The 144,179-nt window shown below is 47.8% G+C and overlaps 6 protein-coding genes across 27 annotated transcripts in view; all 6 read right to left on the bottom strand.

Moving 5' to 3' along the window:
- The window catches only part of LOC140362409 (uncharacterized), a 67,170-nt gene extending 57,821 nt beyond the window's left edge, over positions 1-9,349 (bottom strand). The window contains exon 1 of the mRNA XM_072448517.1: positions 9,104-9,349. Coding sequence (XP_072304618.1) covers positions 9,104-9,296 — 193 coding nt within the window. The 5' untranslated portion in view covers positions 9,297-9,349. The remainder of the gene's footprint in view (positions 1-9,103) is intronic.
- A 21,931-nt stretch (positions 9,350-31,280) lies between these two features.
- abi2b (abl-interactor 2b) lies at positions 31,281-58,751 on the bottom strand. 21 transcript variants are annotated; one of them, XM_072448389.1, is made up of 12 exons: positions 58,585-58,751; positions 57,444-57,611; positions 57,070-57,246; positions 56,882-56,899; positions 56,253-56,350; positions 53,735-53,881; positions 52,392-52,516; positions 51,462-51,641; positions 50,169-50,339; positions 48,740-48,823; positions 48,016-48,201; positions 31,281-31,839 (listed from the first exon to the last, which is right to left on the bottom strand). In XM_072448389.1, exons 1-12 carry the CDS (start codon positions 58,699-58,701, stop codon positions 31,664-31,666), a joined length of 1,647 nt encoding a protein of 548 aa, XP_072304490.1. In that variant the 5' UTR covers positions 58,702-58,751; the 3' UTR covers positions 31,281-31,663. The 21 variants fall into 21 exon arrangements, with proteins under 21 accessions (XP_072304490.1, XP_072304496.1, XP_072304507.1 ...); XM_072448395.1 differs by having other exon boundaries at positions 52,392-52,513; XM_072448406.1 differs by having other exon boundaries at positions 53,735-53,863.
- A 5,374-nt stretch (positions 58,752-64,125) lies between these two features.
- cyp20a1 (cytochrome P450, family 20, subfamily A, polypeptide 1) lies at positions 64,126-79,055 on the bottom strand. Its single transcript, XM_072448376.1, has 13 exons — positions 78,902-79,055; positions 77,863-77,912; positions 74,713-74,879; positions 74,502-74,641; positions 73,250-73,417; positions 72,922-73,000; positions 70,730-70,842; positions 70,591-70,645; positions 70,391-70,511; positions 69,333-69,444; positions 69,184-69,248; positions 68,206-68,295; positions 64,126-64,655 (listed from the first exon to the last, which is right to left on the bottom strand). Exons 1-13 carry the CDS (start codon positions 78,971-78,973, stop codon positions 64,505-64,507), a joined length of 1,383 nt encoding a protein of 460 aa, XP_072304477.1. The 5' UTR covers positions 78,974-79,055; the 3' UTR covers positions 64,126-64,504.
- Positions 79,056-81,551: 2,496 nt separating this feature from the next.
- Positions 81,552-93,476, bottom strand: LOC140362257 (transmembrane protein 237B-like). Its single transcript, XM_072448363.1, has 13 exons — positions 93,261-93,476; positions 87,697-87,728; positions 87,602-87,615; positions 87,476-87,538; positions 87,270-87,404; positions 86,051-86,144; positions 85,825-85,973; positions 84,256-84,382; positions 83,391-83,582; positions 83,024-83,097; positions 82,505-82,592; positions 81,853-81,974; positions 81,552-81,749 (listed from the first exon to the last, which is right to left on the bottom strand). Exons 1-13 carry the CDS (start codon positions 93,291-93,293, stop codon positions 81,688-81,690), a joined length of 1,185 nt encoding a protein of 394 aa, XP_072304464.1. The 5' UTR covers positions 93,294-93,476; the 3' UTR covers positions 81,552-81,687.
- Positions 93,477-95,648: 2,172 nt separating this feature from the next.
- On the bottom strand, positions 95,649-133,465 carry mpp4b (MAGUK p55 scaffold protein 4b). The gene is made up of 21 exons (XM_072448351.1): positions 133,355-133,465; positions 133,096-133,217; positions 111,531-111,608; positions 110,649-110,732; positions 110,432-110,566; positions 105,753-105,834; positions 104,289-104,374; positions 103,766-103,837; positions 103,496-103,692; positions 103,363-103,421; positions 101,927-101,944; positions 101,714-101,755; positions 101,616-101,636; positions 101,507-101,521; positions 101,385-101,423; positions 99,200-99,376; positions 97,574-97,654; positions 97,405-97,498; positions 97,227-97,335; positions 97,015-97,149; positions 95,649-95,860 (listed from the first exon to the last, which is right to left on the bottom strand). The coding sequence occupies exons 1-21, from the start codon at positions 133,410-133,412 to the stop codon at positions 95,669-95,671; spliced, it is 1,896 nt and encodes a 631-aa protein (XP_072304452.1). The 5' UTR covers positions 133,413-133,465; the 3' UTR covers positions 95,649-95,668.
- Positions 133,466-141,087: 7,622 nt separating this feature from the next.
- Positions 141,088-144,179, bottom strand: part of als2b (alsin Rho guanine nucleotide exchange factor ALS2 b) — a 47,139-nt gene continuing 44,047 nt past the window's right edge. For both annotated transcript variants that reach the window (XM_072448331.1, XM_072448339.1), the window contains one exon: positions 141,088-141,546. In XM_072448331.1, coding sequence (XP_072304432.1) covers positions 141,508-141,546 — 39 coding nt within the window. In that variant the 3' untranslated portion in view covers positions 141,088-141,507. The remainder of the gene's footprint in view (positions 141,547-144,179) is intronic.

Raw genomic sequence — 144,179 nt, 5'->3', positions numbered from 1 at the left:
GGTTCATCACTGCCCCCTCAGGTTCATCACTGCCCCCCTCAGGTTCATCACTGCCCCCTTCAGGTTCATCACTGCCTCCCTCAGGTTCATCACTGCCCCCCTCAGGTTCATCACTGCCCCCTCAGGTTCATCACTGCCCCCCTCAGGTTCATCACTGCCCCCCTCAGGTTCATCACTGCCCCCTTCAGGGTCATCACTGCCTCCCTCAGGTTCATCACTGCCCCCCTCAGGTTCATCACTGCCCCCTCAGATTCATCACTGCCGTTCATCACTGCCCCCTTCAGGGTCATCACTGCCCCTCTCAGGTTCATCACTGCCCCCTTCAGGGTCATCACTGCCCCCTTCAGGTTCATCACTGCCCCCCTCAGGTTCATCACTGGCCCCCTCAGGTTCATCACTGCCCCCTTCAGGTTCATCACTGCCCCCTTCAGGTTCATCACTGCCCCCTTCAGGTTCATCACTGCCCCCCTCAGGTTCATCACTGCCCCCTTCAGGTTCATCACTGCCCCCCTCAGGGTCATCACTGCCCCTTCAGGTTCATCACTGCCCCCCTCAGGTTCATCACTGCCTCCCTCAGGTTCATCACTGCCCCCTCAGGTTCATCACTGCCCCCCTCAGGTTCATCACTGCCCCCTCAGGTTCATCACTGCCCCCTCAGGTTCATCACTGCCCCCCTCAGGTTCATCACTGCCCCCTCAGGGTCATCACTGCCCCCCTCAGGTTCATCACTGCCCCCTCAGGTTCATCACTGCCCCCCTCAGGGTCATCACTGCCCCCCTCAGGTTCATCACTGCCTCCTTCAGGGTCATCACTGCCCCCTCAGGTTCATCAGTGCCCCCTCAGGTTCATCACTGCCCCCCTCAGGTTCATCACTGCCCCCCTCAGGTTCATCACTGCCCCCTTCAGGGTCATCACTGCCCCCTCAGGGTCATCACTGCCTCCCTCAGGTTCATCACTGCCCCCCTCAGGTTCATCACTGCCCCCTCAGGTTTATCACTGCCCCCTCAGGTTCATCACTGCCCCCTCAGGTTCATCACTGCCTCCCTCAGGTTCATCACTGCCCCCTCAGGTTCATCACTGCCCCCTTCAGGTTCATCACTGCCCCCTTCAGGTTCATCACTGCCCCCTCAGGTTCATCACTGGCCCCCTCAGGTTCATCACTGCCCCCTTCAGGGTCATCACTGCCTCCCTCAGGTTCATCACTGCCCCCTTCAGGTTCATCACTGCCCCCTTCAGGTTCATCACTGCCCCCCTCAGGGTCATCACTGCCCCTTCAGGTTCATCACTGCCCCCCTCAGGTTCATCACTGCCCCCTCAGGTTCATCACTGCCCCCCTCAGGTTCATCACTGCCCCCCTCAGGTTCATCACTGCCCCCCTCAGGTTCATCACTGCCCCCTCAGGGTCATCACTGCCCCCCTCAGGTTCATCACTGCCCCCTCAGGTTCATCACTGCCCCCCTCAGGGTCATCACTGCCCCCCTCAGGTTCATCACTGCCTCCTTCAGGGTCATCACTGCCCCCTCAGGTTCATCACTGCCCCCCTCAGGTTCATCACTGCCCCCCCTCAGGTTCATCACTGCCCCCTTCAGGGTCATCACTGCCCCCTCAGGGTCATCACTGCCTCCCTCAGGTTCATCACTGCCCCCCTCAGGTTCATCACTGCCCCCTCAGGTTTATCACTGCCCCCTCAGGTTCATCACTGCCCCCTTCAGGTTCATCACTGCCCCCTCAGGTTCATCACTGCCTCCCTCAGGTTCATCACTGCCCCCTCAGGTTCATCACTGCCCCCTTCAGGTTCATCACTGCCCCCTCAGGTTCATCACTGCCCCCTTCAGGTTCATCACTGCCCCCTCAGGTTCATCACTGCCCCCCTCAGGTTCATCACTGCCCCCCTCAGGTTCATCACTGCCCCCTCAGGTTCATCACTGCCCCCTCAGGTTCATCACTGCCCCTTCAGGTTCATCACTGCCCCCTCAGGTTCATCACTGCCCCCTCAGGTTCATCACTGCCCCCTTCAGGTTCATCACTGCCTCCCTCAGGTTCATCACTGTCCCCCTCAGGTTCATCACTGCCCCCTCAGGGTCATCACTGCCCCTTCAGGTTCATCACTGCCCCCCTCAGGTTCATCACTGCCCCCCTCAGGTTCATCACTGCCCCCTTCAGGTTCATCACTGCCTCCCTCAGGTTCATCACTGCCCCCTCAGGTTCATCACTGCCCCCCTCAGGTTCATCACTGCCCCCTCAGGTTCATCACTGCCCCCCTCAGGTTCATCACTGCCCCCTCAGGTTCATCACTGCCCCCTTCAGGTTCATCACTGCCCCCTCAGGTTCATCACTGCCCCCTCAGGTTCATCACTGCCCCCTTCAGGTTCATCACTGCCTCCCTCAAGTTCATCACTGCCCCCTCAGGGTCATCACTGCCCCTTCAGGTTCATCACTGCCCCCTCAGGGTCATCACTGCCCCCTCAGGTTCATCACTGCCCCCCTCAGGTTCATCACTGCCCCCTCAGGTTCATCACTGCCCCCTCAGGTTCATCACTGCCGTTCATCACTGCCCCCTTCAGGGTCATCACTGCCCCCCTCAGGTTCATCACTGCCCCCCTCAGGTTCATCACTGCCCCCTTCAGGGTCATCACTGCCTCCCTCAGGTTCATCACTGCCCCCCTCAGGTTCATCACTGCCCCCTCAGATTCATCACTGCCGTTCATCACTGCCCCCTTCAGGGTCATCACTGCCCCCCTCAGGTTCATCACTGCCCCCTTCAGGGTCATCACTGCCCCCCTCAGGTTCATCACTGGCCCCCTCAGGTTCATCACTGCCCCCTTCAGGGTCATCACTGCCTCCCTCAGGTTCATCACTGCCCCCTTCAGGTTCATCACTGCCCCCCTCAGGTTCATCACTGCCCCCTTCAGGTTCATCACTGCCCCCTTCAGGTTCATCACTGCCCCCCTCAGGTTTATCACTGCCCCCTCAGGGTCATCACTGCCCCTTCAGGTTCATCACTGCCCCCCTCAGGTTCATCACTGCCCCCCTCAGGTTCATCACTGCCCCCTCAGGTTCATCACTGCCCCCCTCAGGTTCATCACTGCCCCCCTCAGGGTCATCACTGCCCCCCTCAGGTTCATCACTGCCCCCTCAGGTTCATCACTGCCCCCCTCAGGGTCATCACTGCCCCCCTCAGGTTCATCACTGCCCCCTCAGGGTCATTACTGCCCCCCTCAGGTTCATCACTGCCTCCTTCAGGGTCATCACTGCCCCCTCAGGTTCATCACTGCCCCCCTCAGGGTCATCACTGCCCCCCTCAGGTTCATCACTGCCCCCTCAGGGTCATTACTGCCCCCCTCAGGTTCATCACTGCCTCCTTCAGGGTCATCACTGCCTCCCTCAGGTTCATCACTGCCCCCCTCAGGTTCATCACTGCCCCCTCAGGTTCATCACTGCCCCCTTCAGGTTCATCACTGCCCCCTCAGGTCCATCACTGCCTCCCTCAGGTTCATCACTGCCCCCTCAGGTTCATCACTGCCCCCCTCAGGTTCATCACTGCCCCCCTCAGGTTCATCACTGCCCCCTTCAGGTTCATCACTGCCCCCTCAGGTTCATCACTGCCCCCTTCAGGTTCATCACTGCCTCCCTCAGGTTCATCACTGCCCCCTTCAGGTTCATCACTGCCCCCTCAGATTCATCACTGCCCCCTCAGGTTCATCACTGCCCCCTTCAGGTTCATCACTGCCCCCCTCAGGTTCATCACTGCCCCCCTCAGGTTCATCACTGCCCCCTTCAGGTTCATCACTGCCCCCTTCAGGTTCATCACTGCCTCCCTCAGGTTCATCACTGCCCCCTTCAGGTTCATCACTGCCCCCTCAGGTTCATCACTGCCCCCTCAGGGTCATCACTGCCCCCCTCAGGTTCATCACTGCCCCCTCAGGTTCATCACTGCCCCCTCAGGTTCATCACTGCCCCCTCAGGTTCATCACTGCCTCCCTCAGGTTCATCACTGCCCCCTCAGGTTCATCACTGCCCCCTCAGATTCATCACTGCCCCCTCAGGTTCATCACTGCCTCCCTCAGGTTCATCACTGCCCCCTCAGGTTCATCACTGCCCCCCTCAGGTTCATCACTGCCTCCCTCAGGTTCATCACTGCCTCCCTCAGGTTCATCACTGCCCCCTCAGGTTCATCACTGCCCCCTCAGGTTCATCACTGCCCCCTTCAGGTTCATCACTGCCTCCTTCAGGTTCATCACTGCCTCCTTCAGGGTCATCACTGCCTCCCTCAGGTTCATCACTGCCCCCCTCAGGTTCATCACTGCCCCCTCAGGTTCATCACTGCCCCCTCAGGTTCATGGACAAACACTTTATGAAAAACTACCATTCCTATGCCATTCTTTAAGACAACAATAGCAGGGATTTGAACCTGACCTCCAGCAGAGGTCTCGGCGTCATCGTGAGAGGAACACGCCTTGTGTCAAACCCTGATCAACATGAATTATACTGCGTTTGTCTTGATGCTTTTTCAGACGCCCAAAGCCACTTTAAATGGCATTATTCATTCCCTCCACACTCAGAGCTGCTTCTGTAGCCAAGCTGCCCTGGGGCAGACTGAAGGAAGCAAGGCTGCCAATCGGTGCCATGGGCCCTCCTGACCACCACATTCATATCTGGGTGAAGTGGACTGAATAAAGCTGGGATCAAACCACAGATCACAGCCCGATACTAGATGACCACATTTTTCCAATGTCAAATACTATGACAGGATCCAACATGATCTGAGCATGTCGTCATTTATCTTGCAAAAACACGATAGGTTTAAATACATAGTGTGATATTGATGTTGTGGAAACACGATCACATCTTTACACTCTGTTAGCACCGCACTTAACCACAAATAATACAAGTTCTAGTAAAGCAGCCCCTCCCTCATCCGCACGCCCGTGATTTTTGGCTCTGTTGCCTCCCACTGGAGCTTTGTGTGGCAGAGGAAGCAGAAGAGCAGCAGTGTGTGGGAAAGTAAGACATGAGGGACAGGACGGAGCAGACACGGGGACACAGGCGTCCCCAGAGCTGGATATGACACATGCACTTGATGAATGACGACTTTCCCAGGGACAAAGGCAGTCTTATGGAAATCCCCATCTTCACGGCCTCAGAGCGGACACACTCTGCTACATCAGCTTTACTCATCATTAGTTTACTCTAACCCTGGCTGATACTTGTACGGTTCTAAAACGTCACGTAGCTATTTTTATGAAACAAAAAAACATGTGACTTAAAAACCGCTGCTCGTGTCCAATGTCTCCATGAAAGGGCGGGGCAGTTTTGAACAGGAAGTCGATGGGCGCTGAGCGGTTTCAGGTCAATATTGCGGTTTACGACAGAATTACGTCAGACACAACTTCTCCTTTAATCCGACTCAAATCGTCACGACAAATTGTTACCCAGATGATACTGGGAGAAGCGCAGAAGAGGTCAGTGGTGGGAGGCCTCCCGGTCTGACCTCTGACCCCTGGCACAGACCGCCTGTCGCCCGGCCCACAAGGCTCCGCTGTCCGACGCCTTCGGCCCTAAAGCAGATAATCCCAGTATGTTTGTCCCACTCTTTCCAGCGTCACAGACCAGAGCTTTGTCCCTCACATTCTCCAGCGGCCCATCGCCACGGGAACGCTGGGAAACGCTCTTAGAAATGGAAGTATGTGAAATGCCAAACTATTACTTGATATCGCAACAAAACAAAGATAAAGAGTAAATGATCCAGGGGGAGGAGCAGGAGGAGGAGCAGGGGGAGGAGCAGGGGGAGGAGCAGGAGGAGGAGCAGGGGGAGGAGGAGGAGCAGGGGGAGGAGCAGGAGGAGGAGCAGGGGGAGGAGGAGGAGCAGGGGGAGGAGCAGGAGGAGGAGCAGGGGGAGGAGCAGGGGGAGGAGCAGGAGGAGGAGCAGGGGGAGGAGCAGGAGGAGGAGGAGGAGCAGGGGGAGGAGCAGGAGGAGGAGCAGGGGGAGGAGCAGGAGGAGGAGCAGGAGGAGGAGCAGGGGGAGGAGGAGGAGCAGGGGGAGGAGGAGGAGCAGGGGGAGGAGCAGGAGGAGGAGCAGGGGGAGGAGCAGGAGGAGGAGCAGGGGGAGGAGGAGGAGCAGGGGGAGGAGCAGGAGGAGGAGCAGGGGGAGGAGCAGGGGGAGGAGCAGGGGGAGGAGGAGGAGCAGGGGGAGGAGCAGGAGGAGGAGCAGGGGGAGGAGCAGGGGGAGGAGCAGGGGGAGGAGCAGGGGGAGGAGCAGGGGGAGGAGCAGGGGGAGGAGGAGGAGCAGGGGGAGGAGCAGGAGGAGGAGCAGGGGGAGGAGGAGGAGCAGGGGGAGGAGCAGGAGGAGGAGCAGGGGGAGGAGCAGGGGGAGGAGCAGGGGGAGGAGCAGGGGGAGGAGCAGGGGGAGGAGCAGGGGGAGGAGCAGGAGGAGGAGCAGGGGGAGGAGCAGGAGGAGGAGGAGGAGCAGGGGGAGGAGCAGGAGGAGGAGCAGGGGGAGGAGCAGGGGGAGGAGCAGGAGGAGGAGCAGGGGGAGGAGCAGGGGGAGGAGCAGGGGGAGGAGCAGGAAGAGGCGCAGGGGGAGGAGCAGGAGGAGGAGCAGGGGGAGGACCAGGGGGAGGAGCAGGGGGAGGAGCAGGAGGAGGAGCAGGAGCAGGGGGAGGAGCAGGAGGAGGAGCAGGGGGAGGAGCAGGAGGAGGAGCAGGGGGAGGAGCAGGAGGAGGCGCAGGGGGAGGAGCAGGAGGAGGAGCAGGGGGAGGAGCAGGAGGAGGAGCAGGGGGAGGAGCAGGGGGAGGACTAAGCAGGGACTCCCAGACTGCCCCCTCCCCAGACACTTCCTGCCAGAGCCACCTCAGCTGGAGGAGCAGCGGCTCTACTCCGAGCTCCCCCAGTGTGGCCGAGCTCCTCCCCTTATCTCTAAGGGAGCGCCCAGCCACCCGGCGGAGGAAACTCATTTCGACCACTTGTATGCCCAAAGCTCATGACCATAGGTGAGGTCAGGGATGTAAATTGAGAGCTTTGTCTCTCATTCTTCACCACAACAATCCGAAATCTATTTTGTTAATTATTGCTGGGTTTCAAACGATAGAGAACCTGTATACAAATATAGAGATATTATTCTGGACAAATACACAGTTATAATGCAAGGTGCACAGTGAGGTGGTATAAGAAGTATATGAAATGGATTCGTTCAGCGCTGCCCGGTGGTCGAGTGGTTATGGCACAGCACATATGCCGTGCTCCAATATGCCTGCAGTGCCGTGAGTTCAAATCCCACACTGAAGCCTTCAGGCACCAAAATACATTCACTCAATGCTTTTCATTGTCCAAAAACACATTGAAAAACGTCCTTAGCCATAACAGTTGTATCCCGGAACATTCCAAGCAAAGTAAAAGCCTTGACTTGTACAGGGAGACAAGCATGTGGAGGACTGTCCACCAGAGAAGTGACATCGTGCATCTTTAACTTAAAAAGGGTTAAATGGGTTAGTATGTTGGGCACATTCAGTGGGACTGGACTTTCATTACAAACAAAACACATCATTTTGTCTCCTGACCGCACCAAAGAGAGAGATATCACATTATCGTAACATTTAAACTCCACCTTCACTTTTGAATCCAAGAGCTCCCCTGTCTCACGCCCCGCCCCCTCCAGCACGGCCCCTCCTCTCTATATGATTGTCACGATGGGCAGTTAGTGTGCAGATGGAGCGTGTAACTCTGGACAGCGCTTGCATAATTCTGACCTCACGGTTATCCAAACGCATATGGAACATAGAGAAGTATCGGAGCTGTCCCGCAGGATTGCAGGACGGTGTGGGAGTGGACGTGATGTTCCCCACATGGACACGAGCGGTGAAGGAACACGCTCACATGCTCTGGGACATGTTTAGTCCACACGATAAGACTGTGAACCTGATATAGAGACCATCACATGCCAAGTTTTCATCACTGCAGTTTACAATCTGTCATGTTATGGAAATCCAGCATTGTTGCAATAGAATTTAGCAATATTAGATATTTTTAATGGGCAAAAGTCCTCAAATATCACCTTTAAACGGAAAGCTAAAACCCAAAAATGAAATCTACTCCTTTATGGCGTACAGTCCTAAACCCGCCAATGTTTTGTATTTATGAGAAAATGATTTCATCCGAGTTATTTATGCAGATATAAAACTCCAAACATTCAGTCCTAAGATGAGCACCATCACTAAAAAGTCCTTCTATCTACTTGTCTCCATGGTGATGTTATTGCTATGCCTAGAGTGACATACAACAACATAACATTCAAAATCAACACCATATTGTGGAACATTCCAGGGAAAAGTCAAGCTGCTGCGACGTGAAGTGAAAACATTATGTAGCTCAAGCACAAGGACAGGTTTGGTTAAATACAGAGCACGCGGTGGGACAGTGGACACGCATGCAGGACACGCATGCAGGACACGCATGCAGGACACGCATGCAGGACACGCATGCAGGACACGCATGCAGGACACGCATGCAGGACACGCATGCAGGCGCCTTTGAGGCCACGCGAGGTTGTGAATGTATGCGCCGCCATACATTCAAACCCTGTTACCTTTGTAGAATCTAACCGACACACAGTGCTCAGAGCGGGGCAGCAGATCACAGTCCAGGGGCAGCGCGTCCTCCTGCAGCGCCTCCCAGCATCTGTCTTGCAGCCCATAGCAGAAGCCGGGGCAGGGCAGGGGCAGAGGGGCAGCGGGCGGGGGGCACGTGGGCACCAGCAGCCGGCACAGGAACACCTCCGCGCCGCTATGGCAACCTGTCTGCACCAGCCCCGCCCACTGCCGAAGCACCGCGCCCACCTCCTCCGTTGAGGTGTGATTCAGAGAGTTGGGAAGGCTAAAAAATGCCGGACGTTTGCCAGCACACAGTGGCCAATCAGAGGGCACGGGGAGACACGATGACCCCCTGCACCCGCTCGCCCCGTCCGCCCCCCTCCCACCACTGCAGCCCCCGTCAGGATTACCCGTCGTGTTAGCAGTAGCGGGGTCCTCCATCAGAGTTTCGTCAGTAGCGCCTGTGGTCGGGGTGGGTGTCAAGGACGTGTTTTGGTCCCACTCCTGTACAGACTTACTGATTCCAGTGGCCACGTTTAGGATCTCCTTCCCCACCCCGGTGAGGCTGTGGTTCTCCAGGTTCTTAGAGGGAGCAGGGGTGGTCCCGATCCCAGGGCTGGTCTCCTTGGGGGGCTCCCGATAAGTTTCCCAGAACCATCCCTCCAGACCCCCCGCACACAAGAGCACAAGCACCAAAGAAGACCGCCTCATCCTGGCTACAGTTGTCCCACACCTGCTAGCTCAGAACGCACTGACCAACACTAACTCCAGGGTCCACAGCAGATGGGACAGGAACACACGGACCCTCCCTCTGCTGCCCACGGCCCATCCAAAGCACCGCCCCTCCTCCCAGCACTGCTCGGGCCTCTTGTTAGAGTGAGTCATTGTGGCACAACACACAAAGAACTATTGGGATCAGAATTTCCGTTTCGCAAATTATTAGGGCTTTAGTCCAAAAATAGAAAATGTTTCCATAGGAAGAGGAATGTAAAGCTTAAGCATAGATAAGGGAGAAGGAAGAGAACAGAACACAAGAGCACATGGTTATGAGGAGTCGGGCTGCAACGAGATTAATCGACTAATTATGATTGTCAAATTTGTACAATCGTTAACTGGACGATACATATGAAAAGACCTTTAAGAACAAAGACAGTTAGAGCATTGAATGGAAATGTCCAAAAAGAATAAACAATTTCAGATTTTGCTCAATAATACAGTTTGTTCGCGATCTCTGTATTGACAACTACTAAAATAATCATTAGTTACAGCTCTAATGAGTAGAGCTCCTGCTGGTCCACCTCTGGCCCTCTGGACACTGCAGTCTACTCCACCCAGGCACTGGATGTTCTATCTTCTGTCCCATCAGACAAGAGATCTGAAGTCTTCCAGAACATTTCACGGTTGTTCCCTGCTCGTCCTGCAGACATGTGGGAAAGTGTGTGTGGATGGGGGAGAGTGAGAAGTGGCAGTGTCTCAGAACAGCTGAAGAGTGGGGTCTCCGGGGAGCTCTCCGTGGTGGGACTAAACTCTGGGATAAAGCAGGTTCTCACAGACACGGCTCCAGCGACTCCTCTGCCAGCTGTCCACATTCCACAAGAACTCGGACAATCTGCTCATTTGTCCATTTCAGCCGTTTGTTCGCTGCTGTGGCTGTGAGCGAGTCATCTCCAAACACAACATTATCGTGAGCGGATCCAGTGTTCTCCCAGGTATTAACCAGACCCAACCCAGCTTTGCTTCTTAGATCAGCTGACATTGTGCTTTTCCAAGGCGGTGTACAAAGAAAAGGACACCAGAACTTTCCTGCACTCTCGCCTCACGCCCCAGGATTTATTTTCTTTTTGCAGTTTTTACATTTTAAAAACAAAATATAAAACAGAATATGACAGAGAACATCCATCTTCTTATGCTAATCCAGGGCTGGGTCACGGGGGCAGCAGTCTAAACCTGGAACTCCCAGACTTCCTTTACCCCAGACACTTCTTTCAGGTCTTCCAGGTGGGCCCTGAGGTGTTCCCAGGCCAGTCGAGAGACATGGTCACTCCAGGGTGTCCTGGGTCTTCCTTGGGGCCTCTTCCCGATGGGACATGCCAGGCTTTGTCTAGGATGAACTCCGAGCTCCTCCCGTGTAACTGGGCTCATCTCTCGAGGACGAGGCTCATTTCACCGTCATCGTGTCCTTTCAGTCATTACCCAAAGCTCATGACCCCAGGTGAGGGTCGGAATGTGAGCACAACAGGTAATGGCACTGGACAGCATTCATGCCCACGAAGCATCCGGCTCATCATGGCAGAATGGACCACATTACAATGAAGCAAACGTGTCATTACTGGTCTAACTTATACAGCAGCAAAATGGTCCGACCACTAAAATGGGCCGTGGGCCGGACTACAATGATTAAAGCCGAGTTTGTCCATTATTACTTATATTTAAGACCTTATAATCCTGGTCCAGAGTCTGTGGTCTGGTCCTGGTCCAGAGTCTGTGGTCTAGTCCTGGTCCAGAGTATGTGGTCTAGTCCTGGTCCAGATTCTGTGGTCTAGTCCTGGTCCAGATTCTGTGGCCTAGTCCTGGTCCAGAGTATGTGGTCTAGTCCTGGTCCAGAGTCTGTGGTCTGGTCCTGGTCCAGAGTCTGTGGTCTAGTCCTGGTCCAGATTCTGTGGCCTAGTCCTGGTCCAGAGTCTGTGGCCTAGTCCTGGTCCAGAGTCTGTGGTCTAGTCCTGGTCCAGAGTCTGTGGTCTAGTCCTGGTCCAGAGTCTGTGGTCTAGTCTTCAATATATTCAGTTTGTATTGGACACACGTTGTGCTCTTTGCTCAGTTCTGCAGTTCTTTGTGAGCGTCGCTGCAGAACGTGGTGTATACCTGAAGCCCTAGACCACACCCCCTCCCTGATAACCACACCCCCTCCCTGATAACCACACCCCCTCCCTGATAACCACACCCCCTCCCTGATAACCACACCCCCTCCCTGGTAACCACACCCCCTCCCTGGTAACCACACCCCCTCCCTGATAACCACACCCCCTCCCTGATAACCACACCCCCTCCCTAGTAACCACACCCCCTCCCTGATAACCACACCCCCTCCCTGATAACCACACCCCCTCCCTGATAACCACACCCCCTCCCTGATAACCACACCCCCTCCCTGATAACCACACCCCCTCCCTGATAACCACACCCTCTCCCTGATAACCACACCCTCTCCCTGATAACCACCCCAGTGCTAACCACTCTGCCACTCAGTGTTTGCGAGTGAAAACATGAGACGCTCTGCGGTCCCAGGACAGTCTCCCTGTGTAATGATAGTGGCTGAGCTGTGGTTTGTCCTGCGGGACATTCCCAGCTGCTCGTCTCATTCATTTACTTTATTCTCTCAAAGGACGAGACGAAGAACCTGATCCTGAAGAAACTCATGTTTACGGCACAAAAAAGATGCAGAAGTGATTTTCCATTGTCCCAGTTTACACACTTTAAACTGGGTCATGAGGTCGTCTCCTTTTTGACCTTGGTCTGACCTTGATAAGTGCAGGACACATGGGTCAGACACATGACTTCTGCAGAGACATGTGAGTCTGAGGCTGGAGGGGCGTGTCTGGGTGAAGTGCAAGAGAAAGCCCTGGAGGGGAACTCTGTATGAGTTACCCCATATATATATATATATATATATATATATATATATATGATGTATATATATATATATATATATATATATATATATATATATGATGTATAGTAGAAAAAGCTTCAGTTGTAGTCATCTGGACTCAGTTTGAAAAAATAGACGTTTCGACTCTCATCCAAGAGTCATTGTCAATAAAAGAATTTAGATCGAGAACTCCGATATTAATACTGTTCTGTGGTAAGACCCACCCATTGGGAGGAGCCTTCCTGAAGTAGAAAGAGTTGTTTGTTTCAACAGAAACTCCCCCTTGTATCTACCGAGCCTATTCAGAATTTTAATGGCCTATTAGAATCCTCTTTGTCTTTGTGAGACCCTGGCTCAACCACCCTGAGTACCTGATTAGCATCTAAATGCCCTGGTCCTGGTCCTCTACCTTTCCAGGGGTTCAGTATACCATTATAGATAACAGGAAGATTAAACCTAAGCCCTCCATTTCTGTTTAAAGAAGGTCTTTCTTTTTTAACAAAAATAGCTTCCTTGACTCCTCTTTCAAACCATCTTTTCTCCTGCTTAAAACCTTCACCTCACCGTCTTCAAAAGAGTGATTAGAGGCTTCAAGATGGAGATGCACGGCGCTCTGAGGTCCTGAACTTGTATTTCTTCTGTGCTGATAAAGCCTCTTGTGTAGAGGCTGTTTTGTCTCACCTATGTACCGTTCTTTACAGCTTTCTTCACTCACAAAGACAAAGAGGATTCTAATAGGCCATTAAAATTCTGAATAGGCTCGGTAGATACAAGGGGGGAGTTTCTGTTGAAACAAACAACTCTTTCTACTTCAGGAAGGCTCCTCCCAATGGGTGGGTCTTACCACAGAACAGTATTAATATCGGAGTTCTCGATCTAAATTCTTTTATTGACAATGACTCTTGGATGAGAGTCGAAACGTCTATTTTTTCAAACTGAGTCCAGATGACTACAACTGAAGCTTTTTCTACTATGGAACACGCCTGGACGAATGAGGGATTACACCGACATATTTCCAAGAATTTTGGGCCTAAAACCTTGGATTTAGTTCGGGAACTCGAATCTGTAGCCAGGAAACTAGCAGACAACAGGAATCACTTGACAGAACAACATGATCCCGAAGAGCCTGCAGATCAAATCACCGGTCAGAGGACACAAAGCAGAGAAGATTTGGAGAAGGAGCCTTTTGCAGATGCTCAGTGAAAGGATCCAGGAAAACAACGTCAGAATTGATAAATTGAAAGACAGAACAGGAACTTTACAGGAGAAATTAACCAGCATACTCCCTGAAGAAGCTTTCAAAAGAGTGCTGGATTTTACACAGACAGCACAAGAAGCACAGCACAGGAAGAGCAAAGAACGCCAAATCAAGAAGTTCAACATTCTTTTGAACAAAAAGAATGCAGGTGAGGTCGAGCTAGACATTAGGACTGAGACTGACAAATTAGCGACCAGCAAAAACAATTGGATTAAGAACCTATCAGATCGTGTTCTGACACAGGCAGAAAAGGAGGTGCTCTCTAAAGGGCTCAACTTTTCTGTCACCTCTAAACACATCCCTACAGAGGACTACATCACAGCCACTGAAACTGCAATTAGAAACAACAAAATGACTGAATCGGAGGCTGCAGACCTGAGGCTACGTGTCACAGCGACCCTGAAGAGTGCCAAACCACGTCCTTCAAATATCACATCTGAAGAGAGAAAAGCACTTTCAGCACTGGAAAAAGATCATAGCATCAACATCCTCCCAGCAGACAAGGGACGTTGCACTGTGATTCTCAACGCAGCTGATTACGAAGCCAAAGTCCACACCCTCCTCGAGGACACGACCACATACGAGCGCTTGAAAAGAGATCCGACCAGTGGCTACAAGAAGAAAGTGATAGACTGTTTACAAAGGCTGGAAAAAGAGGAAGCGATAGACCGGCCTCTGTATTACAGACTGTATCCTGGTGAAGCCATGCCTTGCATTTATGGCCTTCCAAAAATACACAAAAAGGAGGTTCCACTCAGACCCATAGTGTGCAGCACAGATTCCATCACTTACAATGTGGCCAAGCATTTAACAACTATATTGGCTCCACTTGTGGGGAATTCGGAACATCATGTGGAAAACACGCACAACTTTGTGGATAAAGTGAAACATCTCCAACTGGACCCAGATGACCTCATGGTTTCATATAATGTTGTGTCCCTGTTCACCTGCATCCCGACCTCTGATGCAGTAGCAGCAGTGAGGATCAGACTGCAGGAAGACACCACCCTACAGGAAAGGACCAAACTGACACCTGAACACATATGTAAACTGTAGGACATCTGTCTGAACACCACTTACTTTCAATTCCGGGGACAATTTTACAGACAGATTCATGGTTGTGCCATGGGCTCGCCCGTCACTCCCATAGTGGCCAACCTGTACATGGAGCACTTTGAGAAGAAGGCACTGTCCTCATTCTCAGGCATAGCCCCAAAACTGTGGCTTCGCTATGTCGATGATACTTTTGTAACAATCAAGGAACAAGAGCTGGAAACCTTCTCTGATCACATCAATGCTGTGGACCCACATATCAGGTTTACAAGAGAAGACTCTAAGGAGAATCGCTTGGCCTTTCTTGATTGTTCCACGATCAGAGGAGAGGACGGGAAACTCCAAATAGAAGTATATAGGAAACCTACACACACGGACCAGTATCTGCTCTTTGGTTCCAACCACCCACTACAGCACAAGCTGGGAGTGATCAGAACCTTACAACACAGAGCTCAAGGTGTGCCCACCAGCTCAGAGGACAAGAAGAAAGAGGAAAAACATGTCCGTAATGCCCTCTCAGCCTGTGGTTACCCCGCTTGGGCCCTCAACAGAGTGAAGAGAACCAAGAAGCAGGACAAAAGGGAAACTGAACAGAGAAGGAAGGGTGTTTCTATCCCTTATGTGTCTGGCCTGTCGGAAAAACTGCAGAGAATTTTTAGACAACACGAAGTCCCTGTTTATTTTAAACCAGGAAACACTTTAAGACAAAAACTGGTTCACCCAAAGGACAAGTTGCCGACTCAAAAACAGAGCAATGTAGTTTATTCGATCCAATGCAGTGAAGAAAGCTGTAAAGAACGGTACATAGGTGAGACGAAACAGCCTCTACACAAGAGGCTTTATCAGCACAGAAGAAATACAAGTTCAGGACCTCAGAGCGCCGTGCATCTCCATCTTGAAGCCTCTAATCACTCGTTTGAAGACGGTGAGGTGAAGGTTTTAAGCAGGAGAAAAGATGGTTTGAAAGAGGAGTTAAGGAAGCTATTTTTGTTAAAAAAGAAAGACCTTCTTTAAACAGAAATGGAGGGCTTAGGTTTAATCTTCCTGTTATCTATAATGGTATACTGAACCCCTGGAAAGGTAAAGGACATTTAGATGCTAATCAGGTACTCAGGGTGGTTGAGCCAGGGTCTCACAAAGACAAAGAGGATTCTAATAGGCCATTAAAATTCTGAATAGGCTCGGTAGATACAAGGGGGAGTTTCTGTTGAAACAAACAACTCTTTCTACTTCAGGAAGGCTCCTCCCAATGGGTGGGTCTTACCACAGAACAGTATTAATATCGGAGTTCTCAATCTAAATTCTTTTATTGACAATGACTCTTGGATGAAGTCGAAACGTCTATTTTTTCAAACTGAGTCCAGATGACTACAACTGAAGCTTTTTCTACTATGGAACACGCCTGGACGAATGAGGGATTACACCGACATATATATATGATGTATATATATATGTATATATATATGATGTATATATATATATATATATATATATATATACACATCATATATATATATATGATGTATATATATGATGTATATATATATGATGTGTATATATATATATATATATATATATATATATATATATATATATATATATATATGATGTATATATATATGATGTATATATATATATATGAATATATATATATATATATATATATATATATGAATATATATATATATATATGATGTATATATATATATATATATATGTATATATATATATATATATATATATATATATATATATATATATATATACATTATTTATATATACATATATATATGATGTGTATATATATAACTTCTCTTGTGACCTTGGCCATTTCTGTTGCTCTGAGCTCTTTGGACTGCTCCTTGGACCTCATGTCCTCAGGTCCTCAGGTCCTCGTGTCCCCGTGTCCTCGTGTCCTCATGTCCTCATGTCCTCATGTCATGTCCTCGTGTCCTCGTGTCCTCATGTCCTCATGTCCTCATGTCCTCATGCCATGTCCTCGTGTCCTCGTGTCCTCGTGTCCTCGTGTCCTCGTGTCCTCGTGTCCTCGTGTCCTCATGTCTGATGCTCTGTGAGCTTTATTAAAGCTCTTTCCTAATCAAGTCTCATCAGTTTAATTCAACACATCTGGACTTTAATGAAGTAGAACATCAGGAGCAGGATGTGACGTGTCACAGCAAAGGCTCTGAATACTTATGACCACGTGATATTTCAGTCTTTCTACATTTCTGTTTGTTCTGCATTCATGAGAAATAAATTGATTTGATCAAATGGCTGCAATGAAACAAAGAGTGAGAAATGTAAAGGTGTCGGAATACTTCATGTACCAACAATAAAAGTATTAACAAAAACACACCACAGGATCCTGAAAATGTGCTGTTTGATTAAATCCCTGTTTGCTGAGGCTTAAAGGGTGCATGGGTCACCTATGGTCACCTATGGTCACCTATGGTCACTTATGGTCACCTATGGTCACCTATGCTATGGTCACTTATGGTCACCTATGGTCACCTATGCTATGGTCACCTATGGTCACTTATGGTCACCTATGGTCACCTATGCTATGGTCACTTATGGTCACTTATGGTCACCTATGCTATGCTATGGTCACTTATGGTCACTTATGGTCACCTATGGTCACCTATGGTCACTTATGGTCACCTATGGTCACCTATGCTATGGTCACTTATGGTCACCTATGCTATGGTCACTTATGGTCACCTATGGTCACCTATGCTATGGTCACCTATGGTCACTTATGGTCACCTATGCTATGGTCACCTATGCTATGGTCACCTATGGTCACCTATGCTATGGTCACCTATGGTCACCTATGCTATGGTCACTTATGGTCACCTATGGTCACCTATGCTATGGTCACCTATGGTCACCTATGCTATGGTCACCTATGGTCACTTATGGTCACTTATGGTCACTTATGGTCACTTATGGTCACCTATGGTCACCTATGCTATGGTCACCTATGGTCACTTATGGTCACTTATGGTCACTTATGGTCACCTATGGTCACCTATGGTCACCTATGCTATGGTCACCTATGGTCACCTATGGTCACTTATGGTCACTTATGGTCACCTATGGTCACCTATGGTCACTTATGGTCACCTATGGTCACCTATGGTCACTTATGGTCACTTATGGTCACCTATGGTCACTTATGGTCACCTATGGTCACCTATGGTCACTTATGGTCACTTATGGTCACCTATGGTCACCTATGGTCATGAGGAGCACACAGTGACAGTAACACATGTGAGACTCAGTCTCTTGTGTAAAGGGAAATAACATATGTATCACTAGAAGCTCAAAATCAACTAAAACGTACGGAATAGTTAGTGTAGCTCGACTTGGACGCAGCCAGAAGGTTTCAGGTTGTGTTCCAGTTGTCCTCAAAGGTCAGAGAGTTTCTGCTTGACTCAAGTCAGAATGAACCGTAACAATCAAAACAAGAAGCTGCTCAATACAATGTTATTACACGTTTAAAATATATTATCACTAGCACCGTTTAGACGTAGTAACCGTCCTGTCAATACTTTATGTCGGATGGTAAACTGTATCCAAACACCGGTCACATGTTGGATTGTCTGCTATGAACCAATACTACGTTGTGGATATCACCATAGCAACGGGAAAACAAATGCTCAACTCTTGTGGGACTAAACAAATGTCTTAGACATTTCCAGTCAGAGGGTTTTTCGGATCGGCAGCTCAGTTTGTGGCCGTGGTATAAATGACCTCATGACCTCATGACCTCATGACCTCATGACCTCATGACATCATGACCTCATGACCTTATGGACACGTCAAGCAAGACTCCACGATCATGTGATCATGTGGTCATGTGATCATGCGTGATCACGTGATCGTGTGGTCATGTGGTCGTGTGGTCATGTGATCATGTGGTCATGTGGTCATGTGGTCATGTGGTCATGTGATCATGTGATCATGTGGTCATGTGGTCATGTGATCATGTGATCATGTGATCATGTGATCATGTGGTCATGTGATCATGTGATCACGTGATCACATGTGGTCATGTGGTCACGTGATCACGTGATCGTGTGGTCGTGTGGTCATGTGATCATATGATCACATGACCACATGACCACATGACCACATGTGATCACGTGATCACATGATCAAATGATCACATGTGGTCATGTGGTCATGTGGTCATGTGGTCATGTGGTCATGTGGTCATGTGATCATGTGGTCATGTGGTCATGTGATCATGTGGTCATGTGGTCATGTGATCATGTGATCATGTGGTCATGTGGTCCTCGTGAGAATAGAACCTGGGACCTCACATCAAAAGCTGCTGCCGACATTTGCACCAGACAAACCAAAATCAGTCAATTTATCTTCAACATTTCTCTTTAACTAAATGTTACAACATTTAGAATCCAAAAGAGCCACAAACACTAGAAACAAAATGGCAGAAAAATCTCTGTGAAACAACAAATCCTGACATTGACCCCTATTTCTACTAAGAGTTCATGAAGGTCATGAAGGTCATGAAGGTCATGAAGGTCATGAAGGTCATGAAGGTCATGAAGGTCATTAAGGTCATGAAGGTCGCACGGCTCCTCATGGTCACTGCTTCCACTTGCCCTGGTTCTGTACACGGCACACGTGTGGAGGCAGTGGAGGGTGAAGTGTGGAGGCAGTGCAGCTGGAAGGGTGGAGGCAGTGGAGGGTGAAGTGTGGAGGCAGTGGAGGGTGAAGTGTGGAGGCAGTGGAGGGTGAAGTGTGGAGGCAGTGGAAGGTGAAGGGTGGAGGCAGTGGAAGGTGAAGGGTGGAGGCAGTGGAAGGTGAAGGGTGGAGGCAGTGGAAGGTGAAGGGTGGAGGCAGTGGAAGGTGAAGGGTGGAGGCAGTGGAAGGTGAAGGGTGGAGGCAGTGCAGCTGGAAGGGTGGAGGCAGTGGAGGGTGAAGGGTGGAGGCAGTGGAGGGTGAAGGGTGGAGGCAGTGCAGCTGGAAGGGTGGAGGCAGTGGAGGGTGAAGGGTGGAGGCAGTGCAGCTGGAAGTGTGGAGGCAGTGGAAGGTGAAGGGTGGAGGCAGTGCAGCTGGAAGGGTGGAGGCAGTGGAAGGTGAAGGGTGGAGGCAGTGCAGCTGGAAGGGTGGAGGCAGTGGAGGGTGAAGGGTGGAGGCAGTGCAGCTGGAAGGGTGGAGGCAGTGGAGGGTGAAGGGTGGAGGCAGTGCAGCTGGAAGGGTGGAGGCAGTGGAAGGTGAAGGGTGGAGGCATTGCAGCTGGACGTGTGGAGGCAGTGGAGGGTGAAGGGTGGAGGCAGTGGAAGGTGAAGGGTGGAGGCAGTGCAGCTGGACGTGTGGAGGCAGTGGAGGGTGAAGGGTGGAGGCAGTGGAAGGTGAAGGGTGGAGGCAGTGGAAGGTGAAGGGTGGAGGCAGTGGAAGGTGAAGGGTGGAGGCAGTGGAAGGTGAAGGGTGGAGGCAGTGCAGCTGGAAGGGTGGAGGCAGTGGAGGGTGAAGTGATCAGACAAGCCCAGACTGCAGCTCATTCCTCAAGCTCAGGTGTTCAGAGTCATCTCCTCCTGATCCAGACACTGCACATAATAATGCACCGCCACAAGCAGGACTAAAACAGGACTAAAGCAGGACTAAAACAGGACTAAAGCAGGACTAAAGCAGGACTAAAGCAGGTCTAAAGCAGGTCTAAAGCAGTACTAAAGCAGGACTAAAGCAGGACTAAAACAGGACTAAAGCAGGACTAAAGCAGGACTAAAGCAGGACTAAAGCAGGACTAAAGCAGTACTAAAGCAGGACTAAAGCAGGTCTAAAGCAGGACTAAAACAGGACTAAAGCAGGACTAAAGCAGGACTAAAGCAGGACTAAAGCAGGTCTAAAGCAGGTCTAAAGCAGTACTAAAGCAGGACTAAAGCAGGACTAAAGCAGGTCTAAAGCGGGACTAAAGCGAAACTAAAGTGGGACTAAAGCAGGACTAAAGCAGGACTAAAGCGGGTCTAAAGCAGGACTAAAGCGGGACTAAAGCAATACTAAAGCAGGACTAAAGCAGGTCTAAAGCAGGACTAAAGCAGGACTACAGCGGGACTAAAGCGGGACTAAAGCAGTACTAAAGCAGGACTAAAGCAGGTCTAAAGCAGGACTAAAGCAGGACTAAAGCAGGTTTAAAGCAGGACTAAAGCAGGACTAAAGCAGGACTAAAGCAGGTCTAAAGCAGGACTAAAGCAGTACTAAAGCAGGACTAAAGCAGGACTAAAGCAGGACTAAAGCAGGATTAAAAAATAATTAAAGTAGGACTAAATTAGGACTAAAGCAGGACTAAAGCAGGACTAAAGCAGGACTAAAGCAGGTTTAAAGCAGGACTAAAGCAGGACTAAAGCAGGTCTAAAGCAGCACTAAAGCGGGACTAAAGCAGGACTAAAGCAGGACTAAAGCAGGTCTAAAGCAGGACTAAAGCAGTACTAAAGCAGGACTAAAGCTGGACTAAAGCAGGTCTAAAGCAGGACTAAAGCAGTACTAAAGCAGGACTAAAGCAGGACTAAAGCAGGACTAAAGCAGGACTAAAGCAGGTCTAAAGCAGGACTAAAGCAGTACTAAAGCAGGACTAAAGCTGGACTAAAGCAGGTCTAAAGCAGGACTAAAGCAGTACTAAAGCAGGTTTAAAGCAGGACTAAAGCAGGACTAAAGCAGGACTAAAGCAGGTCTAAAGCAGGACTAAAGCAGTACTAAAGCAGGACTAAAGCTGGACTAAAGCAGGTCTAAAGCAGGACTAAAGCAGTACTAAAGCAGGACTAAAGCAGGACTAAAGCAGGACTAAAGCAGGATTAAAAAATAATTAAAGTAGGACTAAATTAGGACTAAAGCAGGACTAAAGCAGGTCTAAAGCAGGACTAAAGCAGGACTAAAGCTGGACTAAAGCAGGACTAAAGCAGGTTTAAAGCAGGACTAAAGCAGGACTAAAGCAGGACTAAAGCAGGTCTAAAGCAGGACTAAAGCAGGACTAAAGCTGGTCTAAAGCAGGACTAAAGCGGGACTAAAGCAGGACTAAAGCGGGACTAAAGCGGGACTAAAGCGGGAGTAAAGCGGGACTAAAGCGGGACTAAAGCGGGACTAAAGCAGGACTAAAGCGGGTCCAAAGCAGGTCTAAAGCGGGACTAAAGGGGACTAAAGCAGGTCTAAAGCAGGACTAAAGCGGGACTAAAGCGGGACTAAAGCAGGTCTAAAGCAGGATTAAAGCAGGATTAAAAAAGAATTAAAGCAGGACTAAATTAGGACTAAAGCAGGACTAAAGCTGGACTAAAGCAGGTCTAAAGCAGGACTAAAGCAGGACTAAAACAGGACTAAAGCAGGACTAAAGCAGGACTAAAGCAGGTCTAAAGCAGGTCTAAAGCAGTACTAAAGCAGGACTAAAGCAGGACTAAAACAGGACTAAAGCAGGACTAAAGCAGGACTAAAGCAGGACTAAAGCAGGACTAAAGCAGTACTAAAGCAGGACTAAAGCAGGTCTAAAGCAGGACTAAAACAGGACTAAAGCAGGACTAAAGCAGGACTAAAGCAGGACTAAAGCAGGTCTAAAGCAGGTCTAAAGCAGTACTAAAGCAGGACTAAAGCAGGACTAAAGCAGGTCTAAAGCAGGACTAAAGCAGGTCTAAAGCAGGACTAAACCAGGACTAAAGCAGGTCTAAAGCAGGACTAAAGCAGGTCTAAAGCAGGACTAAAGCAGGTCTAAAGCAGGTCTAAACCAGGACTAAAGCAGGTCTAAAGATGGATTTAAGATGGACTAAAGCCAGAGCCTGGGCGAACCACAGCGGGTCCAGCGCAGGGGTCAGGGGTCAGGGGTCAGGGGTCAGGGGTCAGGGATGGACAGTACCTGGGGTCTGTTGCTCTGCGCGCGTGGCCAGCAGCAGCATCAGGAGCGTGCTCCATGGCGCGCCCCGGGCGCGTGCACGTGTCATCCCGCTGTTCGGTGAGAACGTGCAGGACCGAGAGCAGCGCGACGATGTGAGCTCACCTGAGCAGCACGCACACCTTTACGCCCTCACGTGCAGCTCGCGGGAACCAGCACAGCACATCCGGGGAGGGCTTTTCAAAATAAAGGTCTCGTGAACTGAAACCATTTGGCACGAGCTAAAATCCCAACTGCATTTTACTTCTGCGTCACAGGAAACACTGTCGGCCCCGTGGATGTTGGCCCCGTGGATGTCGGCCCCGTGGATGTTGGCCCCGTGGATGTTGGCCCCGTGGATGTCGGCCCCGTGGATGTTGGCCCCGTGGATGTCGGCCCCGTGGATGTTGGCCCCGGGCATCAGTCCACGAATAAGACGGGTCATCATTACCTGTTATAAAGGAAGGTATTAAAATACAAGAAAGCAATCGTGTAAATGTGTTAGATTTGGATTGAACCATTAAAGAAAGCTCTCATTGGCATTTTGCCTGATTATTTATCAAATTTGTCTTTGGAACAAAACTATTTAAATAAAATTAGGTTCTGCATTTAAAGTATCCAAAGCACTGGTTAAGATCTGATCCAAAGTTGTATGTGTAAGTGTGTTTTTATGTATTTGTTCTATTGATTGTTTTATTGGCATTTGACTTGTGTGTCCTGTTTGCTCTTGTTCACTTCATGTTTGATCCTGAACTTCTCACAGTATTCACTTTATCTACATTTTGTTCTGTTACGGCCTCATTCCAAAATGGATTAAATGTATTATTTACCTCAAAATTCTACAAACTAAACCCCATAATGACAACACACAAGAAGGTTGTTTGAATTAAAAAATTAAAAAATAAGAACATAAAAAGCCTGAAGTATTCATTTTGCCATGATGCTCAAACCTGAGCTCAGGTTGATGGTTTCTCCTCTGATCGTCCTTGAGATGTTTCTACAGCTTGACTGGAGTCCACCTGAGGTAACTTCAGTGTGACATGACAAAAGCTCACACCTGAAGGAAGGTCCCACAGCTCACAGTGATGTCAGAGTCCAAGGAACTGTCTGTAGACCTCTGAGACAGAAACATTTCAGCAACACTGGAGGTTCCTCTGAGCTCAGATGGAGTCCCTCCATCATCACCAAGACTCTTCTAGTGCTGGACCCGGCCAAACTCAGCAATCAGAGAAGGGTCTTAGTCAGGGAGGAGACCAAGAACCGGATGGTCACTCAGACAGATCTCCAGCGTGTCTCTGTGGAGAGAGGAGAACCTTCCAGAAGAACAACCATCTCTGCAGCGCCAATCAGGCCTGTGTTGTAGAGTGGCCAGACAGAAGCCACTCCTCAGTAAAAGGCACATGAGAGCTCACCTGGAGTTTGTAAAAAGGCTCCTGAAGGACTCTCAGACCATGAGACACAAACATCTCTGGTGAAACAAAGATTGAATTCTTTGTCTTGAATAGAAGCGTCATGTCTGGAGGAAACCAGGCCTCGCTCATCACCTGACCAGTACCAGCCCTACAGTGAAGCATGGTGGAGGCAGCATCAGCTGTGGAGATGTTCTTCAGCTGGAACTGGGAGACTAGTCAGGATTAACAGAGTCATCCTTGATGAAAACCTGCTCCAGAGGCTCTGGACCTTAGACTTGATTCAGCACAGCCATGAGAACAAAGGAGTGGCCACAGGACAACTCTGTGGACGTCCTTGAGTGGCCCAGAGGCCACACTTGAACCCAATTGAACATCTTGAACTTGGAGGGATCTGACAAAGGCTCAGAACCATCCAACCTGATGGAGCTTCAGGTTCAGCAAAAAAGAAGTGTGAGCGTCATTCAAGTGAAAAAGACTCAAGGCTTCAGTAAAGTCTGAGCAAAGGCTGCGAATACTTACAACCGTCTTTCATGTCCTCATTATGGGATATTGTTAAAGAATTTTGTGGCAAATAATGAATTTAATTCATTTTGGAATAAGGCAGTGACGTGACAAAATGTGGAAAAAGTAAATATTTTCTGGATGCATTGTAAATAAAGGTTCTAATAATATAGGCTGTGACTGGAGAGCCGCGCAGTTTCAGGGACCGCGGCATTTCCCCTATAGCCCGTTATAGCCTCATGGCTAACCCTAACCCTAACCCTAACCCTAAAGCCCGTTATAGCCTCATGGCTAACCCTAACCCTAACCCTAACCTTAACCCTATAGCCCGTTATAGCCTCATGGCTAACCCTAACCCTAACCCTAACCCTAAAGCCCGTTATAGCCTCATGGCTAACCCTAACCCTAACCCTAACCCTAACCCTAACCTTAACCCTAACCCTAAGCCTAACCCCAACCCTAACCCTAACCCTATAGCCCGTTATAGCCTCATGGCTAACCCTAACCCTAACCTTAACCCTAACCCTAACCCTAACCCTAACCCTAACCCTAAGTCACTCCCAATAATATGATATAGCACTCTCCCACAAACCACAGTCACTGAGGCCGTGTGTAAAGTGGAGGACCATGGGCTGTTTGGAGCTAAAGCGTGAGATGGTGAGATACGGATAGACCACAGGGGACAGACCACACGGGACAGACCACAGGGGACAGACCACAGGGGACAGACCACAGGGGACAGACCACAGGGGACAGACCACAGGGGACAGACCACAGGGGACAGACCACAGGGGACAGACCACACGGGACAGACCACACGGGACAGACCACATGGGAACACTGGGCCTCAGTCAGCACCATGTTGTCCTGTGAAGCCAAAGCGTCTGCAGACACTGGGGGGACACAGGGGTAAGACAGAGGACAGTAAGCTCACTAAAAGGCCCTCCACATGTAGTCATGTGACCACTGAGGGGCCCTTCAAGTGTGAGGGGGCGGGGCAAAGGGGAAGACTTCATCCTGAGGCGTCTGAAGGTTCAGCCTCGTCACTCTTTGTTTGTCTTACCCGAGTGCCGGATGTCAGAGCGGCCCCGGGTCTGTCAGAGCGGCCCTGGGTCTGTCAGAGCGGCCCCGGGTCTGTCAGAGCGGCCCCGGGTCTGTCAGAGCGGCCCCGGTTCTGTCAGAGCGGCCCCGGGTCTGTCAGAGCGGCCCCGGGTCTGTCGGGACATGCCCCCCCCCCCTCCTCACACAAATTCCATCCATCATCTCAGTGTCAAAGCTTGTTATGAAGGCTGCACTCAGAACGAGCTGTAAATGAGCAGCGCACTCAAAAACATCACTCACGCCTATGTCAGGAGCCACCGAACCAGGACTAAACCGTGACTAAACCAGGATTAAACCGGGATTTGTCCAGGATTTGCCTAGGACTGAAAGTACTCCTCTAGAACTAACCCAGGACCGACTCTTAGAAGTGGCAGATGCAGAATCAGGCCCGATCGTGGCAGTTGGTCCTCAAACAACCAAATATCCCGTCTTTTTCTGTGGTTTGGACTCTTTTAACCTGCTCTGAAATGCATGAGAGTCAGGATTAGTTTAATTTTCCGATTTCAGTCTCTCTTTAATGTGAACGATTCAGAATTCTATCATCAAACGAACACAAAGCAAATCGAGTCGTAATCATAACTGGACATTTTCCAAAAACATTCAGCCCTTTGCAGAACCTTGAGTATCATTCTGTTCCATAAAGGTCAGAGTTTGGGGGTCGTTTGCATGTTCTCCACGTCGCCGCCCTCTGTTTCAGTCAACACAGTCATTATAATCAGCAAAATCCACATTTATGAGCTTTTAAACCCGTTACAACAGCGTTTCCTCATCATTAGTAAAGCAAAGTTGTATTTGGCTGTACTTTTACTTCTACTCGAGTACCGTAATATTGTTATTGATGAATCCAGCGGTGAGACTGTACTCAATATACATGAGCAAAATAATATCACTCAAATAAAATAACAAAGTAGTGGTCAAAGAGGAACTGTGTATTTAACATGACAAAAACTTTATGCACAAAATCTGGTACTTTAAAAGACACAAAACAAGAACGAAATCCTTTCATATCGTGGACATGAAGCTTTTGTCACGTGTAGATTTACAGTGAGAAGTACGAGACGTTACTGCAAATATATATATACATACATATACTGCAAATATCACTCAAGCAGGAGTCAAATGAGTCATTTCTGGAACGATACTTTGTACTTTTGTAATATTGTTTTGAAGTAACTTTACTGCTCCTTGAGTGCAATTTTGGCGTCTCTACCCTCCTCTGATTGCAACTATCAGTTTTCACCTCCCCCCTTCCCCCGCCCACATCCCTATACTTAGTTATGATTATTTGAAAAACTCCTAAAAATAAAGACACGTAAAAGACAATCTGCTGCTTGTTACAGTGAAATGTATCTTTGAAGAGGCGGAGCTTACCACTATGAAGAGGCGGGGCTTACCACTATGAAGAGGTGGAGCTTACCATTATGAAGAGGCGGGGCTTACCACTATGAAGAGGCGGGGCTTACCATTATGAAGAGGCGGAGCTTACCACTATGAAGAGGCGGAGCTTACCACTATGAAGAGGCGGGGCTTACCACTATGAAGAGGCGGGGCTTACCACTATGAAGAGGTGGAGCTTACCATTATGAAGAGGCGGGGCTTACCACTATGAAGAGGCGGAGCTTACCAATATGAAGAGGCGGAGCTTACCAATATGAAGAGGCGGAGCTTATCAATATGAAGAGGCGGGGCTTACCACTATGAAGAGGCGGGGCTTACCACTATGAAGAGGTGGGGCTTACCACTATGAAGAGGCGGGGCTTACCACTATGAAGAGGCGGGGCTTACCACTATGAAGAGGCGGAGCTTACCAATATGAAGAGGCGGAGCTTACCAATATGAAGAGGCGGAGCTTACCATTATGAAGAGGCGGAGCTTACCATTATGAAGAGGCGGAGCTTACCAATATGAAGAGGCGGAGCTTATCAATATGAAGAGGCGGAGCTTACCAATATGAAGAGGCGGGGCTTACCACTATGAAGAGGCGGGGCTTATCAATATGAAGAGGCGGGGCTTACCACTATGAAGAGGCGGAGCTTACCAATATGAAGAGGCGGAGCTTACCATTATGAAGAGGCGGAGCTTACCATTATGAAGAGGCGGGGCTTACCAATATGAAGAGGCGGAGCTTACCAATATGAAGAGGCGGAGCTTACCACTATGAAGAGGCGGAGCTTACCATTATGAAGAGGCGGAGCTTACCACTATGAAGAGGCGGAGCTTACCAATATGAAGAGGCGGAGCTTACCACTATGAAGAGGCGGAGCTTATCATTATGAAGAGGCGGAGCTTATGTGGATTTACACGTCACAGTTCAATATTAATTCTTTCTGAGCACGTCCATTCATCACACCTCCTCCACACTCGGGGGGGACACACCTCCTCCACACTCGGGGGGGGGGGAGGACACACACCTCCTCCACACTCGGGGGGGGGGGACACACACCTCCTCCACACTCGGGGGACACACACCTCCTCCACACTGGGGGGGGGACACACACACCTCCTCCACACTCGGGGGGGGGGACACACACCCCCTCCACACTCGGGGGGGGGACACACACCTCCTCCACACTCGGGGGGGGGGACACACACCTCCTCCACACTCGGGGGGGGGGACACACACACCTCCTCCACACTCGGGGGGGGACACACCTCCTCCACACTCGGGGGGACACACCTCCTCCACACTCGGGGGGACACACACCTCCTCCACACTCGGGGGGGGGGGGACACACACCTCCTCCACACTCGGGGGACACACACACCTCCTCCACACTCGGGGGGGGACACACCTCCTCCACACTCGGGGGGGGACACACCTCCTCCACACTCGGGGGGACACACACCTCCTCCACACTCGGGGGGGGGGGGACACACACCTCCTCCACACTCGGGGGGACACACACCTCCTCCACACTCGGGGGGGGGGGGGACACACACCTCCTCCACACTCGGGGGACACACACCTCCTCCACACTCGGGGGACACACACACCTCCTCCACACTCGGGGGGGGGGGGACACACACCTCCTCCACACTCGGGGGGGGGACACACACCTCCTCCACACTCGGGGGGGGGGGGACACACACCTCCTCCACACTCGGGGGGGACACACCTCCTCCACACTAGGGGGGGGGACACACACCTCCTCCACACTCGGGGGGGGGGACACACACCTCCTCCACACTCGGGGGGGGGGACACACACACCTCCTCCACACTCGGGGGGGGGGGACACACCTCCTCCACACTCGGGGGGGGGACACACACCTCCTCCACACTCGGGGGGGGGGACACACACCTCCTCCACACTCGGGGGACACACACCTCCTCCACACTCGGGGGGACACACACCTCCTCCACACTGGGGGGGACACACACACACCTCCTCCACACTCGGGGGGGGGGACACACACCCCCTCCACACTCGGGGGGGGGACACACACCTCCTCCACACTCGGGGGGGGGGACACACACACCTCCTCCACACTCGGGGGGGGACACACCTCCTCCACACTCGGGGGGACACACACCTCCTCCACACTCGGGGGGGGGGGGACACACACCTCCTCCACACTCGGGGGACACACACACCTCCTCCACACTCGGGGGGACACACACCTCCTCCACACTCGGGGGACACACACACCTCCTCCACACTCGGGGGACACACACACCTCCTCCACACTCGGGGGGACACACACCTCCTCCACACTCGGGGGGGGGGGGACACACACCTCCTCCACACTCGGGGGACACACACACCTCCTCCACACTCGGGGGGACACACACCTCCTCCACACTCGGGGGGGGGGGGACACACACCTCCTCCACACTCGGGGGACACACACACCTCCTCCACACTCGGGGGGACACACACCTCCTCCACACTCGGGGGGGGGGGGACACACACACCTCCTCCACACTCGGGGGGGGACACACCTCCTCCACACTCGGGGGGACACACACCTCCTCCACACTCGGGGGGGGGGACACACACCTCCTCCACACTCGGGGGACACACACACCTCCTCCACACTAGGTGGGGGGGGGACTCCTCCACAGATCAGACTCATAAACTCCAGTCATGATTTGACAGGTGTTCATGACAGAAACAGAGCGTTGCTGGTGGAGGTCCTGCTCGTCTCCATGGAGAGGCAGCTCTGCGCAGCATGTTCCACAGTGCAGCATTACACTAGCAAGAGATGCTCGTTACAGGTCAGAGCTGTGGAGAGGCGAGCCCGCTCACAATTAGGATGGTTATGTCCAGGGATTTGAGCAATGAAAACATCCAAATTAAAATGAATGAATGACAAGTGTGTTTAATCTTAGTCGTACCATCTCCATGGAGACGAGCAGGAAGTGGAGCCGCCAGCAGAAAAATCCTAATAATGAATCGATCAAAGCTTTTCATCTGACATTGTGTAACTTGGAGCTTTAAGTATTAATGACATTCAAAACTGTATCATAAATACAATATTTATGGATGCTGAGATTACACTAGAGCACCACTGCTGCCCCCTGGTGGACGTGTGAAAGAACACCCACACCCCACAGGCCAATAGGATCACGTTTCCAATTCAAAACTTAAAAAATATTTAATTACAATTAAAAACTCAAAAACAGACTCAGCATATTGTCTTAATCATTTATTATCTTTGTTTTTAATGACTTTACAAATATGATACTTCTGCAATTCCACTTGAACTGTGCAACACAATGGTATGGACAGCGCCCCTGCTGTACACGGAGGGCTGTGGCCCCTGGGACTGGCCCCGTCTGTCAGGCAGCGCCGATCCCGGAGGTCACAGCACCCCCTACTGTACACGGAGGGCTGTGGCCCCTGGGACTGGCCCCTCTCAGGCCTCTCCCGGAGGTCACAGCGCCCCCTGCCGTTCGCTGGGCTCTTAGTGTCTTTGGATGGGGCCGGGCCGGGTCTGCGTGGGCCGGGCCTGCGTGGGCCGGGCCGGGTCTGCGTGGGCTGGGCCGGGCCTGCGTGGGCTGGGCCGGGCCTGCGTGGGCCGGGCGTCTCTTGTAGAATGGGCCATGGTTTCTCAGAACAGCGTAACGGAGGAGAACAATGGCATGCAAGACTCGAGACCACACCCACATTTCCTATTTTAAATAGAACTCTTCTTTTAGTCGATAAAAAGATCTGGACAAACGAAGCTCTGCTCCAGAGTTCAACAAGAGTCTTTCAACACGTTCGCTGGTTCTTTTCATATGCACGTCCTTCTGAGGACTGGGCACGCTTCACATTTAGAATATCTGCTTTACACCTTTGACTACAAATGTATGTGCTTCTTAAATTTAATATTTGGGGGAAAATAATTATAATTACATTGTTCCGAGCTACCCCACTCCGGCCAATTTATTGCAAATGAAGTGATCACCTCCAAACAGCAAAATATTCACACTTCAATATGGCACAAGCGTTGTAGAAACAAGCAAAAATGCTAAAATGTGGGTGAAAGATTAAAAAAGAATAAAAACAAACCACAACATATTAAAAAAATATTAAGACATTAACCATCAGAGCAAAAAATAAAAAGCATTTCCCATTTAAATGTGCAGCCTGGCGCTCGCCTCTGGACCCCGCCTCTGGACTCCGCCTCCGGACCCCGCAGGTGTTCAGGACGGCCTCCAGAGGGAGCTGTTCCAGGGCGCATCCTTCATTGGTTCACTGTTTGACCTTTGTACACCACCGCCACACAAAACGACATTCAACTGCGTACAATGAGTCAGAGAAATGGACCCGCGCTCATCCCACTTCTTGTGTGCTTCTGTTGGAGCTCTGGCTCTGGCTGAGGAGCCACGCCCGACATTTGTCTTTTTTCCCCCTCGTCGTTACGTGTCTGAAAGAGGTGTTGTGTGTAAAAAGTCTGTAGAATGGAGTGTTACGGAAAAAAATCTACAACAAGGCAATGTCCTCCAGCCCTTTTTAGTTGCCGCTGCTGCTTCTTCTTCTTCTTCTTCTTTTTTTTTTAACCTCCAAAAGCGCAGCGCTCTCAGCCGCCCGGAAAACCGCTCACAATATCATCTCCAGAAATAAATACAGTTCAAGACGAGGACTAAACGGGCTGAAACTATAAAGTAAGATCCGCGGTAGTGGCTGTAACTTGAACGCAAACGAACAAAAAAACTCACATTTTGAGATTGGAGAAACAAGAAAAGGGGGAGTGTTCTGTAGTGGTGTCGGCGCTGGGACGTAGGGGGCGCTGTTCAGTCGGCGTAGTGCATGATGGACTCCACATAGTTGCCGGGGAACAGGCCCGTGGTGCCGTTCATGACGCCCTCGTACCAGCCGTCGTCGTTCTTCTTGATGACGTAGATGATGGCGCCCTCCTGGAACGACAGCTCGTCCTCCTTGTCGCGCGCGTAGTCGTAGATGGCCACCACTGCGGAGACAAGCGTCCAGTCGGTCAAGGCCCCTGACCGCCACACGAGCGGTCACCCTCTGCACGTCTATGAAGCACCGAAACCAGCTCGCTCACGACTCACGCCGGACCAATGAGACCAACGGCTTTTACAGCACTCGTTTAGCAAATAAAATATGTCATTAACTGAATGGTTTAACTGGCATTTGTGTCTAACGTCCCCGACACCAGAGACAACAAGTCTAACGTCCCCGACACCAGAGACAACAAGTCTAACGTCCCCGACACCAGAGACAACAAGTCTAACGTCCCCGACACCAGAGACAACAAGTCTAACGTCCCCGACACCAGAGACAACAAGTCTAACGTCCCCGACACCAGAGACAACAAGTCTAACGTCCCCGACACCAGAGACAACAAGTCTAGCGTCCCCGACACCAGAGAGAACAAGTCTAACGTCCCCAACACCAGAGACAACAAGTCTAACGTCCCCGACACCAGAGAGAACAAGTCTAACGTCCCCGACACCAGAGACAACAAGTCTAACGTCCCCGACACCAGAGAGAACAAGTCTAACGTCCCCGACACCAGAGACAACAAGTCTAACGTCCCCGACACCAGAGACAACAAGTCTAACGTCCCCAACACCAGAGAGAACAAGTCTAACGTCCCCGACACCAGAGACAACAAGTCTAACGTCCCCGACACCAGAGAGAACAAGTCTAACGTCCCCGACACCAGAGACAACAAGTCTAACGTCCCCGACACCAGAGACAACAAGTCTAACGTCCCCAACACCAGAGAGAACAAGTCTAACGTCCCCGACACCAGAGACAACAAGTCTAACGTCCCCGACACCAGAGAGAACAAGTCTAACGTCCCCGACACCAGAGACAACAAGTCTAACGTCCCCGACACCAGAGACAACAAGTCTAACGTCCCCAACACCAGAGACAACAAGTCTAACGTCCCCGACACCAGAGACAACAAGTCTAACGTCCCCGACACCAGAGACAACAAGTCTAACGTCCCCGACACCAGAGAGAACAAGTCTAACGTCCCCGACACCAGAGACAACAAGTCTAACGTCCCCAACACCAGAGACAACAAGTCTAACGTCCCCGACACCAGAGACAACAAGTCTAACGTCCCCAACACCAGAGACAACAAGTCTAACGTCCCCAACACCAGAGAGAACAAGTCTAACGTCCCCAACACCAGAGACAACAAGTCTAACGTCCCCAACACCAGAGACAACAAGTCTAACATCCCCAACACCAGAGACAACAAGTCTAACGTCCCCGACACCAGAGACAACAATGCCAGAGACAACAAGTCTAACGTCCCCAACACCGGAGACAACAAGTCTAACGTCCCCGACACCAGAGACAACAAGTCTAACGTCCCCAACACCAGAGAGAACAAGTCTAACGTCCCCAACACCAGAGAGAACAAGTCTAACGTCCCCAACACCAGAGACAACAAGTCTAACGTCCCCGACACCAGAGACAACAAGTCTAACGTCCCCAACACCAGAGACAACAATGCCAGAGACAACAAGTCTAACGTCCCCAACACCAGAGACAACAAGTCTAACGTCCCCGACACCAGAGACAACAAGTCTAACGTCCCCGACACCAGAGACAACAAGTCTAACGTCCCCGACACCAGAGACAACAAGTCTAACGTCCCCAACACCAGAGACAACAAGTCTAACGTCCCCGACACCAGAGACAACAAGTCTAACGTCCCCGACACCAGAGACAACAAGTCTAACGTCCCCAACACCAGAGACAACAAGTCTAACGTCCCCGACACCAGAGACAACAAGTCTAACGTCCCCAACACCGGAGACAACAAGTCTAACGTCCCCGACACCAGAGAGAACAAGTCTAACGTCCCCGACACCAGAGACAACAAGTCTAACGTCCCCGACACCAGAGACAACAAGTCTAACGTCCCCGACACCAGAGACAACAAGTCTAACGTCCCCAACACCGGAGACAACAAGTCTAACGTCCCCGACACCAGAGAGAACAAGTCTAACGTCCCCAACACCAGAGACAACAAGTCTAACGTCCCCAACACCAGAGACAACAAGTCTAACGTCCCCAACACCAGAGACAACAAGTCTAACGTCCCCAACACCAGAGACAACAAGTCTAACGTCCCCAACACCAGAGACAACAAGTCTAACGTCCCCAACACCAGAGACAACAAGTCTAACGTCCCCGACACCAGAGAGAACAAGTCTAACGTCCCAGACACCAGAGAGAACAAGTCTAACGTCCCCGACACCAGAGACAACAAGTCTAACGTCCCCGACACCAAAGAGAACAAGTCTAACGTCCCCGACACCAGAGACAACAAGTCTAACGTCCCCGACACCAGAGACAACAAGTCTAACGTCCCCGACACCAGAGAGAACAAGTCTAACGTCCCCAACACCAGAGAGAACAAGTCTAACGTCCCCGACACCAGAGACAACAAGTCTAACGTCCCCGACACCAGAGAGAACAAGTCTAACGTCCCCGACACCAGAGAGAACAAGTCTAACGTCCCCGACACCAGAGACAACAACGCCAGAGACAACAAGTCTAACGTCCCCGACACCAGAGACAACAAGTCTAACGTCCCCGACACCAGAGACAACAAGTCTAACGTCCCCAACACCAGAGACAACAAGTCTAACATCCCCAACACCAGAGACAACAAGTCTAACGTCCCCAACACCAGAGACAACAAGTCTAACGTCCCCGACACCAGAGACAACAAGTCTAACGTCCCCGACACCAGAGACAACAAGTCTAACGTCCCCGACACCAGAGAGAACAAGTCTAACGTCCCCAACACCAGAGACAACAAGTCTAACGTCCCCAACACCAGAGACAACAAGTCTAACGTCCCCAACACCAGAGACAACAATGCCAGAGACAACAAGTCTAACGTCCCCAACACCAGAGAGAACAAGTCTAACGTCCCCGACACCAGAGACAACAAGTCTAACGTCCCCGACACCAGAGACAACAAGTCTAACGTCCCCGACACCAGAGAGAACAAGTCTAACGTCCCCAACACCAGAGACAACAAGTCTAACGTCCCCAACACCAGAGACAACAAGTCTAACGTCCCCAACACCAGAGACAACAATGCCAGAGACAACAAGTCTAACGTCCCCGACACCAGAGACAACAAGTCTAACGTCCCCGACACCAGAGACAACAAGTCTAACGTCCCCAACACCAGAGAGAACAAGTCTAACGTCCCCGACACCAGAGACAACAAGTCTAACGTCCCCAACACCAGAGACAACAAGTCTAACGTCCCCAACACCAGAGACAACAAGTCTAACGTCCCCAACACCAGAGACAACAATGCCAGAGACAACAAGTCTAACGTCCCCGACACCAGAGACAAGTCTAACGTCCCCAACACCAGAGACAACAAGTCTAACGTCCCCAACACCAGAGACAACAAGTCTAACGTCCCCGACACCAGAGACAACAAGTCTAACGTCCCCGACACCAGAGACAACAAGTCTAACGTCCCCGACACCAGAGACAACAAGTCTAACGTCCCCGACACCAGAGACAACAAGTCTAACGTCCCCGACACCAGAGACAACAAGTCTAACGTCCCCAACACCAGAGAGAACAAGTCTAACGTCCCCAACACCAGAGAGAACAAGTCTAACGTCCCCAACACCAGAGACAACAAGTCTAACGTCCCCAACACCAGAGACAACAATGCCAGAGACAACAAGTCTAACGTCCCCAACACCAGAGACAACAAGTCTAACGTCCCCGACACCAGAGACAACAAGTCTAACGTCCCCGACACCAGAGACAACAAGTCTAACGTCCCCGACACCAGAGACAACAAGTCTAACGTCCCCGACACCAGAGACAACAAGTCTAACGTCCCCGACACCAGAGACAACAAGTCTAACGTCCCCAACACAAGAGACAACAAGTCTAACGTCCCCAACACCAGAGACAACAAGTCTAACGTCCCCAACACCAGAGAGAACAAGTCTAACGTCCCCAACACCAGAGGCAACAAGTCTAACGTCCCCAACACCAGAGACAACAATGCCAGAGAGAACAAGTCTAATGTCCCCGACACCAGAGACAACAAGTCTAACGTCCCCAACACCAGAGACAACAATGCCAGAGAGAACAAGTCTAATGTCCCCGACACCAGAGACAACAAGTCTAACGTCCCCGACACCAGAGACAACAAGTCTAACGTCCCCAACACCAGAGACAACAAGTCTAACGTCCCCAACACCAAAGACAACAAGTCTAACGTCCCCAACACCAGAGACAACAAGTCTAACGTCCCCAACACCAGAGACAACAATGCCAGAGACAACAAGTCTAACGTCCCCAACACCAGAGACAACAAGTCTAACGTCCCCAACACCAGAGACAACAAGTCTAACGTCCCCGACACCAGAGACAACAAGTCTAACGTCCCCGACACCAGAGAGAACAAGTCTAACGTCCCCGACACCAGAGACAACAAGTCTAACGTCCCCGACACCAGAGACAACAAGTCTAACGTCCCCAACACCAGAGACAACAATGCCAGAGACAACAAGTCTAACGTCCCCAACACCAGAGAGAACAAGTCTAACGTCCCCGACACCAGAGACAACAAGTCTAACGTCCCCGACACCAGAGACAACAAGTCTAACGTCCCCGACACCAGAGACAACAAGTCTAACGTCCCCGACACCAGAGACAACAAGTCTAACGTCCCCAACACCAGAGACAACAATGCCAGAGACAACAAGTCTAACGTCCCCAACACCAGAGAGAACAAGTCTAACGTCCCCGACACCAGAGACAACAAGTCTAACGTCCCCAACACCAGAGACAACAATGCCAGAGACAACAAGTCTAACGTCCCCGACACCAGAGACAACAAGTCTAACGTCCCCGACACCAGAGACAACAAGTCTAACGTCCCCGACACCAGAGACAACAAGTCTAACGTCCCCGACACCAGAGACAACAAGTCTAACGTCCCCAACACCAGAGACAACAAGTCTAACGTCCCCAACACCAGAGAGAACAAGTCTAACGTCCCCAACACCAGAGACAACAAGTCTAACGTCCCCGACACCAGAGACAACAAGTCTAACGTCCCCAACACCAGAGAGAACAAGTCTAACGTCCCCGACACCAGAGACAACAAGTCTAACGTCCCCGACACCAGAGACAACAAGTCTAACGTCCCCGACACCAGAGACAACAAGTCTAACGTCCCCGACACCAGAGACAACAAGTCTAACGTCCCCGACACCAGAGACAACAAGTCTAACGTCCCCAACACCAGAGACAACAAGTCTAACGTCCCCAACACCAGAGACAACAAGTCTAACGTCCCCAACACCAGAGACAACAAGTCTAACGTCCCCGACACCAGAGACAACAAGTCTAACGTCCCCGACACCAGAGACAACAAGTCTAACGTCCCCAACACCAGAGACAACAAGTCTAACGTCCCCAACACCAGAGACAACAAGTCTAACGTCCCCAACACCAGAGACAACAAGTCTAACGTCCCCAACACCAGAGAGAACAAGTCTAACGTCCCCAACACCAGAGACAACAAGTCTAACGTCCCCAACACCAGAGACAACAAGTCTAACGTCCCCAACACCAGAGACAACAATGCCAGAGACAACAAGTCTAACGTCCCCAACACCAGAGAGAACAAGTCTAACGTCCCCGACACCAGAGACAACAAGTCTAACGTCCCCGACACCAGAGACAACAAGTCTAACGTCCCCGACACCAGAGAGAACAAGTCTAACGTCCCCAACACCAGAGACAACAAGTCTAACGTCCCCAACACCAGAGACAACAAGTCTAACGTCCCCAACACCAGAGACAACAAGTCTAACGTCCCCAACACCAGAGACAACAATGCCAGAGACAACAAGTCTAACGTCCCCGACACCAGAGACAACAAGTCTAACGTCCCCGACACCAGAGACAACAAGTCTAACGTCCCCAACACCAGAGAGAACAAGTCTAACGTCCCCGACACCAGAGACAACAAGTCTAACGTCCCCAACACCAGAGACAACAAGTCTAACGTCCCCAACACCAGAGACAACAAGTCTAACGTCCCCAACACCAGAGACAACAATGCCAGAGACAACAAGTCTAACGTCCCCGACACCAGAGACAACAAGTCTAACGTCCCCAACACCAGAGACAACAAGTCTAACGTCCCCAACACCAGAGACAACAAGTCTAACGTCCCCGACACCAGAGACAACAAGTCTAACGTCCCCGACACCAGAGACAACAAGTCTAACGTCCCCGACACCAGAGACAACAAGTCTAACGTCCCCGACACCAGAGACAACAAGTCTAACGTCCCCGACACCAGAGACAACAAGTCTAACGTCCCCAACACCAGAGAGAACAAGTCTAACGTCCCCAACACCAGAGAGAACAAGTCTAACGTCCCCAACACCAGAGACAACAAGTCTAACGTCCCCAACACCAGAGACAACAATGCCAGAGACAACAAGTCTAACGTCCCCAACACCAGAGACAACAAGTCTAACGTCCCCGACACCAGAGACAACAAGTCTAACGTCCCCGACACCAGAGACAACAAGTCTAACGTCCCCGACACCAGAGACAACAAGTCTAACGTCCCCGACACCAGAGACAACAAGTCTAACGTCCCCGACACCAGAGACAACAAGTCTAACGTCCCCAACACCAGAGACAACAAGTCTAACGTCCCCAACACCAGAGACAACAAGTCTAACGTCCCCAACACCAGAGAGAACAAGTCTAACGTCCCCAACACCAGAGGCAACAAGTCTAACGTCCCCAACACCAGAGACAACAATGCCAGAGAGAACAAGTCTAATGTCCCCGACACCAGAGACAACAAGTCTAACGTCCCCAACACCAGAGACAACAATGCCAGAGAGAACAAGTCTAATGTCCCCGACACCAGAGACAACAAGTCTAACGTCCCCGACACCAGAGACAACAAGTCTAACGTCCCCAACACCAGAGACAACAAGTCTAACGTCCCCAACACCAAAGACAACAAGTCTAACGTCCCCAACACCAGAGACAACAAGTCTAACGTCCCCAACACCAGAGACAACAATGCCAGAGACAACAAGTCTAACGTCCCCAACACCAGAGACAACAAGTCTAACGTCCCCAACACCAGAGACAACAAGTCTAACGTCCCCGACACCAGAGACAACAAGTCTAACGTCCCCGACACCAGAGAGAACAAGTCTAACGTCCCCGACACCAGAGACAACAAGTCTAACGTCCCCGACACCAGAGACAACAAGTCTAACGTCCCCAACACCAGAGACAACAATGCCAGAGACAACAAGTCTAACGTCCCCAACACCAGAGAGAACAAGTCTAACGTCCCCGACACCAGAGACAACAAGTCTAACGTCCCCGACACCAGAGACAACAAGTCTAACGTCCCCGACACCAGAGACAACAAGTCTAACGTCCCCGACACCAGAGACAACAAGTCTAACGTCCCCAACACCAGAGACAACAATGCCAGAGACAACAAGTCTAACGTCCCCAACACCAGAGAGAACAAGTCTAACGTCCCCGACACCAGAGACAACAAGTCTAACGTCCCCAACACCAGAGACAACAATGCCAGAGACAACAAGTCTAACGTCCCCGACACCAGAGACAACAAGTCTAACGTCCCCGACACCAGAGACAACAAGTCTAACGTCCCCGACACCAGAGACAACAAGTCTAACGTCCCCGACACCAGAGACAACAAGTCTAACGTCCCCGACACCAGAGACAACAAGTCTAACGTCCCCGACACCAGAGACAACAAGTCTAACGTCCCCAACACCAGAGAGAACAAGTCTAACGTCCCCAACACCAGAGAGAACAAGTCTAACGTCCCCGACACCAGAGACAACAAGTCTAACGTCCCCAACACCAGAGACAACAATGCCAGAGACAACAAGTCTAACGTCCCCAACACCAGAGACAACAAGTCTAACGTCCCCGACACCAGAGACAACAAGTCTAACGTCCCCGACACCAGAGACAACAAGTCTAACGTCCCCGACACCAGAGACAACAAGTCTAACGTCCCCGACACCAGAGACAACAAGTCTAACGTCCCCAACACCAGAGACAACAAGTCTAACGTCCCCAACACCAGAGACAACAAGTCTAACGTCCCCAACACCAGAGAGAACAAGTCTAACGTCCCCAACACCAGAGACAACAAGTCTAACGTCCCCAACACCAGAGACAACAAGTCTAACGTCCCCGACACCAGAGACAACAAGTCTAACGTCCCCAACACCAGAGACAACAATGCCAGAGAGAACAAGTCTAACGTCCCCGACACCAGAGACAACAAGTCTAACGTCCCCGACACCAGAGACAACAAGTCTAACGTCCCCAACACCAGAGACAACAATGCCAGAGACAACAAGTCTAACGTCCCCAACACCAGAGACAACAAGTCTAACGTCCCCGACACCAGAGACAACAAGTCTAACGTCCCCGACACCAGAGACAACAAGTCTAACGTCCCCAACACCAGAGACAACAAGTCTAACGTCCCCAACACCAAAGACAACAAGTCTAACGTCCCCAACACCAGAGACAACAAGTCTAACGTCCCCAACACCAGAGAGAACAAGTCTAACGTCCCCGACACCAGAGACAACAAGTCTAACGTCCCCAACACCAGAGACAACAATGCCAGAGACAACAAGTCTAACGTCCCCAACACCAGAGACAACAAGTCTAACGTCCCCAACACCAGAGACAACAAGTCTAACGTCCCCAACACCAGAGACAACAAGTCTAACGTCCCCGACACCAGAGACAACAAGTCTAACGTCCCCGACACCAGAGAGAACAAGTCTAACGTCCCCGACACCAGAGACAACAAGTCTAACGTCCCCGACACCAGAGACAACAAGTCTAACGTCCCCAACACCAGAGACAACAATGCCAGAGACAACAAGTCTAACGTCCCCAACACCAGAGAGAACAAGTCTAACGTCCCCGACACCAGAGACAACAAGTCTAACGTCCCCGACACCAGAGACAACAAGTCTAACGTCCCCGACACCAGAGACAACAAGTCTAACGTCCCCGACACCAGAGACAACAAGTCTAACGTCCCCAACACCAGAGACAACAATGCCAGAGACAACAAGTCTAACGTCCCCAACACCAGAGAGAACAAGTCTAACGTCCCCGACACCAGAGACAACAAGTCTAACGTCCCCAACACCAGAGACAACAATGCCAGAGACAACAAGTCTAACGTCCCCGACACCAGAGACAACAAGTCTAACGTCCCCGACACCAGAGACAACAAGTCTAACGTCCCCGACACCAGAGACAACAAGTCTAACGTCCCCGACACCAGAGACAACAAGTCTAACGTCCCCGACACCAGAGACAACAAGTCTAACGTCCCCGACACCAGAGACAACAAGTCTAACGTCCCCAACACCAGAGAGAACAAGTCTAACGTCCCCAACACCAGAGAGAACAAGTCTAACGTCCCCGACACCAGAGACAACAAGTCTAACGTCCCCAACACCAGAGACAACAATGCCAGAGACAACAAGTCTAACGTCCCCAACACCAGAGACAACAAGTCTAACGTCCCCGACACCAGAGACAACAAGTCTAACGTCCCCGACACCAGAGACAACAAGTCTAACGTCCCCGACACCAGAGACAACAAGTCTAACGTCCCCGACACCAGAGACAACAAGTCTAACGTCCCCAACACCAGAGACAACAAGTCTAACGTCCCCAACACCAGAGACAACAAGTCTAACGTCCCCAACACCAGAGAGAACAAGTCTAACGTCCCCAACACCAGAGACAACAAGTCTAACGTCCCCAACACCAGAGACAACAAGTCTAACGTCCCCGACACCAGAGACAACAAGTCTAACGTCCCCAACACCAGAGACAACAATGCCAGAGAGAACAAGTCTAACGTCCCCGACACCAGAGACAACAAGTCTAACGTCCCCGACACCAGAGACAACAAGTCTAACGTCCCCAACACCAGAGACAACAAGTCTAACGTCCCCAACACCAGAGACAACAAGTCTAACATCCCCAACACCAGAGACAACAAGTCTAACGTCCCCAACACCAGAGACAACAATGCCAGAGACAACAAGTCTAACGTCCCCAACACCAGAGACAACAAGTCTAACGTCCCCGACACCAGAGACAACAAGTCTAACGTCCCCGACACCAGAGACAACAAGTCTAACGTCCCCAACACCAGAGACAACAAGTCTAACGTCCCCGACACCAGAGACAACAAGTCTAACGTCCCCGACACCAGAGACAACAAGTCTAACGTCCCCGACACCAGAGACAACAAGTCTAACGTCCCCGACACCAGAGACAACAAGTCTAACGTCCCCAACACCAGAGACAACAAGTCTAACGTCCCCAACACCAGAGACAACAAGTCTAACGTCCCCAACACCAGAGACAACAAGTCTAACGTCCCCGACACCAGAGACAACAAGTCTAACGTCCCCGACACCAGAGACAACAAGTCTAACGTCCCCGACACCAGAGACAACAAGTCTAACGTCCCCAACACCAGAGACAACAAGTCTAACGTCCCCAACACCAGAGACAACAAGTCTAACGTCCCCAACACCAGAGACAACAAGTCTAACGTCCCCAACACCAGAGACAACAAGTCTAACGTCCCCAACACCAGAGACAACAAGTCTAACGTCCCCAACACCAGAGACAACAAGTCTAACGTCCCCAACACCAGAGACAACAATGCCAGAGACAACAAGTCTAACGTCCCCAACACCAGAGAGAACAAGTCTAACGTCCCCGACACCAGAGACAACAAGTCTAACGTCCCCGACACCAGAGACAACAAGTCTAACGTCCCCGACACCAGAGACAACAAGTCTAACGTCCCCAACACCAGAGAGAACAAGTCTAACGTCCCCGACACCAGAGACAACAAGTCTAACGTCCCCAACACCAGAGACAACAAGTCTAACGTCCCCAACACCAGAGACAACAATGCCAGAGACAACAAGTCTAACGTCCCCAACACCAGAGACAACAATGCCAGAGACAACAAGTCTAACGTCCCCGACACCAGAGACAACAAGTCTAACGTCCCCAACACCAGAGACAACAATGCCAGAGACAACAAGTCTAACGTCCCCAACACCAGAGACAACAAGTCTAACGTCCCCAACACCAGAGACAACAAGTCTAACGTCCCCGACACCAGAGACAACAAGTCTAACGTCCCCGACACCAGAGACAACAAGTCTAACGTCCCCGACACCAGAGACAACAAGTCTAACGTCCCCGACACCAGAGACAACAAGTCTAACGTCCCCGACACCAGAGACAACAAGTCTAACGTCCCCAACACCAGAGAGAACAAGTCTAACGTCCCCAACACCAGAGAGAACAAGTCTAACGTCCCCAACACCAGAGACAACAAGTCTAACGTCCCCAACACCAGAGACAACAATGCCAGAGACAACAAGTCTAACGTCCCCAACACCAGAGACAACAAGTCTAACGTCCCCGACACCAGAGACAACAAGTCTAACGTCCCCGACACCAGAGACAACAAGTCTAACGTCCCCGACACCAGAGACAACAAGTCTAACGTCCCCGACACCAGAGACAACAAGTCTAACGTCCCCAACACCAGAGACAACAAGTCTAACGTCCCCAACACCAGAGACAACAAGTCTAACGTCCCCAACACCAGAGAGAACAAGTCTAACGTCCCCAACACCAGAGACAACAAGTCTAACGTCCCCGACACCAGAGACAACAAGTCTAACGTCCCCAACACCAGAGACAACAATGCCAGAGAGAACAAGTCTAACGTCCCCGACACCAGAGACAACAAGTCTAACGTCCCCGACACCAGAGACAACAAGTCTAACGTCCCCAACACCAGAGACAACAAGTCTAACGTCCCCAACACCAAAGACAACAAGTCTAACGTCCCCAACACCAGAGACAACAAGTCTAACGTCCCCAACACCAGAGAGAACAAGTCTAACGTCCCCAACACCAGAGAGAACAAGTCTAACGTCCCCGACACCAGAGACAACAAGTCTAACGTCCCCAACACCAGAGACAACAATGCCAGAGACAACAAGTCTAACGTCCCCAACACCAGAGACAACAAGTCTAACGTCCCCAACACCAGAGACAACAAGTCTAACGTCCCCGACACCAGAGACAACAAGTCTAACGTCCCCGACACCAGAGAGAACAAGTCTAACGTCCCCGACACCAGAGACAACAAGTCTAACGTCCCCGACACCAGAGACAACAAGTCTAACGTCCCCAACACCAGAGACAACAATGCCAGAGACAACAAGTCTAACGTCCCCAACACCAGAGAGAACAAGTCTAACGTCCCCGACACCAGAGACAACAAGTCTAACGTCCCCGACACCAGAGACAACAAGTCTAACGTCCCCGACACCAGAGACAACAAGTCTAACGTCCCCGACACCAGAGACAACAAGTCTAACGTCCCCAACACCAGAGACAACAATGCCAGAGACAACAAGTCTAACGTCCCCAACACCAGAGAGAACAAGTCTAACGTCCCCGACACCAGAGACAACAAGTCTAACGTCCCCAACACCAGAGACAACAATGCCAGAGACAACAAGTCTAACGTCCCCGACACCAGAGACAACAAGTCTAACGTCCCCGACACCAGAGACAACAAGTCTAACGTCCCCGACACCAGAGACAACAAGTCTAACGTCCCCGACACCAGAGACAACAAGTCTAACGTCCCCGACACCAGAGACAACAAGTCTAACGTCCCCAACACCAGAGAGAACAAGTCTAACGTCCCCAACACCAGAGAGAACAAGTCTAACGTCCCCGACACCAGAGACAACAAGTCTAACGTCCCCAACACCAGAGACAACAATGCCAGAGACAACAAGTCTAACGTCCCCAACACCAGAGACAACAAGTCTAACGTCCCCGACACCAGAGACAACAAGTCTAACGTCCCCGACACCAGAGACAACAAGTCTAACGTCCCCGACACCAGAGACAACAAGTCTAACGTCCCCGACACCAGAGACAACAAGTCTAACGTCCCCAACACCAGAGACAACAAGTCTAACGTCCCCAACACCAGAGACAACAAGTCTAACGTCCCCAACACCAGAGAGAACAAGTCTAACGTCCCCAACACCAGAGACAACAAGTCTAACGTCCCCAACACCAGAGACAACAAGTCTAACGTCCCCAACACCAGAGACAACAAGTCTAACGTCCCCGACACCAGAGACAACAAGTCTAACGTCCCCAACACCAGAGACAACAAGTCTAACGTCCCCGACACCAGAGACAACAAGTCTAACGTCCCCGACACCAGAGACAACAAGTCTAACGTCCCCGACACCAGAGACAACAAGTCTAACGTCCCCAACACCAGAGACAACAAGTCTAACGTCCCCGACACCAGAGACAACAAGTCTAACGTCCCCGACACCAGAGACAACAAGTCTAACGTCCCCGACACCAGAGACAACAAGTCTAACGTCCCCAACACCAGAGACAACAAGTCTAACGTCCCCAACACCAGAGAGAACAAGTCTAACGTCCCCAACACCAGAGAGAACAAGTCTAACGTCCCCGACACCAGAGACAACAAGTCTAACGTCCCCAACACCAGAGACAACAATGCCAGAGACAACAAGTCTAACGTCCCCAACACCAGAGACAACAAGTCTAACGTCCCCGACACCAGAGACAACAAGTCTAACGTCCCCGACACCAGAGACAACAAGTCTAACGTCCCCGACACCAGAGACAACAAGTCTAACGTCCCCAACACCAGAGACAACAAGTCTAACGTCCCCAACACCAGAGACAACAAGTCTAACATCCCCAACACCAGAGACAACAAGTCTAACGTCCCCGACACCAGAGACAACAATGCCAGAGACAACAAGTCTAACGTCCCCAACACCAGAGACAACAAGTCTAACGTCCCCGACACCAGAGACAACAAGTCTAACGTCCCCGACACCAGAGACAACAAGTCTAACGTCCCCGACACCAGAGACAACAAGTCTAACGTCCCCGACACCAGAGACAACAAGTCTAACGTCCCCAACACCAGAGACAACAAGTCTAACGTCCCCAACACCAGAGACAACAAGTCTAACGTCCCCAACACCAGAGAGAACAAGTCTAACGTCCCCAACACCAGAGACAACAAGTCTAACGTCCCCAACACCAGAGACAACAAGTCTAACGTCCCCGACACCAGAGACAACAAGTCTAACGTCCCCAACACCAGAGACAACAATGCCAGAGAGAACAAGTCTAACGTCCCCGACACCAGAGACAACAAGTCTAACGTCCCCAACACCAGAGACAACAAGTCTAACGTCCCCAACACCAAAGACAACAAGTCTAACGTCCCCAACACCAGAGACAACAAGTCTAACGTCCCCAACACCAGAGAGAACAAGTCTAACGTCCCCAACACCAGAGAGAACAAGTCTAACGTCCCCGACACCAGAGACAACAAGTCTAACGTCCCCGACACCAGAGACAACAAGTCTAACGTCCCCAACACCAGAGACAACAATGCCAGAGACAACAAGTCTAACGTCCCCAACACCAGAGACAACAAGTCTAACGTCCCCGACACCAGAGACAACAAGTCTAACGTCCCCGACACCAGAGACAACAAGTCTAACGTCCCCGACACCAGAGACAACAAGTCTAACGTCCCCAACACCAGAGACAACAAGTCTAACGTCCCCGACACCAGAGAGAACAAGTCTAACGTCCCCAACACCAGAGACAACAATGCCAGAGACAACAAGTCTAACGTCCCCGACACCAGAGACAACAAGTCTAACGTCCCCAACACCGGAGACAACAAGTCTAACGTCCCCGACACCAGAGAGAACAAGTCTAACGTCCCCAACACCAGAGACAACAAGTCTAACGTCCCCAACACCAGAGACAACAAGTCTAACGTCCCCAACACCAGAGACAACAAGTCTAACGTCCCCAACACCAGAGACAACAAGTCTAACGTCCCCAACACCAGAGACAACAAGTCTAACGTCCCCGACACCAGAGAGAACAAGTCTAACGTCCCCGACACCAGAGACAACAAGTCTAACGTCCCCGACACCAGAGAGAACAAGTCTAACGTCCCCGACACCAGAGAGAACAAGTCTAACGTCCCCGACACCAGAGAGAACAAGTCTAACGTCCCCGACACCAGAGAGAACAAGTCTAACGTCCCCAACACCAGAGACAACAAGTCTAACGTCCCCGACACCAGAGAGAACAAGTCTAACGTCCCCGACACCAGAGAGAACAAGTCTAACGTCCCCGACACCAGAGACAACAAGTCTAACGTCCCCGACACCAGAGAGAACAAGTCTAACGTCCCCGACACCAGAGAGAACAAGTCTAACGTCCCCGACACCAGAGAGAACAAGTCTAACGTCCCCGACACCAGAGACAACAAGTCTAACGTCCCCGACACCAGAGACAACAACGCCAGAGACAACAAGTCTAACGTCCCCGACACCAGAGACAACAAGTCTAACGTCCCCAACACCAGAGACAACAAGTCTAACGTCCCCAACACCAGAGACAACAAGTCTAACGTCCCCAACACCAGAGACAACAAGTCTAACGTCCCCAACACCAGAGACAACAAGTCTAACGTCCCCAACACCAGAGACAACAAGTCTAACGTCCCCGACACCAGAGAGAACAAGTCTAACGTCCCGACACCAGAGAGAACAAGTCTAACGTCCCCAACACCAGAGACAACAAGTCTAACGTCCCCGACACCAGAGACAACAAGTCTAACGTCCCCAACACCAGAGAGAACAAGTCTAACGTCCCCAACACCAGAGAGAACAAGTCTAACGTCCCCAACACCAGAGAGAACAAGTCTAACGTCACTAAACGGATCCACAGATCATGAGACGTTCTGAGTCTCCGTCACTGTTTGGAGACACCGGGGTTCAGATCTGGAGTACATTAGTTTCTGACCCTTCTCAAACAAACTGACATCTGTTCCATGACCACGGGATTTGTCTTTCCACATGGTTTATGTGGGCGGCTGACAAACCTTTCTCCATGTAGGTCCTCGGGGCCCAGGGCGGGTCCTCCTCGGCGTAGGGGTCGCTGTACTCCACCACGGCCGACTCGTCCTCGTCCTCATCATCCTCGTAGTCTTCCGGAGGGGGCGGGGGCGGGGTGGTCTCCTCAAACACCGGCTCGTCTGAGGGCGGGGGCGGCGGGGGCGCGTCCGAGACTGCGGTCAGGGAAAGGATGAGGTCAGAGGGACATTTACCACAGGTATTATGGACGAGGAAAGGAGGCTTCTATGTTGGTTCCTGTTATTATAACATGACACGAGGGCGTGGCATCATGTCCTCCACATTATTCTCTCAACACCGTTACCAGCAGAGGGCGCCAGAAATGTTACACAGACACAAGATGAGAAATATAAATGCCAAGTGTTTTCAAACTAAATAAACGATGTAACATTTAAAAAAGGGACTGTACCTGTTTTTTTTTCATGTAATAAAGTTCAATCTATTTTGCCGCAGACTCATTCTGAGCCGCTGTTGAGCGGAGATGCTAATGCTAGTTTTACACTGACGACAAAACTTGCACTTATAAAATCATTGAACAATACATTTGGACCTCTGCAAGTAAAAACCAGGCACAGCACCTTCAGGGCGTGGCCGAGAGTAAACATGTGTGCCATCAGAATGTTTTGGTCCAACCCCAGAAGGTGGCGCTGTTGGGCTGCTGTGAAGGTGATTATTCACCCATGCACCACTTACTGGTCTCCTGCACCCGGGCCACAAAACCCATCAGAGGCAGCTGAGGCGTGATCTGCATGGAGGGCGGAGGGGGCGCCAGAGAGCCTAGCAACCAGACAAACGGCAGAGAGAGCAGTTAGAACAAGAGGAGAGCACAAGAGGAGAGCACAAGAGGACAGCACAAGAGGACAGTCATCTGGAAAGGGCAGAAAGGTCGGTCAGCAGTAGATCATAGGAAATCAGGAAGGATGTTATCGTCCGGACGTTACAGTCCAAAATGGCGGCCCTCTTTCGGCCCAAATCACTTGCAGTTCACCATTTTGCCTCCCTCACCACCTACATTTACTGTCTCGCAGGAATAATATATCAGATGTGTTGACCTGATGGTTAGAGACACGGCGCAAAGGAGTTCGTGGGTTCGGTTCCTGCACGGAGCTTGATTCATTTTGAGTTTAACTTTTTTTTGCAGTCTAGTTTGTTTTGGGATGAGTTAGCTACACTTTTGCTAATACAAAGCCATGGTATAAACTAGTTTTAGCCAGACGAAGTAAACCTAACTTTCCTCATTCATTGTCATTATTCAACTTAAAAATAAAGGCTGGATCAGATGAACAGGTGAGCAAACATTTACAGGTTTTTTCCCCTCGTCTCCAAACTACTCCAAAAACTTAGGTTCAGGGTTAGGGGTTAAGGAAATGATTCCCTTTGCTGTAACAGCGGGACCGGGCTCTGTCGCCGCCATCTTGGATTTCGTAACTTGCGTCCGTGCTTCCTTCCCGATTCCCTATGATCTAGTGCTAAAAGGATTCACACGTGAAGATGTCAGATTCTTGTTGGTTTTTCCCCTTCACAGATGATGTTTCTACAAAGAGCGCAAAGCTAAAGACGCCTCATGTCAATCATGTCAATCATGTATGCAAAAAAGTACTTTGGCCAAGATGGGAACACATTACATTCTCATGTCAGGCCAATGCTCACAAAGTAAGTCTAGATGAGTTCAGTTTGATAGAAATGGAGACATATAAACCCTGTTCCAACATCAAAAACAGACCTGGAGTTGTATTTAGCTTTATTCATGCTTAAAGGTTGAATTCTGTTTGTAATTCCTCTCCCGCCGAGACTCAAAAAACACTTTGTTCTGAATTTTTCTCACCCTAACCCTTTGTGATGTCATAGTTAGAGCTCAGAGATCTTTTGTGCAGTTAGGCTTCGGGGGGAAACTAGCACGTGTTTATCTTCCCTCTGCAGCCAGTAGATGGAGCTCTGACTCAATTCCTGACAAGGGAAACGCCTGCTCGATATGATGTCATGTGTGCTCCTGAGTGTCACGGTTTATTTGTGTAAAAGAGCATGCTTAAAGGCCAGTAACAATTCAAAAATGTGTAATGTTAGTCCTTTAAGTGTGAGGGGCGTGTCCATCAGGCCTTTCCCCTCCCACACTCGGGGGCACCTTGGTTCTGGGCGAAGTGCGGCCCTCCGTTGAGCTGGTTCTGGTTGAGGACCATGTTGTTGGGCTGCCCGGTGACCGAGGAGGGCCGGCGGTACGGGAGCGAGCCGCCCACAGGGGGGTTCTGGGCCGGCTGCTGCTGGGCCGGCCGGTTCATGCTGTAGAACTGAGCCCCTGTCGACAGGAGCAGAACGTCAGAACGCAGAACTCTCACACAGTTACCATGACAACAGCAGCAGCAGCGTATGGTTCTGCGCGGGCAGCGGGGGACACGTTCTGCACTCCATACATTTTACAATATGGGATCATTTTGACTGCTAAAAACTCATCGCCATGACTACCTGGAGCCAAAATGTACGACTAAAGAGCTTCAAACATACAACGGGATTCTCAGCAGCCGACGTCAAAAGAGATATCGTTAACGTGTAAATGAACACGTCTTTAGCCTAACAAAATGCTAACTCTAATCCGTCTGAATATTAAAGGGCATACTCCATGTTTTTGTCATTATGACGTCGTTGGCTGAGACTGTCCCTGTGAATAATAATCATCATTTTACATCAGTCGAGTTGAACATTTGACAAATTAATTTGAAATTGGTTGTTGAAAATGTTGAAAATGTTGAAAATGACAGGAAGTAGAGCCGAGTTCTACAACAGAATCCCTCTGATGTCATCAACAAGTGCCATTCCATCAAAATTATGCACGCAACTTACACCTTTTTAGGACAACAATCATTTGACAAAATAAACTTGTCGTCAGGTGTAATTATTGGTCAATAACCATTTAATGATTTAAATAGATGAAGATGTACAACTACAGTCGGCGGCGGTAACGTAACACGCCATAAAAACACCAAAGAGGAAGAAGACGACTTTTGCCCTTGTTTACAGTCTGGTTGCTAAGTAACAGAAGATAATTACCTCCTAGGTCATTTTTGCTGGACATGTCAAACCAGGAAGTGACATTGTAAACAAAGTCAATGGTCATTTTAAAGCAAAGGCCTTCACCAGGATAAAAAAACAAGAATATTTGGACAATATTATGGCAATTTGAACATGTAAATATAAAATGTTTAAGCAAAAGGCAGAAGAATGTGACGGATAATACATCATAAAGTCTGAACGTGTGAAAGCAAAATGAACACGTGAAGCTGATGGTCATGCAGACGCACACACAGTGACGAGCCATGAGCGCCGCAGGCTGGGGGCGGGCACAGGATGGATGAGCACTGATCGGTGGAGGGGAGGGTCACATGACTGGTCTGAAGCCAGGCGGTTGGCTGCGCACACTCACCTGGCGCCGGGTTGCCAAAAGCAGAGGGGCCCGTGTTGTCGGGGAGCTGGGGCGGGGGTGGGGGGACGGGTGGGATGTCTACAGGGGCGTTGGGGGCTTTTGGGGGGCCGTCGAGCGCGGGGTTGGGGGGCCCCGGGGCAGTGTTGGGAGTGGGTTTGGGTGGGTTGGAAGGGGCTGTGGCTGAACCAGGAGATTTGAGAGTAAAGTGGAAAACAGAGTAAAGAGTGAGTTTCACACAAATACATTGGCCTCAGGTGAGTCAGAGGGACACAATACGACTACAGGATTGTACTTTAGCTTCACATGTGAGACAGGCTTTTGAATTACCATCGTTGGTGCATATCTCATGTTTTGTCAGATTAGTTCAACTCCAAACTTGAGCTAATTTAAACAGTTGATCAGAACTTAAAGGGCTGTACTTAATCTGTACTTATAAAAAACGGTGGCGCTCCGTGGTCGACTGGATAGCGCCGGGTGAGAGTTCAAACCCGCCCCGCTCTCATCCCCGTTCTACACGGAACTGTCCAAACAAATCCTTAAAAAAACGTGTTTGCAGCAGTCCTAATGGTTAACTGTGTGGTCCGAGGTCAGAACAGAGTTTACTGTCAGTCGCACCTCCTGCATTTATAATTAGATGCAGACAGCACACAGTGGTCTCATTTACCTCCAGGAGCTGCTTTTACAGTATTTCTGTGCTGGGAAAAGACACATTTTCCTTTTTTTTCTTTTTTTTTTTTTTTAAACAAGAAACAAACTGGGTACAGCCCCTTTAAGTAGTATGTTCACCAAATACATTTCCTTTTACTTGGGTGAGAATTTGAGTTTACTTCTACTAGAATAATATTCATTTGAAGTAAGTGTACTTTTAGTGGAGGTCACTGTCCTTCTCGTGCTCTGGCACAGGTCTATAAACAGAAGTAGAATGGTTACCTGGGTAGACTCCGGGCGGGGCGGGGGTGGGCACGGCGATGGGGATCCCCACACTCCCACTGCCGCTGTTCTCTCGGCTGCTGCTGCGGCTGCTGCTGGGGTGGCTGCCCCCGCTGCTGCCACTGCTGGAGACACAGGCGTGAGGACCAATCGCAGGGACATGAAGATGGAGACAGGGTCCAAAGAGCTGAGGTCTACCTACAGACCCTCTGAGACTGAGCCCCCCGGCCAATACTGGAACTACTGAATATTCACAGTGCGGAATATTGAGTGCCAACTATCGGTACTAATCATGTGTGATACCAGTTGGTTTGGATTTTAAATGTCACACTTTCATGCAGTTTCCAAAATACATTCACTTTGGTTTGTTTTATAATGAAACCGTTTGTACAGCTTTACCAGTATTAGCAGAGGGCATTGTGGGATTTACTGAAGGACCCAGCACTTTCAAATGTGGAGTGAGGAAGGTTTAGTTTTGGAAACTTGTTCTATTAAATTAGTCATTCAACACCCAAACCGCTGTAAATAACTGTCAGTTTGAGCAAAGAAAGGAGCAAACAGAAGTGTGTGAGACGGAAGTGTGTGAGACGGAAGTGTGTGAGACGGAAGTGTGTGAGACGGAAGTGTGTGAGACGGAAGTGTGTGAGACGGAAGTGTGTGAGACGGAAGTGTGTGAGACGGAAGTGTGTGAGACGGAAGTGTGTGAGACAGAAGTGTGTGAGACAGAAGTGTGTGAGACGGAAGTGTGTGAGACGGAAGTGTGTGAGACAGAAGTGTGTGAGACAGAAGTGTGTGAGACAGAAGTGTGTGAGACAGAAGTGTGTGAGACAGAAGTGTGTGAGACAGAAGTGTGTGAGACAGAAGTGTGTGAGACAGAAGTGTGTGAGACGGAGCAGAAGCCACAGACACTGGACATGATGAGGAGGCGACATGAGCGAGTGTTACAGCAGACACACATGAAGATGGAGCAGGGCACACCCTCCACTTAGAACAGCCCTAACCCTTCATCTCAGACCCACTCCGTCCCAGGTGGGCACTACTCTGTCAGAGGCACTGGGCATTTCAATCATCTATGTTGTCTGGGCAAGGAGAAGGGTGCTCTTAATTAACATAGCATGGAATTCATCTTATTTTAGAATTAGAGGATGCCACAAATTAAATTAAATTAACTTTTTTCTGCTTGAAGCACTTGGGCTGGCGTGGTGACACCCTGTGTCTCATTAGATGAGACAGGGCCAGAGTGCTGGGTCCAGGAGTACCAAGCAAAAGAACTGCAGAGAAACAGAAGCTAGCAGAAGCTAGGAGAGGCTAACAGAAGAGCAGGGAGACCATGCTGGGGGTACCTGTACGTGCGGTTCCTCTGATTAACAGATGCAGTGCGGACGGGGCTCTGCTGGGGAGGCACCATGTTGCGTGTCGGGCTTGACACGTAGTCGTTAGGTACAACGGGAGGACGCACCGGCTCGAGTGTCCTATAGGGGGAGTGGCGCCTGTGAGAGGGGCAGGGCATCCACAGAGTGTGTGGGGGAGGTGGATAAACAGGTGCAAACTTAAAAATAAAAAAACAATGGGGTACAACATGTGGCATACAAAGGATACTCTGGGTCAGAAATTCAGAGGGCGGGGTTAGAGTCGGAGGTCCAGAGGGCGCGGTTAGGAGTGAGACAGTGAAGGGCGGGGTTGAAGAGTATGATGCTGCGTTCATTTGAACTAGGAAAATGGGCTTGAACACTACACTATTTCTTTCTATTGTTTTTAAAGGTTTAAGGTAAAAACAAACAACTTTTGTCTTTATTAACGAACATCGTTTTAACATTGGGGAGAACATGCAAAGGGTCCCAGGTCACCCGGGAGTCGAACCCAGGACCTTCTCCCAGTGAGACGAGAGATGTCTCCCTCAAAGAAAGTTATCGGCAATACAAATACAAAAATTGTACAATACAAAAATTATCTGAGATCATATTTCTCAGCAGTTTGTCAGATTTTGGGAAGTCGGATGATTAAATTCTTCTCAGAATTTCAAAGACTACATGAATGCAGCATGAGGCCCAGAGGGCGGGGTTACAGAGCACGAGGCCCAGAGGGCGGGGTTACAGAGCACGAGGCCCAGAGGGCGGGGTTACAGAGCACGAGGCCCAGAGAGCGGGGTTACAGAGCACGAGGCCCAGAGGGCGGGGTTACAGAGCATGAGGCCCAGAGGGCGGGGTTACAGAGCATGAGGCCCAGAGGGCGGGGTTACAGAGCATGAGGCCCAGAGGGGTGGGGCCAGTGTAAGACGTCCACAGGGCCTCTTGACCTGAAGTCTGTTCAGCTCACTGACCACAGCATCTCAGTAAAGACTCATTTAAAAGTCAATGAAAAGAAGAATCTAACTGTTCTGAGCATGTGACCCAGCTCTGACCAATGAATGTAACAGTAAGACAGGATGTACACGTGGATGTACACGTGGATGTGGATGTACACGTGGATGTACACGTGGATGTGGATGTACACGTGGATGTACACGTGGATGTGGATGTACACGTGGATGTACACGTGGACGTACACGTGGATGTACACGTACACATGGATGTACACGTACACGTGGATGTACACGTACACGTGGATGTACACGTGGATGTGGATGTACACGTGGATGTAGATATGGATGTGGATGTACACGTGGATGTAGATATGGATGTGGATGTACACGTGGATGTACACGTGGATGTGGATGTACACGTGGATGTGGATGTACACGTACACGTGGATGTACACGTGGATGTACACGTGGATGTGGATGTACACGTGGATGTACACGTGGACGTGGATGTACACGTGGATGTACACGTGGACGTGGATGTACACGTGGATGTACACGTGGATGTACACGTACACGTGGATGTACACGTGGATGTACACGTGGATGTACACGTGGATGTACACGTGGACGTGGATGTACACGTGGATGTACACGTGGATGTACACGTGGATGTGGATGTACACGTGGATGTACACGTGGATGTGGATGTACACGTGGATGTGGATGTACACGTGGATGTACACGTGGACGTGGATGTACACGTGGATGTACACGTACACGTGGATGTACACGTGGATGTACACGTGGATGTACACGTGGATGTACACGTGGATGTACACGTGGATGTACACGTGGATGTGGATGTACACGTGGATGTACACGTGGATGTGGATGTACACGTGGATGTACACGTACACGTGGATGTACACGTGGATGTACACGTGGATGTGGATGTACACGTGGATGTACACGTGGATGTACACGTGGATGTACACGTGGATGTACACTCGCAGCCCGAGAGGATGGACAGAGATCCAGCGTCCGGCATGCGTGAGGCGGCTGGACACCAACACCAACATCATCACTGGCCGTCACAAAGGCAGTGACCACACGTTAGGGCTGAACACTGAAGCTCAAGACAACACTCCGACAGTACACCCTAATGTACAGGAACTACTCTAATGTACAGGAACTACTCTACTGTACAGGACCTACTCTAATGTACAGGAACTACTCTAATGTACAGGAACTAATTTAATGTACAAGAACTACTCTACTGTACAGGAACTACTCTAATGTACAGGAACTAATCTAATGTACAGGAACTACTCTAATGTACAGGAACTAATCTAATGTACAGGAACTACTCTAATGTACAGGAACTACTCTAATGTACAGGAACTAATTTAATGTACAAGAACTACTCTACTGTACAGGAACTACTCTAATGTACAGGAACTATTGATTAGCTTTACAGAGGTTTAAGTCTGGACATTGGGCTGAGTATGGAGAACGCCGACCACCGTTGAATTGTCTGGGCATGTGATGCGTTTACGTACCCGAGTGTGCCCTTCCCCGTGAGTGGGGGGCTCGGGGGCTTCTGTGTGGGGGGGGTGGTCCGGGGCAGTCCTCCGGCTTTCATGTTCTGAGCGCTGGCCTGGAGTGAAGAAGAGCGAGGTGTGTGAACACTGAGTCAAGTCTGGTGGCGTTACAGTGACATGAAATGATTGACAGGCTCCCAAAAAAGTGAACGGCGATTAAGAACCACCACGGGGCTCTCAGAGGGGCTCTCAGAGGGGCTCCCAGAGGGGCTCTCAGAGGGGCTCTCAGAGGGGCTCTCAGAGGGGCTCCCAGAGGGGCTCCCAGAGGGGCTCCCAGAGGGGCTCCCAGAGGGGCTCGGCAGCAGATGAAGAAGGTGACATAACCCCTATAGATGCAGAGTCTATAACATCTGTATCAACTGAGAAGGGGCACGGCTTTACAGTTGAGGATTGAAAGATGTGAATTTTAAGGTTGATTCATTTATTGGTAAAAACACACTTGACTTAAAGCCCTGAGTGGAACTAAAGAAACCTGGATTATTTTCCCGACTGGCTTTGATTGAAACGGAAGGAATGATGAAGGCGAAACTGAAGATGAAATAAAAAGCATACAGAAATCCAAATCACACACATTGTAAACGTCTTACCTTGAACCGCTGCAACCACTACAGGCGAGTAAAGAGTTAGCCAAGCAGCACGAGAGAGAGAGGACAGAGGTTAGTGAGGCAGGAGGACGCGCCAGGAGCAGGACAAGCAAACTGCCACTTTAACAAATCCAATCAGACATTTGAACAATAAAGTACAACTCTTGGTTTGGGATAAAGGATTGGCCCACCTTGACCCCGTGGCCCATGTCGTCCAGCAGGCTGTAGTCGACGGGCTTGCGAATGTACCTCACGGGCCTCTCTGGGTTGGCGGGGGCAATGATTTTGTGGGTGCGGGACGTGTTCTTGTTGGTGGTGAGGATGCCAATCTCTCTGCGAGCCACCTTCTCCTTGTGGATGTCCACCGTCTGACAAACACATGTCACATGAGAAATGGGTCATGTGGGCCGATACACTATTAACCCTTGAAGCAGTAAGTGGAATGACAACATCAGGCCTACTTCATAGCTGCAAAGACATGCTAAAAAGGATCACATTCAACAGTCCAAAAGGGTCTTCAGGCTGTGTGTGCCTGACCCACATGAGCAGAAGGTGCGTGTCAGACCTGAGAGATGTGGTTGATGGAGGACTCCATGCGGCGCAGCTGGGACGCCTGGATGTCCAGCATCTGGAGCACATTGTTGGCCAAAGTGTTGATCAGGTAGGCCACACTGGCCAGGGACTGGGTGGTGTAGTTCTTGGTCTCTTCCAGAGCCCGCTGCTTGTCCGGGGACTGGACATACACACGAAGAGAAGAAACGACCCAGTCAGTCAGTCAGTCAACAAGTAACAAGTCTGGATCTGTAAAGGCTGAACTTATACAATCAAAGAGATCTGGCTTAGGACAGGGAGAACATGCAGTAGTTCTTTTGGTGTATTTTTCAATTGTTGGGAGGTCGGTCCTAGCTAAAGTATGACTGGGTCACATCCAGATGCAGTGGTAATTAAATACTGCAAATGGAACTTACAGGGTGACAATGAGTGATCAGTGTAGTGTTTTAGAGGATGACATCAAACAAGTTTGTGAACATGACCTGCAGAGCAACATTCTAACCCACGCACGCCCCTTTACAGTTTGTGGGTTTAGTAGCACTTAAACAGAGCAAAACTCACAGCTTTCTACTTTACACCAACATGTTAACATCAGACATGAAGGATGTTGGGCATTTAAACCAGAGCACACGGTCACCGCCTGCACTGGCCTCAGCCCTGACCGCTGACCATGGACACTGACCCGGTGTGTTCTGTAAACCCGTGTGCAGAGCCGGGCACACGGTGGGCACACGGTGGGCTCCATCACCATAAATCAGGGCGACACCGCTGCGGCACACACACGGGACGCGCCGCCGCGGAGCTATAACCGCGCACCGAGCTCCGTGTCCGGCTGCAGACCTACGCGGAGGAGGTGCAGCCATGTACAGACACATTAGCAACAGCGACCATCCGTGAGACCCCGCGGCAGAGAGTGACAGCGGCCGCCGGAAAGCAGAGCGCAGTGTCCGGCCTCGCGCTCGGCACACACATGTAACACACATGTAACATACTCGTAACACACATGTAACACATCCATATGACCGTGTTTATGAGGAGCAGCGGCACAGAGCAGGCTGCAGCGGCGCTAGCGTTAGCCACGGTTAGCTCCTGTGCGGTGCCGCCGGAGCTCGGACCGCACTGACACCGCCGTGGCTCCCGTTTGTCACTCCTACCTGGACATAGTTACTCTCGCAGTACTCCGCGACTCGTTCCAAGTTGGTGAAGCTGTCCAGCAGAGCGCTCCGTCCCGCTGGAATCTCCTCTTCCAGAAGCATTTGTAGCTCCGCCATTTTCACATCTTTAGCGATGTAGAGGCTTTCCACGGCGCCCCTCTGGCCGAGTGTGGTACTGCACCTGCTTCATGTGACACGACCACACGTCACCATGGGATACACACACACACCTACACATACACACACACACCTACACACCTACACACACACCTACACATACACACACCTACACACACACACACACACACCTACACATACACACACACACCTACACATACACACACACACCTACACACCTACACACACACCTACACATACACACACCTACACACACACACACACACACACCTACACATACACACACACACCTACACACCTACACACACACCTACACATACACACACCTACACACACACACACACACACCTACACATACACACACCTACACACACCTACACACACACATACACACACACACACACCTACACACACACAAACCTACACATACACACACACACACCTACACACACACCTACACACACACCTACACACACACACACACACACCTACACACACACACACACACCTACACACACACACACACACCTACACACACACCTACACATACACACACCTACACACACACACACACACACACACACACACCTACACATACACACACACACCTACACACCTACACACACACCTACACATACACACACCTACACACACACACACACACACACACACACACACCTACACATACACACACCTACACACACCTACACACACCTACACACACACATACACACACACCTACACACACACATACACACACACACACACCTACACACACACAAACCTACACATACACACACACACACCTACACACACACCTACACACACACCTACACACACACACACACACACACACCTACACACACACACACACACACACACACACCTACACATACACACACACCTACACACACACACACCTACACACACACACACACACACACCTACACACACACACACACACACACACCTACACATACACACACACACCTACACATACACACACACACACACACCTACACACACACACCTACACACACACACACACACACACACACACCTACACACACACACACACCTACACACTCACACACACACACACCTACACACACACACACACCTACACACTCACACACACACACCTACACACACACACACACACACCTACACACACACACACACCTACACACTCACACACACACACACCTACACACACACACACACCTACACACACACACACACCTACACACTCACACACACACACCTACACACACACACACACACACCTACACACACACACACACCTACACACACACACACCTACACACACACACACACCTACACACTCACACACACACACCTACACACACACACACACACACACACACCTACACACTCACACACACACACCTACACACACACACACACACACACACACACCTACACACACACACCTACACACACACACACACACCTACACACTCACACACACACCTACACACACATACCTACACACACACGCCTACACACACACACACAACCACACCTACACACTCACATACACCTACACATGTACACACACACATACACACACACACACACCTACACATACACACACCTACACACACCTACACACACACATACACACACACACACACACACACCTACACACACACAAACCTACACATACACACACACACACCTACACACACACCTACACACACACCTACACACACACACACACACACACACCTACACATACACACACACCTACACACACACACACACACACACACCTACACACACACACACACACACACCTACACACACACACACACACACCTACACATACACACACACACCTACACATACACACACACACACACCTACACACACACACCTACACACACACACACACACACACACACACACCTACACACACACACACACCTACACACACACACACCTACACACACACACACACACACCTACACACACACACACACCTACACACTCACACACACACACCTACACACACACACACACACACCTACACACACACACACACCTACACACACACACACACACCTACACACTCACACACACACCTACACACACATACCTACACACACACGCCTACACACACACACACAACCACACCTACACACTCACATACACCTACACATGTACACACACACATACACACACACACCTACACATACACACACCTACACACACCTACACACACACATACACACACACACACACCTACACACACACAAACCTACACACACACCTACACACACACCTACACACACACCTACACACACACACACACACACACACCTACACATACACACACACCTACACACACACACACACACACACACCTACACACACACACACACCTACACACACACACACACCTACACATACACACACACACCTACACATACACACACACACACACACACACCTACACACACACACCTACACACACACACACACACCTACACACACACACACCTACACACTCACACACACACACCTACACACACACACACACACACCTACACACACACACACACCTACACACTCACACACACACACCTACACACACACACACACACACCTACACACACACACACACCTACACACACACACACACACCTACACACACATACCTACACACACACGCCTACACACACACACACAACCACACCTACACACTCACATACACCTACACATGTACACACACACATACACACACACACCTACACACACGCACACACCTACACGTGTACACATACACACACGCACACACACACACTCACCTACATACACAACCACACACACACACACACACCTACACGTACACACACACATACACCTACACGTACACACACACCTACACACAAACACACACTCACATACACACACACACCTATAGACACACGCACTCACACATACACAATCACACACCCGTTCATATTTAAAGGAAACAGAATTCATTTTCAAATCAAGCTGACATTTCTTCACTGAAAACTGTAATGTGTTCCTCATGTACAGAAAAATACTACATTTGGATTAGATGTTAGTTAATCATTGAAAATGTGGTATAATTATTGGCCGTGGCTGCAGAGCCGCGGCGCGGTCAAATGGCCCAGCATTTTCAGGAACCGCATAGCCTCATGGCTAACCCTAACCTTAACCCTAACCTTAACCTTAACCCTAACCTTAACCCTAACCTAAACCTTAACCTTAACCTTAACCCTAACCTTAACCCTAACCTAAACCCTAACCTTAACCTTAACCCTAACCCTAACCTTAACCCTAACCTAAACCTTAACCTTAACCCTAACCTTAACCCTAACCCTAACCCTAACCTTAACCCTAACCTTAACCCTAACCTTAACCTTAACCCTAACCTTAACCCTAACCTTAACCCTAACCTTAACCCTAACCTTAACCTTAACCCTAACCCTAACCTTAACCCTAACCTTAACCCTAACCTTAACCCTAACCTTAACCCTAACCCTAACCTTAACCTTAACCCTAACCTTAACCTTAACCCTAACCCTAACCTTAACCTTAACCCTAACCTTAACCTTAACCCTAACCTTAACCCTAACCTTAACCCTAACCCTAACCTTAACCCTAACCTTAACCTTAACCCTAACCTTAACCTTAACCTTAACCTTAACCCTAACCTTAACCTTAACCCTAACCCTAACCTTAACCCTAACCCTAACCTTAACCCTAACGTTAACCCTAACCTTAACCTTAACCCTAACCTTAACCTTAACCCTAACCCTAACCCTAACCTTAACCCTAACCTTAACCCTAACCTTAACCCTAACCTTAACCTTAACCCTAACCCTAACCTTAACCCTAACCTTAACCTTAACCCTAACCTTAACCCTAACCTTAACCCTAACCTTAACCTTAACCCTAACCCTAACCTTAACCCTAACCTTAACCCTAACCTTAACCTTAACCCTAACCCTAACCTTAACCCTAACCTTAACCCTAACCTTAAACCTAACCCTAACCTTAACCCTAACCTTAACCCTAACCCTAACCCTAACCTTAACCCTAACCTTAACCCTAACCCTAACCCTAACCTTAACCCTAACCTTAACCCTAACCTTAACCCTAACCTTAACCCTAACCTTAACCCTAACCCTAACCTTAACCCTAACCTTAACCCTAACCCTAACCTTAACCCTAACCCTAACCCTAATCTTAACCTTAACCTTAACCCTAACCTTAACCTTAACCCTAACCTTAACCCTAACCTTAACCTTAACCCTAACCCTAATCTTAACCTTAACCCTAACCCTAACCTTAACCTTAACCCTAACCCTAACCTTAACCCTAAGCTTAACCCTAACCTTAACCTTAACCCTAACCTTAACCCTAACCTTAACCCTAACCTTAACCTTAACCCTAACCCTAACCTTAACCCTAACCTTAACCCTAACCTTAACCTTAACCCTAACCTTAACCCTAACCTTAACCTTAACCCTAACCTTAACCCTAACCCTAACCTTAACCTTAACCCTAACCTTAACCCTAACCTTAACCTTAACCCTAACCTTAACCCTAACCTTAACCCTAACCTTAAACCTAACCCTAACCTTAACCCTAACCTTAACCCTAACCCTAACCCTAACCTTAACCCTAACCTTAACCCTAACCCTAACCCTAACCTTAACCCTAACCTTAACCCTAACCTTAACCCTAACCTTAACCTTAACCCTAACCTTAACCCTAACCTTAACCCTAACCTTAACCTTAACCCTAACCCTAACCTTAACCCTAATCTTAACCTTAACCCTAACCCTAACCCTAATCTTAACCTTAACCTTAACCCTAACCTTAACCTTAACCCTAACCCTAACCCTAATCTTAACCTTAACCCTAACCCTAACCTTAACCTTAACCCTAACCCTAACCTTAACCCTAAGCTTAACCTTAACCTTAACCCTAACCCTAACCTTAACCCTAAGCTTAACCTTAACCCGGCGCGGTCTAAAACGGCGCAGCAGTTTCAGGAACCGCAGCAAAAAATAACATGGCAGTTTAGGCTCTGTAGACTCTCCCAGAACTCTTTGTCTGGCTCCATTACTGATTTAGAACAGCATTTTAGCATTTTAAAGTTTCACATTCAGTCAAAAGCTTTTTAATTTCTTAATCCAAGTAGTTCCACTTTTCTCATTCTTGTTAGTTTGCCTCTTCTGAGATTATAGCAATGTGCCTGAAATAAAATAGAAATAATAACTATGCATAGATCATCCAAAGAGCATTGATGAACATACACGGAAAATAAATAACAATTATTTTATTGAAAATGTACAAAAAGAATTGTCGACTGAAGTGTTTTCTAAAAAGAGAAGTCACAGGTGCTTTGGCTTTACACCTGATAAAACACTTCACTTGTGGAATAAGACTGTTCATTGGCACAAAGACACGGGGGACACGGGGGTCCAGAGGGTCCAGGGGGGACACGGGGGTCCAGAGGGGACACGGGGGTCCAGAGGGAACACGGGGGTCCAGAGGGGACACGGGGTCCAGAGGGTCCAGGGGGGACACGGGGGACTAGAGGGTCCAGGGGGGACACGGGGGTCCAGAGGGAACACGGGGGTCCAGAGGGGACACGGGGGTCCAGAGGGAACACGGGGGTCCAGAGGGTCCAGGGGGGACACGGGGGTCCAGAGGGTCCAGGGGGGACACGGGGGTCCAGGGGGGACACGGGGGTCCAGAGGGCCCAGGGGGGTGTTCAGGTCCTGCTGCTGACCGTCAGCCATGCCTCGTCTTTGGGCGTGGACACCAGCTCCGAGCGCACCTCCATCGCCTGACCCTCCACGGCCCCGAGCCGGAGGCGCCGCACCACCGAACTGAGCAGGACGCTGGCCACCGTGTACGCAAACCTGTGTGTGAGGTCAGAGTGTGAGGCCAGAGTGTGTGAGGTCAGTGTGTGAGGCCAGAGTGTGAGGCCAGAGTGTGTAAGGTCAGAGTGTGTGAGGTCAGAGTGTGAGGCCAGAGTGTGTAAAGTCAGAGTGTGAGGCCAGAGTGTGTGAGGTCAGAGTGTGTGAGGTCAGAGTGTGTGAGGTCAGTGTGTGAGGCCAGAGTGTGAGGCCAGAGTGTGAGGTCAGAGTGTGTGAGGCCAGAGTGTGTGAGGTCAGAGTGTGTGAGGTCAGAGAGTGTGAGGCCAGAGTGTGAGGTCAGAGTGTGAGGTCAGAGTGTGAGGTCAGTGTGTGAGGTCAGAGTGTGAGGTCAGAGTGTGAGGTCAGAGTGTGAGGTCAGAGTGTGAGGCCAGAGTGTGAGGCCAGAGTGTGTAAGGTCAGAGTGTGTGAGGTCAGTGTGTGAGGCCAGAGTGTGAGGCCAGAGTGTGAGGTCAGAGTGTGTAAGGTCAGAGTGTGTGAGGCCAGTGTGTGAGGCCAGAGTGTGAGGTCAGAGTGTGTAAGGTCAGAGTGTGTAAGGTCAGAGTGTGTAAGGTCAGAGTGTGAGGCCAGAGTGTGTTAGGTCAGAGTGTGTTAGGTCAGAGTGTGAGGTCAGAATGTGAGGTCAGAGTGTGAGGCCAGAGTGTGAGGCCAGAGTGTGTGAGGTCAGAGTGTGTGAGGTCAGAGTGTGTGAGGTCAGAGTGTGTGAGGTCAGAGTGTGTGAGGTCAGAGTGTGAGGTCAGAGTGTGAGGTCAGAGTGTGAGGTCAGAGTGTGAGGCCAGAGTGTGAGGCCAGAGTGTGTAAGGTCAGAGTGTGTGAGGTCAGTGTGTGAGGCCAGAGTGTGAGGCCAGAGTGTGAGGTCAGAGTGTGAGGCCAGAGTGTGTAAGGTCAGAGTGTGTGAGGCCAGTGTGTGAGGCCAGAGTGTGAGGTCAGAGTGTGTAAGGTCAGAGTGTGTAAGGTCAGAGTGTGAGGCCAGAGTGTGTGAGGTCAGAGTGTGTGAGGTCAGAGTGTGTGAGGTCAGAGTGTGTGAGGTCAGAGTGTGTGAGGTCAGAATGTGAGGTCAGAGTGTGTGAGGTCAGAGTGTGTGAGGTCAGAGTGTGTTAGGTCAGAGTGTGAGGTCAGAGTGTGTTAGGTCAGAGTGTGAGGTCAGAGTGTGAGGTCAGAGTGTGAGGTCAGAGTGTGAGGTCAGTGTGTGAGGCCAGAGTGTGAGGCCAGAGTGTGAGGCCAGAGTGTGAGGTCAGAGTGTGAGGTCAGAGTGTGAGGTCAGAGTGTGTCAGGTCAGAGTGTGTCAGGTCAGAGTGTGTGAGGTCAGAGTGTGTTAGGTCAGAGTGTGAGGTCAGAGTGTGAGGTCAGAGTGTGAGGCCAGAGTGTGAGGTCAGTGTGTGAGGTCAGAGTGTGAGGCCAGAGTGTGTGAGGCCAGAGTGTGTGAGGCCAGAGTGTGTGAGGTCAGAGTGTGAGGCCAGAGTGTGTAAAGTCAGAGTGTGAGGCCAGAGTGTGTGAGGTCAGAGTGTGTGAGGTCAGAGTGTGTGAGGTCAGAGTGTGTGAGGTCAGTGTGTGAGGCCAGAGTGTGAGGCCAGAGTGTGTGAGGCCAGAGTGTGTGAGGTCAGAGTGTGTGAGGTCAGAGAGTGTGAGGCCAGAGTGTGAGGCCAGAGTGTGAGGTCAGAGTGTGAGGTCAGAGTGTGAGGTCAGAGTGTGAGGTCAGAGTGTGAGGTCAGAGTGTGAGGTCAGAGTGTGAGGTCAGAGTGTGAGGCCAGAGTGTAAGGTCAGAGTGTGTGAGGTCAGTGTGTGAGGCCAGAGTGTGAGGTCAGAGTGTGAGGCCAGAGTGTGAGGCCAGAGTGTGTGAGGTCAGAGTGTGTGAGGCCAGTGTGTGAGGCCAGAGTGTGAGGTCAGAGTGTGTAAGGTCAGAGTGTGTAAGGTCAGAGTGTGAGGCCAGAGTGTGTGAGGTCAGAGTGTGAGGTCAGAGTGTGAGGTCAGAATGTGAGGTCAGAGTGTGAGGCCAGAGTGTGTGAGGTCAGAGTGTGTGAGGTCAGAGTGTGAGGTCAGAGTGTGAGGTCAGAGTGTGAGGTCAGAGTGTGAGGTCAGTGTGTGAGGCCAGAGTGTGAGGCCAGAGTGTGTGAGGTCAGAGTGTGAGGTCAGAGTGTGAGGCCAGAGTGTGTAAGGTCAGAGTGTGTGAGGTCAGTGTGTGAGGCCAGTGTGTGAGGCCAGAGTGTGAGGTCAGAGTGTGTAAGGTCAGAGTGTGTAAGGTCAGAGTGTGTAAGGTCAGAGTGTGAGGCCAGAGTGTGTGAGGTCAGAGTGTGTGAGGTCAGAGTGTGTTAGGTCAGAGTGTGTGAGGTCAGAGTGTGTGAGGTCAGAGTGTGTGAGGTCAGAGTGTGTTAGGTCAGAGTGTGAGGTCAGAGTGTGTTAGGTCAGAGTGTGTTAGGTCAGAGTGTGTTAGGTCAGAGTGTGAGGTCAGAGTGTGAGGTCAGTGTGTGAGGCCAGAGTGTGAGGCCAGAGTGTGAGGCCAGAGTGTGAGGTCAGAGTGTGAGGTCAGAGTGTGAGGTCAGAGTGTGAGGCCAGAGTGTGTAAGGTCAGAGTGTGTGAGGTCAGTGTGTGAGGCCAGAGTGTGAGGTCAGAGTGTGTAAGGTCAGAGTGTGTAAGGTCAGAGTGTGAGGTCAGAGTGTGAGGCCAGAGTGTGAGGCCAGAGTGTGTGAGGTCAGAGTGTGTTAGGTCAGAGTGTGTTAGGTCAGAGTGTGAGGTCAGAGTGTGAGGTCAGAGTGTGTCAGGTCAGAGTGTGTGAGGTCAGAGTGTGTGAGGTCAGAGTGTGTGAGGTCAGAGTGTGAGGTCAGAGTGTGAGGTCAGAGTGTGAGGTCAGAGTGTGAGGCCAGAGTGTGAGGCCAGAGTGTGTGAGGTCAGAGTGTGTGAGGTCAGAGTGTGTGAGGTCAGAGTGTGTGAGGTCAGAGTGTGTTAGGTCAGAGTGTGTTAGGTCAGAGTGTGAGGTCAGAGTGTGTGAGGTCAGAGTGTGTGAGGTCAGAGTGTGTGAGGTCAGAGTGTGAGGTCAGAGTGTGAGGTCAGAGTGTGAGGTCAGAGTGTGTAAGGCCAGAGTGTGTAAGGCCAGAGTGTGTGAGGTCAGTGTGTGAGGTCAGAGTGTGTGAGGTCAGAGTGTGTGAGGTCAGAGTGTGAGGTCAGAGTGTGAGGTCAGAGTGTGTTAGGTCAGAGTGTGTGAGGTCAGAGTGTGTTAGGTCAGAGTGTGTGAGGTCAGAGTGTGTAAGGTCAGAGTGTGAGGTCAGAGTGTGAGGTCAGAGTGTGAGGTCAGAGTGTGTGAGGTCAGAGTGTGTAAGGTCAGAGTGTGTAAGGTCAGAGTGTGAGGTCAGAGTGTGAGGTCAGAGTGTGTGAGGTCAGAGTGTCAGGTCAGAGTGTGTGAGGTCAGAGTGTGTTAGGTCAGAGTGTGAGGTCAGAGTGTGAGGTCAGAGTGTGAGGTCAGAGTGTGTGAGGTCAGAGTGTGTTAGGTCAGAGTGTGTAAGGTCAGAGTGTGAGGTCAGAGTGTGAGGTCAGAGTGTACCTGAGCTCAGGGCAGGTCTGACTCCCGGAGAATCCCAGCAGACTGAAGGTTTTTCTGGCCGACTCTTCCTGGAATCGGTCCGGATTAAACCTAAAACATCAGGTGTATTTGAAGTGTAATTGAAGTGAAGGTCACTTTATTGTCCCCTTAGGGAAGTCTGTTCTCTGCATTGACCCGGGCGACGCGGGAGTCGAACCCGGCACCTTCTTGCTGTGAGGCGAGAGAGCCACTGTGCCGTGAGAGCAGTACATGTGTATTTAAACTAGCAGGACACATAAATATAACTAAACAAATTCAGCTGTTAAGATTCCTCTTTTATTCCACTGGAGACGTGTAACTAAAGCAGGAAACACAGTTGTACAGAGCCCTGAAGGTGCTGAATCCAGAGTGAACATTGACTCTGGTTTGAGCCCAGTTTAGTTCAATTTTAGTCCAGGTTTAGCCCCGGCTTGGTAAACGGCGTTTAGGGCCTGAAGGCGGGACTGGAGCCAATCACAGAGGAGCAGCACCAAACAAACATGGCGGCGCCGGCGACTGTACTACGGCCTATTTTAGAGAAATAGAAACTATTTTATTGTTCAAAAAGATGCACACAACGAAAGAGGGCGGGGCTTTTCTGAACTCTGGATTTAACATTTAGATTTTTCTTCTTCTGCGATTGTGAAGTATTTTGAGTATTTTTTTAACGTTGTGACGGCTTCAGAGAGAACCTGGACATGGGTCAGTCTGGACATGGGTCTGGACACAGGTCAGTCTGGACATGGGTCAGTCTGGACACAGGTCAGTCTGGACACAGGTCAGTCTGGACATGGGTCAGTCCGGACACGGGTCAGTCTGGACACAGGTCAGTCCGGACACAGGTCAGTCCGGACACGGGTCAGTCTGGACACGGGTCAGTCTGGACACTCTTGATGTAATGTTCCTGAATGGGTGAGCCAGGCCTCTGCCTCTGTCAGGAGACGTATGGAGGAGTTTTACCTGTAAGGGCTGCTCCAGGTGTCCGGGTCCTGCATGACCACTCCCAGTGCATAGATGACCAGCGTCTGGACATCATCAGAGGTGACACAATCTCATTTTAGCACGTTCCACATTTCCACAAATAAATGCGGGGATAGAAAAGTGGATACCTCTTTGGGGATGACATGCTGATCCACTTTACCCTCTACTTCCTGGAGCCGGGCGGCCACAGGGGTCAACATGGCCGTCCTGACCGTCTCATTCAAAACCTGCTGGCAGTATCTATTCAGGGCACAATGCAACACGAGCATGAGTATCGAGCGCATTAGAGCAGCAGCAGCGTTACACACAAACGCTTTTATTGGGGTTAAATATTCATTTGTACCTTTGTTGTTCATGTCAAGAAACTAGATACAGTATTTGGGATTGATAAAACTTGCATTAGGTTCAGGACTTTGCTTCTCTCTGCACAAACTGAGAAATATATATATAAAACAACGATTGGACCTGAGAGAAACCTCCCTCAGAAGGAGCACGAGACAGGTTTATATACAGTATTCAAATGTATTTAAAGTTTCCCCTTCTCTTGATCGTGTTGCCTGGTTTTGATGGCTCTGGGTGTGATATAGAACCCAGGATCCAGGATAGATGATAGGAGATAGGAGATAGGAGATAGGAGATAGGAGATAGATGATAGATGATAGATGATAGATGATAGATGATAGATGATAGATGATAGATGATAGATGATAGATGATAGATGATAGGAGATAGGAGATAGGAGATAGGAGATAGGAGATAGGAGATAGGAGATAGGAGATAGGAGATAGGAGATAGGAGATAGGAGATAGGAGATAGGAGATAGGAGATAGGAGATATATATATATATATATATATATATATATATATATGTGTGTGTGTGTGTGATAGAGCTTCATGTCTTCTTCTGCTCTCGTCTCTGCTGCAGATCCGTTCATTCTTTCAGGGAGGGCATCTGTGTCTCTTTTGCACGCCTCCTTTGACCACTCAGACCTCCTGGTGTCAGTGTGAACACGGCCGATGCTCACACACGTCTCATTCAGACAAACTGTGAGTCTGAAGAAAGTGCACAGAGCGTTTTAGAAATCAGGAGTTTGTGCGGCGCCTCTAGTGGCCACTGGAGGAGGAGTCCAGAGTGAAGACGAGTCAAGTGAATATTCTCTGAGCGAAGTTGTGGCTCAGACGATACCTCAGCTGGGGGACCTTCTCCAGTGTGACGGGTTCTGAGCCCAAGACCTCCTGGATCTCCTGGTACAGCTTGTCCTGCACCTCCTCCGACGCAGACAGGAAGCGGAGAGCCCAGATGCACACTTCAAACAGGAAACGCAATCATTGAAACACTCAGAGGAAAACATTGTGGCTGAAATGGCTCACATGAGGAGGACCTACAGTTGGCTGTGATGACACACCCGGCGAGAGTGAACACCATGCAGTCCTCCACCATCTGAAGGAGAGAACACCCGGAAAAGTCTATCAATAAGTAACAGAACAGAAAGGAAAAGCTAAAAGAACTGTGAGTGTTCCTGACCTGTGGCTCGGTCAGGCTGGACTGGAGCAGCGTGTCCACAAATGCGGCGTGTCTCCTCTGAGCTCGTCGCTCCTTCACCACTGTGGTCAGCAGAGCCTCCATGTCTGTGAGAGCTACAGAACAACAGAGGAGTGGGCGTGGCTCCAGTGACGGGCGTGGCATATATGAACATGTTTGTGGTGTGACATTGTTCCTCATAAATACAGCTGGAGACTGAGGAATCCTGGTGAGAAGGTCCTGTCCCTCTGAAGGTCCTGTCCCTCTGAAGGTCCTCTACCTCTGAAGGTCCTCTACCTCTGAAGGTCCTCTACCTCTGAAGGTCCTCTACCTCTGAAGGTCCTGTCCCTCTGAAGGTCCTCTACCTCTGAAGGTCCTCTACCTCTGAAGGTCCTCTACCTCTGAAGGTCCTCTACCTCTGAAGGTCCTCTACCTCTGAAGGTCCTCTACCTCTGAAGGTCCTCTACCTCTGAAGGTCCTGTCCCTCTGAAGGTCCTGTCCCTCTGAAGGTCCTCTCCCTCTGAAGGTCCTGTCCCTCTGAAGGTCCTGTCCCTCTGAAGGTCCTGTCCCTCTGAAGGTCCTCCCCCTCTGAAGGTCCTCCACCTCTGAAGGTCCTCCACCTCTGAAGGTCCTGTCCCTCTGAAGGTCCTGTCCCTCTGAAGGTCCTGTCCCTCTGAAGGTCCTGTCCCTCTGAAGGTCCTCCCCCTCTGAAGGTCCTCCACCTCTGAAGGTCCTCCACCTCTGAAGGTCCTCCACCTCTGAAGGTCCTCCACCTCTGAAGGTCCTCCACCTCTGAAGGTCCTCCCCCTCTGAAGGTCCTCCACCTCTGAAGGTCCTCCACCTCTGAAGGTCCTGTCCCTCTGAAGGTCCTGTCCCTCTGAAGGTCCTCTACCTCTGAAGGTCCTCTACCTCTGAAGGTCCTCTACCTCTGAAGGTCCTCTACCTCTGAAGGTCCTCTACCTCTGAAGGTCCTCTACCTCTGAAGGTCCTCCACCTCTGAAGGTCCTCCACCTCTGAAGGTCCTGTCCCTCTGAAGGTCCTGTCCCTCTGAAGGTCCTGTCCCTCTGAAGGTCCTGTCCCTCTGAAGGTCCTCTACCTCTGAAGGTCCTGTCCCTCTGAAGGTCCTGTCCCTCTGAAGGTCCTGTCCCTCTGAAGGTCCTGTCCCTCTGAAGGTCCTGTCCCTCTGAAGGTCCTGTCCCTCTGAAGGTCCTCTACCTCTGAAGGTCCTCTACCTCTGAAGGTCCTCTACCTCTGAAGGTCCTGTCCCTCTGAAGGTCCTCTACCTCTGAAGGTCCTGTCCCTCTGAAGGTCCTGTCCCTCTGAAGGTCCTGTCCCTCTGAAAGTCCTGTCCCTCTGAATGTCCTGTCCCTCTGAAGGTCCTGTCCCTCTGAAGGTCCTGTCCCTCTGAAGGTCCTGTCCCTCTGAAGGTCCTCTCCCTCTGAAGGTCCTCTACCTCTGAAGGTCCTCTACCTCTGAAGGTCCTGTCCCTCTGAAGGTCCTGTCCCTCTGAAGGTCCTGTCCCTCTGAAGGTCCTGTCCCTCTGAAGGTCCTCTACCTCTGAAGGTCCTGTCCCTCTGAAGGTCCTGTCCCTCTGAAGGTCCTCTACCTCTGAAGGTCCTCTACCTCTGAAGGTCCTCTACCTCTGAAGGTCCTCTACCTCTGAAGGTCCTGTCCCTCTGAAGGTCCTCTACCTCTGAAGGTCCTGTCCCTCTGAAGGTCCTGTCCCTCTGAAGGTCCTGTCCCTCTGAAGGTCCTCTCCCTCTGAAGGTCCTCTACCTCTGAAGGTCCTGTCCCTCTGAAGGTCCTGTCCCTCTGAAGGTCCTGTCCCTCTGAAGGTCCTGTCCCTCTGAAGGTCCTGTCCCTCTGAAGGTCCTGTCCCTCTGAAGGTCCTGTCCCTCTGAAGGTCCTCTCCCTCTGAAGGTCCTCTCCCTCTGAAGGTCCTCTCCCTCTGAAGGTCCTGTCCCTCTGAAGGTCCTGTCCCTCTGAAGGTCCTGTCCCTCTGAAGGTCCTCTCCCTCTGAAGGTCCTCTCCCTTCATAGTTAGAGCTCTGAGATTTTCGGTGCCGTTTTTAAGTCCATAACTCCTCCCCCGACGTGGCATGTTTAAAGGACAATAATGACACTACCAATGCCTCATACGTGTCCTTTAAGGCTGCAGGGCGCGGCTTCATATCGATTTAGGCGACTTGGACTCACCTTTCTCATACTGTGCTTTTCTGCTCGAGCTCTTGTCCAGGGAGCCGTCCAGGAAGCCTTTCCCAATTTCTGACCAGATCTGAAATTGTTCAAGAGAATTGTCAAAAGCTGGTTTGACGACCGTATGTTCCGCACTATAAGGAGCACTTCAAATCCTTTCATTTTCTCAAAAAACGACCTTGTAATCCAGTGCACCTTGTCTATGGTTCATTCTGGTCGTGCTGACTGACCTCGAAGCGATTCTGTGTGGGACACGTTTAGTTTGGCTTAATGCGCCTTATAGTGCGGAAAATACGGTACTTTATGGGTGGAGGCGGGGCTACTGTACCACGTCATGGTTCCGTCTGAAGCAGATGACCTGTGCGTCGTCCTGGAAACGCTCACCCAGGCCCACCTGAGTGACGCTCTTCAGGGCCAGCCCCAGGAGGTGAGCGCAGAGCGGCATGTGCTGCTCCGCGGGCACACAGCTCCACTTGGACACCAGCTCGTCCACCAGCTGAGGGCACAGACACGGGCACAGACACGGGCACAGACACGGACACGGGCACAGACACGGGCACAGACACGGGCACAGACAGGGGCACAGACAGGGGCACAGACAGGGGCACAGACACAGACAGGGGCACAGACACGGACACGGGCACAGACACGGGCACAGACACGGGCACAGACACGGGCACAGACACGGGCACAGACACGGGCACAGACACGGGCACAGACAGGGGTACAGACACGGACAGGGTCACAGACAGGGGCACAGACAGGGGCACAGACACAGACAGGGTCACAGACAGGGGCACAGACACAGACAGGGGCACAGACACGGGCACAGACAGGGGCACAGACAGGGGCAGGGGCACAGACAGGGGCACAGACACAGGTACAGACACGGGTACAGACAGGGGTACAGACACGGATACGGACAGGGGCACAGACAGGGGCACAGACAGGGGTACAGACACAGGTACAGACACGGACAGGGTCACAGACAGGGTCACAGACAGGGTCACAGACAGGGGCACAGACAGGGGCACAGACAGGGGCACAGACAGGGGCACAGACCCGGGTACGGATACGGACAGGGGCACAGACAGGGGCACAGACAGGGGCACAGACACGGGTACAGACACAGGTACAGACACGGACAGGGTCACAGACAGGGTCACAGACAGGGTCACAGACAGGGTCACAGACAGGGGCACAGACACGGGTACAGACACGGGTACAGACACAGGTACAGACACGGACAGGGTCACAGACAGGGGCACAGACAGGGGCACAGACAGGGGCACAGACAGGGGAACAGACACAGGTACAGGTATTTATGAGATTCAGTGGTTTAAAGGTGGAACATTTGCCATCTGCATGTCATCACCAGGTGTGACATGTTCCATAGTGTGGCATTAAACATAAAGTACGTCATATTTACAGGTGTTTTCTAGGTTTCAGTCGCTTCCGTGTTAGAACGTTCTGGAGTGTTTATGTGTATTTGAAGTATGAAACTAGAACAACAACGTACAACACGAGTTCAAGTGATCTGAACATCAACAGATCCGATGTGAAGAAACGACTGCGTTTACCTTCAGCACCAGTGAGAAGTTGTGTTTGAGGGCGTGGTCGATGGCGTTCTCGTACACCTTCTTCCTCACGACGCTCTCCGTGGCCCCGCCCCCAGAGCGATAGCCCAGCAGGGACTTCAGCATGGTCTCAAAGGAGTCGGCTGCATCACACACAGGGTCAGCTCATGAGGGGCCCTCACAGACTACTCTGAACATACAGAAGGGCCCTCACTGGAGTGGTTAGGGTTGATGTGCTGTCGGAGCTGCTGCAGCGAGCCCAGGCTGACCACAGGCCTCCGGCCGAACCAGAAGGACGCCACTGACCCGTACTCCTCATGAAGGCCCAGCAGGAACTGGTGGAGGCTGCCTCTGTTCACTATGTCCTGCAGGTTCCCATCTCTGCCAAGCAGAGGACAGAGGGCCAGAGAGATGAAGGGTCAGAGGTCGGAGAGAGATGAAGGGTCAGAGAGATGAAGGGTCAGAGGTCGGAGAGAGATGAAGGGTCAGAGAGATGAAGGGTCAGAGGTCGGAGAGAGATGAAGGGTCAGAGAGATGAAGGGTCAGAGGTCGGAGAGAGATGAAGGGTCAGAGAGATGAAGGGTCAGAGGTCGGAGAGATGAAGGGTCAGAGGGTGAGAGAGATGAAGGGTCAGAGGTCGGAGAGAGATGAAGGGTCAGAGAGATGAAGGGTCAGAGGGTGAGAGAGATGAAGGGTCAGAGGTCGGAGAGAGATGAAGGGTCAGAGAGATGAAGGGTCAGGGGTCGGAGAGATGAAGGGTCAGAGGGTGAGAGAGATGAAGGGTCAGAGGTCGGAGAGAGATGAAGGGTCAGAGAGATGAAGGGTCAGAGGGTGAGAGAGATGAAGGGTCAGAGGTCGGAGAGAGATGAAGGGTCAGAGAGATGAAGGGTCAGAGGTCGGAGAGATGAAGGGTCAGAGGGTGAGAGAGATGAAGGGTCAGAGGTCGGAGAGAGATGAAGGGTCAGAGAGATGAAGGGTCAGAGGGTGAGAGAGATGAAGGGTCAGAGGGTGAGAGAGATGAAGGGTCAGAGGTCGGAGAGAGATGAAGGGTCAGAGAGATGAAGGGTCAGAGGTTGGAGATGAAGGGTCAGAGGGTGAGAGAGATGAAGGGTCAGAGGTCGGAGAGAGATGAAGGGTCAGAGAGATGAAGGGTCAGAGGGTGAGAGAGATGAAGGGTCAGAGGGTGAGAGAGATGAAGGGTCAGAGGTCGGAGAGAGATGAAGGGTCAGAGAGATGAAGGGTCAGAGGGTGAGAGAGATGAAGGGTCAGAGGTCGGAGAGAGATGAAGGGTCAGAGAGATGAAGGGTCAGAGGTCGGAGAGATGAAGGGTCAGAGGGTGAGAGAGATGAAGGGTCAGAGGTCGGAGAGAGATGAAGGGTCAGAGAGATGAAGGGTCAGAGGGTGAGAGAGATGAAGGGTCAGAGGTCGGAGAGAGATGAAGGGTCAGAGAGATGAAGGGTCAGAGGTCGGAGAGATGAAGGGTCAGAGGGTGAGAGAGATGAAGGGTCAGAGGTCGGAGAGAGATGAAGGGTCAGAGAGATGAAGGGTCAGAGGGTGAGAGAGATGAAGGGTCAGAGGGTGAGAGAGATGAAGGGTCAGAGGTCGGAGAGAGATGAAGGGTCAGAGAGATGAAGGGTCAGAGGTCGGAGAGATGAAGGGTCAGAGGGTGAGAGAGATGAAGGGTCAGAGGTCGGAGAGAGATGAAGGGTCAGAGAGATGAAGGGTCAGAGGGTGAGAGAGATGAAGGGTCAGAGGTCAGAGAGATGAAGGGTCAGAGAGATGAAGGGTCAGAGGTCGGAGAGATGAAGGGTCAGAGGTCGGAGAGAGATGAAGGGTCAGAGAGATATGAAGGGTCAGAGAGATGAAGGGTCAGAGGGTGAGAGAGATGAAGGGTCAGAGGTCGGAGAGATGAAGGGTCAGAGGGTGAGAGAGATGAAGGGTCAGAGGTCGGAGAGAGATGAAGGGTCAGAGAGATGAAGGGTCAGAGGGTGAGAGAGATGAAGGGTCAGAGGGTGAGAGAGATGAAGGGTCAGAGGTCGGAGAGAGATGAAGGGTCAGAGAGATGAAGGGTCAGAGGTTGGAGATGAAGGGTCAGAGGGTGAGAGAGATGAAGGGTCAGAGGTCGGAGAGAGATGAAGGGTCAGAGAGATGAAGGGTCAGAGGGTGAGAGAGATGAAGGGTCAGAGGGTGAGAGAGATGAAGGGTCAGAGGTCGGAGAGAGATGAAGGGTCAGAGAGATGAAGGGTCAGAGGGTGAGAGAGATGAAGGGTCAGAGGTCGGAGAGAGATGAAGGGTCAGAGAGATGAAGGGTCAGAGGTCGGAGAGATGAAGGGTCAGAGGGTGAGAGAGATGAAGGGTCAGAGGTCGGAGAGAGATGAAGGGTCAGAGAGATGAAGGGTCAGAGGTTGGAGATGAAGGGTCAGAGGGTGAGAGAGATGAAGGGTCAGAGGTCGGAGAGAGATGAAGGGTCAGAGAGATGAAGGGTCAGAGGGTGAGAGAGATGAAGGGTCAGAGGGTGAGAGAGATGAAGGGTCAGAGGTCGGAGAGAGATGAAGGGTCAGAGAGATGAAGGGTCAGAGGGTGAGAGAGATGAAGGGTCAGAGGTCGGAGAGAGATGAAGGGTCAGAGAGATGAAGGGTCAGAGGTCGGAGAGATGAAGGGTCAGAGGGTGAGAGAGATGAAGGGTCAGAGGTCGGAGAGATGAAGGGTCAGAGAGATGAAGGATCAGAGGTCGGAGAGAGATGAAGGGTGAGCGAGATGAAGGGTCAGAGGTCGGAGAGAGATGAAGGGTCAGAGAGATGAAGGGTCAGAGGTCGGAGAGAGATGAAGGGTGAGAGAGATGAAGGGTCAGAGGTCGGAGAGAGATGAAGGGTCAGAGAGATGAAGGGTCAGAGGTCGGAGAGAGATGAAGGGTCAGAGAGATGAAGGGTCAGAGGTCGGAGAGAGATGAAGGGTCAGAGAGATGAAGGGTCAGAGGGTGAGAGAGATGAAGGGTCAGAGGTCGGAGAGAGATGAAGGGTCAGAGAGATGAAAGATCAGAGGTCGGAGAGAGATGAAGGGTCAGAGAGATGAAGGGTCAAAGGGTGAGAGAGATGAAGGGTCAGAGGTCGGAGAGAGATGAAGGGTCAGAGGTCAGAGAGATGAAGGGTCAGAGAGATGAAGGGTCAGAGGTCGGAGAGATGGAGGGTCAGAGGGTGAGAGAGATGAAGGGTCAGAGGTCGGAGAGAGATGAAGGGTCAGAGGTCAGAGAGATGAAGGGTCAGAGAGATGAAGGGTCAGAGAGATGAAGGGTCAGAGAGATGAAGGGTCAGAGGTCGGAGAGATGAAGGGTCAGAGGGTGCGAGAGATGAAGATAGACACATACTTGTCATCTGTGGGGTTGAGTCCGGGGATGCCCGAGGCTCTTCTGGAGGACTGAAAGAGACAGAGACACACAGAGTTATGAATACACACACAGACACACACACACAGACACACAGACACACACACACAGACACACACACACACACACACACACACACAGACACACACACACACACACACACACACACAGACACACACAGACACACACACACAGACACACACACACACACACAGACACACACACACACACAGACACACACACAGACACACACACACACACACACACACAGACACACACACACACACACACAGACACAGACACACACACACACACACACACACAGACACACACACACACACACACAGACACACACACACAGACACACACACACACACACAGACACACACACACAGACACACACACACACACACAGACACACACACAGACACACACACACACACACACAGACACACACACAGACACACACACAGACACACACACACACACACAGACACACACACAGACACACACACACACAGACACACACACAGACACACAGACACACACACAGACACACACACACACACACAGACACACACACAGACACACACACAGACACACACAGACACACACACACACACACAGACACACACAGACACACACACACAGACACACACACAGACACACACACACACACACAGACACACACACAGACACACACACACACAGACACACACACAGACACACAGACACACACACAGACACACACACACACACACACACAGACACACACACAGACACACACACAGACACACACAGACACACACACACACACACAGACACACACAGACACACAGACACACAGACACACACACACAGACACACACACACAGACACACACACACACACAGACACACACACACACACACACACACACACACAGACACACACACACACACACACACACACACACACACACACAGTTATGAATACTCTCTTGGTGCTCTGTCTGTCCCTCCCAAAAGCCGCTTTGTCTTACCGGATACAGATAGAGAACAGCGCTGACCAGGAGGATGACAAAGGTCACGGCGAAAATGGCGAAGTCTAACATGTCCGTGCGCTGACGCTGGAGCACTTTGGCGCACTTTGTCTTCACCAAACTGCGCTTCTGCTGAAACACGTCAACAGAGACACAGATCCGTGCGATCGGCAAGCGTCTACAAAGCCTGGAGCTGCAGCCAGACCAGAGCAATCAAACCCTGAGCAATCACAGCCAGAGCAATCAAACCCAGAGCAATAAAACCCAGAGCAATCACACCCAGAGCAATCAAACCCAGAGCAATCACACCCAGAGCAATCAAACCCAGAGCAATCAAACCCAGAGCAATCACACCCAGAGCAATCAAACCCAGAGCAATCAAACCCAGAGCAATCAATCACACCCAGAGCAATCAAACCCAGAGCAATCAAACCCAGAGCAATCAATCACACCCAGAGCAATCAATCACACCCAGAGCAATCACACCCAGTGCAATCAAACCCAGAGCAATCAAACCCAGAGCAATCAAACCCAGAGCAATCACACCCAGAGCAATCACAGCCAGAGCAATCAAACCCAGAGCAATCACACCCAGAGCAATCACACCCTGAGCAATCACACCCAGAGCAATCAAACCCAGAGCAATCAATCAAACCCAGAGCAATCAAACCCAGAGCAATCACACCCAGTGCAATCACACCCAGAGCAATCAAACCAGAGCAATCACACCCAGAGCAATCACAGCCAGAGCAATCAAACCCAGAGCAATCAAACCCAGAGCAATCAAACCCAGAGCAATCAAACCCAGAGCAATCACACCCAGAGCTATCAAACCCAGAGCAATCACACCCAGAGCAATCACAGCCAGAGCAATCACAGCCAGAGCAATCACACCCAGAGCAATCACACCCAGAGCAATCAAACCCAGAGCAATCAATCAAACCCAGAGCAATCACACCCAGTGCAATCACACCCAGAGCAATCACAGCCAGAGCAATCACAAAATACCATTTTCAGACCCACTGACCCTACTTTTAGGAAAAACTCCCATCTGTTCTTAAAAACACAAAGAGCTATTAAAGGTTGAATGGGCGATTTTTTTTTACCCAAATCTGAGTCTCATTTCCTCGTGGCGTGGACTGTCCATTAATCCTGTCACGTGTCAATCATAAAACGCACCTACCGCTCAGCTGCAGCCGCGTGTGGCTCGTCCCCACGTGCAGCACGTTTCCGTGTGTCTAAGCGCATTGATCTATCATAATATAGTTCCCTCAGTGTACGGGACAAAATGAAGACGGAGAAAGACTGTTCGAGCTCAGAAGAGACAGAAATCTACGGGAGACGAGAGATGCAATGTGATCCGTCGCACTAATAAACAAACGCACGTGTGTGTTGTATCAGTCCACACGGGGGAGTGGCCTGCGCACGGGGGAGTGGCCTGCGCACGGGGGAGTGGCCTGCGCACGGGGGAGTGGCATGCGCACGGGGGAGTGGCATGCGCACGGGGGAGTGGCATGCGCACGGGGAGTGGCATGCGCACGGGGGAGTGGCATGTGCACGGGGGAGTGGCCTGCGCACGGGGGAGTGGCATGCGCACGGGGGAGTGGCATGCGCACGGGGGAGTGGCATGCGCACGGGGGAGTGGCATGCGCACGGGGAGTGGCATGCGCACGGGGGAGTGGCATGTGCACGGGGGAGTGGCCTGCGCACGGGGGAGTGGCCTGCGCACGGGGGAGTGGCCTGCGCACGGGGGAGTGGCATGCGCACGGGGGAGTGGCATGCGCATGGGGAGTGGCCTGCGCACGGGGGAGTGGCATGCGCACAGGGAGTGGCCTGCGCACGGGGGAGTGGCATGCGCACGGGGAGTGGCATGTGCACGGGGGAGTGGCATGTGCACGGGGGAGTGGCATGCGCACGGGGAGTGGCATGCGCACGGGGGAGTGGCATGCGCACGGGGGAGTGGCCTGCGCACGGGGGAGTGGCCTGCGCACGGGGGAGTGGCCTGCGCACGGGGGAGTGGCATGCGCACGGGGGAGTGGCATGCGCATGGGGAGTGGCCTGCGCACGGGGGAGTGGCATGCGCACAGGGAGTGGCCTGCGCACGGGGGAGTGGCCTGCGCACGGGGGAGTGGCATGTGCACGGGGGAGTGGCATGTGCACTTCCACCTGAGAAGAAAAATCGTCCATTGCGCCTTTAAAGAACAAAAAATTGGCAACAGTTGGATCTACCCAATTTAAAATGTAAAGAATTAACAAAAAAATTGATAAACCTAAAATGGAAAATGAATATCATTTATTTATGTTTTTTAAATCACAAATCTTGCTGTTTAAATATTAGCAATACTTAAACAGAGCAAAAGTTTGGGATATTTCGAGACATCAAACTGTGTAAAAGTGGTTCACCTTGTTGGCCCTCAGCAAAATGTAGCTGAAGAGCCCCACTTCAGAGGGTCTGTATCTTTTAACCGAAAACACAATAGGCAAAATCCCCAGCTATGGTTTGGAGGCGTGTCTAGAGGCGTGGCCCTGTACCCTGGGCCCACTGCTCCTGACAGGGTCATGCTCCTGACAGGTTCAAAGTGTAAAAGAAATACTGCTCCTTATAAACAAAAGTACGAGCGACAGACTTAGAAAACACTGGTTTTATTCTGTCATTAAGTGGATTAAGACAAAAACATAAAAATATGCAAACTATGAACAACAAACACTAAAGTACAAAGATTCTAAAACTGTACAAATTCAAAACAAACGCTGATGTACGAGTGTCAAAACGCGTTTAGGCAGTGTTAGGCAATCATCTCCAGCTTGTGGTCTCTGGGTGGTTCCATCCTCATGGACATCAGGAACACTGGACACACACAGGGGTCAGACAGGGTCATAGACAGGGTCATAGACAGGGTCATAGACAGGGTCATAGACAGGGTCATAGACAGGGGCGGGTCTGTCCGTACCCTCAGTGTGGTCTGTGTCGGGCTGTGTGCTGATGAAGATCCAGGACACACCCACCAGCAGCGCCACCACCAGGTTCACTGTGACCCAGGGGTGAAGGGTCAGCTGCTCCGAGCCCACCGGCCTGCACAGAACACACACGTCACACCCTGCACCTCCTGCGCCTCCTGCACAGAGCACACACGTCACACCCTGCGCCTCCTGCACAGAGCACACACGTCACACCCTGCGCCTCCTGCACAGAGCACACACACGTCACGCCCTGCGCCTCCTGCACAGAACACACACACGTCACACCCTGCGCCTCCTGCACGGAACACACACACGTCACACCCTGCGCCTCCTGCACAGAGCACACACACGTCACACCCTGCGCCTCCTGCACAGAGCACACACACGTCACGCCCTGCGCCTCCTGCACGGAACACACACACGTCACACCCTGCGCCTCCTGCACGGAACACACACACGTCACACCCTGCGCCTCCTGCACAGAGCACACACACGTCACGCCCTGCGCCTCCTGCACAGAACACACACACGTCACACCCTGCGTCCATGTTCATGTGTCCGTGTTCACGTGTCCATGTTCACGTGTCCGTGTTCACGTGTCCGTGTTCATGTTCATGTAAGTGTGTTTGTTCAGCTGCTCACCACAGGGAGGAATTCAACGATGGAAACAGGTTGATCCGGTCACTGGTCATCTGCTGACTCAGAGCCAGGATCAGAGCACAGAAGTACACTGTGGACAGAGGAGGGTCAGAGGAGGGACCGAGGAGGGTCAGAGGAGGGTCAGAGGAGGGTCAGTAGAGGGTCAGAGGAGGGACAGAGGAGGGACAGAGGAGGGTCAGTAGAGGGTCAGAGGAGGGTCAGTAGAGGGTCAGAGGAGGGTCAGAGGAGGGTCAGAGGAGGGACAGGAGGGTCAGAGGAGGGTCAGTAGAGGGTCAGAGGAGGGACAGAGGAGGGTCAGAGGAGGGTCAGTAGAGGGTCAGAGGAGGGTCAGTGGAGGGTCAGAGGAGGGTCAGAGGAGGGTCAGAGGAGGGACAGGAGGGTCAGAGGAGGGTCAGTAGAGGGTCAGAGGAGGGTCAGTAGAGGGTCAGAGGAGGGACAGAGGAGACAGGAAAGAAGTCAGAGCGGACACAGGTCAAACAGTGTCTGACCATGTGGACTTACAGAAGGACACTAGGGCCACAGGCTCCAGGGTCATCAGCTGCTTCAGAGCCAGAGAGACTTTGGCCATATTCACTCTGGAAAAAAGAATCACCCACATCACAACTGTAGCAACGATAAATGATACTATGTGTGCAGAGGTGGGGCCGTGTGTGCAGAGGCGGGGCCGTGTGTGCAGAGGCGGGGCCGTGTGTGCAGAGGCGGGGCCGTGTGTGCAGAGGCGGGGCCGTGTGTGCAGAGGCGGGGCCGTGTGTGCAGAGGCGGGGCCGTGTGTGCAGAGGCGGGGCCGTGTGTGCAGAGGCGGGGCCGTGTGTGCAGAGGCGGGGCCGTGTGTGCAGAGGCGGGGCTGGGGTGAACAGGGGGACGTTACCTGTCGAAGGCGCTCACAGTGCTGAGGACCAGCAGCAGGTAGAGCAGGCTCTGGCAGGGCGAGGCCAGGCCGTGGTACTGATGTAACAGGTTGGACAGAGCGGTCAGCTGAGGTCCGGCTAACACATACACCACCACCATGTGCCACACGGCGAAGCCCGCCAGGAAACCCTGAGAGAAGAGGCCCACCGTCCTACAACCACACCCACAACCACACCCACACCCACAACCACACCCACAACCACACCCACAACCACACCCACAACCACACGCTACTGAGAAGACGCCAGTTTCCATGTATTTATGTACCATAATCTGAATTTAATATGTTGGGTTCATGGTCAAGAACAGCTCAAAGGTCAGTCCGTGTCCTCAGCTTTCTCTGTGCGGGTCAGTCCGTGTCCTCCGCTCTCTCTGTGCGGGTCAGTCCGTGTCCTCCGCTCTCTCTGTGCGGGTCAGTCCGTGTCCTCCGCTCTCTCTGTGCGGGTCAGTCCGTGTCCTCCGCTCTCTCTGTGCGGGTCAGTCCGTGTCCTCCGCTCTCTCTGTGCGGGTCAGTCCGTGTCCTCCGCTCTCTCTGTGCGGGTCAGTCCGTGTCCTCCGCTCTCTCTGTGCGGGTCAGTCCGTGTCCTCCGCTCTCTCTGTGCGGGTCAGTCCGTGTCCTCCGCTCTCTCTGTGCGGGTCAGTCCGTGTCCTCAGCTCTCTCTGTGCGGGTCAGTCCGTGTCCTCCGCTCTCTCTGTGCGGGTCAGTCCGTGTCCTCCGCTCTCTCTGTGCGGGTCAGTCCGTGTCCTCCGCTCTCTCTGTGCGGGTCAGTCCGTGTCCTCAGCTCTCTCTGTGCGGGTCAGTCCGTGTCCAGAGTTGGGGTCACCTGAAGCCCTGGTGCAGCCTCACAGACACGTCTCTGGTGCTCCACACGTCCAGAGGCTGCAGGTCCATGTGCTCCTGCTGCTCACTCCTGCCGCTCCCTGCCACCCGCTCAGACGCCTGGAACCGCCCTGGAGGAGTCAAGGGCATATGACAGGTTATGATTATATCGATATGGATTATACTTGAGATTTGACTCAACATTTGGCCTATTTTCCCCTCGTTTCTGTGACGTTTATAAAGTCACTTCCTGGTTGGACATGGACAACAGATATGACATAGGTAGAGGTGTAATTCCACAACTGTTACCTAGCAACCAATTGTTAACAAGGGTTCAAATCTATATACAATTAGTTATAAAAAGAACACTTTTATTTTTGTTAAATTATTGTTTAGGTCAGAAAATCTCTTATTCTTATTGACAAAGTGCAATTTGACTGAAAAACTATGATTCATATTTACTACTAAGGACTCTCAAACCAAACGTAATATAAAGTCATATTTTCTACACACAACTCTAAACTAAATAGTTACTTTGAATTCCACATCTGAAAATAAAAGTCATTTGATGGAGAAAAGGAACCCTGCAGCCACGCCCACATTTACCACAGATACAAACCTTGGATCAGACACAGTTGAACTGAACCTTTATTTAAAGTTTGTTGAGGGAAATAATTGTTGTGTGACAGTTAAATTGTCGTTAGCAAAACAAGCTAGCTACAGCCGCTAAAGTCAATGGGCCACACTCAATAGCTCATGTCGCCGGTTTAGCCCATGAGGTTAGCCCATAGCGGCTAGCTACATCCAATGGTTGTGCTGCCCGGCGTCATGTACCACGTGACCACTCTGACCAATCAGAGCGAGAGCAGCTGGAGTGGAGCAGCACGAGGCAGAGTGAGCGAAACAGATTCAAAAGCCGTTTTGAAAGAAAACGGAAGGAGAAAAGTAAATAGACAAAATAACCACAAACTCAGACTATTGTGAAAGCTGTCGGCCCCTGCGTGTCGGCCCCTGCGTGTCGGCCCCTGCGTGTCGGCTCTTATGTGTCGGCCAGTGTATGCCGGCCCCTATGTGTCGGCCCCTGCGTGTCGGCTCTTATGTGTCGGCCAGTGTATGCCGGCCCCTATGTGTCGGCTCCTGCGTGTCGGCCCCTGTGTGTTGGCTTCTATGTGTCGGCCCCTGCATACCGGTCCCCATGTGTCGGCCCCTGCGTGTCGGCTCCTGCGTGTCGGCCCCTGCGTGTCGGCCCCTATGTGTCGGCCCCTGCATACCGGTCCCCATGTGTCGGCCCCTGCGTGTCAGCCCCTGCGTGTCGGCCCCTATGTGTCGGCCCCTATGTGTCGGCCCCTATGTGTCGGCCCCTGCGTGTCGGCCCCTGCGTGTCGGCCCCTATGTGTCGGCCCCTATGTGTCGGCCCCTATGTGTCGGCCCCTGCGTGTCGGCCCCTGCGTGTCGGCCCCTGCGTGTCGGCCCCTGCGTGTCGGCCCCTATGTGTCGGCCCCTGCGTGTCCTCTCCATGACAACAGAGAAACTACAGTTCACTTGTGGCTGTAGAAGTTCATTTGAGGCTCACTGTTCCTCTCGATGAAGACCTTGGCCACGGGCTGGCTTTGGGCCTGAGGCGGGGAGTACAGGGAGTGGGGAGGGGCAGGGGGGCCGTCTGTGGTGATGTCATCCTCCTCCACGTCCAGCTCATCAGGCAGCTCCACGGGTCTGGACTTCCTGTAGGAGAGATGGACACAAGTCTACCCACAATGCACTGTGTTCACTCAAAACGTGCCGACCGCCAAAAGCCTCACTTCTTTTTCTTGATTTTTCTGCCGACCTCTTGACCCTCAGTGTTCTGCTCTACAGCCTCAGCGTTCACCAGCTCTGCTCGGTCTTCTTCTAGATCTGGAACAGTGTCAAGGAGCAGATCATCTCACCACCGCTGCACCTGCCCCGCTGCACCTGCCCCGCTGCACCTGCACCGCTGCACCTGCACCGCTGCACCTGCACCGCTGCACCTGCACCGCTGCACCTGCCCCGCTGCACCTGCACCGCTGCACCTGCACCGCTGCACCTGCACCGCTGCACCTGCACCGCTGCACCTGCACCGCTGCACCTGCCCCGCTGCACCTGCCCCGCTGCACCTGCCCCGCTGCACCTGCACCGCTGCACCTGCACCGCTGCACCTGCCCCGCTGCACCTGCCCCGCTGCACCTGCACCGCTGCACCTGCACCGCTGCTCGGGCGCTAAAAGAACCAGCTGAACCCATTGTTTGTCACCATTTCTGTTGCTGAAATAGTGACGATGCTTTTAGTCCCTAGTGAACCGAATATACAAATAAGCTTAAAAGTGTGAGTTTCTCTGATGAGAGGATTGTGTGTTTTCACTCGTCATATTAGTCTTTGTTTGGTTCTGTTCTTGACCTAGTTGTTCTGGTCCAGGGTTCGATTGGGTTGATGTATGTAATGTGTGTCGTTTATGTCTTTATGCACGTTTAACTTTGTCCTACTCACTAACAACAGTCTATTTTTGTCTTTTATTCCTCGAATAGTCTACATTTTTATTGTGTTTTATTGTAAATATGTGTTATTTTTTATGTGTTCTGTCGAGTTGTAAAGAAAACTAACCAATGCAGTCTTAAAGAATAACTATTATGCATTATTTATTTGTGTTGTTAATGGCCTTTAAACATGGGCTTTAGAACCTTTACTTTGGCATTTCATGTTTTAAAAAGCATCATCTTCTGGCTGCAGAGGGAGTTACAAAGGAGATTTGAGGCAGAAATGCTCAGAACGAATCCGGAGATGATTTATGGACTTAAAAAACAGCACAAAAGATCCCAGAGCTGTGCCAATGACATCACAAAAGTCAAACATTTGAAACCAAGTGTTTTAAGAGGCTCAGAGGGAGAGGACTTGCTAACTAGCATGGAGAAAGCTAAACGCTACTCCAGACATGGAACGATGTTAGAACAGGATTAGAAGAGAGAAAAGGGTAATTCTATCATAATACGTGTCCTTTAATGTTACCTGTGGTGGCGGCCTTCTTCTTCCTCCTCCTCCTCCTCTGCTGTGGGGCGGGGTCAGGGAGGGAGTCTGAGGGACGGTGCTCCCCAGGATCGGAGAGCCTTGAACTGGACACTCCTCGCATCTCAACGCCTCCATCTGAAATATTAGAAGCACAAATGCCTGCGATGCTTTCATAAAGCTCATTTTGACCAGCCGGTTGTCATTACCGTCTGCATCATCCACAGTGAACTGCTTCCTCAATTTCTTCTTCTTGTGCTTAGGCGCTTCTTCTGAAAAGCACACATTTTATTATAATTGTTCGGCAATAAGTGACAAGCCAGACATGAACTCACCTACGGAATCTTCACTGTGGGGGAAACACCAAACAACAAAAGTCAGTCATTTAGTGGAAGAAATCTGACAGTAATTTATCAAATACAAAACCAACTTTGGCGTGTCAGGAAGAGTCCTCTGGCCTCTCTGGAAACACAAAACAGAGCGGTCAATTTCACATCAACCAATAGAAATGAGCAGGTTTAAGAGCCTTTAGTGTTCGTGTTCTACATAACGTACCATCTTTCTAGCCATGTGCGCATGTATGTGTGCCATGTATGTGCGCCATGTATGTGTGCCATGTATGTGTGCCATGTATGTGTGCCATGTATGTGTGCCATGTATGTGCGCCATGTATGTGTGCCATGTATGTGTGCCATGTATGTGTGCCATGTATGTGCGCCATGTATGTGTGCCATGTATGTGTGCCATGTATGTGTGCCATGTATGTGCGCCATGTATGTGTGCCATGTATGTGCGCCATGTATGTGTGCCATGTATGTGTGCCATGTATGTGTGCCATGTATGTGCGCCATGTATGTGCGCCATGTATGTGCGCCATGTATGTGCGCCATGTATGTGCGCCATGTATGTGCGCCATGTATGTGCGCCATGTATGTGCGCCATGTATGTGTGCCATGTATGTGCGCCATGTATGTGTGCCATGTATGTGCGCCATGTATGTGCGCCATGTAAGTGTGTCATGTATGTGTGCCATGTATGTGCGCCATGTATGTGCGCCATGTATGTGTGCCATGTATGTGTGCCATGTATGTGTGCCATGTATGTGTGCCATGTATGTGTGCCATGTATGAGCGCCATGTATGTGTGCCATGTATGTGTGCCATGTATGTGTGCCATGTATGTGTGCCATGTATGTGTGCCATGTATGTGTGCCATGTATGTGTGCCATGTATGTGTGCCATGTATGTGTGCCATGTATGTGTGCCATGTATGTGCGCCATGTATGTGCGCCATGTATGTGCGCCATGTATGTGCGCCATGTATGTGTGCCATGTATGTGTGCCATGTATGTGTGCCATGTATGTGTGCCATGTATGTGTGCCATGTATGTGTGCCATGAGCGCTCAGTATGAGAGAGACTGACCAGCACGAGCAAAACAACGCTACAAATAAACCTGATAAACCCTGGTCTGCCTCATGGAAGCTCCAAGATCAGCCTCTGCCTTTGAGACTAGTGCCTTTAATAACACATCTGTGCTCAGGGTGGTCCTCAGGGTGGTCCTCAGGGTGGTCTTTATGGTGGTCTTTATGGTGGTCCTTAGGGTGGTCCTTAGGGTGGTCATCAGGGTGGTCATCAGGGTGGTCCTCAGGGTGGTCCTCAGGGTGGTCCTCAGGGTGGTCCTCAGGGTGGTCCTCAGAGTGGTCCTCAGAGTGGTCCTCAGGGTGGTCCTCAGGGTTGTCCTCAGGGTGGTCCTCAGGGTTGTCCTCAGGGTGGTCCTCAGAGTGGTCCTCAGGGTTGTCCTCAGGGTGGTCCTCAGGGTTGTCCTCAGGGTGGTCCTCAGAGTGGTCCTCAGGGTTGTCCTCAGGGTGGTCCTCAGAGTGGTCCTCAGGGTTGTCCTCAGGGTGGTCTTTATGGTGGTCCTCAGGGTGGTCTTTATGGTGGTCCTCAGGGTTGTCCTCAGGGTTGTCCTCAGGGTGGTCCTCAGGGTGGTCCTCAGGGTTGTCCTCAGGGTGGTCTTTATGGTGGTCCTCAGGGTGGTCTTTATGGTGGTCCTCAGGGTGGTCTTTATGGTGGTCCTCAGGGTGGTCTTTATGGTGGTCCTCAGGGTGGTCTTTATGGTGGTCCTCAGGGTTGTCCTCAGGGTTGTCCTCAGGGTGGTCCTCAGAGTGGTCCTCAGGGTTGTCCTCAGGGTGGTCTTTATGGTGGTCCTCAGGGTGGTCTTTATGGTGGTCCTCAGGGTGGTCTTTATGGTGGTCCTCAGGGTGGTCTTTAGTAGAGCTGGGTTGAAAAAAATTGATTTTCCAATTTTTAATCGATTCGCATATTAATGACCGATTATCGATTCGTACGTCCAAAGATCGATTTAAAAAAAAATATATATATATATTTTTTAAATTAAAAAAATTGAAAAAAATTGAAAACTGCTCAACGTTTACATTTCATACTTCCAGTTTCAGTGCTGACAGTGTGTGAGCAGCTTCAAAATAAAAATGCTTTCGGTAGCAACCGCTTTTAGGTGAATTCTTAATTATTTTCAAGCATAATATTAATGCAGTGGTTCGTGTCCCATGTGTCATGTACAAGTATACACGTGTCATGTACAAGTATACACGTGTCATGTACAAGTATACACGTGTCATGTACAAGTATACACGTGTCATGTACAGTATACACGTGTCATGTACAAGTATACACGTGTCATGTACAAGTATACACGTGTCATGTACAAGTATACACGTGTCATGTACAAGTATACACGTGTCATGTACAGTATACACGTGTCATGTACAAGTATACACGTGTCATGTACAAGTATACACGTGTCATGTACAAGTATACACGTGTCATGTACAAGTATACACGTGTCATGTACAGTATACACGTGTCATGTACAGTATACACGTGTCATGTACAAGTATACACGTGTCATGTACAAGTATACACGTGTCATGTACAAGTATACACGTGTCATGTACAGTATACACGTGTCATGTACAAGTATACACGTGTCATGTACAGTATACACGTGTCATGTACAAGTATACACGTGTCATGTACAGTATACACGTGTCATGTACAGTATACACGTGTCATGTACAAGTATACACGTGTCATGTACAGTATACACGTGTCATGTACAGTATACACGTGTCATGTACAAGTATACACGTGTCATGTACAGTATACACGTGTCATGTACAGTATACACGTGTCATGTACAAGTATACACGTGTCATGTACAAGTATACACGTGTCATGTACAAGTATACACGTGTCATGTACAGTATACACGTGTCATGTACAAGTATACACGTGTCATGTACAGTATACACGTGTCATGTACAAGTATACACGTGTCATGTACAGTATACATGTGTCATGTACAAGTATACACGTGTCATGTACAAGTATACACGTGTCATGTACAAGTATACACGTGTCATGTACAAGTATACACGTGTCATGTACAAGTATACACGTGTCATGTACAAGTATACACGTGTCATGTACAGTATACACGTGTCATGTACAAGTATACACGTGTCATGTACAAGTATACACGTGTCATGTACAAGTATACACGTGTCATGTACAAGTATACACGTGTCATGTACAGTATACACGTGTCATGTACAGTATACACGTGTCATGTACAAGTATACACGTGTCATGTACAAGTATACACGTGTCATGTACAAGTATACACGTGTCATGTACAGTATACACGTGTCATGTACAGTATACACGTGTCATGTACAAGTATACACGTGTCATGTACAAGTATACACGTGTCATGTACAAGTATACACGTGTCATGTACAGTATACACGTGTCATGTACAAGTATACACGTGTCATGTACAGTATACACGTGTCATGTACAGTATACACGTGTCATGTACAAGTATACACGTGTCATGTACAGTATACACGTGTCATGTACAGTATACACGTGTCATGTACAAGTATACACGTGTCATGTACAGTATACACGTGTCATGTACAGTATACACGTGTCATGTACAAGTATACACGTGTCATGTACAAGTATACACGTGTCATGTACAGTATACACGTGTCATGTACAGTATACACGTGTCATGTACAAGTATACACGTGTCATGTACAAGTATACACGTGTCATGTACAGTATACACGTGTCATGTACAAGTATACACGTGTCATGTACAGTATACACGTGTCATGTACAAGTATACACGTGTCATGTACAAGTATACACGTGTCATGTACAAGTATACACGTGTCATGTACAGTATACACGTGTCATGTACAAGTATACACGTGTCATGTACAGTATACACGTGTCATGTACAGTATACACGTGTCATGTACAGTATACACGTGTCATGTACAGTATACACGTGTCATGTACAAGTATACACGTGTCATGTACAGTATACACGTGTCATGTACAAGTATACACGTGTCATGTACAAGTATACACGTGTCATGTACAAGTATACACGTGTCATGTACAGTATACACGTGTCATGTACAAGTATACACGTGTCATGTACAAGTATACACGTGTCATGTACAGTATACACGTGTCATGTACAAGTATACACGTGTCATGTACAAGTATACACGTGTCATGTACAGTATACACGTGTCATGTACAGTATACACGTGTCATGTACAAGTATACACGTGTCATGTACAAGTATACACGTGTCATGTACAAGTATACACGTGTCATGTACAGTATACACGTGTCATGTACAGTATACACGTGTCATGTACAAGTATACACGTGTCATGTACAGTATACACGTGTCATGTACAAGTATACACGTGTCATGTACAGTATACACGTGTCATGTACAAGTATACACGTGTCATGTACAGTATACACGTGTCATGTACAAGTATACACGTGTCATGTACAAGTATACACGTGTCATGTACAAGTATACACGTGTCATGTACAAGTATACACGTGTCATGTACAAGTATACACGTGTCATGTACAAGTATACAATAATACTGCAGTGGTTGGTGTCCCAGTAGAATCCACTGTTGCAGATGTCGTCACCTCAATCATGTCCTCCATTTATTGTCCTGGATCATCTTTCTTGAAGGTAGATTGACCCTTGACCTTTTCATCATCTTCCATCAGTAACTACCAAGACTCTGTTTAATATTGATATTATACTAATTTTAATATGTTGCTTCTCTCCACAGTCATGAAGTGAAGGAAACGCTTCAAATACATTTTTCATTTTTAATAACATTAACCCCCGGATCCAATCGAAATCAGATCCAATCAAAATCAGATCCGATCGAAATCAGATCCAATCGAAATCAGATCCAATCGAAATCAGATCCAATCGAAATCAGATCCAATCGAAATCAGATCCAATCGAAATCAGATCCAATCGGATGGAATCTGAGAATATCGGAAAAAAACCGATTTTGAAACGTGAAAATCGGAATCGAATCGATTCTTGAAATTTGAATCGAAACCCAGCTCTAGTCTTTAGGGTGGTCCTCAGGGTGGTCTTTAGGGTGGTCTTTAGGGTGGTCCTCAGGGTGGTCTTTAGGGTGGTCTTTAGGGTGGTCCTCAGGGTGGTCTTTAGGGTGGTCTTTAGGGTGGTCCTCGGGGTGGCCCTCAGGGTGGTCCTCGGGGTGGCCCTCAGGGTGGTCCTCAGGGTGGTCTTTAGGCTGGTCTTTAGGGTGGTCCTCAGGGTAGTCTTTAGGGTGGTCTTTAGGGTGGTCCTCGGGGTGGCCCTCAGGGTGGTCCTCAGGGTGGTCCTATTGTACAGCCCTTAATCAAAGCTTTCATGAACTCTGAGACTTGGTTTGTGGGTCATATCTCTGTCATCATTGGGCGTAGCTACATCAAACAAACACAGGCACGAAGCTGAATGTCTTTTCTGTCCCACACATGACACAAGGCGGTATTGTCTTTCCCATTCTGTGGTGACTCGTGATTCACGTTATGCTGGTGAATGAGTGAATGTTGAGACAAACCTGTGGAAGAGGCGGGAGCTCTCTGGGACGCATTTCTGCCGCAGACGCGCGAAGCTAAATCCAAATGACTCGTTAATCACGACAAAGAACAGCCCGGAGTGTTCTTCACTCGAAGGGTTGAATTCAACATTATCAACAGAAATTACATCAAGTGGATTGATCTATTTGAAACTCCTAGCGGTGAAGCCAAGTTAGCCGTTAGCTAGCTAGTTGGCCGGATGTTTACACCGGAAGTAACGTCATCCTCGCTTTCCGGTCAGCGCTCAAAGCCAAAAGCTGAGAGTCCTGGAGCAAACTCTTCTCACTGAAGTGTCACCAAACATTTGACCTGTGCACACGTGACACAACAAACACGTGACACAACAAACACGTGACACAACAAACACGTGACACAACAAACACGTGACACAACAAACATGTGACACAACAAACACGTGACACAACAAACACGTGACACAACAAACACGTGACACAACAAACACGTGACACAACAAACACGTGACACAACAAACACGTGACACAACAAACACGTGACACAACAAACATGTGACACAACAAACACGTGACACAACAAACACGTGACACAACAAACACGTGACACAACAAACACGTGACACAACAAACACGTGACACAACAAACACGTGACACAACAAACATGTGACACAACAAACACGTGACACAACAAACACGTGACACAACAAACACGTGACACAACAAACACGTGACACAACAAACACGTGACACAACAAACACGTGACACAACAAACATGTGACACAACAAACACGTGACACAAACATCCTTCTCCATCCTGAAAATCTGGAAAATGGAGTCAACCTTTTTATTGATTAGAAATATAAATTATAGAACATCATTATAAAATACAAGGCAATCCCTTCATTAATATACAAGCAATTTACTTTTGGACCTGTATTTCAGGAACATTTGGGGCCTAAAGTTGGAGTAAGCAATTGCATTAGATTACATTTTGAGAAGACAAAACCTTTGCTGAATATTGTTTTAAAATATGTAAATATTCTGAGTGTGATTGCTTTTCCAGCGCTGTCCCAGAGTTCAGTGGTGATGTGAAGACAGAAGAGTCCTCGGGGACTGAACAGACTGAATACAAAGAGGAATCAGACGAAGAGTTCATCACGACACAAGTGACTTTAGAGAATGAAGGAGACACTGAGCACTCCTCTGACACCGACGATGATGATGATGATGATGATGATGATGAGAGGAGATCATATCTTGTCACCAGATATGATTTATATATTCATGATAGATCACACATTGGGGAAAACCTTACAGCTCTTCTCTTGTTCGAAAACATTTACCGACAGGACGAGTCTAGTTACACAGAGTATCACTTATAACTGTACTATGTGTCCAAAGTTCTTTTCTATGTAATCATAGGGGAATACACACTGGGGAGAAACCTTACAGCTGTTCAACCTGCTCTGAGTCCACATGAGAACGAGCTTACAGCTGTTCTGTTTGTAAATAAGACGGCTCAGACGAGACCTTACAGCTGTTTGGTCTGTGAGAAAGCGTTAAACTCATCTTAATGTACATGAAAACAACTGTGAACAAACAGGAACAATAAGACTATCATACCTTTTAGTCATGTTCCATATATATATGTATACATATATATATATATATATATACAGTATACAGTATATATATATATATACACACATATATATATATATATATATATATATATATACATGTATGTGTGTATATATATATATATATATATATATATATATATACACATACATACATACATACATACATACATGTATATATATATATATATATATATATATATATATATATATATATATATATATATACATGTATGTGTGTATATATATATATATATATATATATATATATACATACATACATGCATGCATGTATGTATGTATGTATGTATGTATGTATGTATGTATATATATACATACATATATATGCATACACATACATATATAAATAATAATCCGGGGCCCAGATTCTGCTGGTGGTTTGACCTTAATTAACAGTAAAATGGATGAATTAAGAAATCCAATTGTTGAACGTCTCATCGGCTCATTTCACATAAATTCTTAGATGAAATCAGGGAGACTTGAATATTATGAGCTGCAGAGGCCGCAGTGAGGCGTGGGAGTTGTAGTCCAGAGGGCCCTTTTCCCAAGATGCAATTCCAATGCTAAGGCCCCATAGGCTCCTGAGGGCCAGGGCCGTACAGAGCTCACAGTAATGTGTTCAGACTCAAAGTGTGAATACACTCAACCCTGAATCGTTGAATAAACTAAAAAACAACATAAGTCTGTCAGTCTTTTTTCTTTATTTATGTCATTATATCATTATCATTTTACAGTCAAACAGAAGAAAGGTTTAAGTGTTTTGCTGCGGGCGGATCCAGCAGGCGGGGACCCACTGGGGCTGCTCCTGTGCCCGGGTGGCAGCCGACCACACCCGGGCACAGGACTCCTGCAGGTCCTCGTTGACGACCACGTCATCAAAAAACTGAGAGAAATGTAACTCCATCTTCTGCGCCACGTCCTCCAGCTCCGTGAAGTCGTCCTCCTGTGGAAAAACAGCTTCTGGGTCACGGGAAAACGCCCCGAGGTCACGTGGCATCTTCTATTGTCACTGTATTAACTTCATAGTATTATCTACTTAATTTAGCATTTAAGGTTTTATAGCATTTATTCAAAGGTTTTATAGCATTTATTCAAAGGTTTTATAGTATTTATTCAAAGGTTTTATAGTATTTATTCAAAGGTTTTATAGCATTTATTCAAAGGTTTTATAGCATTTATTCAAAGGTTTTATAGTATTTATTCAAAAGGTTTTATAGTATTTATTCAAAGGTTTTATAGCATTTATTCAAAGGTTTTATAGTATTTATTCAAAGGTTTTATAGCATTTATTCAAAGGTTTTATAGTATTTATTCAAAGGTTTTATAGCATTTATTCAAAGGTTTTATAGTATTTATTCAAAAGGTTTTATAGTATTTATTCAAAGGTTTTATAGTATTTATTCAAAAGGTTTTATAGCATTTATTCAAAGGTTTTATAGCATTTATTCAAAGGTTTTATAGCATTTATTCAAAGGTTTTATAGCATTTATTCAAAGGTTTTATAGCATTTATTCAAAGGTTTTATAGCATTTATTCAAAGGTTTTATAGCATTTATTCAAAGGTTTTATAGCATTTATTCAAAGGTTTTATAGCATTTATTCAAAGGTTTTATAGTATTTATTCAAAAGGTTTTATAGCATTTATTCAAAGGTTTTATAGTATTTATTCAAAAGGTTTTATAGCATTTATTCAAAGGTTTTATAGTATTTATTCAAAGGTTTTATAGTATTTATTCAAAGGTTTTATAGTATTTATTCAAAGGTTTTTTAGTATTTATTAAAAGGTTTTATAGTATTTATTCAAAGGTTTTATAGTATTTATTCAAAGGTTTTATAGTATTTATTAAAAGGTTTTATAGTATTTATTCAAAGGTTTTATAGTATTTATTCAAAGGTTTTATAGTATTTATTCAAAGGTACACAATGTCATTTTTCCAGTGTGCACACTTCGAGGTACTGAACTATAGCAAGCAGATCATTATTTTACATTTTGTTCATTGTTAATCTCAATATCAGTAGAAACGTGTTAAAAGCTCATTAAAGGTGATTCAGCATAACACGTCCCCTTTAATGATGATTAGGTGTGCGCTAAAGTACCTTGAATGGGCGTGTGGCGTAGTAGTTGGTGAGGATCTGTGCGCTGTGCCTGGTGTGTCGCAGGCGCTCTGCAGAGGGGGGCTTGATGTAGACCACAAAGGCCCTCAGCTCGGGGGTCCGCACTGCCTGGAGAGCCTAAAGACCAGGGGGCACTTATGTTATGTCATGTAGTGTTCTGTATCTACCGTTTCCGACAGAAAACACTCTCTCACGTTGGGTTCGATGTCGATGACGCAGATCTTGCCGCTGTTTAAAACCTCCCTCACCGACTCGCCGCTGGTGCCGTAATAGACCCCTTTGTACTCCCCGTGCTCCAGGAACCTGTGGAGACGAGGAAGTGAAGCGATGGTACAGGACTGGGGGCCCCGCTTCAATGGTTCAATCACTCACTTGTTATTATGGATCATATTCTCAAAGATTTCACGACTGACAAAGTGATACTCGCGGCCCGACTCCTCGTGATCCCGCGGCGACCGACTCGTGTCTGGGAAGAAAAGAAAAGAGTCAGAGTTAATTGAAATGTAAATGACAAATACTTGAGTAAATGAATCAAACGTACGGGCAATTGCGCCATGGAAACGTTGTGGATTCTTGTCTATCAAGCGCCGCCGCAATTCATTCACGCCGACGCCAGCGGCCCCTGGGGGACACAGACGGGTTCAACTGAGGCGGACGCGGCCAACCACGGGCAACGCACCAGAAAGCATCACAGCCAGAGACAAGTCTAAAGACGTCTCCTCGTCCGTCTTCTCCTTCCCATTTGTCCAACACACTCCAGATTATCAATACAATTATAAACTTTAGATGTCATTCCCCGTAAAGAAAAGGGTCATAATGGCCATTGCTTTGTTTGAGTTCTTGATTTAATTTGTACAATAAAGTAAAGACTCGATCAGCTCTAAAGAGATCATGATTTGTTTCGGGCGCTGCCCTCCATACAATTGATTTCATTTATAAACACTAGTTTTGTTTCAATGACAAAATTGCCAATCCAGAACTGAACCAGAATTCAACTAGGACTAGAATAGTAAGAACCAGGTCTAAACCAGGTCTAAACCAGGTCTAAACCAGGTCTAAACCAGGTCTACACCAGGTCTAAACCAGGACTAAACCAGGTCTAAACCAGGACCAAACCAGGTCTAAACCAGGTCTAAACCAGGTCTAAACCAGGTCTAAACCAGGTCTAAACCAGGACTAAACCAGGTCTAAACCAGGTCTACACCAGGTCTACACCAGGTCTAAACCAGGACCAAACCAGGTCTACACCAGGTCTAAACCAGGTCTAAACCAGGTCTAAACCAGGACTAAACCAGGTCTAAACCAGGACTAAACCAGGTCTAAACCAGGACCAAACCAGGTCTACACCAGGTCTAAACCAGGTCTAAACCAGGACTAAACCAGGTCTAAACCAGGTCTACACCAGGTCTAAACCAGGACTAAACCAGGTCTAAACCAGGACCAAACCAGGTCTAAACCAGGTCTAAACCAGGTCTAAACCAGGTCTAAACCAGGTCTAAACCAGGACTAAACCAGGTCTAAACCAGGTCTACACCAGGTCTACACCAGGTCTAAACCAGGACCAAACCAGGTCTACACCAGGTCTAAACCAGGTCTAAACCAGGTCTAAACCAGGACTAAACCAGGTCTAAACCAGGACTAAACCAGGTCTAAACCAGGACCAAACCAGGTCTACACCAGGTCTAAACCAGGTCTAAACCAGGTCTACACCAGGTCTACACCAGGTCTACACCAGGTCTAAACCAGGACCAAACCAGGTCTACACCAGGTCTAAACCAGGTCTAAACCAGGTCTAAACCAGGTCTAAACCAGGACTAAACCAGGTCTAAACCAGGACTAAACCAGGTCTAAACCAGGACCAAACCAGGTCTACACCAGGTCTAAACCAGGTCTAAACCAGGTCTACACCAGGTCTAAACCAGGTCTAAACCAGGTCTAAACCAGGTCTAAACCAGGACTAAACCAGGTCTAAACCAGGTCTAAACCAGGTCTAAACCAGGACCAAACCAGGACCAAACCAGAACAAGGACAAACTAAGACTAAACAAAGTAATCAAGATAAATATATATTATTATTCCGCTCTGAGCTGTAACTCTGATGAACAGAGGACACAGGACCTGGGCACGAGCGCAGACGCTCAGAACACTAAAGCAGATGTGATCTTTACCCAGCAGTGCCACCAGCCGCAGAGGGTCCTGAGGGCCGCGCTGGTACCGGACCACTTCTTCATACGGACTGCAGAGGGCGCTGTAGCAGCAGCTGCTGAGACAATGAACTTGACAAGAGGGATTCACGGAACTGTGGAAACGTCTGCGACAGAGACGCAAACTCCGCCTGAAACCAGCTGAGAAACCACACAGCACATGTCAGAATGAGTACAGGACACGCCCACAACGACAGGACACGCCCACAACGACAGGACACGCCCACACCCACAGGACACGCCCACAACGACAGGACACGCCCACAACGACAGGACACGCCCACAACGACAGGACACGCCCACAACGACAGGACACGCCCACACCCACAGGACACGCCCACAACGACAGGACACGCCCACAACGACAGGACACGCCCACAACGACAGGACACGCCCACAACGACAGGACACGCCCACAACCACAGGACACGCCCACAACCACAGGACACGCCCACACCCACAGGACACGCCCACAACGACAGGACACGCCCACACCCACAGGACACGCCCACAACGACAGGACACGCCCACAACGACAGGACACGCCCACAACGACAGGACACGCCCACACCCACAGGACACGCCCACAACGACAGGACACGCCCACAACGACAGGACACGCCCACAACGACAGGACACGCCCACAACGACAGGACACGCCCACACCCACAGGACACGCCCACAACGACAGGACACGCCCACAACCACAGGACACGCCCACACCCACAGGACACGCCCACAACCACAGGACACGCCCACAACGACAGGACACGCCCACAACCACAGGACACGCCCACAACGACAGGACACGCCCACAACGACAGGACACGCCCACAACCACAGGACACGCCCACACCCACAGGACACGCCCACAACGACAGGACACGCCCACAACGACAGGACACGCCCACAACCACAGGACACGCCCACAACGACAGGACACGCCCACAACGACAGGACACGCCCACACCCACAGGACACGCCCACAACGACAGGACACGCCCACAACCACAGGACACGCCCACACCCACAGGACACGCCCACAACGACAGGACACGCCCACACCCACAGGACACGCCCACAACGACAGGACACGCCCACAACGACAGGACACGCCCACACCCACAGGACACGCCCACGACAGGACACGCCCACACCCACAGGACACGCCCACACCCACAGGGCACGCCCAAACCACAGGACACGCCCACAACGACAGGACACGCCCACACCCACAGGACACGCCCACACCCACAGGACACGCCCACAACGACAGGACACGCCCACAACGACAGGACACGCCCACAACGACAGGACACGCCCACAACGACAGGACACGCCCACAACGACAGGACACGCCCACAACGACAGGACACCCCCACACCCACAGGACACGCCCACACCCACAGGACACGCCCACAACCACAGGACACGCCCACACCCACAGGACACGCCCACAACGACAGGACACGCCCACAACGACAGGACACGCCCACACCCACAGGACACGCCCACAACCACAGGACACGCCCACAACCACAGGACACGCCCACAACCACAGGACACCCCCACAACGACAGGACACGCCCACACCCACAGGACACGCCCACAACGACAGGACACGCCCACACCCACAGGACACGCCCACAACGACAGGACACGCCCACAACGACAGGACACCCCCACAACGACAGGACACGCCCACACCCACAGGACACGCCCACACCCACAGGATACGCCCACAACGACAGGACACGCCCACACCCACAGGACACGCCCACAACGACAGGACACGCCGACACACCCACAACGACAGGACACGCCCACAAAGACAGGACACGCCCACACCCACAGGACACGCCCAGACCCATAGGACACGTCCAGATCCACAGGACACGCCCACACCCACAGGACACGCCCACACCCACAGGAAAAAGTGCCATTCCAACAGAAGTGCCATTCATGTGGGAAAAGAGGGAAAAGTGGGCGGGGCGGAATAAGATCAATAATGAGACATGTTCCTTCCATGCCCACGCCCACATTCAAAAGACACGCCCACATTCAAAAGACACGCCCACACGCACAAGACACGCCCACACAGTGAGGATATGCTCGCAGTGGTCAGCTGAGTTTAGACACAGATACTTACACAGATACATCTGGTCTTTACTGGTGCTGAAGTCGTCCTCTAAAACATAACATGAATTCAAACACCAGATAGTCATGTTATTCGGTAACCATAACCATGCTTTTCCTCCCCAACCATCTTACCTTCCTTCAGCTCTTCTATATCCAGTCAGAAAGCAAGAAGAACCAAGAAAAGGAAAAAACATATGTTATTGTTCCACATAAAGAGCTGTGCAGATTATGATCCACCCACCGGACTCAAACGTCTCCTCATCTGGAACAGAAACACATTAGAAACATGTCAAAATCACACACTGCACAGCGACTGGACTGAGGTCACACCACACTCACCTGCTTCCACACATTTGTCATCAATGGCCATCAGGTCCTCCTCTGTAGAAGACATGCACAGACAACACTGTTTAGGTGGAATAAACTTTGTGTAATTCTTGGGGAAAAAATATAGTGTGATAATGAAGTTTAATACACATTTGATTACTTTATTTCTGAATATTTTGAGGAAAATACTGACTCCTGCCCCCATTTGACGACTTGGCTACTTACCCTCCTCCACAGCACTCACTAACGAAAGCATGAAGACAGAAAATAGATATAATGAGAGGTTATGTGATAATATGAAGAATAATTCTAACCAGGAAGATGGTACCAGCTTGTTTCTTTGACCCAATCCCAGCCTACATGGAGCTCAACAGTGACCGCCAAACTTAAGGTTCCGGAATTCAATTAATCAATTAATTTGAGCTTTTAAACACTTTATATTCAATTGCATACGTGCTTTGTGGATCTGGAGAAGGCTTTCGCCCATGTCCCTCCGGGTGTCCTTTGGGGGGTGATTTCTAGGCGCAGTCAGGGGTCAGAGGGTGTGGTCAGGGGTCAGAGGGTGTGGTCAGGGGTCAGAGGGTGTGGTCAGGGGTCAGAGGGTGTGGTCAGGGGTCAGAGGGTGTCCGGTTTGGGGACCACAGGATCTCATCTCTGCTGTTTGCAGATGTTGTCCTGATGGCTCTATCAAACCTGGACCTGCAGCTGCACTGGGACGGTTTGAGCCGAGTGTGAAGCGTCTGGGATCAGAATCAGCTCCAAATCTGAGGCCATGGTTCTCAACCGGAAAAAGGTGTCTGGCCCTCTTCAGGTGGGTGGGGGGTCCTTGTCCCAAGTGGAGGAGTTCAAGTATCTCGGGGTCTTGTTCACGAGTGAGTGAAGGATGGAGCGTGTGATTGACAGTTGCATCGACTGTTGTGGTGAAGAAGGAGCTGAATCACGAGTTTCCAGCATGAACCCCTTTCTATGTTATCCCTTAATCCGTTTCCTGTTTCCCTGTTTCTGTTGTTCTTGTGTTAATTTGACCAGAGAATTTCAAAACATTCGAAAATGATCGATGGCAAAATCAATACGATCAATCCAACGGCATCAGAAGTTGTTATAACGGCACATTGAACCCAATCAAACCATCAACCATTTGAACACAAATTAGACACTGGAATTGATTGGAATCGTCACATTCAACCTATATTGGACATGTGGAACTCGAGAGGCACTGGAGGAACAATGAATAAGAGGTTCCGTAAATTATTAAAGAATTTAGGGTTGACTGACATCTGGAGGCTTGTGTCTTGATTGTCTGCTTTGATTTTTCTCTGGTCCTGTTCTCTTGGTTTCTTTGTGTTTTTATTTTCAATCCTATTGTAAAACGTCAAAAGAAAAAAGAAAAGAGAAGGAGCTGAGTCAAAACACAAAGCTCTCAATCTACTAGTCAATCTACCGTCCTACCCTCGCCTACGGTCAAGAGCTCTGGGTAATGACCGAACGGAAAAGAACGGAAAAGTGTCTCTGTGTGGTCAAATGTATACTTTTACTTGAGTATTTGTTCCCACTTTTATTAACGTAACAAAACCACTTCTTCCACCAGTGCAAAAGTTAATTCAATCAAACTCAACACACTTAATGAGTTTCCTGGTTGAGCAGAGCAGACCATGACTCACATGTGTGGATGCAGGCGTGTGGCTGATAAGGCTGAGACCACCAGAACTCCCTCTGCTTCCTGTTGAGGGACAGTTAGATGAACAAAACACTCTCTGACTAACGTGAACACACAGGTCTTTCCTTTTCCCTGACCGTTTGAGCAGAGCCGTGGAGGGCACCAGGCCAGCGCAGGAGCTGGAGCTGGGCAGCTTCTTGGCTTGCCACCACAGCGCGTCCGTCTGGTCCACGATCTCCAGGACGTCCCCTCGTGTGAAGCTCACCCCAGCATCGGGACACGGGATGGCGGGGTCTACCTGGGGGTTATAGTCCGCCAGAGCACGCACGTACATCTGTGGTACGGGAGAAGATGGGGGGTAACGCAGTTTGGACAAAGTGAAGAGGATCTCGCGGCGAGGGTCTCACCGTGGTGTGGCTGTGCACTGCTCGCTCGGTGATGGGTACGACCTTGAACATGATGGTGCCTTGAGAGCAAGCCTGCTGAGAGGAGTTACACAATAGAAGGGTTCAAACATTCTACGTTCTTTATCAAATGACTTCAAACTTGAATTTAAATATATCCACTGTATATTGGAAACTAATGCCCCAAAAAGCCTTAAAGGACCTTTATGTGACGTCTCATTTAAGGCCATAAATCATCTCCAGACCTTTTCTAAGCTTTTCTGCCATCAAATCAGCAATAGCATTAGCAAGCTAGCTTTTGTTTATTTCCCCTGTGTAATTCCCTCTACAGCCAGAAGATGGAGCTCTAACTCCGTTCCTGACGCGAGTGGAAATGCCTGACTGATACGAACAGGCCAAAGCAGAGGAACTCAGGAGCACCTTTAAAGGCCATGAACAAAACAAATGATGTATAATATTATAATATTTGTCTTTTAATTGAAACAATTAAGGAAAATAAAAAGATGAAAAGTAAAGTAAATCATACCACCACTTGGATGACCTGCTCAGGTTCCATCCCGTCCACCACAAAGCCATTGACCTCCATGATCCTGTCCCCTGCATGCAGCAGACCTGCACCACACAGTAACAGAGTGCAGGGGGAGTCGCTCAGTGCAGGGGGAGTCGCTCAGTGCAGGGGGAGTCGCTCAGTGCAGGGGGAGTCGCTCAGTGCAGGGGGAGTCGCACAGTGCAGGGGGAGTCGCACAGTGCAGGGGGAGTCGCACAGTGTAGGGGGAGTCGCTCAGTGCAGGGGGAGTCGCACAGTGCAGGGGGAGTCGCACAGTGTAGGGGGAGTCGCTCAGTGCAGGGGGAGTCGCACAGTGTAGGGGGAGTCGCTCAGTGTAGGGGGAGTCGCACAGTGCAGGGGGAGTCGCTCAGTGCAGGGGGAGTCGCACAGTGTAGGGGGAGTCGCACAGTGCAGGGGGAGTCGCTCAGTGCAGGGGGAGTCGCACAGTGTAGGGGGAGTCGCACAGTGTAGGGGGAGTCGCACAGTGTAGGGGGAGTCGCACAGTGTAGGGGGAGTCGCACAGTGTAGGGGGAGTCGCACAGTGCAGGGGGAGTCGCTCAGTGCAGGGGGAGTCGCACAGTGTAGGGGGAGTCGCACAGTGCAGGGGGAGTCGCTCAGTGCAGGGGGAGTCGCACAGTGCAGGGGGAGTCGCTCAGTGCAGGGGGAGTCGCACAGTGCAGGGGGAGTCGCTCAGTGCAGGGGGAGTCGCACAGTGCAGGGGGAGTCGCACAGTGCAGGGGGAGTCGCTCAGTGCAGGGGGAGTCGCACAGTGCAGGGGGAGTCGCACAGTGCAGGGGGAGTCGCACAGTGCAGGGGGAGTCGCTCAGTGTAGGGGGAGTTCGCACAGTGTAGGGGGAGTTCGCACAGTGTAGGGGGAGTTCGCACAGTGTAGGGGGAGTTCGCACAGTGTAGGGGGAGTCGCACAGTGTAGGGGGAGTCGCACAGTGTAGGGGGAGTTCGCACAGTGTAGGGGGAGTTCGCACAGTGTAGGGGGAGTCGCTCAGTGCAGGGGGAGTCGCTCAGTGCAGGGGGAGTCGCTCAGTGCAGGGGGAGTCGCTCAGTGCAGGGGGAGTCGCACAGTGCAGGGGGAGTCGCACAGTGCAGGGGGAGTCGCTCAGTGCAGGGGGAGTCGCACAGTGCAGGGGGAGTCGCTCAGTGCAGGGGGAGTCGCTCAGTGCAGGGGGAGTCGCACAGTGCAGGGGGAGTCGCTCAGTGCAGGGGGAGTCGCACAGTGCAGGGGGAGTCGCTCAGTGCAGGGGGAGTCGCACAGTGCAGGGGGAGTCGCTCAGTGCAGGGGGAGTCGCTCAGTGCAGGGGGAGTCGCACAGTGCAGGGGGAGTCGCACAGTGTAGGGGGAGTCGCTCAGTGTAGGGGGAGTTCGCACAGTGTAGGGGGAGTTCGCACAGTGTAGGGGGAGTCATCACATTATACAGTGTGTACTCACCACTGCGGTCAGCCAGGCCTCCGTGAATCACTCGAGCCACAAAAATCTCTCCTGTCATTTCATTCCGTTTGATCGTTGCACCCTAAAATGAGAACAACCCATTCATGTCTTGTGTCTAAATGACAGAAAAACTACAGACGGACTGAACAAACAGAAGGACGTCAGGCTCCAACTCAACCAGACGAGACGGGAGACAAAAGGAAAGAAGGCGACTTGAAGTAAAGCAGACTAACTCATGTTTCTGTGCTGTCCAGAGCAGACTCTGAGCCACTGGACTCAGCGATCCGAAGACACTGACAATGATGGCAATTTGATACACAGGTGGACCTTTCCTCTCTGGCCATCAGCCCCTGTAGATGGTCCAGCTTCTGTGAGAGGAGGACCAGGGCCCCGGAGCCGTCCTGCACGCTCCGGCTCATGTGTTCAGTGGCAGTGGTCATCGTGTCCACCAACACTTTCAAATCCTGAGCGCTGCCCTCCATCGACGCGACCGCCCGCTCTATACTCGCCTTCAGCTGGTCCAGACTCACGTGGAGCTTTAGAGCGGGCGTACGTGGGGCTGGGAGGGGCCGTGTGGGTGTGAGGGACCTGGGGCCGGGGGCAGCAGGGTGCATCGGAACAGGGCTGGGGCAGGTTCCAGTGGTTTGAACTTCTGGAGATGTGGCTTCTGTCCAGTCGCTCACTAATATCGTCTTCAAGAAGAAACACATTTACATTAAAGGAGACAAATCATGCTTTTTTCAGGCACTTTTGAACTATAACATGAGAAGATCCTCAATTTACAGTTTGTACTTGGTAAATCTCAATGTTGATCCAAAACAGCTTAGTACTAGAAACAGGTCCATTGACTCCATGTTTAAAACTGCAGAACTGATAAGCCCCGCCTCCTCATAGTGTCACTGACATATGCAGTCGATCGTCATTAACACGTTTTATTCATAATCATTATCATGAGTTTCTTTGTCTGGGACAGTTCCTACAGAGTGTGCTCATGGGCTCATTCCCATCTTTAGTCCCACATTCACTCTCACAAACAAGCCCCTTGTAGAGGCTCCTCCCTCTGTAGAGGCTCCTCCCTCTGTAGAGGCTGTAGAGGCTCCTCCCCCTGTAGAGGCTGTAGAGGCTCCTCCCCCTGTAGAGGCTCCTCCCTCTGTAGAGGCTCCTCCCTCTGTAGAGGCTCCTCCCTCTGTAGAGGCTCCTCCCCCTGTAGAGGCTGTAGAGGCTCCTCCCCCTGTAGAGGCTGTAGAGGCTCCTCCCCCTGTAGAGGCTCCTCCCCCTGTAGAGGCTGTAGAGGCTCCTCCCCCTGTAGAGGCTCCTCCCTCTGTAGAGGCTCCTCCCCCTGTAGAGGCTCCTCCCTCTGTAGAGGCTGTAGAGGCTCCTCCCCCTGTAGAGGCGCCTCCTGTAGAGGCTCCTCCCCCTGTAGAGGCTCCTCCCCCTGTAGAGGCTCCTCCCCCTGTAGAGGTTCCTCCCCCTGTAGAGGCTCCTCCCCCTGTAGAGGTTCCCCCTGTAGAGGCTCCTCCCCCTGTAGAGGCTCCTCCCCCTGTAGAGGTTCCTCCCCCTGTAGAGGCTCCTCCTGTAGAGGCTCCTCCTGTAGAGGCTCCTCCTGTAGAGGCTCCTCCCCCTGTAGAGGCTCCTCCCCCTGTAGAGGTTCCTCCCCCTGTAGAGGCTCCTCCCCCTGTAGAGGTTCCTCCCCCTGTAGAGGCTCCTCCCCCTGTAGAGGCTCCTCCCCCTGTAGAGGCTCCTCCCCCTGTAGAGGCTCCTCCCCCTGTAGAGGCTCCTCCCCCTGTAGAGGCTCCTCCCCCTGTAGAGGCTCCTCCCCTGTAGAGGTTCCTCCCCCTGTAGAGGCTCCTCCCCCTGTAGAGGTTCCTCCCCCTGTAGAGGCTCCTCCCCCTGTAGAGGCTCCTCCCCCTGTAGAGGTTCCTCCCCCTGTAGAGGCTCCTCCCCCTGTAGAGGCTCCCCCTGTAGAGGCTCCTCCCCCTGTAGAGGCTCCTCCCCTGTAGAGGCTCCTCCCCCTGTAGAGGCTCCTCCCCCTGTAGAGGCTCCTCCCCCTGTGTCAGACTGAGAGAAGGACTCGCTGCTCAAAGCAAAACTGACACAAAGACACGGCACCAACAGGAAGAGTCACAGCACAGAGACTACCAAACATTATCATTATCAAACATTATTATATACATTATTATATACATTATCTAAAACCAATGTGACCCATGCACCACACGGATGTCAATGAGGTCAAATGCAGAGGACAAATTACCCAACGGGGACAATAAAGTGTACCTTAACTGTAACTTCAGTTAGACCTTTGTAGACCCTCTACATTCTAAAGTCCAGACTGAAGGCAAAAGTGAAACATGATGTGATTTCAATGGAGATCACAAAATATTAAAAAAATCAAGGGAGACCTGACAAATAAAATCCCTCAGAAACATTTGAGTGACATTTAATATTGTATTTTATGTTACTTGTATATAAGATCATGACGTAAAAAAATTGCCTTTTTGATGAAAAGGCAATTTCCTGATGTTTAGGTTTTATTAACACATTCTTTCAATAATAATATATAGTTATAGTTTTTTCCTCACCCTCTGTGGGTGGTCTCTTTGTTTCTCCCCCTTCAAGCTCGGGTCCTCTACCAGAGGCCCCTGGGAGCTTGAGGGTTCTTCAGTATCTTTGCTGTTCCTGCACTTTTCTGGACCGAGATTGCTGATGTTTTTCCTGGATCTGCTCAAGTCATTCCTCCAGTTTGGGGGTCACTGCCCCGAGTGCTCCGGTCACTTCGGGCACCACCGATACCTTCAGGCTCCAGACCTTCTCCAGCTCCTCTCTGAGGCCTTGGGATTTCTCTAGTTTCTCATGTTCCTTTTTCCGGATGTTTCCATCCCATCGTACTGCAATGTCCACCACCACGGCCCCTCTGACCCTTGAGACACCACTATGTCTCACTATTACCATTCTGTCTGTCTGTATCTGGAAGTCCCAGAGGACCTTGGCTCGGTCGGTCTCCACCATCTTTGGAGCTGTTTCCCACCTTGTCCTTGGGGTCTCCAGCCCGTATTCTGCACAGATGTTCCTGGACACTATACCAGCTCCTGGTGATGGCGCTCCATGTGTGCTGTTCTTGCAGCATCTTACACCTGCAGTTATGTGTGGGATGGTCTCAGGGGCCCCTTTGCACAGCCTACACCTTGGGTCTTGTCTGGTGTGGTAGATCCGGGCCTCTATTGATCTGGTGTTCAGGTCCTGCTCCTGTCCGGCATCTGTCCTTCGGACCGGCTCTTTCTGACCATTGGAAGGATTTTGTGATATCAGCCATCTTATGGATCTTAGATGTTTCGTCCTGAATAGTGGCTCTCACGCTCACTAGTCCTCGGCCTCCTTCCTTAAGGCTAGTGTCCAGTCTCAGGGTGCTGGATATGGGATGGAACCCTCCATGCTCAGGAGCTTTCATGTCTTAACGTCCGTGGTCTGTATCTCCTCCTTTGGCCTCCTGATTATTCCTGCAGGGTCTGATCACTGGCAGGGCGTGGCAGGGTCTGATCACTGGCAGGGCGTGGCAGGGTCTGATCACTGGCAGGGCGTGGCAGGGTCTGATCACTGGCAGGGCGTGGCAGGGTCTGATCACTGGCAGGGCGTGGCAGGGTCTGATCACTGGCAGGGCGTGGCAGGGTCTGATCACTGGCAGGGCGTGGCAGGGTCTGATCACTGGCAGGGCGTGGCAGGGTCTGATCACTGGCAGGGCGTGGCAGGGTCTGATCACTGGCAGGGCGTAGCTGTTTATTGCCCGGGATTTGTTCTTACCATTGAGCTGCTTCTGAGGACTTTCCTCACTCGTTGTAGTATTTGGCCGTAGCCGCTTTCCGTGCTTCCTCTTCGTTGCCCTTTGCCTGCGGGATTCCCAGGTACTTGTAACTGTCCTCAATGTCTGCTATCGTTACATCTGGGAGTAAGACCCCTCTGTGTGGACCACCTCCCCCTCTGTGTGGACCACCTCCCCCTCTGTGTGGACCACCTCCCCCTCTGTGTGGACCACCTCCCCCTCTGTGTGGACCCATAGTAGAAAAAGCTTCAGTTGTAGTCATCTGGACTCAGTTAGAAACTGAGTCCAGATGACTACAACTGAAGCTTTTTCTAATATTTAAGAAAAGAAAAGAGTCAGTTTTTTATTACAAAAACAAACAGACATTTCTATCCTAGAAACTCAAAATAGACGTGTTTTTTGTTAGATTTAAATCATCATCATATTTAGATCAGATGAAGTTAATCATGAGTTCTTAAAGGCTCCAAGAGTAAGACCAGAGCAGTAAGACCAGAGCAGTAAGACCAGAGCAGTAAGACGAGAGCAGTAAGACCAGAGCAGTAAGACCAGAGCAGTAAGACCAGAGCAGTAAGACCAGAGCAGTAAGACAAGAGCAGTAAGACGAGAGCAGTAAGACCAGAGCAGTAAGACCAGAGCAGTAAGACAAGAGCAGTAAGACGAGAGCAGTAAGACCAGAGCAGTAAGACCAGAGCAGTAAGACAAGAGCAGTAAGACGAGAGCAGTAAGACCAGAGCAGTAAGACCAGAGCAGTAAGACCAGAGCAGTAAGACCAGAGCAGTAAGACCAGAGCAGTAAGACCAGAGCAGTAAGACCAGAGCAGTAAGACCAGAGCAGTAAGACCAGACGGGAAGTGGACACTGACCAGAGGCTGCTTGTTCTTGACCAGGCACACGATCCGAGTAGCTTCCTCCTCCTCGTTGGGCAGCTCCTCTGGCAGAGCGGGCAGCACCGGATCATAGGCCTTCTGCGCTACTGAGTCGTGAGCCGATAGGACAGCCTGGGACATCGGGGGCAGTGGACACAGAGAGGACAGTGAGAGGATGACATGCACTTCACAGAGAGGACAGTCGGGGCTGTACCTGGAGGTGTGGCTGTCTCATAAGTCGATACAGTTCTTTGGCGTCTTCAGAACAATCCTGCAGCGCTCGGATCTCGATTAACACCTGTGGACGGGACAGGACGACGGGACAGGACGACGGGACAGGACGACGGGACAGGACGACGACACAGGACGACGGGACAGGACGACAGGACAGAGGACGACGGGACAGGACGACAGGACAGGACGACGGGACAGGACGACAGGACAGGACAACGGGACATGACGACGGGACAGGACGACGGGACAGGACGACGGGACAGGACGACGACACAGGACGACGGGACAGGACGACGGGACAGGACGACGGGACAGGACGACGGGACAGGACGACAGGACAGAGGACGACGGGACAGGACGACGGGACAGGACGACAGGACAGGACAACGGGACAGGACGACGGGACAGGACGACGGGACAGGACGACGACACAGGACGACGGGACAGGACGACGGGACAGGACGACGGGACAGGACGACGGGACAGGACGACGGGACAGGACGACAGGACAGAGGACGACGGGACAGGACGACGGGACAGGACGACAGGACAGGACAACGGGACATGACGACGGGACAGGACGACGGGACAGGACGACGGGACAGGACGACGACACAGGACGACGGGACAGGACGACGGGACAGGACGACGAGACAGGACGACGGGACAGGACGACGGGACAGGACGACGACACAGGACGACGGGACAGGACGACGGGACAGGACGACGAGACAGGACGACGGGACAGGACGACGGGACAGGACGACGGGACAGGACGACAGGACAGAGGACGACGGGACAGGACGACGGGACAGGGTCAAACATGAGCGGAACCTTCTCAGAGACTGTGAGACGCACTAACCTGAAGGGACAGTCCAGAGGCCGAGGGCAGCGCAGGAGCCAGGGACCTGCTGGTGTAACTCTGCAGACATTCATACACCTGCAACAGAAACATATATGAAGCAGTATATGAAGTGGTATAGGAAGCAGTATATGAAGCAGTATATGAAGTGGTATATGAAGCAGTATATGAAGCAGTATATGAAGCAGTATATGAAGCAGTATATGAAGTGGTATATGAAGCAGTATATGAAGCAGTATATGAAGCAGTATATGAAGCAGTATATGAAGTGGTATATGAAGCAGTATATGAAGCAGTATATGAAGCAGTATATGAAGCAGTATATGAAGCAGTATATGAAGTGGTATATGAAGTAGTATATGCAGTATATGAAGCAGTATATGAAGCAGTATATGAAGTAGTATATGAAGCAGTATATGAAGCAGTATATGAAGCAGTATATGAAGCAGTATATGAAGTGGTATATGAAGTAGTATATGCAGTATATGAAGCAGTATATGAAGCAGTATATGAAGTAGTATATGAAGCAGTATATGAAGCAGTATATGAAGTATATGAAGTAGTATATGAAGCAGTATATGCAGTATATGAAGCAGTATATGAAGCAGTATATGCAGTATATGAAGCAGTATATGAAGTAGTATATGAAGCAGTATATGCAGTATATGAAGCAGTATATGAAGTAGTATATGAAGCAGTATATGAAGCGGTATATGAAATATATGAAGCAGTATATGCAGTATATGAAGCAGTATATGAAGCCGTATATGCAGTATATGAAGCAGTATATGCAGTATATGAAGCAGTATATGAAGTATATGAAGCAGTATATGAAGTAGTATATGAAGTATATGAAGTATATGAAGCAGTATATGAAGTATATGAAGCAGTATATGAAACAGTATATGAAGCAGTACATGAAGCAGTATATGAAGCCGTATATGAAGTATATGAAGCAGTACATGAAGTATATGAAGTAGTATATGAGGCAGTATATGAAGTAGTATATGAAGCAGTATATGAAGTAGTATATGAAGTATATGAAGCAGTATATGAAGCAGTATATGAAGTATATGAAGCAGTATATGAAGCCGTATATGAAGCCGTATATGAAGCAGTATATGAAGTAGTATATGAAGTAGTATATGAAGCAGTATATGAAGCAGTATATGAAGCAGTATATGAAGTATATGAAGCAGTATATGAGGCAGTATATGAAGTAGTATATGAAGCAGTATATGAAGTAGTATATGAAGTATATGAAGCAGTATATGAAGCAGTATATGAAGTATATGAAGCAGTATATGAAGCCGTATATGAAGCCGTATATGAAGCAGTATATGAAGTAGTATATGAAGCAGTATATGAAGCAGTATATGAAGCAATATATGAAGCAGTATATGCAGTATATGAAGCAGTATATGAAGCAGTATATGAAGCAGTATATGCAGTATATGAAGCAGTATATGCAGTATATGAAGCAGTATATGAAGTATATGAAGCAGTATATGAAGTATATGAAGCAGTATTTGCAGTATATGAAGCAGTATATGAAGTATATGAAGCAGTATATGAAGTATATGAAGCAGTATATGCAGTATATGAAGCAGTATATGAAGTATATGAAGCAGTGTATGCAGTATATGAAGCAGTATACGCAGTATATGAAGCAGTATATGAAGTATATGAAGCAGTATATGAAGTATATGAAGCAGTATATGCAGTATATGAAGCAGTATATGAAGTATATGAAGCAGTATATGCAGTTTATGAAGCAGTATATGCAGTATATGAAGCAGTATATGAAGAATATGAAGTATATGAAGCAGTATATGAGGCAGTATATGAAGTAGTATATGAAGCAGTATATGAAATAGTATATGAAGTATATGAAGCAGTATATGAAGCAGTATATGAAGTTCATGAAGCAGTATATGAAGCCGTATATGAAGCAGTATATGAAGTAGTATATGAAGCAGTATATGAAGCAATATATGAAGCAGTATATGAAGTATATGAAGCAGTATATGCAGTATATGAAGCAGTATATGAAGTATATGAAGTATATGAAGCAATATATGAAGCAGTATATGAAGTATGTGAAGCAGTATATGCAGTATATGAAGCAGTATATGCAGTATATGAAGCAGTATATATGAAGCAGTATATGAAGCAGTATATGAAGTATATGAAGTAGTATATGCAGTATATGAAGTGGTATATGAAGCAGTATATGAAGCAGTATATGAAGCAGTATATGAAGCAGTATATGAAGCAGTACATGAAGCAGTACATGAAGTATATGAAGTAGTATATGAAGCAGTATATGAGGCAGTATATGAAGTAGTATATGAAGCAGTATATGAAGTAGTATATGAAGTATATGAAGCAGTATATGAAGCAGTATATGCAGTATATGAAGTATATGAAGCCGTATATGAAGCCGTATATGAAGCCGTATATGAAGCCGTATATGAAGCCGTATATGAAGCCGTATATGAAGCAGTATATGAAGTAGTATATGAAGTAGTATATGAAGTAGTATATGAAGCAGTATATGAAGTAGTATATGCAGTATATGAAGCAGTATATGCAGTATATGAAGAAGTATATGAAGTATATGAAGCAGTATATGAAGTATATGAAGCAGTATTTGCAGTATATGAAGCAGTATATGAAGTATATGAAGCAGTATATGAAGTATATGAAGCAGTATATGCAGTATATGAAGCAGTATATGAAGTATATGAAGTATATGAAGCAGTATATGAAGTATATGAAGCAGTATATGAAGCAGTATATGAAGTATATGAAGCAGTATATGAAGCCGTATATGAAGCCGTATATGAAGCAGTATATGAAGTAGTATATGAAGTAGTATATGAAGCACTATATGAAGCAGTATATGAAGCAATATATGAAGCAGTATATGAAGCAGTATATGAAGCCGTATATGAAGCAGTATATGCAGTATATGAAGCAGTATATGCAGTATATGAAGCAGTATATGAAGTATATGAAGCAGTAAATGAAGTATATGAAGCAGTATTTGCAGTATATGAAGCAGTATATGAAGTATATGAAGCAGTATATGAAGTATATGAAGCAGTATATGAAGTATATGAAGCAGTATATGCAGTATATGAAGCAGTATATGAAGTATATGAAGCAGTATATGCAGTATATGAAGCAGTATATGCAGTATATGAAGCAGTATATGCAGTATATGAAGCAGTATATGAAGTATATGAAGTATATGAAGCAGTATATGAAGTATATGAAGCAGTATATGAAGCAGTATATGAAACAGTATATGAAGCAGTAGATGAAGCAGTATATGAAGCCGTATTTGAAGTATATGAAGCAGTACGTGAAGTATATGAAGTAGTATATGAAGCAGTATATGAGGCAGTATATGAAGTAGTATATGAAGCAGTATATGAAGTAGTATATGAAGTATATGAAGCAGTATATGAAGCAGTATATGAAGTATATGAAGTATATGAAGCAGTATATGAAGTATATGAAGCAGTATATGAAACAGTATATGAAGCAGTACATGAAGCAGTATATGAAGCCGTATATGAAGTATATGAAGCAGTACATGAAGTATATGAAGCAGTATATGAAGCAGTATATGAGGCAGTATATGAAGTAGTATATGAAGCAGTATATGAAGTAGTATATGTAGTATATGAAGTATATGAAGCAGTATATGAAGCAGTATATGAAGTATATGAAGCAGTATATGAAGCCGTATATGAAGCCGTATATGAAGCCGTATATGAAGCAGTATAAGAAGTAGTATATGAAGCAGTATATGAAGCAATATATGAAGCAGTATATGAAGTATATGAAGCAGTATATGCAGTATATGAAGAAGTATATGAAGTATATGAAGTATATGAAGCAATATATGAAGCAGTATATGAAGTATGTGAAGCAGTATATGCAGTATATGAAGCAGTATATATGAAGCAGTATATGAAGCAGTATATGAAGTATATGAAGTAGTATATGCAGTATATGAAGTGGTATATGAAGCAGTATATGAAGCAGTATATGAAGCAGTATATGAAGCAGTATATGAAGCAGTATATGAAGCAGTATATGAAGTAGTAAATGAAGCAGTATATGAAGTAGTATATGAAGTAGTATATGAAGCAGTATATGAAGCAGTATATGAAGTATATGAAGCAGTATATGAAGTATATGAAGTAGTATATGAAGCAGTATATGCAGTATATGAAGCAGTATATGAAGCAGTATATGAAGCAGTATATGAAGTAGTATATGAAGCAGTATATGAAGTAGTATATGAAGCAGTATATGAAGCAGTATATGAAGCAGTATATGCAGTATATGAAGCAGTATATGAAGTAGTATATGAAGCAGTATATGCAGTATATGAAGCAGTATATGAAGTAGTATATGAAGCAGTATATGAAGCGGTATATAAAATATATGAAGCAGTATATGCAGTATATGAAGCAGTATATGAAGCCGTATATGCAGTATATGAAGCAGTATATGCAGTATATGAAGCAGTATATGAAGTATATGAAGCAGTATATGAAGTAGTATATGAAGTATATGAAGTATATGAAGCAGTATATGAAGTATATGAAACAGTATATGAAGCAGTACATGAAGCAGTATATGAAGCCGTATATGAAGTATATGAAGCAGTACATGAAGTATATGAAGTAGTATAAGAAGCAGTATATGAGGCAGTATATGAAGTAGTATATGAAGCAGTATATGAAGTAGTATATGAAGTATATGAAGCAGTATATGAAGCAGTATATGAAGTATATGAAGCAGTATATGAAGCCGTATATGAAGCCGTATATGAAGCAGTATATGAAGCAGTATATGAAGCAGTATATGAAGCAATATATGAAGCAGTATATGCAGTATATGAAGCAATATATGAAGCAGTATATGAAGTATATGAAGCAGTATATGAAGTATATGAAGCAGTATATGCAGTATATGAAGCAGTATATGAAGTATATGAAGCAGTATATGCAGTATATGAAGCAGTATATGCAGTATATGAAGCAGTATATGCAGTATATGAAGCAGTATATGAAGTATATGAAGCAGTATATGAAGTATATGAAGCAGTATATGCAGTATATGAAGCAGTATATGAAGTATATGAAGCAGTATATGCAGTATATGAAGCAGTATATGCAGTATATGAAGCAGTATATGAAGTATATGAAGTATATGAAGCAGTATATGAAGTATATGAAGCAGTATATGAAACAGTATATGAAGCAGTACATGAAGCAGTATATGAAGCCGTATATGAAGTATATGAAGCAGTACATGAAGTATATGAAGCAGTATATGAAGCAGTATATGAGGCAGTATATGAAGTAGTATATGAAGCAGTATATGAAGTAGTATATGTAGTATATGAAGTATATGAAGCAGTATATGAAGCAGTATATGAAGTATATGAAGCAGTATATGAAGCCGTATATGAAGCCGTATATGAAGCCGTATATGAAGCCGTATATGAAGCAGTATATGAAGTATATGAAGCAGTATATGCAGTATATGAAGCAGTATATGAAGTATATGAAGTATATGAAGCAATATATGAAGCAGTATATGAAGTATGTGAAGCAGTATATGAAGCAGTATATGAAGCAATATATGAAGCAGTATATGAAGTATGTGAAGCAGTATATGAAGCAGTATATATGAAGCAGTATATGAAGCAGTATATGAAGTATATGAAGTAGTATATGCAGTATATGAAGTGGTATATGAAGCAGTATATGAAGCAGTATGTGAAGCAGTATATGAAGCAGTATATGAAGTAGTACATGAAGCAGTATATGAAGCAGTATATGAAGTAGTAAATGAAGCAGTATATGAAGTAGTATATGAAGTAGTATATGAAGCAGTATATGAAGCAGTATATGAAGTATATGAAGCAGTATATGAAGTATATGAAGTAGTATATGAAGCAGTATATGCAGTATATGAAGCAGTATATGAAGCAGTATATGAAGCAGTATATGAAGCAGTATATGAAGTAGTATATGAAGCAGTATATGAAGCAGTATATGAAGCAGTATATGAAGCAGTATATGCAGTATATGAAGCAGTATATGAAGTAGTATATGAAGCAGTATATGCAGTATATGAAGCAGTATATGAAGCAGTATATGAAGCGGTATATAAAATATATGAAGCAGTATATGCAGTATATGAAGCAGTATATGCAGTATATGAAGCCGTATATGCAGTATATGAAGCAGTATATGCAGTATATGAAGCAGTATATGAAGTATATGAAGCAGTATATGAAGTAGTATATGAAGTATATGAAGCAGTATATGAAGTATATGAAGCAGTATATGAAACAGTATATGAAGCAGTACATGAAGCAGTATATGAAGCCGTATATGCAGTATATGAAGCAGTATATGCAGTATATGAAGCAGTATATGAAGTATATGAAGCAGTATATGAAGTAGTATATGAAGTATATGAAGTATATGAAGCAGTATATGAAGTATATGAAGCAGTATATGAAACAGTATATGAAGCAGTACATGAAGCAGTATATGAAGCCGTATATGAAGTATATGAAGCAGTACATGAAGTATATGAAGTAGTATATGAGGCAGTATATGAAGTAGTATATGAAGCAGTATATGAAGTAGTATATGAAGTATATGAAGCAGTATATGAAGCAGTATATGAAGTATATGAAGCAGTATATGAAGCCGTATATGAAGCCGTATATGAAGCAGTATATGAAGTAGTATATGAAGTAGTATATGAAGCAGTATATGAAGCAGTATATGAAGCAGTATATGAAGTATATGAAGCAGTATATGAGGCAGTATATGAAGTAGTATATGAAGCAGTATATGAAGTAGTATATGAAGTATATGAAGCAGTATATGAAGCAGTATATGAAGTATATGAAGCAGTATATGAAGCCGTATATGAAGCCGTATATGAAGCAGTATATGAAGTAGTATATGAAGCAGTATATGAAGCAGTATATGAAGCAATATATGAAGCAGTATATGCAGTATATGAAGCAGTATATGAAGCAGTATATGAAGCAGTATATGCAGTATATGAAGCAGTATATGCAGTATATGAAGCAGTATATGAAGTATATGAAGCAGTATATGAAGTATATGAAGCAGTATTTGCAGTATATGAAGCAGTATATGAAGTATATGAAGCAGTATATGAAGTATATGAAGCAGTATATGCAGTATATGAAGCAGTATATGAAGTATATGAAGCAGTGTATGCAGTATATGAAGCAGTATACGCAGTATATGAAGCAGTATATGAAGTATATGAAGCAGTATATGAAGTATATGAAGCAGTATATGCAGTATATGAAGCAGTATATGAAGTATATGAAGCAGTATATGCAGTTTATGAAGCAGTATATGCAGTATATGAAGCAGTATATGAAGAATATGAAGTATATGAAGCAGTATATGAGGCAGTATATGAAGTAGTATATGAAGCAGTATATGAAATAGTATATGAAGTATATGAAGCAGTATATGAAGCAGTATATGAAGTTCATGAAGCAGTATATGAAGCCGTATATGAAGCAGTATATGAAGTAGTATATGAAGCAGTATATGAAGCAATATATGAAGCAGTATATGAAGTATATGAAGCAGTATATGCAGTATATGAAGCAGTATATGAAGTATATGAAGTATATGAAGCAATATATGAAGCAGTATATGAAGTATGTGAAGCAGTATATGCAGTATATGAAGCAGTATATGCAGTATATGAAGCAGTATATATGAAGCAGTATATGAAGCAGTATATGAAGTATATGAAGTAGTATATGCAGTATATGAAGTGGTATATGAAGCAGTATATGAAGCAGTATATGAAGCAGTATATGAAGCAGTACATGAAGCAGTACATGAAGTATATGAAGTAGTATATGAAGCAGTATATGAGGCAGTATATGAAGTAGTATATGAAGCAGTATATGAAGTAGTATATGAAGTATATGAAGCAGTATATGAAGCAGTATATGCAGTATATGAAGTATATGAAGCCGTATATGAAGCCGTATATGAAGCCGTATATGAAGCCGTATATGAAGCCGTATATGAAGCCGTATATGAAGCAGTATATGAAGTAGTATATGAAGTAGTATATGAAGTAGTATATGAAGCAGTATATGAAGTAGTATATGCAGTATATGAAGCAGTATATGCAGTATATGAAGAAGTATATGAAGTATATGAAGCAGTATATGAAGTATATGAAGCAGTATTTGCAGTATATGAAGCAGTATATGAAGTATATGAAGCAGTATATGAAGTATATGAAGCAGTATATGCAGTATATGAAGCAGTATATGAAGTATATGAAGTATATGAAGCAGTATATGAAGTATATGAAGCAGTATATGAAGCAGTATATGAAGTATATGAAGCAGTATATGAAGCCGTATATGAAGCCGTATATGAAGCAGTATATGAAGTAGTATATGAAGTAGTATATGAAGCACTATATGAAGCAGTATATGAAGCAATATATGAAGCAGTATATGAAGCAGTATATGAAGCCGTATATGAAGCAGTATATGCAGTATATGAAGCAGTATATGCAGTATATGAAGCAGTATATGAAGTATATGAAGCAGTAAATGAAGTATATGAAGCAGTATTTGCAGTATATGAAGCAGTATATGAAGTATATGAAGCAGTATATGAAGTATATGAAGCAGTATATGCAGTATATGAAGCAGTATATGAAGTATATGAAGCAGTATATGCAGTATATGAAGCAGTATATGCAGTATATGAAGCAGTATATGCAGTATATGAAGCAGTATATGAAGTATATGAAGTATATGAAGCAGTATATGAAGTATATGAAGCAGTATATGAAGCAGTATATGAAACAGTATATGAAGCAGTAGATGAAGCAGTATATGAAGCCGTATTTGAAGTATATGAAGCAGTACGTGAAGTATATGAAGTAGTATATGAAGCAGTATATGAGGCAGTATATGAAGTAGTATATGAAGCAGTATATGAAGTAGTATATGAAGTATATGAAGCAGTATATGAAGCAGTATATGAAGTATATGAAGTATATGAAGCAGTATATGAAGTATATGAAGCAGTATATGAAACAGTATATGAAGCAGTACATGAAGCAGTATATGAAGCCGTATATGAAGTATATGAAGCAGTACATGAAGTATATGAAGCAGTATATGAAGCAGTATATGAGGCAGTATATGAAGTAGTATATGAAGCAGTATATGAAGTAGTATATGTAGTATATGAAGTATATGAAGCAGTATATGAAGCAGTATATGAAGTATATGAAGCAGTATATGAAGCCGTATATGAAGCCGTATATGAAGCCGTATATGAAGCAGTATAAGAAGTAGTATATGAAGCAGTATATGAAGCAATATATGAAGCAGTATATGAAGTATATGAAGCAGTATATGCAGTATATGAAGAAGTATATGAAGTATATGAAGTATATGAAGCAATATATGAAGCAGTATATGAAGTATGTGAAGCAGTATATGCAGTATATGAAGCAGTATATATGAAGCAGTATATGAAGCAGTATATGAAGTATATGAAGTAGTATATGCAGTATATGAAGTGGTATATGAAGCAGTATATGAAGCAGTATATGAAGCAGTATATGAAGCAGTATATGAAGCAGTATATGAAGCAGTATATGAAGTAGTAAATGAAGCAGTATATGAAGTAGTATATGAAGTAGTATATGAAGCAGTATATGAAGCAGTATATGAAGTATATGAAGCAGTATATGAAGTATATGAAGTAGTATATGAAGCAGTATATGCAGTATATGAAGCAGTATATGAAGCAGTATATGAAGCAGTATATGAAGTAGTATATGAAGCAGTATATGAAGTAGTATATGAAGCAGTATATGAAGCAGTATATGAAGCAGTATATGCAGTATATGAAGCAGTATATGAAGTAGTATATGAAGCAGTATATGCAGTATATGAAGCAGTATATGAAGTAGTATATGAAGCAGTATATGAAGCGGTATATAAAATATATGAAGCAGTATATGCAGTATATGAAGCAGTATATGAAGCCGTATATGCAGTATATGAAGCAGTATATGCAGTATATGAAGCAGTATATGAAGTATATGAAGCAGTATATGAAGTAGTATATGAAGTATATGAAGTATATGAAGCAGTATATGAAGTATATGAAACAGTATATGAAGCAGTACATGAAGCAGTATATGAAGCCGTATATGAAGTATATGAAGCAGTACATGAAGTATATGAAGTAGTATAAGAAGCAGTATATGAGGCAGTATATGAAGTAGTATATGAAGCAGTATATGAAGTAGTATATGAAGTATATGAAGCAGTATATGAAGCAGTATATGAAGTATATGAAGCAGTATATGAAGCCGTATATGAAGCAGTATATGAAGCAGTATATGAAGCAGTATATGAAGCAATATATGAAGCAGTATATGCAGTATATGAAGCAATATATGAAGCAGTATATGAAGTATATGAAGCAGTATATGAAGTATATGAAGCAGTATATGCAGTATATGAAGCAGTATATGAAGTATATGAAGCAGTATATGCAGTATATGAAGCAGTATATGCAGTATATGAAGCAGTATATGCAGTATATGAAGCAGTATATGAAGTATATGAAGCAGTATATGAAGTATATGAAGCAGTATATGCAGTATATGAAGCAGTATATGAAGTATATGAAGCAGTATATGCAGTATATGAAGCAGTATATGCAGTATATGAAGCAGTATATGAAGTATATGAAGTATATGAAGCAGTATATGAAGTATATGAAGCAGTATATGAAACAGTATATGAAGCAGTACATGAAGCAGTATATGAAGCCGTATATGAAGTATATGAAGCAGTACATGAAGTATATGAAGCAGTATATGAAGCAGTATATGAGGCAGTATATGAAGTAGTATATGAAGCAGTATATGAAGTAGTATATGTAGTATATGAAGTATATGAAGCAGTATATGAAGCAGTATATGAAGTATATGAAGCAGTATATGAAGCCGTATATGAAGCCGTATATGAAGCCGTATATGAAGCCGTATATGAAGCAGTATATGAAGTATATGAAGCAGTATATGCAGTATATGAAGCAGTATATGAAGTATATGAAGTATATGAAGCAATATATGAAGCAGTATATGAAGTATGTGAAGCAGTATATGAAGCAGTATATGAAGCAATATATGAAGCAGTATATGAAGTATGTGAAGCAGTATATGAAGCAGTATATATGAAGCAGTATATGAAGCAGTATATGAAGTATATGAAGTAGTATATGCAGTATATGAAGTGGTATATGAAGCAGTATATGAAGCAGTATGTGAAGCAGTATATGAAGCAGTATATGAAGTAGTACATGAAGCAGTATATGAAGCAGTATATGAAGTAGTAAATGAAGCAGTATATGAAGTAGTATATGAAGTAGTATATGAAGCAGTATATGAAGCAGTATATGAAGTATATGAAGCAGTATATGAAGTATATGAAGTAGTATATGAAGCAGTATATGCAGTATATGAAGCAGTATATGAAGCAGTATATGAAGCAGTATATGAAGCAGTATATGAAGTAGTATATGAAGCAGTATATGAAGCAGTATATGAAGCAGTATATGAAGCAGTATATGCAGTATATGAAGCAGTATATGAAGTAGTATATGAAGCAGTATATGAAGCAGTATATGAAGCAGTATATGAAGCAGTATATGAAGCGGTATATAAAATATATGAAGCAGTATATGCAGTATATGAAGCAGTATATGCAGTATATGAAGCCGTATATGCAGTATATGAAGCAGTATATGCAGTATATGAAGCAGTATATGAAGTATATGAAGCAGTATATGAAGTAGTATATGAAGTATATGAAGCAGTATATGAAGTATATGAAGCAGTATATGAAACAGTATATGAAGCAGTACATGAAGCAGTATATGAAGCCGTATATGAAGTAGATGAAGCAGTACATGAAGTATATGAAGTAGTATAAGAAGCAGTATATGAGGCAGTATATGAAGTAGTATATGAAGCAGTATATGAAGTAGTATATGAAGTATATGAAGCAGTATATGAAGCAGTATATGAAGTATATGAAGCAGTATATGAAGCCGTATATGAAGCAGTATATGCAGTATATGAAGCAATATATGAAGCAGTATATGCAGTATATGAAGCAATATATGAAGCAGTATATGAAGTATATGAAGCAGTATATGAAGTATATGAAGCAGTATATGCAGTATATGAAGCAGTATATGAAGTATATGAAGCAGTATATGCAGTATATGAAGCAGTATATGCAGTATATGAAGCAGTATATGAAGTATATGAAGCAGTATATGCAGTATATGAAGCAGTATATGAAGTATATGAAGCAGTGTATGCAGTATATGAAGCAGTATATGCAGTATATGAAGCAGTATATGAAGTATGTGAAGTATATGAAGCAGTATATGAAGTATATGAAGCAGTATATGAAACAGTATATGAAGCAGTACATGAAGCAGTATATGAAGCCGTATATGAAGTATATGAAGCAGTACATGAAGTATATGAAGCAGTATATGAAGCAGTATATGAGGCAGTATATGAAGTAGTATATGAAGCACTATATGAAGTAGTATATGTAGTATATGAAGTATATGAAGCAGTATATGAAGCAGTATATGAAGCAGTATATGAAGTATATGAAGCAGTATATGAAGCCGTATATGAAGCCGTATATGAAGCCGTATATGAAGCAGTATATGAAGCAATATATGAAGCAGTATATGAAGTATATGAAGTATATGAAGCAGTATATGAAGCAGTATATGAAGCAGTATATGAAGTATATGAAGTATATGAAGCAATATATGAAAGCAGTATATGAAGTATATGAAGCAGTATATGCAGTATATGAAGCAGTATATGAAGTATATGAAGCAATATATGAAGCAGTATATGAAGTATGTGAAGCAGTATATGAAGCAGTATATGAAGCAATATATGAAGCAGTATATGAAGTATGTGAAGCAGTATATGCAGTATATGAAGCAGTATATGAAGCAGTATATGAAGTATATGAAGTAGTATATGCAGTATATGAAGTGGTATATGAAGCAGTATATGAAGCAGTATATGAAGCAGTATATGAAGTAGTACATGAAGCAGTATATGAAGCAGTATATGAAGTAGTAAATGAAGCAGTATATGAAGTAGTATATGAAGTAGTATATGAAGCAGTATATGAAGCAGTATATGAAGTATATGAAGTAGTATATGAAGCAGTATATGCAGTATATGAAGCAGTATATGAAGCAGTATATGAAGCAGTATATGAAGTAGTATATGAAGCAGTATATGAAGTAGTATATGAAGCAGTATATGAAGCAGTATATGCAGTATATGAAGCAGTATATGAAGTAGTATATGAAGCAGTATATGCAGTATATGAAGCAGTATATGAAGTAGTATATGAAGCAGTATATGAAGCCGTATATGCAGTATATGAAGCAGTATATGCAGTATATGAAGCAGTATATGAAGTATATGAAGCAGTATATGAAGTAGTATATGAAGTATATGAAGTATATGAAGCAGTATATGAAGTATATGAAGCAGTATATGAAACAGTATATGAAGCAGTACATGAAGCAGTATATGAAGCCGTATATGAAGTATATGAAGCAGTACATGAAGTATATGAAGTAGTATATGCAGTACATGAAGCAGTATATGAAGTCATATATGAAGCCGTACATGCAGTATATGAAGCAGTATATGCAGTATATGAAGCAGTATATGCAGTATATGAAGCAGTATGTGAAGCAGTATATGAAGCAGTATGTGAAGCAGTATATGAAGCAATATATGAAGCAGTATATGAAGTAGAATATGAAGCAATATATGAAGCAGTATATGAAGCAGTATATGAAGCAGTATATGAAGTAGAATATGAAGCAATATATGAAGCAGTATATGAAGTAGTATATGAAGCAGTATATGAAGCAATATATGAAGCAGTATATGAAGCAGTATATGCAGTATATGAAGCAGTATATGAAGTAGTATATGAAGCAGTATATGCAGTATATGAAGCAGTATATGAAGCAGTATATGAAGCGGTATATAAAATATATGAAGCAGTATATGCAGTATATGAAGCAGTATATGCAGTATATGAAGCCGTATATGCAGTATATGAAGCAGTATATGCAGTATATGAAGCAGTATATGAAGTATATGAAGCAGTATATGAAGTAGTATATGAAGTATATGAAGCAGTATATGAAGTATATGAAGCAGTATATGAAACAGTATATGAAGCAGTACATGAAGCAGTATATGAAGCCGTATATGAAGTAGATGAAGCAGTACATGAAGTATATGAAGTAGTATAAGAAGCAGTATATGAGGCAGTATATGAAGTAGTATATGAAGCAGTATATGAAGTAGTATATGAAGTATATGAAGCAGTATATGAAGCAGTATATGAAGTATATGAAGCAGTATATGAAGCCGTATATGAAGCAGTATATGCAGTATATGAAGCAATATATGAAGCAGTATATGCAGTATATGAAGCAATATATGAAGCAGTATATGAAGTATATGAAGCAGTATATGAAGTATATGAAGCAGTATATGCAGTATATGAAGCAGTATATGAAGTATATGAAGCAGTATATGCAGTATATGAAGCAGTATATGCAGTATATGAAGCAGTATATGAAGTATATGAAGCAGTATATGCAGTATATGAAGCAGTATATGAAGTATATGAAGCAGTGTATGCAGTATATGAAGCAGTATATGCAGTATATGAAGCAGTATATGAAGTATGTGAAGTATATGAAGCAGTATATGAAGTATATGAAGCAGTATATGAAACAGTATATGAAGCAGTACATGAAGCAGTATATGAAGCCGTATATGAAGTATATGAAGCAGTACATGAAGTATATGAAGCAGTATATGAAGCAGTATATGAGGCAGTATATGAAGTAGTATATGAAGCACTATATGAAGTAGTATATGTAGTATATGAAGTATATGAAGCAGTATATGAAGCAGTATATGAAGCAGTATATGAAGTATATGAAGCAGTATATGAAGCCGTATATGAAGCCGTATATGAAGCCGTATATGAAGCAGTATATGAAGCAATATATGAAGCAGTATATGAAGTATATGAAGTATATGAAGCAGTATATGAAGCAGTATATGAAGCAGTATATGAAGTATATGAAGTATATGAAGCAATATATGAAAGCAGTATATGAAGTATATGAAGCAGTATATGCAGTATATGAAGCAGTATATGAAGTATATGAAGCAATATATGAAGCAGTATATGAAGTATGTGAAGCAGTATATGAAGCAGTATATGAAGCAATATATGAAGCAGTATATGAAGTATGTGAAGCAGTATATGCAGCAGTATATGAAGCAGTATATGAAGTATATGAAGTAGTATATGCAGTATATGAAGTGGTATATGAAGCAGTATATGAAGCAGTATATGAAGCAGTATATGAAGTAGTACATGAAGCAGTATATGAAGCAGTATATGAAGTAGTAAATGAAGCAGTATATGAAGTAGTATATGAAGTAGTATATGAAGCAGTATATGAAGCAGTATATGAAGTATATGAAGTAGTATATGAAGCAGTATATGCAGTATATGAAGCAGTATATGAAGCAGTATATGAAGCAGTATATGAAGTAGTATATGAAGCAGTATATGAAGTAGTATATGAAGCAGTATATGAAGCAGTATATGCAGTATATGAAGCAGTATATGAAGTAGTATATGAAGCAGTATATGCAGTATATGAAGCAGTATATGAAGTAGTATATGAAGCAGTATATGAAGCCGTATATGCAGTATATGAAGCAGTATATGCAGTATATGAAGCAGTATATGAAGTATATGAAGCAGTATATGAAGTAGTATATGAAGTATATGAAGTATATGAAGCAGTATATGAAGTATATGAAGCAGTATATGAAACAGTATATGAAGCAGTACATGAAGCAGTATATGAAGCCGTATATGAAGTATATGAAGCAGTACATGAAGTATATGAAGTAGTATATGCAGTACATGAAGCAGTATATGAAGTCATATATGAAGCCGTACATGCAGTATATGAAGCAGTATATGCAGTATATGAAGCAGTATATGCAGTATATGAAGCAGTATGTGAAGCAGTATATGAAGCAGTATGTGAAGCAGTATATGAAGCAATATATGAAGCAGTATATGAAGTAGAATATGAAGCAATATATGAAGCAGTATATGAAGCAGTATATGAAGCAGTATATGAAGTAGAATATGAAGCAATATATGAAGCAGTATATGAAGTAGTATATGAAGCAGTATATGAAGCAATATATGAAGCAGTATATGAAGTATATGAAGCAGTATATGAAGCCGTATATGAAGCAGTATATGAAGTACATGAAGTAGTATATGCAGTATATGAAGCAGTATATGCAGTATATGAAGCAGAATATGAAGCAGTATATGAAGTAGTATATGAAGTAGTATATGAAGCAGTATATGAAGTACATGAAGTAGTATATGCAGTATATGAAGCAGTATATGCAGTATATGCAGTATATGAAGCAGTATATGAAGTAGTATATGAAGCAGTATATGAAGTAGTATATGAAGTACATGAAGTAGTATATGCAGTATATGAAGCAGTATATGAAGCAGTATATGAAGCAGTATATGAAGCAGTATATGAAGTAGTATATGAAGTAGTGTATGAAGTAGTATATGAAGCAGTATATGAAGTAGTATATGAAGCAGTATATGAAGCCGTATATGAAGTAGTATATGAAGTCATATATGAAGCCGTATATGCAGTATATGAAGCAGTATATGAAGCAGTATATGAAGTAGTATATGAAGCCGTATATGAAGCCGTATATGAAGCAGTATATGAAGTAGTATATGAAGCCGTATATGAAGCCGTATATGAAGCAGTATATGAAGTAGTATATGAAGTAGTATATGAAGTAGTATATGAAGTAGTATATGAAGCAGTATATGAAGCAGTATATGAAGCAGTATATGAAGCAGTATATGAAGTAGTATATGAAGCAGTATATGAAGTATATGAAGCAGTATATGCAGTATATGAAGCAGTATATGAAGTAGAATATGAAGCCGTATATGAAGTATATGAAGCAGTATATGAAGCAGTATATGAAGTAGAATATGAAGCCGTATATGAAGTATATGAAGCAGTATATGAAGCCGTATATGCAGTATATGAAGCAGTATATGAAGCAGTATATGAAGTAGAATATGAAGCCGTATATGAAGTATATGAAGCAGTATATGAAGCCGTATATGCAGTATATGAAGCAGTATATGAAGCAGTATATGAAGCAGTATATGAAGTAGTATATGAAGTAGTATATGAAGTATATGAAGTAGTATATGCAGTATATGAAGCAGTATATGCAGTATATGAAGCAGTATATGAAGTAGTATATGAACTAGTATATGAACAAGTATATGAAGCAGTATATGAAGCAGTATATGAAGTATATGAAGTAGTATATGCAGTATATGAAGCAGTATATGCAGTATATGCAGTATATGAAGCAGTATATGAAGTAGTATATGAAGTAGTATATGAAGCAGTATATGAAGCCGTATATGAAGTAGTATATGAAGTCATATATGAAGCCGTACATGCAGTATATGAAGCAGTATATGCAGTATATGAAGCAGTATATGCAGTATATGAAGCAGTATATGAAGTCAGATATATGAAGCCGTACATGCAGTATATGAAGCAGTATATGCAGTATATGAAGCAGTATATGCAGTATATGAAGCAGTATATGAAGCAGTATATGAAGCAGTATATGCAGTATATGAAGCAGTATATGAAGCAGTATATGAAGCAGTATATGAAGAAGTATATGCAGTATATGAAGCAGTATATGAAGTAGTATATGAAGCAGTATATGAAGCAGTATATGAAGCAGTATATGAAGTAGTATATGAAGCCGTATATGAAGCCGTATATGAAGCCGTATATGAAGCAGTATATGAAGCAGTATATGAAGTAGTATATGAAGTATATGAAGTAGTATATGCAGTATATGAAGCAGTATATGAAGCAGTATATGAAGCCGTATATGAAGTAGTATATGAAGTCATATATGAAGCAGTATATGCAGTATATGAAGTAGTATATGAAGCAGTATATGAAGCAGTATATGCAGTATATGAAGCAGTATATGAAGCAGTATGTGAAGCAGTATGTGAAGCAGTATATGAAGCAGTATATGAAGCAGTATATGAAGCAGTATATGCAGTATATGAAGCAGTATATGAAGTAGTATATGAAGTAGTATATGAAGCAGTATATGAAGCCGTATATGAAGTAGTATATGAAGCAGTATATGAAGTAGTATATGAAGCAGTATATGAAGCCGTATATGAAGTAGTATATGAAGTAGTATGTGAAGCAGTATGTGAAGCAGTATATGAAGCAGTATGTGAAGCAGTATATGAAGCAATATATGAAGCAGTATATGAAGCAGTATATGAAGCAGTATATGAAGTAGAATATGAAGCAATATATGAAGCAGTATATGAAGTAGTATATGAAGCAGTATATGAAGCAATATATGAAGCAGTATATGAAGTATATGAAGCAGTATATGAAGCCGTATATGAAGCAGTATATGAAGTACATGAAGTAGTATATGCAGTATATGAAGCAGTATATGCAGTATATGAAGCAGTATATGAAGTAGTATATGAAGTAGTATATGAAGCAGTATATGAAGTACATGAAGTAGTATATGCAGTATATGAAGCAGTATATGCAGTATATGCAGTATATGAAGCAGTATATGAAGTAGTATATGAAGCAGTATATGAAGTAGTATATGAAGTACATGAAGTAGTATATGCAGTATATGAAGCAGTATATGAAGCAGTATATGAAGCAGTATATGAAGCAGTATATGAAGTAGTATATGAAGTAGTGTATGAAGTAGTATATGAAGCAGTATATGAAGCAGTATATGAAGCCGTATATGAAGTCATATATGAAGCCGTATATGCAGTATATGAAGCAGTATATGAAGCAGTATATGAAGTAGTATATGAAGTAGTATATGAAGCCGTATATGAAGCCGTATATGAAGCAGTATATGAAGTAGTATATGAAGCCGTATATGAAGCCGTATATGAAGCAGTATATGAAGTAGTATATGAAGTAGTATATGAAGTAGTATATGAAGCAGTATATGAAGCAGTATATGAAGCAGTATATGAAGCAGTATATGAAGTAGTATATGAAGTAGTATATGAAGCAGTATATGAAGCAGTATATGAAGTAGTATATGAAGCAGTATATGAAGCAGTATATGAAGCCGTATATGAAGTAGTATATGGAGCAGTATGTGAAGCAGTATGTGAAGCAGTATATGAAGCAGTATGTGAAGCAATATATGAAGCAGTATATGAAGCAATATATGAAGCAGTATATGAAGCCGTATATGAAGTATATGAAGCAGTATATGCAATATATGAAGCAGTATATGAAGTAGAATATGAAGCCGTATATGAAGTATATGAAGCAGTATATGAAGCAGTATATGAAGTAGAATATGAAGCCGTATATGAAGTATATGAAGCAGTATATGAAGCCGTATATGCAGTATATGAAGCAGTATATGAAGCAGTATATGAAGTAGAATATGAAGCCGTATATGAAGTATATGAAGCAGTATATGAAGCCGTATATGCAGTATATGAAGCAGTATATGAAGCAGTATATGAAGCAGTATATGAAGTAGTATATGAAGTATATGAAGTAGTATATGAAGTATATGAAGTAGTATATGCAGTATATGAAGCAGTATATGCAGTATATGAAGCAGTATATGAAGTAGTATATGAACTAGTATATGAACAAGTATATGAAGCAGTATATGAAGCAGTATATGAAGTATATGAAGCAGTATATGCAGTATATGAAGCAGTATATGAAGTAGTATATGAAGTAGTATATGAAGCAGTATATGAAGCCGTATATGAAGTAGTATATGAAGTCATATATGAAGCCGTACATGCAGTATATGAAGCAGTATATGCAGTATATGAAGCAGTATATGCAGTATATGAAGCAGTATATGAAGTCATATATGAAGCCGTACATGCAGTATATGAAGCAGTATATGCAGTATATGAAGCAGTATATGCAGTATATGAAGCAGTATATGAAGCAGTATATGAAGCAGTATATGCAGTATATGAAGCAGTATATGAAGCAGTATATGAAGCAGTATATGAAGAAGTATATGCAGTATATGAAGCAGTATATGAAGTAGTATATGAAGCAGTATATGAAGCAGTATATGAAGCAGTATATGAAGTAGTATATGAAGCCGTATATGAAGCCGTATATGAAGCCGTATATGAAGCAGTATATGAAGCAGTATATGAAGTAGTATATGAAGTATATGAAGTAGTATATGCAGTATATGAAGCAGTATATGAAGCAGTATATGAAGCCGTATATGAAGTAGTATATGAAGCAGTATATGAAGCTGTATATGAAGTAGTATATGAAGTCATATATGAAGCAGTATATGCAGTATATGAAGTAGTATATGAAGCAGTATATGAAGCAGTATATGCAGTATATGAAGCAGTATATGAAGCAGTATGTGAAGCAGTATGTGAACCAGTATATGAAGCAGTATATGAAGCAGTATATGAAGCAGTATATGAAGCAGTATATGAAGTAGTATATGAAGCCGTATATGAAGCCGTATATGAAGCCGTATATGAAGCAGTATATGAAGCAGTATATGAAGTAGTATATGAAGCAGTATATGAAGCAGTATATGAAGCAGTATATGAAGTAGTATATGAAGCCGTATATGAAGCCGTATATGAAGCCGTATATGAAGCAGTATATGAAGCAGTATATGAAGTAGTATATGAAGTATATGAAGTAGCATATGCAGTATATGAAGCAGTATATGCAGTATATGCAGTATATGAAGCAGTATATGAAGTAGTATATGAAGTAGTATATGAAGCAGTATATGAAGCAGTACATGAAGCAGTATATGAAGTAGTATATGAAGCCATATATGAAGCCGTATATGAAGCAGTATGTGAAGTAGTATATGAAGCAGTATATGAAGCCGTATATGAAGCAGTATGTGAAGCAGTATATGAAGCAGTATGTGAAGTAGTATATGAAGTATGTAACCTTTCTGCTTGGTACAATGGAGACATTCATGTATAATATGACATTTATACGTTTATTGTTAATCCTAAATGGATAAACGAGTGGGAGGAGTCAGTATGTGGGAGGAGTCAGTATGTGGGAGGAGTGTGTATCTTGTCCGTTTGTCATGTTTCAAGATGGCCGACCAGGATCCAGCAGAGCATGGACATCAGCATGAACCCTGCAAGAGTACGGACCTTCAGCAGTGACTGGAGCCACGGGGCCGTGAGCAGACTGTGGATGATGTGGGCCCCGTCTATGTCCGGGTGCAGAGAACGCCTGACCTCCTCCAGCACATCAGAGAGGACCTGCCTGAGGCCTGAGGAGTGAGGAGAGAACGCACCGGGAGTGAGGAGAGAACACACCAGGAATGAGGAGAGAACACACCGGGAGTGAGGAGAGAACACACCGGGAGTTGGTCCGGCCCGAATGTGTGTGTGAGCGTGTGGTACTGACCCTGCTCCCCCAGCTCACAGGGCGGGGACAGCACCTGCGCCTCCACGGCCTGACGCATGCTCGCCCCGTCAGCCGCGCCCGTCAGCCGCGCCCGTCAGCCGCGCCCGTCAGCCGCGCTTCGTTTCTCCAGCTGCACCACACGACTGGGACAGAAGAGTTGACTGTGCTTCACACACACGACTTTACAAAACAGTGATAGAGGAAACCGCAAACGGAATAATGCTTTTTCCATAATATTACCATAAAAATACTAATCATATTTTCTGGAAGAGTTCGAGTGATGGACTTTTACTCAAACGCTCTTTAGATCATTATATTTAAGAACATTCTCCATGGAGACAAATCAATTCTTTTCCATTCTTTTGAAAGTCAGAGGCAAAATAAGCCTTGTCACAACAATGTGTGAATGTTTTTATCAATACCATCCAAACACCTGCAATAATAGTTTCTTGAAATGTTACACCGTGGGGCTTTAACTTCTGCCTGGTGTTCTGAGTCTCAGGTGTAAAACGACAGTATTTACAACAGGTAAGATCCAGATTCAGGAGGAGCAGCTCTCGACTCTCTCCAGGGTTCATGGGAGTTTACACAGTCACGTGTGCTTTGTGGATCTGGAGAAGGTTTTGGACCGTGTCCCTCGGGGTGTCCTTTGGGGGGTGCTCCAGGAGTACGGGGTCCGGGGCCCTTTGCTCAGGGCTGTCCGGTCCCTGTATGACCGGAGCAGGAGCTGTGTTCACTGCAGTGAGTCAAACCTGTTCCCAGTGCATGAGGGACTCCTCAGGGCTGCGCTTTGTTACCGGTTCTGTTCATAGTTTTTATGAACAGAATTTCTAGTCACAGTCAGGGGTCAGAGGGTGTGGTCAGGGGTCAGAGGGTGTCCGGTTTGGGGACCACAGGATCTCATCTCTGCTGTTTGCAGATGTTGTCCTGATGGCTCCATCAAACCTGGACCTGCAGCTGCACTGGGACGGTTTGAGCCGAGTGTGAAGCGTGTGTGTCCTTGCCCCAAGTGGAGGAGTTCAAGTATCTCGGGGTCTTGTTCACGAGTGAGTGAAGGATGGAGCGTGTGATTGACAGTTGGATCGATGCAGTCGCTGCATCGACTGTTGTGGTAAAGAAGGAGCTGAGTCGAAAGGCAAAGCTCTCGATTTACCGGTCGGTCTACGTTCTGACCTCACCTATGGTCATGAACTTTGGGCAATGACCGAAAGAACAAGATCGTGGACACAAGCGGTCGAAATGAGTTTCCTCCGCCGGGTGGCTGGGCGCTCCCTTAGAGATAGGTGGAGGAGCTCGGCCACACGGGGGGAGCTCGGAGTAGAGCCGCTGCTGCTCCAGCTGAGGTGGCTCTGTTCCGGAGCCTCCTGGGCTCCTCCCTGAGGAAGTGTTTCGGGCATGTCCCAGCGGGACTGCTGTATGACCACGAGCGTTCACACACCAGAAGATATAATCCAGTCGATACTTCAAATACCATCAGAGACATGGCACTATAGTAGTGTGAGCTCCTGAGCCTGATGAGGAGGTCACTGTGGGGTCAGAGGTCAGGGGCTTTCAGTGAGGGTATTATGGTCAGAGAGCGCACCACAGTCTGCACTTCCTGTGGACAAACTAACAAGAAACAGAACACATACTTAAAGCTTCAAGCTAAACAAAGGCAGTTCATTCAAACCAAACACAATGAAAACAAAAGGAATTTGATATTTTTTTATCTTTTGTTCAGACTTTGTCCCTTTGCAGTGGAATTATTTGTACTTGTTTCTATTGAGTTAAGATCTCAATAATACTGAAACAGACCTGGTTTAGTCCTGTTTTAGTCCTGTTTTAGTCCTGTTTTAGTCCTGTTTTAGTCCTGTTTTTTTTAGTCCTGGTTTAGTCCTGTTTTAGTCCTGTTTTAGTCCTGGTTTAGTCCTGTTTTAGTCCTGTTTTAGTCCTGTTTTTTTTAGTCCTGGTTTAGTCCTGTTTTAGTCCTGTTTTAGTCCTGTTTTAGTCCTGGTTTAGTCCTGGTTTAGTCCTGGTTTAGTCCTGGTTTAGACCTGGTTTAGTCCTGGTTTAGTCCTGGTTTAGTCCTGGTTTAGTCCTGGTTTAGACCTGGTTTAGACCTGGTTTAGTCCTGGTTTAGTCCTGGTTTAGTCCTGGTTTAGTCCTGTTTTAGTCCTGTTTTAGTCCTGGTTTAGTCCTGGTTTAGTCCTGTTTTAGACCTGGTTTAGACCTGGTTTAGTCCTGGTTTAGTCCTGGTTTAGTCCTGGTTTAGTCCTGTTTTAGACCTGGTTTAGACCTGGTTTAGTCCTGGTTTAGACATGGATTAGACCTGGTTTAGTCCTGGTTTAGTCCTGGTTTAGTCCTGGTTTAGTCCTGGTTTAGTCCTGTTTTAGTCCTGGTTTAGACCTGGTTTAGTCCTGTTTTAGACCTAGTTTAGACCTGGTTTAGACCTGGTTTAGACCTGGTTTAGACCTGGTTTAGTCCTGGTTTAGACATGGATTAGACCTGGTTTAGTCCTGGTTTAGTCCTGGTTTAGTCCTGTTTTAGTCCTGGTTTAGACCTGGTTTAGACCTGGTTTAGACCTGGTTTAGTCCTGTTTTAGACCTGGTTTAGACCTGGTTTAGTCCTGGTTTAGTCCTGGTTTAGTCCTGTTTTAGTCCTGGTTTAGTCCTGTTTTAGACCTGGTTTAGACCTGGTTTAGTCCTGGTTTAGTCCTGGTTTAGTCCTGGTTTAGTCCTGTTTTAGTCCTGGTTTAGTCCTGGTTTAGTCCTGGTTTAGTCCTGGTTTAGTCCTGGTTTAGACCTGGTTTAGTCCTGGTTTAGTCCTGGTTTAGTCCTGGTTTAGTCCTGGTTTAGTCCTGGTTTAGTCCTGTTTTAGACCTGGTTTAGACCTGGTTTAGTCCTGGTTTAGTCCGGGTTTAGTCCTGGTTTAGTCCTGGTTTAGACATGGATTAGACCTGGTTTAGTCCTGGTTTAGTCCTGGTTTAGTCCTGTTTTAGTCCTGTTTTAGTCCTGGTTTAGACCTGGTTTAGTCCTGTTTTAGACCTAGTTTAGACCTGGTTTAGACCTGGTTTAGACCTGGTTTAGTCCTGGTTTAGTCCTGGTTTAGTCCTGGTTTAGACCTGGTTTAGACCTGGTTTAGTCCTGGTTTAGTCCTGGTTTAGTCCTGGTTTAGTCCTGGTTTAGTCCTGTTTTAGACCTGGTTTAGTCCTGGTTTAGTCCTGGTTTAGTCCTGGTTTAGTCCTGTTTTAGACCTGGTTTAGACCTGGTTTAGTCCTGGTTTAGTCCTGGTTTAGTCCTGGTTTAGTCCTGGTTTAGACATGGATTAGACCTGGTTTAGTCCTGGTTTAGTCCTGGTTTAGTCCTGTTTTAGTCCTGTTTTAGTCCTGGTTTAGACCTGGTTTAGACCTGGTTTAGTCCTGTTTTAGACCTAGTTTAGACCTGGTTTAGACCTGGTTTAGTCCTGGTTTAGACATGGATTAGACCTGGTTTAGTCCTGGTTTAGTCCTGGTTTAGTCCTGGTTTAGTCCTGTTTTAGTCCTGGTTTAGACCTGGTTTAGACCTGGTTTAGACCTGGTTTAGTCCTGTTTTAGACCTGGTTTAGACCTGGTTTAGTCCTGGTTTAGTCCTGGTTTAGTCCTGTTTTAGACCTGGTTTAGACCTGGTTTAGACCTGGTTTAGACCTGGTTTAGTCCTGTTTTAGACCTGGTTTAGACCTGGTTTAGTCCTGGTTTAGTCCTGGTTTAGTCCTGTTTTAGACCTGGTTTAGACCTGGTTTAGACCTGGTTTAGTCCTGGTTTAGTCCTGTTTTAGTCCTGGTTTAGTCCTGTTTTAGACCTGGTTTAGACCTGGTTTAGTCCTGGTTTAGTCCTGGTTTAGTCCTGGTTTAGACCTGGTTTAGTCCTGGTTTAGACCTGGTTTAGTCCTGGTTTAGTCCTGGTTTAGTCCTGGTTTAGTCCTGGTTTTGGCCTGGTTTAGACCTGGTTTAGTCCTGGTTTAGTCCTGGTTTAGTCCTGGTTTAGTCCTGGTTTAGTCCTGGTTTAGACCTGGTTTAGTCCTGGTTTTGGCCTGGTTTAGTCCTGGTTTAGTCCTGGTTTAGTCCTGGTTTAGTCCTGGTTTAGTCCTGGTTTAGTCCTGGTTTAGACCTGGTTTAGTCCTGGTTTAGTCCTGGTTTAGTCCTGGTTTAGTCCTGGTTTAGTCCTGGTTTAGTCCTGGTTTAGTCCTGGTTTTGGCCTGGTTTTGGCCTGGTTTCATTTTGCTGACTCACTTTAGACCTGGTTTAATCTTACACACAATTGGTTCTAAACTGGGACTAAACTCGGAGCTAAGTCTGGACTAGAATTGGACCAAACCAAGTCTATATTGGGACTCGAACTGGGCTCATACCAGGACCAATCAAGGGCTTTGTTCAAGTGCTGGTCCAGTCCAGTCCAGTCCAGTCCCGGTCCAGTCCAGTCCCGGTCCAGTCCCAGTCCCGGTCCAGTCCAGTCCCGGTCCAGTCCCGGTCCAGTCCCGGTCCAGTTCCGGTCCAGTTCCGGTCCAGTCCCGGTCCAGTCCAGTCCCGGTCCAGTCCCGGTCCAGTCCAGTCCCGGTCCAGTCCAGTCCAGTCCCAGTCCCGGTCCAGTCCAGTCCAGTCCCGGTCCAGTCCCGGTCCAGTCCCGGTCCAGTCCAGTCCCGGTCCAGTTCCGGTCCAGTCCTGGTCCAGTCCAGTCCCGGTCCAGTCCCGGTCCAGTCCAGTCCCGGTCCAGTCCAGTCCAGTCCCGGTCCAGTCCCGGTCCAGTCCCGGTCCAGTCCAGTCCCGGTCCAGTCCCGGTCCAGTCCCGGTCCAGTCCAGTCCCGGTCCAGTCCCGGTCCAGTCCAGTCCCGGTCCAGTCCAGTCCAGTCCCAGTCCCGGTCCAGTCCAGTCCAGTCCAGTCCCGGTCCAGTCCAGTCCAGTCCCAGTCCCGGTCCAGTCCAGTCCAGTCCCGGTCCAGTCCCGGTCCAGTCCAGTCCCAGTCCAGTCCCGGTCCAGTCCCGGTCCAGTCCCGGTCCAGTCCAGTCCCGGTCCAAGAACATACAAGAAAACAAACATCTCCAGTTCAGTTGGGGGTCTTACCTTCTTGTTGGGCGACCCTCAGAGTTGTGGGCGGCAGCGACTCGTGCACAAATGACCGATCTGCTGGTCAGTAATCTGCCCGATCCTTCTAATCCTCAGAGGCGTGTGTGACCGGAGCCGCAGCACAGGGACTGACCACTTCACAAATCTTCTTAACTCTTTCAGCAGCTCGGACAGGTTTCTGCTTCTGCTACTGGGTCAGCTGGTAGTTTACTGACCGCTGCATCTCCTCCTGCAACGGCACGAGGACAACCAGACACTGACCTTCAGCCAGACACTGACCTGCAGCCGGACACTGACACTGACCTTCAACCGGACACTGACCTGCAGCCGGACACTGACCTGCAGCCGGACACTGACACTGACCTTCAGCCAGACACTGACCTGCAGCCGGACACTGACACTGACCTTCAACCGGACACTGACCTGCAGCCGGACACTGACACTGACCTTCAACCAGACACTGACCTTCAGCCAGACACTGACCTGCAGCCGGACACTGACACTGACCTTCAGCCAGACACTGACCTGCAGCCGGACACTGACACTGACCTTCAACCGGACACTGACCTGCAGCCGGACACTGACACTGACCTTCAACCGGACACTGACCTTCAGCCAGACACTGACCTGCAGCCGGACACTGACACTGACCTTCAACCGGACACTGACCTGCAGCCGGACACTGACACTGACCATCAACCGGACACTGACCTTCAGCCAGACACTGACCTGCAGCCGGACACTGACACTGACCTTCAACCGGACACTGACCTGCAGCCGGACACTGACACTGACCTTCAGCCAGACACTGACCTGCAGCCGGACACTGACCTTCAACCGGACACTGACCTGCAGCCGGACACTGACACTGACCTTCAACCGGACACTGACCTGCAGCCGGACCTGGAGTTAGAAGCTCAGTCTGGAGCTGGAGGTCTGGTCCACAATGGTTACTTTACTACATTAAAGAAGCACTATGTATCCATGGAGACGCAGGTGACACCTCCAGGCCGTTACAGGTCATATCTGTGGAGAGGCGAGCCTGCTCAGAGTAAGGAGCTGTTTATGAGCAGTAAAAACACCTGTAACTGATGATTATTTAGTGTCAGCAATAATCCTTTCAACTCCACTGTGAAGTACTTATATTTAGTACATATATTTAGCACTTATATTTTGTACATATATTTAGTACTTATATTTAGTACTTATATTTAGTGCATATATTTTGTACATATATTTAGTACTTATATTTAGCACTTATATTTTGTACATATATTTAGTACTTATATTTAGTACATATATTTAGTACTTATATTTTGTACATATATTTAGTACATATATTTAGTACTTATATTTAGTACATATATTTAGTACTTATATTTAGTACTTATATTTAGTACTTATATTTAGTACATATATTTAGTACTTATATTTAGTACTTATATTTAGCACTTATATTTTGTACATATATTTTGTACATATATTTAGTACATATATTTAGTACTTATATTTAGCACTTATATTTTGTACATATATTTTGTACATATATTTAGTACATATATTTTGTACATATATTTAGTACTTATATTTTGTACATATATTTAGTACATATATTTAGTACTTATATTTAGTACATATATTTAGTACTTATATTTAGTACTTATATTTAGTACATATATTTAGTACTTATATTTAGTACATATATTTAGTACTTATATTTAGCACTTATATTTTGTACATATATTTAGTACTTATATTTAGTACTTATATTTAGTACTTATATTTAGCACTTATATTTTGTACATATATTTAGTACTTATATTTTGTACATATATTTAGTACATATATTTAGTACTTATATTTAGTACTTATATTTAGCACTTATATTTTGTACATATATTTAGTACTTATATTTAGTACATATATTTAGTACATATATTTAGTACTTATATTTAGTACATATATTTAGTACTTATATTTAGTACATATATTTAGTACATATATTTAGTACTTATATTAAGTACTTATATTTTGTACATATATATATACACGCAGCGCCCGCTCACGCAGCGGCCCGCTCACGCAGCGGCCCGCTCACGCAGCGGCCCGCTCCGCTCACGCAGCGCTCCGCTCACGCAGCGCCCCGCTCACGCAGCGCCCCGCCCACGCAGCGCCCCGCCCCGCTCACGCAGCACCCCGCTCACGCAGCGGCCCGCCCCGCTCACGCAGCGCCCCGCTCACGCAGCGCCCCGCCCACGCAGCGCCCCGCTCACGCAGCGGCCCGCTCACGCAGCGCCCCGCTCACGCAGCGCCCCGCCCACGCAGCGCCCCGCTCACGCAGCGGCCCGCCCCGCTCACGCAGCGCCCCGCTCACGCAGCGGCCCGCTCCGCTCACGCAGCGCCCCGCTCACGCAGCGGCCCGCCCCGCTCACGCAGCGCCCCGCTCACGCAGCGGCCCGCTCCGCTCACGCAGCGTGCATATGTGGCGTCCACTCCACCACGAGAAGATACAAGAAGTTTTACTGTGGAACACGAGACGATCCTCCAGAAAAGTGCTAATTTAATGATTTGAAGTAGAACGTTGGAGGTGTTAATTCAACACAACATTTTAAAAATCTGTAATATACAAGTAAATAACTTTAAAATAATTTATTGGTCTTTTTAGAGGAATCGCACTGTAAAGATAAACGTGAACTAAACAGTCACAACATTGATCTCTTTGGAGCCAGAGCAGCAGCAGCTTCAGTGAAACTTCAGCTTCATTTGAGACACTTTTAGCACTTTTAGCTCTTTTAGCACTTTTAGCACTTTTAGCTCTTTTAGCTCTTTTAGCTCTTTTAGCTCTTTTAGCTCTTTTAGCTCTTTTAGCTCTTTTAGCTTTACATGATTCACATTTAACATTCTTCACACAGAATAAAGGTCTGACGATGTTCTCAAAGCAAATGTCCAGTAGGAAAGGTTCACCCTCCTTCATGTCCTCCTCTAGGGGGCGCACGACCGCCCGGACTGCTGCTTTCCATTGGCCGCTCAGATGGGGCGTGGCGTGGCGGGGCGTGGCGTGGCGGGGCGTGGCGGGGCTATGTGATCTTCTCGTGTTGGATTTGGTAGTAACAAGCCTGGAAACAGACACAGACGCTCTGATTGGTCAAAGTTCCATTTCATCCAAACCTTTATTTTGAGACATATTTTGGAAAATCAATTTGAGACTTATTTTTTTATGTTTAATCTAAAATGATTCACATTCATGATTATTAAAGGTTGAATGGACGATTTTTTTTTTTTACTACAGGGTCAAACTTCTTATTGTCTTAAAGACACTTCGTTATAAAGAGTCATTCAAACTAAAGTCATCATGAACTTTCAGACAATTTGAAGCTAAAGCTGAACCACAGGACCAGGACCAGGACCAGGACCAGGACCAGGACCAGGACCAGGACCAGGACCGGGTTCAGGGTTCAGGACCAGGACCAGGACCAGGGTTCAGGGTTCAGGACCAGGACCAGGACCAGGGTTCAGGGCCAGGACCAGGACCAGGGTTCAGGGCCAGGACCAGGACCAGGGTTCAGGGCCAGGACCAGGGTTCAGGACCAGGACCAGGACCAGGGTTCAGGGCCAGGACCAGGACCAGAGTTCAGGACCAGGACCAGGACCAGGGTTCAGGACCAAGACCAGGGTTCAGGACCAGGACCAGGACCAGGGTTCAGGACCAAGACCAGGACCAGGACCAGGACCAGGACCAGGGTTCAGGACCAGGACCAGGGTTCAGGACCAGGACCAGGACCAGGACCAGGACCAGGACTCAGGACCAGGACCAGGGCCAGGACCAAGGACCAGGACCAGGACCAAGACCAGGGCCAGGGTTCAGGACCAGGACCAGGACCAGGACTCAGGACCAGGACCAGGACCAGGGTTCAGGGCCAGGACCAGGACCAGGGTTCAGGACCAGGACCAGGACCAGGGTTCAGGGCCAGGACCAGGGTTCAGGACCAGGACCAGGACCAGGACCAAGGTTCAGGGCCAGGACCAGGACCAGGGTTCAGGACCAGGACCAGGACCAGGGTTCAGGACCAGGGTTCAGGACCAGGACCAGGGTTCAGGACCAGGGTTCAGGACCAGGACCAGGACCAGGGTTCAGGGCCAGGACCAGGGTTCAGGACCAGGGTTCAGGGTTCAGGGTTCAGGGCCAGGACAAGGACCAGGGTTCAGGGCCAGGACCAGGACCAGGGTTCAGGGTTCAGGACCAGGGTTCAGGACCAGGACCAGGGTTCAGGACCAGGACCAGGACCAGGGTTCAGGGCCAGGGCCAGGACCAGGACCAGGGTTCAGGGCCAGGACCAGGGTTCAGGACCAGGACCAGGACCAGGACCAGGGTTCAGGGCCAGGACCAGGACCAGGGTTCAGGACCAGGACCAGGACCAGGGTTCAGGACCAAGACCAGGACCAGGACCAGGACCAGGACCAGGGTTCAGGACCAGGACCAGGACCAGGACCAGGACTCAGGACCAGGACCAGGGCCAGGACCAAGGACCAGGACCAGGACCAGGACCAAGACCAGGACCAGGGTTCAGGGCCAGGACCAGGACCAGGGTTCAGGGCCAGGACCAGGACCAGGGTTCAGGGCCAGGACCAGGACCAGGACCAGGGTTCAGAGCCAGGACCAGGACCAGGACCAGGGTTCAGGGCCAGGACCAGGACCAGGACCAGGGTTCAGGGCCAGGACCAGGACCAGGACCAGGACCAGGACCAGGGTTCAGGGCCAGGACCAGGGTTCAGGGCCAGGACCAGGACCAGGACCAGGGTTCAGGACCAGGGTTCAGGACCAGGACCAGGACCAGGGTTCAGGGCCAGGACCAGGACCAGGGTTCAGGGTTCAGGGCCAGGACCAGGACCAGGGTTCAGGACCAGGACCAGGACCAGGGTTCAGGACCAGGGTTCAGGGCCAGGACCAGGACCAGGACCAGGGTTCAGGGCCAGGGCCAGGACCAGGACCAGGACCAGGGTTCAGGACCAGGACCAGGACCAGGGTTCAGGGTTCAGGGTTCAGGGTTCAGGGCCAGGACCAGGACCAGGGTTCAGGGCCAGGACCAGGACCAGGGTTCAGGGCCAGGACCAGGGTTCAGGGCCAGGACCAGGGTTCAGGACCAGGGTTCAGGACCAGGGTTCAGGACCAGGGTTCAGGACCAGGGTTCAGGACCAGGACCAGGGTTCAGGACCAGGACCAGGGTTCAGGACCAGGACCAGGACCAGGGTTCAGGACCAGGGTTCAGGACCAGGGTTCAGGGATCAGGACCAGGACCAGGGTTCAGGGCCAGGACCAGGGTTCAGGACCAGGGTTCAGGGCCAGGACCAGGGTTCAGGACCAGGGTTCAGGGATCAGGACCAGGACCAGGGTTCAGGGCCAGGACCAGGGTTCAGGACCAGGGTTCAGGACCAGGGTTCAGGACCAGGACCAGGGTTCAGGACCAGGATCAGGACCAGGGTTCAGGACCAGGGTTCAGGACCAGGGTTCAGGACCAGGGTTCAGGACCAGGGTTCAGGGCCAGGACCAGGGTTCAGGACCAGGGTTCAGGGCCAGGACCAGGACCAGGGTTCAGGGCCAGGACCAGGGTTCAGGACCAGGGTTCAGGACCAGGGTTCAGGACCAGGACCAGGGTTCAGGACCAGGACCAGGGTTCAGGACCAGGACCAGGGTTCAGGACCAGGACCAGGACCAGGGTTCAGGACCAGGGTTCAGGACCAGGGTTCAGGA

This window comes from Eucyclogobius newberryi, unplaced genomic scaffold (assembly GCF_026437365.1).
Source record: "Eucyclogobius newberryi isolate DKJ021-1_F unplaced genomic scaffold, fEucNew1.0.hap1 SCAF_1, whole genome shotgun sequence".
NCBI lineage: Eukaryota > Metazoa > Chordata > Actinopteri > Gobiiformes > Gobiidae > Eucyclogobius > Eucyclogobius newberryi.
The sequence above is the reverse complement of the archived record's forward strand: the minus strand, read 5'-3'. Positions and strand labels throughout refer to the sequence as shown.

Bases quoted from the DNA above. Each gene is read 5' to 3' on its own strand.
- abi2b (XM_072448389.1), bottom strand. From the start codon at position 58,701: ATGGCGGAGCTACAAATGCTTCTGGAAGAGGAGATTCCAGCGGGACGG. The intron at 53,882-56,252 runs GTACGTAAACGC...CCCCTCTCACAG, and splicing joins ACGGGGAAGGGCACACTCGG to GCGCCACTCCCCCTATAGGA. The intron at 48,202-48,739 runs GTAAGTGGTGCA...CCCTGACCGCAG, and splicing joins GGCCCGGGTGCAGGAGACCA to TCTCGGACGCGCCCCCGCCG.
- cyp20a1 (XM_072448376.1), bottom strand. From the start codon at position 78,973: ATGTTAGACTTCGCCATTTTCGCCGTGACCTTTGTCATCCTCCTGGTC. The intron at 73,418-74,501 runs GTAAACGCAGTC...CTGTGCCCTCAG, and splicing joins ACTTCTCACTGGTGCTGAAG to CTGGTGGACGAGCTGGTGTC. The intron at 64,656-68,205 runs GTACACTCTGAC...CCTCACACACAG, and splicing joins CAGACCTGCCCTGAGCTCAG to GTTTGCGTACACGGTGGCCA.
- LOC140362257 (XM_072448363.1), bottom strand. From the start codon at position 93,293: ATGCGTCCCAGAGAGCTCCCGCCTCTTCCACAG. The intron at 87,405-87,475 runs GTAATGACAACC...CTAATATTTCAG, and splicing joins CACTGTGGATGATGCAGACG to ATGGAGGCGTTGAGATGCGA. The intron at 83,098-83,390 runs GTAACGTCCCCC...TCTTTTTTCCAG, and splicing joins ACTGTGAGCGCCTTCGACAG to AGTGAATATGGCCAAAGTCT.
- mpp4b (XM_072448351.1), bottom strand. From the start codon at position 133,412: ATGCGTCAGGCCGTGGAGGCGCAGGTGCTGTCCCCGCCCTGTGAGCTG. The intron at 103,838-104,288 runs GTATGATTTACT...TCCTCTCAGCAG, and splicing joins AGCAGGTCATCCAAGTGGTG to GCTTGCTCTCAAGGCACCAT. The intron at 101,637-101,713 runs GTGAGTGTGGTG...TTTCTGTTCCAG, and splicing joins TGACAAATGTGTGGAAGCAG to ATGAGGAGACGTTTGAGTCC.